Source organism: Bombina bombina, chromosome 3 (assembly GCF_027579735.1).
Source record: "Bombina bombina isolate aBomBom1 chromosome 3, aBomBom1.pri, whole genome shotgun sequence".
Classification (NCBI taxonomy): domain Eukaryota; kingdom Metazoa; phylum Chordata; class Amphibia; order Anura; family Bombinatoridae; genus Bombina; species Bombina bombina.
In genome coordinates this window covers 384,986,179-385,130,357 of record NC_069501.1, presented here as the reverse complement: position 1 = coordinate 385,130,357, position 144,179 = coordinate 384,986,179, and the positions used below count along the sequence as shown (strand labels likewise).

The 144,179-nt window shown below is 39.6% G+C and overlaps 1 protein-coding gene across 1 annotated transcript; it reads left to right on the top strand.

The window, feature by feature from the left end:
- The first annotated feature begins 47,885 nt into the window (after nt 1-47,885).
- LOC128651636 (maximins-S type A-like) lies at nt 47,886-139,970 on the top strand. Its single transcript, XM_053704641.1, has 9 exons — nt 47,886-47,916; nt 64,989-65,053; nt 87,225-87,307; nt 90,185-90,247; nt 90,495-90,599; nt 113,811-113,915; nt 119,902-120,006; nt 127,680-127,784; nt 139,862-139,970. Exons 2-9 carry the CDS (start codon nt 64,995-64,997, stop codon nt 139,903-139,905), a joined length of 669 nt encoding a protein of 222 aa, XP_053560616.1. The 5' UTR covers nt 47,886-47,916; nt 64,989-64,994; the 3' UTR covers nt 139,906-139,970.
- Nucleotides 139,971-144,179: the final 4,209 nt, after the last annotated feature.

The following is a 144,179-nucleotide window of genomic DNA, read 5'->3' as shown; positions in this document are numbered from 1 at the left end:
TCTTGGGTACAGCTCCCATTGTTGTTCCCTTGGGATCCTTTAGGATACTTCTAGGCATAGAGTTAAATTCAGTATTCTCTAATAATTCAGATATCTCTCCCTCTGAGCCTGAGCAGCCTTCCTCATCAAAACTTGAGGCACATTTGTCCTCATCTGTCTGCTCAGGCTCTGAGTCAGAGAAAACAACCTGTTTTGATCCAACCACTCTATTTGACTTATTCTTTTCCTTGCCAAGTTTACTTGATATTATGTCATGACCTGAGTGCTGGACCATAGGTCTATTATTATGTGTCTGCGACCAAACTCTACCCCTCTGTTTTTTTCGCCAGATATAAACTGTACCATTGCTATAGTCTTTTTGATCTCGTATATACTTAGAGTGCTTAATTTGAATGATTAATTTCTTAGACTCTTCTATAACATTCTTAAGTATAGCGTCATATTCTGGATAAACATTACACAATTTATACTTATTCATGTCACCCTGCAGGGTGATTATCTTATTCTTAACCTCTATCAGCAATGTATCTTTGTACTCAATCAAAAGAGCTATAAGCTTAAGTGAACAGTCCGTTAGAACCTGGTTCCATCTTTCAATGAACCCATCAGCCAGTCAGAATTTTCCTACCTTAATTCCGATTGGCTGATAGAATCCTATCAGCCAATCGGAATTCGACGGACGCCATCTTGGATGACGTCATTTAAAGGAACCGTCATTCGGCTAGTAGGCGTCGTTAGAAGAGGATGGATCCGCGTCGGCTGGGAAGAAGATGGCTCCGCTCCGCTCCGGAAGAAAGAAGATTGAAGATGCTGCTTGATAGAAGACTTCATCCCGATGATGGACTTCCGACTTCAGCCCGATGATGGATTTCTTCAGCCACCGCTTGGATCCAGACTTCAGCCCGAGGATGGACGTCACTCTTCAGCCCCCCGCTTGGGCTTGGATCAAGACATCGGAGGCTCTTCTGGACAGATCTGGACCCGGTGAGGTGAAGACAAGGTAGGGAGATCTTCAAGGGCTTAGTGTTAGGTTTATTTAAGGGGGGTTTGGGTTAGATTAGGGGTATGTGGGTGGTGGGTTGTAATGTTGGGGGGGGGTATTGTATGTGTTTTTTTTACAGGCAAAAGAGCTGAATTCTTTGGGGCATGCCCCGCAAAGGGCCCTGTTCAGGGCTGGTAAGGTAAAAGAGCTTTGAACTTTTTTAATTTAGAATAGGGTAGGGTATTTTTTTATTTTGGGGGGCTTTGTTATTTTATTAGGGGGCTTAGAGTAGGTGTAATTAGTTTAAAATTGTTGTAATATTTTTCTAATGTTTGTAAATATTTTTTTATTTTTTGTAACTTAGTTCTTTTTTATTTTTTGTACTTTAGTTAGTTTATTTCATTGTATTTATTTGTAGATATTGTATTTAATTAATTTATTGATAGTGTAGTGTTAGGTTTAATTGTAGGTAATTGTAGGTATTTTATTTAATTAATTTATTGATAGTGTAGTGTTAGGTTTAATTGTAACTTAGGTTAAGATTTATTTTACAGGTAATTTTGTAATTATTTTAACTAGGTAACTATTAAATAGTTCTTAACTATTTAATAGCTATTGTACCTGGTTAAAATAAATACAAAGTTGCCTGTAAAATAAATATTAATCCTAAAATAGCTACAATATAATTATAATTTATATTGTAGCTATATTAGGGTTTATTTTACAGGTAATATTTAGCTTTAAATAGGATTAATTTATTTAATAAGAGTTAATTTATTTCGTTAGATTTAAATTATATTTAATTTAGGGGGGTGTTAGTGTTAGGGTTAGACTTAGCTTTAGGGGTTAATCCATTTATTACAGTAGCGGCGAGATTTGGTCGGCAGATTAGGGGTTAATAATTGAAGTTAGGTGTCGGCGATGTTAGGGAGGGCAGATTAGGGGTTAATACTATTTATTATAGGGTTATTGAGGCGGGAGTGAGGCGGATTAGGGGTTAATAACTTTATTATAGTAGCGATGTGGTCCGCTCGGCAGATTAGGGGTTAATAAGTGTAGGCAGGTGGAGGCGACGTTGAGGGGGGCAGATTAGGGGTTAATAAATATAATATAGGGGTCGGCGGTGTTAGGGGCAGCAGATTAGGGGTACATAGCTATAATGTAGCTTGCGGTGGTGTTCGGAGCCGCAGATTAGGGGTTAATAATAATATGCAGGGGTCAGCGATAGCACGTTTTTGAAGCTGGCCGCGTCCGTAAGCAACGCTGGTATCTAGAGTTGCAGTGGCGGTAAATATGCTATACGCTCCTTTTTTGGAGCCTAACGCAGCCATTCTGTGAACTCTAAATACCAGCGGTATTTAAAAGGTGCGGGAGAAAAAAAGCACGCGTAGCTAACGCACCCCTTTGGCCGCAGAACTCTAAATCTAGCCGTGAGATAGATACAATGTAACTATTAGTTATATTGTAGCTATATTAGGGTTTATTTTACTGGTAAGTATTTAGTTTTAAATAGGATTCATTTATTTAATTAATTTAATGATAGTGTAGTGTTAGGTGTAATTGTAACTTAGGTTAGGATTTATTTTACAGGTAAATTTGTATTTATTTTAGCTAGGTAGTTATTAAATAGTTATTAACTATTTAATAACTATTGTACCTAGTTAAAATAAATACAAAGTTGCCTGTAAAATAAATTTCAATCCTAAAATAGCTACAATGTAACTATTAGTTATATTGTAGCTATATTAGGGTTTATTTTATAGGTATTTAGTTTTAAATAGGATTAATTTATTTAATTATAGTAAATTTATTTAGTTTTATTTAAATTATATTTAAGTTAGGGGGTGTTAGGGTTAGGGTTAGACTTAGGTTTAGGGGTTAATAACTTTATTATAATAGCGGCGACGTTGGGGGCGGGAGATTAGGGGTTAATAATTGTAGGTAGATGGCGGCGATGTTAGGGAGGGCAGATTAGGGGTTAATAAAATTTATTATAGTGTTTGCGATGCGGGAGTGCGGCGGTTTAGGGGTTAATACATTTATTATAGTGGCGGCGATGTCCGGTCTGCAGATTAGGGGTTAATACTTGTAGTTAGGTTGCGGCGACGTTGGGGGGGCAGATTAGGGGTTAATAACTATAATGTAGGGGTCGGCGATGTTAGGGACAGCAGATTAGGGGTTAATAGCTATAATGTAGGTGGCGGCGATGTCCGGTCGGCAGATTAGGGGTTAATACTTTTAGTTAGATTGCAGCGACGTTGGGGGGGGCAGATTAGGGGTTAATAACTATAATGTAGGGGTCGGCAATGTTAGGGACAGCAGATTAGGGGTTAATAGCTATAATGTAGGTGGCGGCGATGTCCGGTCGGCAGATTAGGGGTTAATACTTGTAGTTAGATTGCGGCGACATTGGGGGGGGGCAGATTAGGGGTTAATAACTATAATGCAGGGGTCGGCGATGTTAGGGACAGCAGATTAGGGGTTAATAGCTATAATGTAGGTGGCGGCGATGTCCGGTCGGCAGATTAAGGGTTAATACTTGTAGTTAGATTGCGGCGACATGGGGGGGCAGATTAGGGGTTAATAACTATAATGTAGGGGTCGGCAATGTTAGGGACAGCAGATTAGGGGTTAATAGCTATAATGTAGGTGGCGGCGATGTCCGGTCGGCAGATTAGGGGTTAATACTTGTAGTTAGGTTGCGGCGACGTTGGGGGGGCAGATTAGGGGTTAATAACTATAATATAGGGGCCGGCGATGTTAGGGACAGCAGATTAGGGGTTAATAGCTATAATGTAGGTGGCGGCGGTGTCCGGTCGGCAGATTAGGGGTTAAATAATTTTATGATAGGGTTTGCGATGTGGGGGGGCCTCGGTTTAGTGGTTCATAGGTAGTTTAGGCGTGTTAGTGTACTTTAGCACTGTAGTTAAGAGCTTTATGTTCCGGTGTTAGCCCATAAAGCTCTTAACTACTGACTTTATTCGGTAGATTCGGATGGCCGTTTATTACACTAGTATTTACACCTAATTTACAGTACATATAATACTAGTCTAATACACAGCATATCCCACCTAAAACATACCGAATTTCCAAATTTCGGAACCGAATCGAACCGAATTCAGCCAAATTTATTCGAATCCGAATAAATCCGAAACAAATTCATTCGAATCCGAATAAATCCGAAACTAATTCATTAAAATTTTGCCGAATTCTAATCGATCCGAACCGAAATTCGAAAAGTCCGAATCGATCCGAACCGAAAACAAACCGAATTTTTTAGCCATGCACATATCTAGTAAATATATATGTATATGCTTATATACTTATATATTTATATGTTAATTTGTGTATATACACATATTCATATACAAAAACAAAAGTCCAGACCGGCTCAATCTTAATGCAAACAACAATTTATTGCAATCGTTACAAACTCAATCGTGGGCAACAGCATACTAATAAAAGACAGAACGGCAGGGTCCCCAATCTGACACATTTCGGGATAGACCCGGGATAGTTGGGGATGCCAATATCTAATTATTTAAACACATTGCTGTCTGATGATTGGCCAAACATAAACAAATCACCACGAAGATTTAAAGTTGTATACATCAATCCAATATATTTTTTACATAGATATTTATTGCTACACATACTTTTAACATTATATATGTATTACCAAGTGACCTAAAGGTGGATAATTTAAAGATGTACTCACCAATTCAACACATAATCAAAATCTCACACGTATATTTATTACCAAGTAACCTCAAAGTGATCTAAAAATAATCACTAAGAGCACTAAATGTAAATCCTATATAATGACACTCATTCTAAGATTCTCTATTCTCTAAGAGTGTATATTAACCAAAAATATAGATGATTTAATAAATAATTCACAAGCTCAACCTATTTTACAATAGACCCATTGTACAATAAATGCGCCTTGCACTAAATCACAACTGGGCTGTAACAAATACTGAACCAGAGTTAAAGCTAATTCTGCAGTATATATAATTACAACAATAGCTTGATTAAATATATTACATTTTTTATTTTAAGTTTTTTATTATGATATTCAGGAAGACAACAGGTGTGTACAAATCAGATTGTAGTAAACAGAGAACAAAACATTAGAAATTATATTCAAGTCCTTTGAGCAAAGCTTTGTTCCGCTCTTAGCTATGCAAATGAAGTTGTCCGTTACAACAGAGATCTCAATTAATGAAGGAGGTATAGACCTGCCATCAGAATAAAAAGTTATATCGAAATCTCTCATATAGCTTAATATTTTCCAATAAAATTTAACATGCTTAAATACAAACCCTTAATACATTGGTTGAAACTGGAGGGAACATATCTCAACCAGATTTAGGAAAAGAAATTCAAGAAGAGAGAAGAAGGACAGAAGGAATTAGAGGGGGGAAAGTAAAAAAAAAAAAAAAAAAAAAAAAAAGTGGGGGGGTGGGAGGGGGACCACACCATCAGCATCTTGTGGATAGCACACTCTCCCAGAGCCCAGGTTAAATCTGTCTGCTCCACAGTGCCAGCATCATCTCATGAACCTCTAGGTTGTGTATTTTTAGATAATGGTATCTCTCCAGGGAGAGAAGATCAGCGACAGTCACTCTCCAATCGCCAGAGGTAGGAATAGTCTGGGTTTTCCAGAGCTCCGGGATGAGCTTCTTAGCCGCTGTTAGCATGATCAGTATCAGCGGAAGTTTGCCCACTCCAGGCAATTTGGGGAGTGATAGAAACAGTAAGATGTTAGGGTCATAGGGAACTTGTGTACCCAGTATCTCCGACATTTCTAACAGTATATCTCTCCAGAAGTCTCCAAGTCGGGGGCAAGCCCACCATATATGGAGGAGAGTGCCCTCTCCGCCGCAGCCCCTCCAGCAGGTGTTAGTAATCGAGGGGTACATTTTTTGCAGCCAAGACGGGGTCAGGTACCATCTGCACAAGAGCTTTATGTGAATTTCTTGGATCACTGCTGAGACCGATGATCTTTTGGTCATACGGAATGCTTGATGCCAGGATTCATCCTCAATAGTACAGTTTAGTTCTTTCCTCCACAAATACGTGAAGGAAGGGAGGGATTGAGAGTCAGGTTTATTAAGAATTTTGTAGAGTTTCGATATCAAGTGGGTCGGATTCGGCTGCGAAACGCAGAGATCCTCAAAAGGCGTTAATTTTCTACCAAAATCCCCTTTATGTTTGTGATGGGAGATAAAATACATCAATTGATGGTAGTGAAGCCATGAGGAGAAAATCCCCCCGTGGACTTCGGCCATGTCGGAGTGTGTTCGAAACCTCCCCTCCACCGTGGCGAAGGACATCGTCCCTGTGTGAAGGCTATATGGTTGTAGCCTGGAGAAGCCTAGTCGGCAAAAAGGGAGGTCAGCGTGCTCTATGATAGGGGTAAGTGGGGCGTGTAAAGAGGAGATGTGTGTAGTTGTGGCCATAATTTTGTCCCAGTCTGCTAGGATACCTGCCGTGACGTGATAATTATTAATTAGCTTGGGTCTTTTTTGATGGGCCATCCAACCCAGCGTGGCCATGTTATTTACCTTATATATTTGCCTGTCAATGTTAATCCATGCTTTATCATTGGAATTATGGGCCCATTCTACTACATGTTGGAGAGAGATAGCTAATTTATATCTTTCCAGGCAAGGCACCCCCAAGCCCCCCTCGTCCCTGGGGAGGTACATAGTTTTCTAACTCCATCCCAAATATACTGATCAAAGACTTTTTGTAGCTGCGGAATATAACCCTCGGGGAGCGAGACAGGGAGAGTCTGAAACAGATAGAGTAAGCGGAGCAGGATGTTCATTTTAAGCACCCCAATTCTTCCTAACCATGATAATTTCTTGCTTTTCCAAGAGGACAAGTCTCGGACAATATCGCTTTTTAAGGCATTATAGTTAAATTTAAATAGGTCTGACACATTTGGGGAGAGAAAAATTCCTAAGTATTTTAATTTGTTACATGCTATGGGGATGCTGTACTTATTACTCAACTGATTTATGCAACTCGGGTCAGTATTTATATTAAGAAATTCAGATTTGGAAAAGTTTAACTGGAAGTTAGAAATCTTACTATAATTGCTAATTTCCGCGAGTAAAGCGGGGATAGATGACTCGTCAGCGTGAACAACGCATCATCTGCATAAAGAGCCTGTTTATTTTCCGACTCTCCTATCACCACTCCCCTAATTTCTGCATTATTTCTGATCTTTTGAGCCAACACCTCCATAGATATAGCAAAAAGAAGGGGGGCAGGGGGCAGCCCTGCCTGGTGCCGTTTTTTATATCAAATGCGTCCGAGAGGACGCCGTTGACTCCAATTCTAGCGTTAGGGCATGAGTACAAAGCCATTGCCATATTGAGAAAGGGCTCAGGGATGCCCATCTCCGCCATAGACCTCTGCAGAAAATACCACCGAACACGGTCGAAGGCCTTCTCCGCATCGGTCGCCAGGAGGACCAGGGGGGGTATGTGTCACTTTTGCTTAATCTATTGGCCAGAACCTTAGCTAACAATTTCATATCCGAATTTATAAGGGAGATGGGTCTAAAATTTTCAGGGCGAGTTGGCAATTTGCCATCTTTTGGGATAACGGTTATGTGGGCCTTGAGGAGAGACCTAGAAAGGGTAGGGTTAGTTTGTAGGTTATTAAATAATTGTAGTAGATGGGGGGACAGGATTGGATTGAAGATTTTAAAGTATCTAGATGTGAATCCATCTGGCCCTGGGCATTTGCCCGCTGGGGAGTCTTTTATAGCCTGTTGAAGTTCTTCTAATGTGACATTGGATGCTAGATACAATCTCTCATTCTCAGTGAGAGTGGGGAGATTAAGGTTAGAGAAGAAACTGTCCATCTGCTCCCTGAGTGTGACCTCTGCTAGTTGAGACTGATGGGGAGGAATATTATTATTAATATTATACAGTGACTTGTAGTAGTCTCTAAAGGTGGAAGCTATTAACTTGCTACTGTGAACCATTTTACCCTCTGAAGTGTGCAAAAACTGAATATATGAGGCCAACTGTCGCCGCCGGAGAGTTCTCGCAAGGACTCTGCCCGGTTTATTGCCTCCCTCATAAAAGTATTGTCTAAGGCATAAGGCATTACGCTGGTGTTGTTTGCTAAGATATAATTTAAGCTCTGCTCTTTTGGACATCAACTCCTGAGTACAGGTGTCATTGGAGGGGTCTTGTTTATGTATTTCCTCTAAGATGCTAATTTTTTCTAGCAGGTTTGTGTGATATAGTTTGGCTTGTTTTGATAGTCTAATGCTATGTTTGATGAATAGACCGCGAATCACCGGCGTGTGCGCTTCCCATTCCAACGTATTGGAAGAGGTTGTGTTCGCATTAAGTGTAAAGTATTCAGCAAGGGCTTTCTCTACTTCCCCTAGGATAAGCGTCGTTTAAGAGAGAGTCGTCCAGTCTCCAGTTTTTAGCACAGACCGGGAGGTCAGGCCACAGAATGGAGCAAGAAACAGGGGCGTGGTCAGACCACGTAATGTTACCAATTTCGCAGTGCGAAATGAGAGAGAGACCATGGGAGTCGGTCATAATGTGGTCAATGCGTGTGTAGCAGTTGTGGGGTGCAGAAAAAAAGGTATAATCCCTATCGTTAGGGTGCAGGACTCTCCAGGTGTCGTGTAAGGCATGAGTGTTTAGTGCAGATCTGACTTTCTTGAGAACTGGGCTTGGTACACTAGTGGTTCCCTTTGAGGTGTCTATGAGTGTGGTTGAGGCCGAGGTTAAAATCACCAGCCAGGAAAACCACTCCCTTAGCATGGTCCAGTAAGATGTTTAAAACATTCTTTAGGAATTTGTCCTGGGCCGAGTTGGGAGCGTAGACATTTAAGATAGTGAGGGGTTGACCATGTAACATGCCCACCAGGAAGATGTAACGACCATGTGGGTCTTTGGAAAGGTGCGTAATTTGTATGGGCATAGTCTTGTGTATAAGGATTCCAACCCCCCTTTTTTTTATCAGGACCGGATGCAAAGAGGGCTATGGGAAAGTGCTTAGGGGCCCACTTTGGTTCCCTACCTTTCTGAAAGTGGGTCTCTTGCAAGAGGATGATGTGACTTTTCAGTTTGTGTAGCTCACGGAGTGCAACCGACCGTTTGCCTGGGCTATTAAGGCCCTTCACGTTGATTGATGTCAGCCTTAGAGTGTGTTCACGGAATCTGCTGGGAGGCATGGTGGGAAGAAGAGGGGGAGGAAAAAAAAAAAAAAGAAGGGAGAGAAAGAGAAAAAGGAAATAGAAGTAGATAAGTAATAAGAGAAAGATTAGGTAAGAACTCTGAATCAGTCACTAAGAGCAAGTGCTTTCAGTGTACCAGTTTCTAGGTTGAAGAGAAAGAAAAAGAAAAGACAGAAAGACAAAACTCCAAAAGAGGAGTATGCTACCTTTTCTTATTTAAAAGGTACCAAAACTGGGGTAGTGTTGCCACACACGACTATGTGAAGCGCTTAGGAACAAGGCTATTCTAATGATGGCAATACTAATGGGGAGGGGGAAGGCGATATGGGGAGAGGGGGGGAGGGATAAGGAAGGGGAAGGAGGGCATCAGGGAATACCTAGCATGCGCTTTGTGACTTCCCTCAATCTTAAAATTGTCTATGAGTCCTAATACATGGACCCTGATATAATCCAGGTTCAGACTAAGGGTACTCCAAAAAGGACTCCCCTTTCAGGGGACTCCTGAGACCGGTAGTCTGGGCACGGGAATGAGGTATTTATTGTAGAAATTTGAGGGGATTTACATGAGTGAGAGGGCTATGTTGCTAATCTTGGGCCAGAGCTGACTTAAAGAAATAGTAACGTTTACCGTATATCAGTTAACAGGTGGGCGTAAGTGCAGAGAAATGCATCAACATTTGCATGAACAATAAACATTTAAAACAATTCAAGTACTAAGCGCAAACATTAAAAGAAACAACATGTTACTTATTTAGCTGTTTAGAACCTTTTCTGGAAAAACGGTCTCCGCAACTCCCCGTATTCTAAGGTTATTGCGGCGGGTCCTATTCTCTAGATCTTCTAATTTTTCAGAGACCAGGTGAACCTTATTATCCAGCTCCTGGACCCCAGCAGTATTGGCCTGAACCTTTGTGGTTAGAGCATTATGATTTGTTTCAAGTGTCACAACTCTCTTTTCCATAGCCCCCAAATCCTTTCGTAAATCTCCAAATAAAGTCCTCATTTCATGTAGTACAACTTTAATGTAATCTTTGGAAGATAAATGTGTAATGTCTTTTTTTGTTATAAAAGAGCTTAGATCTGCTGCCTCCATGCTTCCTGATACTGTCTTAGAGGCCACTGAATCAGAAGGCTCCTCACTATTTAGAGAGATTGGTTCTCTGGGCACCAGATATTGGTTGAGGGTCTTAGAGGATAGTGTTTTGTCAGCTTTAGCTTGCCTCTTGCAAGGCATCCCCTGTACTCTTGTGGTTTAAACTTTATTTTAACTGCTGTGTATATATGTACTCAAAGGGGGAGACCAAGAAAAGATAAAGGCCCTCGGATTAGGTGAGTTAGTGAGGTCGGAGCAGGAGTCCACCTTTGCACACTGCAGATAGATGTAACTTTAAAAAGGAACTTGCCATGTGAGTGTGTTTAAACTTAGTCCTATGTCCTCAGCATAGTAGAGCTATGAGGTGAAAGGCTTCAATAGAAGGGTATAGCTAGAGGGTGAGGGAGACAAGCGAGGCAGATACAGGTTCAGTAATCACCCTTAGATCTTTTTATAAATCTGGTTGTGTCAGGTAAGGTGGAAAGGGGCCCTGTTCATTTCTAGGCCGTTATGTAGTAAAGACTTCCCTCCTTCTGAGAGCTGTGACGCAGTTAGTATTGCTAAATGTTCTCTGGGCCTATATGCTCTATGCTCGGTACAAAGATAGATAGTTTTCTGGGTCCCCAGGGGCAGCTTATGCTATATACCGCCAGTGGGAGTAAGTAGGGGATTACCCGCTAATCGTTAAGTCCCAAGCAGTAGGAAAGCCCCCTGGAAGCAGCTAGTCTCTATCTGGGTCTTACCCGTCTCAGCTTCAGCGCTCGCGGGAATCTCCGCTCACCTCCGCTCACCTCCGATCCACCCTCGATTGAAATCTGAGCAGTGCGGGCTGTTTCTTCAGCCCCTGCTGGGGTCGGTTGACTTCTTTACTTGCATCTTTCGCTGTTATTTCAGATCCCTCCGATGCGCCTCAGGCCCTCTGATTTTAGGCCGCATCTGCAGCGCAACTCATCCGGTCTGTGTAATCGGGCCAGAAACCGCCCGGACTTTGCTAGGTATAAAGGGAAGGTGTAGGGTGGCAAGGGAAGGAAATTCAGGTAGCTATGCCATCACTTTTAGAGTATTAGTCGGTGTGGCAGACAGGAGCCATTCTAGCAAGCTGCCATCTCCTAGCGTGGCTAGACTCCGCCCCCCTATATTAAATATTTTTTATTTTTTACTTAGTCAGTATGAGATGACTGATATTAAGTGTACCCTTATTACTATTTTGTACTGACTTTCCAAAAATATAAATGGTACATCTTAACATAAATTCGTATCCTTTATAATAAAAGGCCAAGTATGTTTGTCTGAAGCAGTCATGCGCAGTAGAGACTGCGCAAGAACAAACATACCTGGCCTTGAGAATCAGACAGCAAAGAGGAAGCGGCCGTGGTGGGGGGCATGGCCATGCAGGAGTGCCATGATGAGGGTGTGGCCGGGCGGGTGCAACCATTATGAGGGGGTCTGGCCGGATGGGAGTGTTGTGATGGGGGCGTGTCCGGGTGGGAGTGGGCATGGCCATGAGAGAGAGCGCAAAAGAGCTGTGAGAGAGACCAAAAAAGAGAGGGGAGAGAGATCAAAAGAGGGGGCAGAGAGCAAAAGAGGGGGGAGAGAGAGCAAAAGAGAGGGGAGACAGAGCAAAAGAGGGGGGAGAGAAAAAGAGAAGGGGGAGAGAAAGAAAAAGAGAGGTTGGGAGAGAGAGGAAAAGAGAGTGGGGGAGAGAGCACAAAAGAGAAGGGGAAAGAGAGAGAGAGAAAGCAAAAGAGAGGGAGGAGAGGGAGCAAAAGAGAGGGGGAGAGAGAGAAAGAGCAAAAGAGAGGGGGGAGAAGGAGAGCAAGGGGTGGGACCGCTGTACTGCAAAAAATGGCCCGTGTACATGGGCTTTAGGACTAGTCTTTATTTTACACCATTTAACATATCAATTTACATATTTATTCCCGATGGTTCATAATATCATAATCAGAGTTGAAACCTAAAGAGAATCTGGTACATAGTTTAAAAATCCAAAAAGTTTCCTTTCGATACAGTAATTTTGTTCAATCACCTCCTCTCAAAGGGCTAGTTAGATGTTCTATAGCCTGCAATCTAAATGTATCTATTGATGTATCATGTTCATGGATAAAATGTTTTGCAAGAGCTAAACTTTCTCTTTTACAATTAATGTTGTTTAGATGCTCGCAAATTCGTGATCTCACCACTCTAGTGGTGAGACCCACATATTGCAATTTTCATGAAGTTTAATAATAAATGAGAAACTGGTGGAAATTCAAATAAGTTACCCTAGTGGACAAAAGAGAAACTGCCACCAGGGCAGTGCTGGATGCAAGGAAATGTAATACAAGAAAATGAGAGACAGAAAAGAATCATCCCATAAATAAATTTACAGAACTGCGAAATCCCCAAAATATAACATATAATTATTCTCATAAAACATAAAAAGGAAAGAAAATAAACATTTTACATGTTTTTACCTATGTTTTTAACTTTTCACTCATAAAGGTTATGTTTTATGAGAATAATTATATGTTATATTTTGGGGACTTCGTAATTCTGTAAAAAAAAATTCTACCTCTGAGTGCTTAGGGGATGATTCTTTTCTGTCTCTCATTTTGAAAATTTACCCATGCTACAGTTGATATATTGGGAAGTCTCATAGCGTTCACCTGTAACATATTATTTAAAATTCCTAGTCATAAGAATAAAATCACATGCTTTGAATCTAGAGCTACCACATTTATACGTGCAATTTTGTGTTATTATTATTATTATTCTTTATTTATAAAGCGCCAACAGATTCCGCAGCGCTGTCCATGGGTTACAAAGATAAAAGGACAGTACAATATGAGACACCAGACAAAATTTAACAAACAAATACAGGGGGAAATGGGAGCCCTGTCCCTGTGGGAACTTACAATCTAAATGGGTAGGAGGGTGAGAAACAGGAGGTGGGGACTGTAAAGGTGGGAATGATGTTAGTGTGGAGCTAGATGAGGGCAACTATTAGGCAAGTGGAAATTTATTAGTTACTGATTTGGTGATAGGCTTCCCTGAACAAGAAGGTCTTTAGGGAGCGTTTAAAGGAGGAGAGGTTGGGGAAAGTCTGACAGCTCGAGGAAGTGCGTTCCAGAGGGTTCGTCCCGCATGAGAAAAGTCCTGTAGTCTAGCATGGGAGGAGGTGATGGTTGAAGAAGCAAGAATTAGATCGTTGTTGGATCTTAGGGGCCGGGCTGGTGTATATTTGTGAGGACAGGTAGGGGGGGCTGCATTGGTAAGGGCTTTGTAGGTCAGAGTGAGAATTTTTAATTTAATTCTGCTGTGAATGGGGAGCCAGTGAAGGGACTCACAGAGGGGTGCAGTGGATACAGAGCATTGGGAGAGGTGGATTAGCCTAGCAGAGGCATTTAGGATGGATTGAAGGGGGAGAGGGGTGGAGAGGAAGGCCAGTTAGTAGGTTATTACAGTGGTCAAGCCGGGAAATTACTAGAGAATGGATTAGCTGGAGATATTGCATAGATGGTTGTGACAGGATGATGAGAGTGATTGGATGTGGAGTATGAAGGATAGATTGGAGTCAAGTGTAACTCCTAGGTAGCGGACTTGGGGTGATGGGGAGATAGTGGTGTCACCAACAGTGATAGTAAAGTTAGAAACTGGAGTAGAATTAGATGGGGGGATTAGAAGAAGCTCAGTCTTGGACATGTTGATTTTTAGGTGGTGAGAGACCATCCAGGAAGAAATGCCAGATAAACAGTTGCTGATGTGGGAAAGGACAGAAGGAGAGAGTGCAGTGATGGATAGGTAGATCTGAGTATCATCAGCATAAAGGTGATAGTTGAAGCCATGGCTACTGATAAGTTTACCCAGGGAGGAAGTATAAAGAGAGAAGAGTAGAGGGCCTAGAACAGAGCCTTGAGGTACTCCAACAGACAGAGGCAATGAAGAGGAGTCGCCAGCAAATGAGACAGAAAAGGACCTATTAGAGAGATAAGAGTGGATCCAGGAGAGGGAAATGTCCTCAATCCCAAGGGAGCTGAGAGTCCGTAGGAGGAGGGGATGTTCAACAGTATCAAAGGAAGCAGACAGGTCAAGTAAGATAGTATAGAATAGTGGCCATTGTTTTTAGCAGAAAGAAGATCGTTAGTAACCTTGGTGAGGTCAGTCTCAGTTGAGTGTTGGGGATGGAAGCCAGATTGCAGGGGGTCAAGCAATGAGTTGGAGGATAGGAAGTGGGTTATGCAATCGAAAACTAGTTTTTCCAGGACTTTTGAAGCTAGTAGAAGCAGTTAAATGGGGCAGTAGTTTGCGGGAGAATTGGGGTCGAGGGAGTGTTTTTTGAGGATGGGGGTGACCTTTGCATGTTTGAAGGATGATGGAAATGAACCAGTAGTAAGGGATCGGTTGAATATGTGAGTAAGAACTGGGGTGAGGGTAGAAGACAGAGAAGGTATTAGATGTGAAGGGATAGGGTCAAGTGGGCAGGTAGTGAGTTGAGAGGAAGACATTAGGGAACTTACTTCATTCTCAGTGGTTGGGGGGAAGGTACTGAGAGTGGTGGAGGGGGTGACCGGAGGCAGAGATCGATGGTTGTAGTCTTGTGGTGGGATGTTACTTTGGATGGTAAGTGTTTTGTTGAAGAAGTAGTCTGCCAAGTCTTGAGCACTAAAGGCAGATGAAGGGGGTGGTGCAGGTGGATAGAGGAGAGTGTTGAAAATGGAGAAGAGACATTTAGGGTTTGAGGTGTGAGAAGATATGAGAGAAGAGAAGTAGTTTTGCTTGGCTAAGTGAAGGGCAGAGGAGTAAGAATAAAGACTGAACTTATAGTGTAGGAAATCGGGTTCAGAGCGGGATTTCCTCCAGGCACGGGATAATTTTTGTAGATAGCGTGTTTTTTGAGAGTGCCAGGGCTGGAGCTGACGATGTGGGCTTTTGCGTATTTGTGGAGGAGCAAGGGCGTCGAGTGCAGAGGAGAGAGTATTGTTATAGTGGTTTGTAGCAAGGTCAGGGGAGGATACTGTGGAAGTGTGGGGGAGGCATTTTTGAATAAGGTTAGAAAGTTGGAGAGGATCCACAGTGTGCAGATTTCTACAGGTACGGGGCGGGGGGGGAGAAATAGGTTTAGCATGTATATTGAGATTATAGGTGAGCAGATGGTGGTCTGAGATGGGAAATGGGTGACAGGTGACATCAGAAGGGGAGCAGAGGTAGGAGAATACCAGATTGAGTGTCCATCGCGGTGAGTAGGGAATAGGGTGGATTGTGAGAGACCAAAGGAGATTGTGAGTGAGAGAAGTTTAGAGGCAGCAGGGGCAGATGGGTTATCAATGGGGATGTTGAAGTCTCCTAGGATTAGAGCAGGTTTATTTGTAGTAGAGAGAAAGTGAGAAAGCCAGGCAGCAAAGTTGTCAAAGAATTGGGAGGTTGGTCCATGGGGCGATAGATAACTGCCACCTTGAGGGAGAGGGGGGAGAAAATGCAGATGCAGTGGACTTCAAAGGAGGAGAAGGAGAGAGATGGATGAGGATGCAGGTGCTGATAGGAGCAAGAGGGGGATAGTAAGATTCCAACACCACCACCATGTCTCTCACCTGGCCTAGGTGTGTGGCTAAAATGGAGACCGCCGTGCATGAGAGTAGCAATGGAAGCAGTGTCAGAGGAAGATAGCCAGGTTTCAGTAATTGCTAGAAGATTGAAAGTGTTAGAAACAAACAGGTTGTGAACAGTTGTAAGTTTGTTACAGACAGAGCGAGCATTCCAGAGAGCACAAGAAGAGAGAGGGGATAAGGGCCGTGGGTTAATAGAAATGACATTGTTAGGATTGCGTGACCTGGAGTAAGTATTGTGAGAGACTGAGCGAGAGTGTAAAAGTGTGGTGATTGCTGCAGGGCCCGGGTTAAGAGAGATGTCACCAGCAGCAAGCAGTAGTAGGAGTGTAAGTGACAGAAGGTGAGAGTGAGACTTGTAGGAGCGTGTTTGATTAGAGGAAGGAGAGTTAGAAGGGGGAAGTATTTCTAAGGAGGCAGAGTACTTCATGAGAGGACAGCATAGGGGATGAGACAAGGGAGGGAGAGATAAGGATAGTGTGGGGATTATTGATGTTATAAGGGCATGCAGTGAGTTTTAGGAGAATGGCAGACAGAAAGAGCAGAAAGGACATAGAGAGCATTGTGCAGGTGTATAGTTAGTAAGGAATACCTGTTAGTGGGGTCTGCAGTTTCCCCTCCAGTTTCTAAACTCCAGTTCTTAACTCGGCCACTTATAATCCAGAGCCACTTTGAAGCTCAGAGCCAATGCTTCACAGAGCAAGTGCTCAGCTGTATATAGTAGTGAAATTAGAGTTGGAATGATTTGATTCAAGGCAGCTGTGTTACAAGTAGACTAGTTAGGTAGACTGGAGTTACACACTTGTAAAATTAGCCAGGTACTCAAACTTGCTTCTTTGGGCAGGACAGTGGGAGACAGAATATTACCTAATTTGGTGCTGCATCTATATGAGAATCTACACCCTCGTCCACTATATGCTTCAATTTGTCACCTGCCAGTAAATTTGGTAGATGAATAGTTATTATCTTACATATCTGTGCATATTGGTCACTATAACTCGTAACAAAAGTTATAATTGGGTGGACTACTCCTGAATCCATCAGGAGTTGTTCTCTCGGAATAATATTAACTTGTCTAGCTTCTGTTATGATGCCCCTGGCATACCCTCTCTCCCGCAATTGAAAGTTCAATGTATTGCACTCTGTAACATAGTCTTCATCGGTCGAACAATTCCACTTCTATGTTAAAAACTTGCCTTTGGCAATAGCTGTAGGAACATGTCTGGCATGGTTACTAATAGAGTGCAATAGATTGTTTTTTGCTATAGGTTAATTGTATATTGTACTATCAACTTTCCCTTTAGACCCATCAGTTTTCAATGTTACATTTAAATAGTTAACAATGTTTTGTTAAATTCCATAGTGAAAGTTAGTCACACTTCATTAGAATTTAAATACAGTAGGAGCTTTTTAGCCTCTTCATGAATACCTGTCCAGACCATAATTAGGTTGTCTATAAATCTTCTATAGAAGGCCACAGAGGATCTAAAATGATTTTATCTCCAAAAATGTGGGACGCCTCCCACCAACCTAACAATAGGTTGGCATAGGAGGGAACAAACTTGGCCCCTATTGCTGTCCCACACTTCTGGAGACAGACCCTTCCCTCAAATTTAAAGAAATTATGCTCTAATAGATATTGAGTAGCAGACAGGAAAAATTTTGTTTGATCATCTGTAAAATTAGTTCCTGAGAGTAGGAAATACTCAATTGATTTTAACCCTCAATAGTGCAGGATTGAAGAGTAGAATGATGCAACGTCTATTGTCACCCAACTGTAATTATCCTTCCATTCAAAGTTATATAAAAGGTTCAAAATGTGCTTTGTGTCACGTAAGTAGCTCCACAGTTGGGACACCATAGGTTGTAGCACAGAGTCCACCAATTCCTTAAGAGGCTCTAAGACTGAATCAATACCTGATACTAGGCTTGTTTCCATTGAGCCGTAATTAGGTTTGCGTGCGCTAGTAAACCGATAAATATGCTGTCGGAAGCAATATCGTTCACCAACTGCTTCCAACGTCCTGTTATAACTCAATTTTGGCAACCGGGCTCCAGCTGCCGAAAACATTTTTGTATCCCATAGAAAGTATCAGAAGCCGCTAATCTTTAAATAATACCAGGTTTCCAAAGACCACGCAAACCGTTAATACACTGTCGGAGGCTGCCGATACATTAACAAAAATTACACCCAGCTGAAGTAGATGTAAAATAGGAAAAAGGAGCTTTTTCCCATAAAAATCTAACTCGCCTCCCAAAAATAAACCCGACACGTCAAAACCCCTCTATCTTCCATCCCCCACATCGCAACTTATAATAAATGTATTAATCACTAAACCGCCAACCACCACATCGCAAATAACAATAAAAGTTATTAACCTCTAAACCGCCATTCCCCCACATCCCAACTAACAATAAAATGTATAAACCTCTAAACCGCCATTCTCCCACATTGCAAAGTACCTATTTAAACTATTAACCCCTAATCCGCATTTCCCCCACAACGCAATCTACCTATTTAAACTATTAACCCCTAAACCACCATCCCCCCACATTGCAACTAACGATAAAATGTATTAACCTCTAAACTGCCATCCCCCACAAAGGCAAAGTACCTATTTAAACTATTAACCCCTAATCCACCATCCCCCCAAAACGCATTAAACCTAAACTATTAACCCCTAATCTGCGATCCCCCACAAAGCAAAGAACCTATTTAAACTATTAACCCCTAATCAGCCATCCCCCCCACAACACATTAAACCTTATTAAACTATTAACCCCTAATCCGCCATCCCCCCACAATGCAAATAACTAATCTAATCACTAAGCCCCCTAACCTAACACCCCCTAAATGAACCACAATTACATCAAATAAAAAAATACTAAGTTACAATTAAAATAAAAAATTATAACATTACTTAAAAAAACCTAAGATTAAATTAAAATAAATAAATCTAAAATTACAAAAAATAAAAAAGCCTAAAATTACAGAAAAAAATAAAACAAATTATCAAAAATAAAATTTTTAAAAATTAAACCTAATCTAATACTCCTATAAAAATAAAAAGCCTCCCCAAAATAAAAAACACCCCCTAATCTAAGACTAAACTACCAATAGCCCTTAAAAGGGCCTTTTGTAGGGCATTGCCCTAAAGCGATGATCTCTTTTACCTCAAAAATACAAATTAACCCCTAACAGTAAACCTCCCCCAGCCGGGCACAAGTGGACCTCCAGAGAGGCAGAAGTCTTCATCTGATCCGGCCAGAAGAGGACATCCAGACCGGCAGAAGTCTTCATCCAGGCGACATCTTCTATCTTCTTCCATCCGGAGCGGAGCGGGTTCATCTTGAAGACATCCGATGCAGAGCATCCTCTTCCATCCAACGGTGACTGAAGAATGAAGATTCCTTTAAGTGACGTGATCCAAGATGGCGTCCCTTCAATTCCGATTGACTGATAGAATCCTATCAGCCAATAGGAATTAAGGTAGAAAAATCCTATTAGCTGATGCAATCAGCCAATAGAAATGAAGTTCAATCCTATTGGCTGATCCAATCAGCCAATAGGATTGAGTTCGCATTCTATTGGCTGTTCCAATCAGCCAATAGAATGCAAGCTCAATTCTATTGGCTGATTGCATCAGCCAATAGGATTTTTTCTACCTTAATTCCGATTGGCTGATAGGATTCTTGAAGGGATGCCATCTTGGATGACGTCACTTAAAGGAACCTTCATTCTTCAGTCGCCGTCAGATGGAAGAGGATGCTCCGTGTCGGATGTCTTCAAGATGGACCCGCTCCGCTCCGGATGGAAGAAGATAGAAGACGCCACCTGGATGAAGACTTCTGCCGGTCTGGATGTCCTCTTCTGGCCGGATCGGATGAAGACTTCTGCCCCTCTGGAGGTCCACTTGTGCCCGGCTGGGTGAAGATGGCTCAAGGTAGGGTGATCTTCAAGGGGGTAGTGTTAGGTTTTATTAAGGGGGGATTGGGTGGGTTTTAATGTTGGGAGGGTATTGTCTTTTTTTTTACATGTAAAAGAGCTGATTACTTTGGGGCAATGCCCCGCAAAAGGCCGTTTTAAGGGCTATTTGTAATTTAGTATAGGGTAGGGAATTTTATTATTTTGGGGGGCTTTTTTATTTTATTAGGGGGATTAGAGTAGGTGTAATTAGCTTAAAAAAATTTGTAATTATTTTTTTATTTTCTTTAATTTAGTGGGGTTTTTTTTATACTTTAGTTTATTTAATTTAATTGTAGTTAATTGTATTTAGTTTAGGTAATTTATTTAATGATAGTGTAGTGTTAGGTGTAATTGTAATTTAGGTTAGGATTTATTTTACAGGTAAATTTGTACTTATTTTAACTAGGTAGCTATTAAATAGTTAATAACTATTTAATAACTATTGTACCTAGTTAAAATAAATACAAAGTTTCCTGTAAAATAAATATAATTCCTAAAATGGCTACAATGTAACTATTAGTTATATTGTAGCTATCTTATGGTTTATTTTATAGGTAAGTATTTAGTTTTAAATAGGATTAATGTATTTAATTATAGTAAATTTATTTAGATGTATTTAAATTATATTTAAGTTAGGGGGGTGTTAGGGTTAGGGTTAGACCTAGGCTTAGGGGTTAATAAATTTAATATAGTAGCGGCGACGTTGGGGGTGGCAGATTAGGGGTTAATAAATGTAGATAGGTGTCGGCGATGTTAGGGACGGCCGATTAGGGGTTAATAAAATTTAACTAATGTTTGCGAGGCGGGAGTGCGGCGGTTTAGGGGTTAATATATTTATTACAGTGGTGGCGATGTCCTGTCGGCAGATTAGGGGTTAAAATTTTTATTAAAGTGTTTCCGATGTGGGGGGGCCTCAGTTTAGGGGTTAATAGGAAGTTTATGGGTGTTAGTGTACTTTGTAGCACTTTAGTTAAGAGTTTTATGTTACAGCGTTAGCCCATAAAACTCTTAACTACTGACTTTTAAATGCGGTAGGAGTCTGGACAGGAGAGGGTTTACCGCTCACTTTTTCCAGCAATCGTAATACCAGCGTTAGGAAAATCCCATTAAAAAGATAGGATACGCAATTGACGTAAGGGGATTTGCGGTATGCGATAATCACGGAAAAAAAGTGAGCGGTACACCTGTACCTGCCAGACTCGTAATACCACCGGCCGTTAAAAAGCAGCATTGGGACCTCTCAACGCTGCTTTTTAAGGCTAGCGCAAGACTCGTAATCTAGGCGATTGCTTGTAAATGCACTGTTTCTAGTTTAGCGTGATGTTAAAATAAGATGGAGGCTACGAATTTCTATTAGTACTTATGATATCTCAAAAATAGGTACTGAACACACAAAAAGGCCTTTTCAGGATCTTTTCTGCTGAAAAGGTGTTTGTCGCTGTGGGTTTTTAGCGCACTCATTCAGTTTGTATTGTGATCACTCAAGAAACTCAACAACCAATTTGAGTGGAAAGTAAAAATTAATTTTGGGAGCAAATGAGCAAATGTAATCAACCCTTTTAGTTCCTATAAAGTACTTTAGTTTCTATAAAGCAATGAGTGCTCCCCATGTTGGAACTTTAAGTTTTCTATTTACCTCTCTCTTCTGTTTAGGACAATGAGGTACAGGCATAAATCATGAAATATACAAAAGATTGCAAACAAGCTTGTGTGCAAATAGTGATGTCGCGAATAGTTCGCCGGCGAATAGTTCCCGGCGAACATAGCTTGTTCGCATTCGCCGCGACGGGTGAACATATGCGATGTTCGATCCGCCCCCTATTCGTCATCATTGAGTAATACTTTGACCCTGTACCTCACAGTCAGCAGACACATTCCAGCCAATCAGCAGCAGACCCTCCCTCCCAGACCCTCCTACCTCCTGGACAGCATCCATTTTAGATTCATTTGGAAGCTGCATTCTTAGTGAGAGGAGGGACAGTGTAGCTGCTGCTGATTTAATAGGGAAATCGATAGCTAGGCTAGTGTATTCAGTGTCCACTACAGTCCTGAAGGACTCATCTGATCTCTGCTGTAAGGACAGCACCCCAAAAAACCCTTTTTAGGGCTAGAACATCAGTCTGCTTTTTTTTTTTTCCCGTGTAATCTAATTGCAGTTGCCTGCCTGCCAGAGTGTGTGTCAGGCTCACAGCATATACTGTGCCCACTTGCCCAGTGCCACCACTCATATATGGTGTAATAGTATTGTACATTTAAAAAAAAAAAAAAATTTTGACTGTGAAAAAATAGCAGTCAGTTTCCTTCACAAGTGTGCGTTTCAGTGCCTGCCTGCCTGGCAGGGCACAGTGTCACCCCAGTGCAACTCATATCTGGTGTAACAGTAGTGTACATTTAAAAAAAACAACACTTTTTTGACTGTGAAATAATAGCAGTCAGTTTCCTTAAAACGTGTGCGTTTCAGTGCCTGCCTGCAAGGGCACAGTGTCACCCCAGTGCAACTCATATCTGGTGTAACAGTAGTGTACATTTAAAAAAAACAACACTTTTTTTGACTGTGAAATAATAGCAGTCAGTTTCCTTCAGATGTGTGCGTTTCAGTGCCTGCCTGCCAGGGCACAGTGTCACCCCAGTGCAACTCATATCTGGTGTAACAGTAGTGTACATTTAAAAAAAAAAACACTTTTTTGACTGTGAAATAATAGCAGTCAGTTTCCTTAACACGTGTGCATTTCATTGCCTGCCTGCCAGGGCACAGTGTCACCCCAGTGCAACTCATATCTGGTGTAACAGTAGTGTACATTTAAAAAAAAAAACACTTTTTTGACTGTGAAATAATAGCAGTCAGTTTCCTTCACACGTGTGCGTTTCAGTGCCTGCCTGCCAGGGCACAGTGTCACCCCAGTGCAACTCATATCTGGTGTAACAGTAGTGTACATTTAAAAAAAACAACACTTTTTTGACTGTGAAATAATAGCAGTCAGTTTCCTTAACACGTGTGCATTTCATTGCTTGCTTGCCAGGGCACAGTGTCACCCCAGTGCAACTCATATCTGGTGTAACAGTAGTGTACATTTAAAAAAAAAAACCCACTTTTTTAACTGTGAAATAATAGCAGTCAGTTTCCTTCAGACGTGTGCGTTTCAGTGCCTGCCAGGGCACAGTGTCACCCCAGTGCAACACATATCTGGTGTAACAGTAGTGTACATTTAAAAAAAAAAAAACACTTTTTTGACTGTGAAATAATAGCAGTCAGTTTCCTTTACACGTGTGCGTTTCAGTGCCTGCCAGGGCACAGTGTCACCCCAGTGCAACTCATATCTGGTGTAACAGTAGTGTACATTTAAAAAAACAAAAACTTTTTTGACTGTGAAAAAATAGCAGTCAGTTTCCTTCACAAGTGTGCGTTTCAGTGCCTGCCTGCCTGCCTGCCTGCCAGGGCACAGTGTCACCCCAGTGCAACTCATATCTGGTGTAACAGTAGTGTACATTTAAAAAAAACAACACTTTTTTGACTGTGAAATAATAGCAGTCAGTTTCCTTCAGATGTGTGCGTTTCAGTGCCTGCCTGCCAGGGCACAGTGTCACCCCAGTGCAACTCATATCTGGTGTAACAGTAGTGTACATTTAAAAAAAACAACACTTTTTTGACTGTGAAATAATAGCAGTCAGTTTCCTTAACACGTGTGCATTTCATTGCCTGCCTGCCAGGGCACAGTGTCACCCCAGTGCAACTCATATCTGGTGTAACAGTAGTGTACATTTAAAAAAAAACAACACTTTTTTAACTGTGAAATAATAGCAGTCAGTTTCCTTCAGACGTGTGCGTTTCAGTGCCTGCCAGGGCACAGTGTCACCCCAGTGCAACTCATATCTGGTGTAACAGTAGTGTACATTTAAAAAAAACAACACTTTTTTGACTGTGAAATAATAGCAGTCAGTTTCCTTTACACGTGTCCGTTTCAGTGCCTGCCAGGGCACAGTGTCACCCCAGTGCAACTCATATCTGGTGTAACAGTAGTGTACATTTAAAAAAAAAAACACTTTTTTGACTGTGAAATAATAGCAGTCAGTTTCCTTCACACGTGTGCGTTTCAGTGCCTGCCTGCCAGGGCACAGTGTCACCCCAGTGCAACTCATATCTGGTGTAACAGTAGTGTACATTTAAAAAAAACAACACTTTTTTGACTGTGAAATAATAGCAGTCAGTTTCCTTAACACGTGTGCATTTCATTGCTTGCTTGCCAGGGCACAGTGTCACCCCAGTGCAACTCATATCTGGTGTAACAGTAGTGTACATTTAAAAAAAAACCCCACTTTTTTAACTGTGAAATAATAGCAGTCAGTTTCCTTCAGACGTGTGCGTTTCAGTGCCTGCCAGGGCACAGTGTCACCCCAGTGCAACACATATCTGGTGTAACAGTAGTGTACATTTAAAAAAAAAAAAACACTTTTTTGACTGTGAAATAATAGCAGTCAGTTTCCTTTACACGTGTGCGTTTCAGTGCCTGCCAGGGCACAGTGTCACCCCAGTGCAACTCATATCTGGTGTAACAGTAGTGTACATTTAAAAAAACAAAAACTTTTTTGACTGTGAAAAAATAGCAGTCAGTTTCCTTCACAAGTGTGCGTTTCAGTGCCTGCCTGCCTGCCAGGGCACAGTGTCACCCCAGTGCAACTCATATCTGGTGTAACAGTAGTGTACATTTAAAAAAAAAAACACTTTTTTGACTGTGAAATAATAGCAGTCAGTTTCCTTAAAACGTGTGCGTTTCAGTGCCTGCCTGCCAGGGCACAGTGTCACCCCAGTGCAACTCATATCTGGTGTAACAGTAGTGTACATTTAAAAAAAACAACACTTTTTTGACTGTGAAATAATAGCAGTCAGTTTCCTTCAGACGTGTGCGTTTCAGTGCCTGCCTGCCAGGGCACAGTGTCACCCCAGTGCAACTCATATCTGGTGTAACAGTAGTGTACATTTAAAAAAAAAACACTTTTTTGACTGTGAAATAATAGCAGTCAGTTTCCTTAACACGTGTGCATTTCATTGCCTGCCTGCCAGGGCACAGTGTCACCCCAGTGCAACTCATATCTGGTGTAACAGTAGTGTACATTTAAAAAAAAAAAACAACACTTTTTTAACTGTGAAATAATAGCAGTCAGTTTCCTTCAGACGTGTGCGTTTCAGTGCCTGCCAGGGCACAGTGTCACCCCAGTGCAACTCATATCTGGTGTAACAGTAGTGTACATTTAAAAAAAAAAAACACTTTTTTGACTGTGAAATAATAGCAGTCAGTTTCCTTCAAGCGTGTGCGTTTCAGTGCCTGCCAGGGCACAGTGTCACCCCAGTGCAACTCATATCTGGTGTAACAGTAGTGTACATTTAAAAAAAAAAAAAAACTTTTTTGACTGTGAAATAATAGCAGTCAGTTTCCTTAACACGTGTGATATGTGTGCCTGCCTGCCAGGGCACAGTGTCACCCCAGTGCAACTCATATCTGGTGTAACAGTAGTGTACATTTAAAAAAAACAACACTTTTTTGACTGTGAAATAATAGCAGTCAGTTTCCTTAACACGTGTGCATTTCATTGCTTGCTTGCCAGGGCACAGTGTCACCCCAGTGCAACTCATATCTGGTGTAACAGTAGTGTACATTTAAAAAAAAAAAAACACTTTTTTAACTGTGAAATAATAGCAGTCAGTTTCCTTCAGACGTGTGCGTTTCAGTGACTGCCAGGGCACAGTGTCACCCCAGTGCAACACATATCTGGTGTAACAGTAGTGTACATTTAAAAAAAACAAACACTTTTTTGACTGTGAAATAATAGCAGTCAGTTTCCTTTACACGTGTGCGTTTCAGTGCCTGCCAGGGCACAGTGTCACCCCAGTGCAACTCATATCTGGTGTAACAGTAGTGTACATTTAAAAAAACAAAAACTTTTTTGACTGTGAAAAAATAGCAGTCAGTTTCCTTCACAAGTGTGCGTTTCAGTGCCTGCCTGCCTGCCAGGGCACAGTGTCACCCCAGTGCAACTCATATCTGGTGTAACAGTAGTGTACATTTAAAAAAAACAACACTTTTTTGACTGTGAAATAATAGCAGTCAGTTTCCTTAAAACGTGTGCGTTTCAGTGCCTGCCTGCCAGGGCACAGTGTCACCCCAGTGCAACTCATATCTGGTGTAACAGTAGTGTACATTTAAAAAAAACAACACTTTTTTGACTGTGAAATAATAGCAGTCAGTTTCCTTAACACGTGTGCATTTCATTGCTTGCTTGCCAGGGCACAGTGTCACCCCAGTGCAACTCATATCTGGTGTAACAGTAGTGTACATTTAAAAAAAAAACCCACTTTTTTAACTGTGAAATAATAGCAGTCAGTTTCCTTCAGACGTGTGCGTTTCAGTGCCTGCCAGGGCACAGTGTCACCCCAGTGCAACACATATCTGGTGTAACAGTAGTGTACATTTAAAAAAAAAAAAAACACTTTTTTGACTGTGAAATAATAGCAGTCAATTTCCTTTACACGTGTGCGTTTCAGTGCCTGCCAGGGCACAGTGTCACCCCAGTGCAACTCATATCTGGTGTAACAGTAGTGTACATTTAAAAAAACAAAAACTTTTTTGACTGTGAAAAAATAGCAGTCAGTTTCCTTCACAAGTGTGCGTTTCAGTGCCTGCCTGCCTGCCTGCCAGGGCACAGTGTCACCCCAGTGCAACTCATATCTGGTGTAACAGTAGTGTACATTTAAAAAAAACAACACTTTTTTGACTGTGAAATAATAGCAGTCAGTTTCCTTAAAACGTGTGCGTTTCAGTGCCTGCCTGCCAGGGCACAGTGTCACCCCAGTGCAACTCATATCTGGTGTAACAGTAGTGTACATTTAAAAAAAACAACACTTTTTTGACTGTGAAATAATAGCAGTCAGTTTCCTTCAGACGTGTGCGTTTCAGTGCCTGCCTGCCAGGGCACAGTGTCACCCCAGTGCAACTCATATCTGGTGTAACAGTAGTGTACATTTAAAAAAAACAACACTTTTTTGACTGTGAAATAATAGCAGTCAGTTTCCTTAACACGTGTGCATTTCATTGCCTGCCTGCCAGGGCACAGTGTCACCCCAGTGCAACTCATATCTGGTGTAACAGTAGTGTACATTTAAAAAAAAAAAAACAACACTTTTTTAACTGTGAAATAATAGCAGTCAGTTTCCTTCAGACGTGTGCGTTTCAGTGCCTGCCAGGGCACAGTGTCACCCCAGTGCAACTCATATCTGGTGTAACAGTAGTGTACATTTAAAAAAAAAAAACACTTTTTTGACTGTGAAATAATAGCAGTCAGTTTCCTTCAAGCGTGTGCGTTTCAGTGCCTGCCAGGGCACAGTGTCACCCCAGTGCAACTCATATCTGGTGTAACAGTAGTGTACATTTAAAAAAAAAAAAACACTTTTTTGACTGTGAAATAATAGCAGTCAGTTTCCTTAACACGTGTGATATGTGTGCCTGCCTGCCAGGGCACAGTGTCACCCCAGTGCAACTCATATCTGGTGTAACAGTAGTGTACATTTAAAAAAAACAACACTTTTTTGACTGTGAAATAATAGCAGTCAGTTTCCTTAACACGTGTGCATTTCATTGCTTGCTTGCCAGGGCACAGTGTCACCCCAGTGCAACTCATATCTGGTGTAACAGTAGTGTACATTTAAAAAAAAAAAAACACTTTTTTAACTGTGAAATAATAGCAGTCAGTTTCCTTCAGACGTGTGCGTTTCAGTGACTGCCAGGGCACAGTGTCACCCCAGTGCAACACATATCTGGTGTAACAGTAGTGTACATTTAAAAAAAACAAACACTTTTTTGACTGTGAAATAATAGCAGTCAGTTTCCTTTACACGTGTGCGTTTCAGTGCCTGCCAGGGCACAGTGTCACCCCAGTGCAACTCATATCTGGTGTAACAGTAGTGTACATTTAAAAAAACAAAAACTTTTTTGACTGTGAAAAAATAGCAGTCAGTTTCCTTCACAAGTGTGCGTTTCAGTGCCTGCCTGCCTGCCAGGGCACAGTGTCACCCCAGTGCAACTCATATCTGGTGTAACAGTAGTGTACATTTAAAAAAAACAACACTTTTTTGACTGTGAAATAATAGCAGTCAGTTTCCTTAAAACGTGTGCGTTTCAGTGCCTGCCTGCCAGGGCACAGTGTCACCCCAGTGCAACTCATATCTGGTGTAACAGTAGTGTACATTTAAAAAAAAAAAACCACTTTTTTAACTGTGAAATAATAGCAGTCAGTTTCCTTCAGACGTGTGCGTTTCAGTGCCTGCCAGGGCACAGTGTCACCCCAGTGCAACTCATATCTGGTGTACCAGTAGTGTACATTTAAAAAAAAAACAACACTTTTTTAACTGTGAAATAATAGCAGTCAGTTTCCTTTACACTTGTGCGTTTCAGTGCCTGCCAGGGCACAGTGTCACCCCAGTGCAACTCATATCTGGTGTAACAGTAGTGTACATTTAAAAAAAAAAAACACTTTTTTGACTGTGAAATAATAGCAGTCAGTTTCCTTCAAGCGTGTGCGTTTCAGTGCCTGCCAGGGCACAGTGTCACCCCAGTGCAACTCATATCTGGTGTAACAGTAGTGTACATTTAAAAAAAAAAAACACTTTTTTGACTGTGAAATAATAGCAGTCAGTTTCCTTCACGCGTGTGCGTTTCAGGGCCTGCCAGGGCACAGTGTCACACCAGTGCAACTCATATCTGGTGTAACAGTAGTGAACATTTAAAAAAAAAATCCAATTTTGACTGTAATAGATTGAATAGCAGTTAGTTGTCTGCAAGCGTGTGTCAGGCCTACGGCGTCTACTCTGCCAACTTCTGCCAGTGCACAGTGCCACTCATATCTGTTGTCACAGTAGCTTGCATGCATAGTACCACTAATCGAAAAAAAAAATGACAGGCAGAGGCAGGCCACCCCGCAGGGGCCGTCGTGGTCATGGTGCTGTGATTCCCTTTGGCCCTAGAATAATGCCCAGTGTTCAGAGGCCACGTACCCTGAACTCGAACAGTTCTGAGGACATAGTTGACTGGCTAACACAGGACACCCAATCTTCTACAGCTTCCGCTCGGAACCTTGACACACCATCCTCGTCCAGCTTAGCTTCGGGCACCTCTCAAGTTACCACTCGCCCGCCTGCCGCCACCACCAACACTAGCACCACAGCCGCTTCACTTGATCTGTCAGAGGAGTTATTTACACATCAGTTGGAAGAAAAGAGTGATAGTGATGCGCAACCATTATTGACAGAGGATGTAGATAACAGGGATATGTCTCAGTCAGGCAGCATTACACACATGGACGTACGGTGTGATGATGATGATGATGTTGTACCCGCTGCTGCTTCCTTTGCTGAGTTGTCAGATACAAGTGAAGCGGTTGATGATGACGATGCGTCCGTGGATGTCACGTGGGTGCCCGCTAGAAGAGAAGAAAGTTCAGATGGGGAGACAGAGAGGAGGAGGAGACGAGTTGGAAGAAGGGGGAGGTTGTCGCAAGGAGCTAGTGGCACAGTCAGACAGCATGCATCGGCACCTGGGGTCAGCCAGACAGCACGCCAATCAACGCATGTTGTTGCCACCACCAGAATGCCGTCATTGCAGAGCTCAGCAGTGTGGCATTTTTTGTGTGTGTCAGCCTCTGACAACAGCAATGCCATTTGCAACCTGTGCCAAAAGAATCTGAGTCGTGGGAAGTCCAACACCCACCTAGGTACAACTGCTTTGCGAAGGCACATGATCGCACATCACAAACGCATATGGGATCAACACATAAGTACAAGCAGCACACAAACTCAAAGCCGCCATCCTCCTCCTGGTCCAGCATCTTCAGCCACGTCAACCACTGCTGTCCTCCTTGCCCCCTCTCAACCATCCGCCACTCCGTGTCTCCCCTTGAGCAGTTCCTGCTCATCTGCCCACAGTCAGGTGTCTGTCAAGGACATGTTTAAGCGTAAGAAGCCAATGTCACAAAGTCACCCCCTTGCCCGGCATCTGACAGCTGGCTTGTCTGAACTCTTAGCCCACCAGCTTTTGCCATACAAGCTGGTGGAGTCTGAGGCGTTCCAAAAATTTGTAGCTATTGGGACACCGCAGTGGAAGGTACCCAGCTGAAATTTCTTTGCACAAAAGCAATCCCCAACCTGTACTCGATTGTGCAAAAGGAAGTGATGGCATGTCTGGCACACAGTGTTGGGGCAAGGGTCCATCTGACCACTGATACCTGGTCTGCAAAGCATGGTCAGGGCAGGTATATCACCTACACTGCGCATTGGGTAAACCTGGTGACGGCTGCCAAGCATGGAATGCGTTGCTCTGCAGAGGAGTTGATGACACCGCCACGACTTGCAGGCAGGCCTGCTGCCTCCTCCTCTACTCCTCCTACTCCATCCTCTTCCATAACCTCCTTGGCTGAGTCCTCTTCTGCTGCTGCATCTTGCTCCACATCAACGGCACCCCCCCAGCTCCCCAGGTACTATTCCACATCCCGGATACTGCAGTGTCACACCGTCTTGGGGTTGACTTGCCTGAAAGCAGAGAGTCACACCGGACCAGCACTCCTGTCTGCCCTGAATGCACAGGTGGATCAGTGGCTGACTCCGCACCAACTGGAGATCGGCAAAGTGGTTTGTGACAACGGAAGAAATTTGGTGGCGGCATTGAATTTGGGCAAGTTGACACATGTGCCGTGCATGGCACATGTGTGTAATCTGATCGTACAACGCTTTGTGCATAAGTACCCAGGCTTACAGGACGTCCTGAAGCAGGCCAGGAAGGTGTGTGGCCATTTCAGGCGTTCCTACACGGCCATGGCGCACTTTTCAGATATCCAGCGGCGAAACAACATGCCAGTGAGGCGCTTGATTTGCGACAGCCCGACACATTGGAATTCAACACTCCTAATGTTCGACCGCCTGCTCCAACAAGAAAAAGCCGTTAACGACTATTTGTATGACCGGGGTGCTAGGACAGCCTCTGCGGAGCTGGGAATTTTTTTGCCATGTTACTGGATGCTCATGCGCAATGCCTGTAGGATCATGCGTTCTTTTGAGGAGGTGACAAACCTAGTCAGTCGCACCGAAGGCACCATCAGCGACATCATACCATTTGTTTTCTTCCTGGAGCGTGCCCTGCGAAGAGTGCTGGATCAGGCCGTAGATGAGCGTGAAGAGGAAGAGTTGTGGTCACCATCACCACCAGAAACAGCCTTATCAGCATCGCTTGCTGGACCTGCGGCAACGCTGGAAGAGGATTGTGAGGAAGAGGAGTCAGAGGAGGAATGTGGCTTTGAGGAGGAGGAGGAAGACCAACCACAACAGGCATCCCAGGGTGCTCGTTGTCACCTATTTGGTACCCGTGGTGTTGTACGTGGCTGGGGGGAAGAACATACCTTCAGTGAGATCACTGAGGACGAGGAACGGGACATGAGTAGCTCGGCATCCAACCTTGTGCAAATGGGGTCTTTCATGCTGTCGTGCCTGTTGAGGGACCCTCGTATAAAAAGGCTGTAGGAGAACGACTTGTACTGGGTGTCCATGCTACTAGACCCCCGGTATAAGCAGAAAGTGACTGAAATGTTACCGAATTACCGCAAGTTGGAAAGGATGCAGCAGTTCCAAAATAAATTAAAAAGTATGCTTTACACAGCGTATAAGGGTGATGTCACAGCACAACGGGAATCTAACAGGGGAAGAGGTGAAAGTAATCCTCCTCCTCCCACGACCACGCCGGCAAGGACAGGATGCTTTACAGACGTGTTGTTGATGGAGGACATGCAGAGCTTTTTAAGTCCTATGCATCGCCACAGCCATTCGGGGTCCACCCTCAGAGAACGACTCGACCGACAGGTAGCAGACTACCTCGCCTTAACTGCAGATATCGACACTCTGAGGAGCGATGAACCCCTTGACTACTGGATGTGCAGGCTTGACCTGTGGCCTGAGCTATCCCAATTTGCGATAGAACTTCTAGCCTGCCCCGCTTCAAGTGTCCTGTCAGAAAGGACCTTCAGTGCAGCAGGAGGTATTGTCACTGAGAAGAGAAGTCGCCTAGGTCAAAAAAGTCTAGATTACCTCACCTTTATTAAGATGAATGAGGGATGGATCCCGAAGGGACTGACAGTGGGCGATACATTCGACTAAAAAAGGCCTGATGAGATGAGCTGCCTTGGGCTAAAAATGGTCCACATGCTGCTGTATTTTATCTCTGAATGCCGGATGACTTGCGTGACTTATCCGCCACCAACTAGGGTTCAAGCCGCAATGTTTTAGGGCACTTTCTGCCTGGGAAACAAACATCAATTTTTCTGGCCGCTGCTACAGCAGCGGCTGCAACAATACCTAATTTTTCAGGCATGTGTACATGCCTAATTTTTCTGGCCTCTGGTGCTGCACTGTGGCTTCAAAAACCAAACCAAAAAAAGGCACATAACAGGGATTAAAATGATAAGAATAGAACTACTTAACACACCACTCCTATCTAGAGGCACATTAGATTGCACGCGCAGTGCCCCAAATTTGAAGTAGGAGGACCGACCAAGCATCTTTTTCCATCTCCCGGTTCCTAAAATCGATGTCATATACACGTCCCCTGATAGGGGACGTAACAGGGATTAAACTGATAGGAATAGTACTACTTAACACACCTTATAATAACGCAGAGAGAGGCAATGCAGAGAGAGGAGTCTGAAGAAGAGGAGTCAGAGGAGGAAGGTAGCTTTGAGGAGGTGGAAGACCAAACACAGCAGGCGTTCCAGGGGGCTTGTTGTCACCTTTCGGGGACCCTTGGTGTTGTACGTGGCTGGGTGGAGGAAGAAACCTTCAATGACATCAGTGAGGACAAGGAACGGGACATGGCTAGCTTGGTATCCAACCTTGTGCAAATGGGGAGTTTGCGGTTTTGCAAATGGACTGTTTGCGGTTGTTTGCGATGGGTTAAAGGGACAGTCTAGGCCAAAATAAACTTTCATGATTCAGATAGAGCGTGTAATTTTAAACAATTTTCCAATTTACTTTTATCACCAATTTTGCTTTGTTCTCTTGGTATTCTTAGTTGAAAGCTTAACCTAGGAGGTTCATATGCTAATTTCTTAGACCTTGAAGCCCACCTCTTTCAGATTGCATTTTAACAGTTTTTCACCACTAGAGGGTGTTAGTTCACGTATTTCATATAGATAACACTGTGCTCGTGCACGAGAAGTTATCTGGGAGCAGGCACTGATTGGCTAGACTGCAAGTCTGTCAAAAGAACTGAAAAAAGGGGCAGTTTGGAGAGGTTTAGATACAAGATAATCACAGAGGTTAAAAGTATATTATTATAAATGTGTTAGTTATGCAAAACTGAGAAATGGGTAATAAAGGGATTATCTATCTTTTAAAACAATAAAAATTCTGGTGTAGACTGTCCCTTTAAACGGGGAGTTTGGTCTGTCACTGTGAAGCGGGCATAACCCTTACACTACCTGATCGATACAACATCATACCTGATGTTTTAAAGCACTTTATTCCAAACAATTTAGGAATGTTAGGTGATTTATGCCCTTTATGGCTTAAAACCAGATTCTGCATCAACTATGTAATTTTCCATGGGAGTTTTGCCATGGATCCCCCTCCGGCATGCCACAGTCCAGGTGTTAGTCCCCTTGAAACAACTTTTCCATCACTATTGTGGCCAGAAAGAGTCCCTGTGGGTTTTAAAATTTGACGGCCTATTGAAGTCTATGGCGGTTTGCCCGGTTCGCCCGTACGCAAACAGTTGTGGAAGTTCGCGTTCGCTGTTCGCGAACCCAAATTTTTATGTTCGCGACATCACTATGTGTAAACCCTGTTAGATGATTATTTTAATAATCCTATGTTCCACATAGCCTTGTTTGCTCAATTTCTTTTATTACCTGCTGTAAGTCTGTCAATAAAATCTGTGCAATTTAGAAATACGGCAATTTAAAGTTTAAATTACAGGAAAATGGGACAAAATAAAAAAAATTAAAGTATATTGCATTTTTTTAACTACACATAATTAAACATTTATATTACAATCTCATATTATTTAATATTCCTTTAATGAATTCTTCAGATAAAAGCAGGGAGCCATCTAGATGTGGTTTCTTCTTTTTTTTTCTCCACTCATGGGAGTGAATTCATCTTTGAAAATAGCAGCTAATATTTTCCATAAATAGTCAGTGCTTGAGAACCAAGCACATATATATAATTATGTTTTATATATATATATATATATATATATATATATTTATTTATTTTTTCCAAGTGGATTAGGCACTCCAAATGAGTAAGTTGTACTAAGTCTTACTATGTATTCATATTTCAAGAAAGAAGACTCAGTGTTTCTTCAAATACACTTGTTACTTTATTTTGTGGTGGGTTACATTCAACGTTTCAGCCCACACTTGGGCCTTTCTCAAGGTGACTGACCCACTTCCAAACTCCCATTATATACACACCAATGATTAACTAATAATTGCCAGGTGATTTTCACCACACTTGTCTTCACACTTAACACCATATTCTCTGGAGTATATAGCCATCTACTTGACGGCTGAATATAAGCACACTTTGCCAACTCTAGTAGTTTAATTTTAAGGTTGCTCAGTTGAAGGCATCATATGGCTATAATCACCTCTGCAATTCACAATATCAAATTTACACTTATATACATGTATATCATATTAACCAGAAATAATACATTTGCTTACCTCACTTATAATTCTAGTTATAGTTATGTATATAATTATATTTTCAGCCAATGCTGGTCTGACTATAGGTGTGTCAGATATTTCTCCAGAAGTTCCTGGGTTTTAGCTACCCACTGTGGTTATTATCATAGCTGTTATGCTGTTATTACAGTTAAAGGGATACTAAACCCATTGTTTTGCTTAAGACAGCAAATACGCCTATAGAAAACAGGTCAAGGACAGATAGGTGTTTAGGCCCCTGGGGGCCACTGTGTCCAATTCCACTATCCATTGGGCCTCCCTCTGTAGCAACAATGTCTTCCTATTTCCTCCCCATTTCAATTTTGGTACCTGATCTATTGGGTAGCATCTCAGACTTGACACAGGATGTCTCTTTTCCAAAAAATGATTCACCACTGGTTGGTTAGTTTTGCCTGAGTCTATAGCCTAAACAAAAAGGTGGGTGTCCCTTAAGGTGTGTAGAGAGTTAATAGGAGCAAAGTCACTGTAGTACATGAAAACTTCACAGACCCAATAGGTTAAATAATACCAAACAGGCGTTAGAGGTATAAGTGTTCCCCCCTCCTCTCACCTCTGATGCATCCGGTCCTGGGGGCAGGATCAATGAAACCTTGAGAGCGGTATACGCAGCGTACCGGTGGCTCTGCTACTCCAGCCTGTCCGATATAACTCACAAACTGCGTCCGCTGTTGGTGCCTGTACTCCCTCGTCAGACGTTCCTGGAGGGAGGGGGGCGGGAACCTCCTAACACTCCCCTGTGTAGTTCCTTGCGGGATTGGTTGGAAGACGTCCTCTGCTCAAATGCTCACTCCTGATTGGAGGGAAATCGATCTCAGCCAATCCTCTTTGCGAGTAGGGGAAGCACAGCTGCAGGGTCTGTTCAGCAGTGTGGTAGTTAGGGATAGAACGAGGAGCAATCTCCTCTCTCAGTGCTCACGCTGGTAGGTCACAAAATCAGCACAAAAGAGGAAGCGGAGCACTGAGTTAAATAAAATTTCACTTTATTTCAACAATTAAAACAAAAAACTTCAAGGAGATAAAGGGTGCTATTCCTTGCAAGGGGTTCAGCTCAAACAGCTGCTGACATGTTTCGGCATTCCGCCGTTATCAAAGCTGCTGAACTGTGTGGGGAATAGCCCTCTTTTAAAACACAATAGCTGAACCCTATTGGGCAATAGTACAAAGGGGGAAGGATTTCTTATTAACCCCTTGATAACCTATACAGATGGGGTAAATACTATAACAGATTACCAAAAACAGGTTATGTTAAACCATGTACATGCTATTACACACCAAACTACTGAAATAACATTCTGAAACTCATAAAAAGTTCAAATTAAAATCATAAATCCTGCATATGTATATTGGAAAGAACAATAGAATTTATAATTACTAATGGGATTGCAGTAATATATATCGTATAAACAATCCAATGTGTAGAATGTTAAAGTTGTATGCCTGTATTCGTGTAAATAGCTAGCTTATATGAGAGGGTATCCAGACTAACTAGTCCTAAACCTGTTACATGTCCATTTATGTATGACAATCCTATCTTCCTGTGATTCAATCATTAATGAAGATATAATTATTATGTGACTGGAGTAAATCCAATGAAAAAGGAAATATAAATTTAATAGTGTCAAAGGGAATGGACAATGGACCTCATCCTATAATGGACAAGATATGAGGATATTAACACTAAGTTTATGTAAGGTCAGGAGACCACTGTGAAGTGTATTAAAAGAAAGTAGGTATCAGATGTACTTGTAATTATATATACTATACATACTTGATGTAAGCATGTTTGTTAAAACATGAATATAATATTAAAGGATACAAAACACAACACACAATCTCTCTGTTCAGGAGTTCAATGGAGTTAACTTAACATCTCAATCACTCCCAGTGATTGATCAGATCATACATTGAATTTAGCCCTGTTGGATATCTGGTCTTTAATGTAAAGATCCAAAAGATCTCTCGTTTGGATAATAGTTTATCCCTGTCGCCTCCTTTAGGAGGTTTGAGTACCTTCTCTATGCACGTCCAACGAAAAGTTTCAGAACTTTTATTATGTGCAGATGTAAAGTGTTGGACCAGGGGGGTGCTTGCTGTTCCCACCCTTATGCTCGAGAGGTGCTCCCTAATCCTTGATCTGACCTCCCTGGTTGTGAGGCCAACATATTGTTTGGCACACACTGTACATGATGCTAGGTAGATCGTATAGGTTGACCTACAGTTGAGACACATGTTAATAGGAAACGACTGACCAGTTGCTGATGATCTGAAATGATCACCCATTTCCACTTTTTCGCAGGCAACGCAATCCCTATTGTGGCATTTAAACATTCCCTTCTGGGTGAGCCAAGATGACTCATGTCTTATAGTTTCCTCACCAATTCTGGTTGGAGAAACCACATTACCTATTGTTTTACTTCTCCGATAGGTGAAATGGCAAGACTTATTGGTTAGATCTGCCAGTCCTTCATCCGCTCTGAGCATAACCAGATGTTTCTTGATTATCTCACAGATCTGTGGATACTGCTCTGAATGGTCAGTCACAAAATAGAGATCATTCTGCATGTTATGCCCTTTACTCTGCTTAAGTTTGGGATGTAGTAGATCCCTTCTATCAATCTTTCTGACCTCATCTAGGGTTGATGTTATACAACTGCTGGCATAACCCCTTGCTTTGAGCCTGTCTGATAGTTTCCTTGCTTCATCCTCAAAATTGTCCAATTCCGAGCAATTTCGTTTTAAACGGATGAACTGACCCTTGATGATACCTTTGAATACACTCTTGGGGTGACAGCTTGTTGCATGTAGCAATGTGTTGCCCGAGATTGGTTTTCTAAAAGCTGTACTGCGAATTTTTTTACCAATTACCCCCAAAAGTGTTACATCAAGGTAATTAATGCTCGTATTATTGGACTCAGAGGTGAAGCTCAATCCCAAGTCATTTTCATTGAGGAGATTTAGAAATATGGATAACTCATCTGAGCTCCCCTTCCAAATGAATAGGAGGTCATCAATGAACCTCCTATAAAAAACTACTTTTGAGCAGAGAGGGTTCCCACCTCCAAAGATGTGGTCCTGCTCCCACCAACCCATGTATAGGTTGGCATAGGATGGGGCAAACTTTGCCCCCATCGCAGTCCCACAAATCTGGAGGTAGAACACCCCCTCAAACTCAAAGTAGTTATGGGATAAGATTATATTCATGTTTTAACAAACATGCTTACATCAAGTATGTATAGTATATATAATTACAAGTACATCTGATACCTACTTTCTTTTAATACACTTCACAGTGGTCTCCTGACCTTACATAAACTTAGTGTTAATATCCTCATATCTTGTCCATTATAGGATGAGGTCCATTGCCCATTCCCTTTGACACTATTAAATTTATATTTCCTTTTTCATTGGATTTACTCCAGTCACATAATAATTATATCTTCATTAATGATTGAATCACAGGAAGATAGGATTGTCATACATAAATGGACATGTAACAGGTTTAGGACTAGTTAGTCTGGATACCCTCTCATATAAGCTAGCTATTTACACGAATACAGGCATACAACTTTAACATTCTACACATTGGATTGTTTATACGATATATATTACTGCAATCCCATTAGTAATTATAAATTCTATTGTTCTTTCCAATATACATATGCAGGATTTATGATTTTAGTTTGAACTTTTTATGAGTTTCAGAATGTTATTTCAGTAGTTTGGTGTGTAATAGCATGTACATGGTTTAACATAACCTGTTTTTGGTAATCTGTTATAGTATTTACCCCATCTGTATAGGTTATCAAGGGGTTAATAAGAAATCCTTCCCCCTTTGTACTATTGCCCAATAGGGTTCAGCTATTGTGTTTTAAAAGAGGGCTATTCCCCACACAGTTCAGCAGCTTTGATAACGGCGGAATGCCGAAACATGTCAGCAGCTGTTTGAGCTGAACCCCTTGCAAGGAATAGCACCCTTTATCTCCTTGAAGTTTTTGTTTTAATTGTTGAAATAAAGTGAACTTTTATTTAACTCAGTTTTTATTTAACTCAGTGCTCCGCTTCCTCTTTTGTGCTGAGTCTATAGCCTGCCTTATGCTGGATCTATGTACAGCCATACGTTCTTTTAATGCACATTACGTTTTTCCAACATGCATTTCCCCACATCGACATTTGATAATGTATACTATGTACTTAGACTCAAAATTTAGTGCCCGTTTTTTTTTCTTCTCTCTTGCCTGTATGGCTATGGGTGAAGGTGTCTCCTAATATAAGGTTGTCACAGGTAACACACCCATGGCAACAATATACCCCTCCTTTCCTAGTAAAGAAATGTGCCTTCTGTGTCTCATATTTCTCACTTGGATCTGCTTTTACTAGCATATTTCTAAGACTCCTCCCTTTTCTGTATTAAATGATAGGGATATCCTTTGTAAAGGGCCCTTATTTCTCATCCACCTCCAATATCTTCCAATTATCCAATACAGCTTGATGTAGCTTCCATGTGTCTGTGGTGAAGTCAGTTACAAAGTATAACCTTTCTCCCTGATCCTTGTTTTTAACCTGATCACTTCCTTTCATGTCCAGCACTTGTTTTTTTACTCTCATCTATTACCCTTTCAGGGTAACCTCATTGCAGAAACCTCTGACCCTTTTCCTTCACTGCCACCTCCCAGGCATTCGTGTCTGATGTCAGTCTGACTGCCCTTACCATCTGTGCGTTAGGCATGGATCTCAATAGATATTTCGGGTGGAAACTTTCAAATCTAACCAAGGTGTTTCAGTTAACTTCCTAAATATCCTTGTCTCAAACCTGTTACTCTCCTTCAAAATTTCAATATCAAGAAATTCCATTTTTTGTACATGCCATTTAGCCACAAAATCTAATTGGGCTTTCCAAGTTGTTTAATTTCTTCACAAATCTTTTCAGCCTATCCTCGTCGCCCCCCCAAACAACAAACACATCATCTATGAAGCGTTTGTAGCCTTTTCCATACAATTTAAACTCGGAGTCAGAGAGGATGTGTTTCTGTTCGTAGTAGTCCATGTAAATATTGACATAGCTATGTGCCACATGAGACCCCATAGCTGTGCCAATACGTTGCAGGTATATATCCCTTTCAAATTTAAAGAAGTTCTTGTGTAGTACAAAATGTAACAATGCCATAAATTCTATGGGGGTCCTTTATATTCCTTATCCTCTAAGAGGATATATTTTACCGCCTGTATCCCCCCTCATAGGGGATGCAAGTATATAAATTAGATACATCCATTGTGACTAACCAATTATCATTACATTGTTCCAAATCCGCTAGGCTCAATATAAAGTCTGCAGAATCTTTAATGAATGTTAGAATTCCCTGCAAAATAAAGTAACAGTGTATTTGAAGAAACTATAGCCCAGATTACGAGTTTTGCGTTAGAGGCTATGCGGTGCTAACGAGCAGTTTTCCCTCACCGCTCACTTACATGCAGCGATGGTATTACGCGTTTTCAGAAACCCGTCGTTAAAAGGCAAAAAGTGAGCGCACTCCAATACCAGCGCTGCTTAAGTCAGCAGTGAGCTGGTCTTACGTGCTTGTGCACGATTTCCCCATAGGAATCAATGGGGAGAGCCGGCTGAGAAAAAGTCTAACACCTGCAAAAAAGCAGCGTAAAACTCCTTAACGCAGCCCCATTGATTCCTATGGGGAAATAAAATTTATGTTTACACCTAACACCCTAACATGAACCCCGAGTCTAAACACCCCTAATCTTACACTTATTAACCCTAATCTGCCACCCCCGACATCGCCGACACCTGTATTATAATTATTAACCCCTAATCTGCCACTCCGGACACCGCCGCCACCTACATTATATGTATTAACCCCTAATCTGCTGCCCCCAACATCGCCAACACCTACATACTGTTTATTAACCCCCAATCTGCCACCCAAATGTTGCCACAACCTACCTACTTTTATTAACCCCTAATCTGCTGCCCCCAACATCGCCGCCACTATATTAAAGTTATTTACCCCTAAACCTAAGTCTAACCCTAACCCTAACACCCCCTAACTTAAATATAATTAAAATAAATCTAAATAAATATTCCTATCATTAACTAAATTATTCCTATTTAAAACTAAATAATTACCTGTAAAATAAACCCTACGCTAGCTACAATATAACTAATAGTTACATTGTAGCTAGCTTAGGGTTTATTTTTATTTTACAGGCAAGTTTGTATTTATTTTAACTAGGTAGAATACTTATTAAATAGTTATTAACTATTTAATAACTACCTAGCTAAAATAAATACAAAAGTACCTGTAAAATAAAACCTAATCTAAGTTACACTAACACCTAACACTACACTATAATTAAATAAATTAATTAATTAAATACAATTACCTAAATTAAATTAGCTAAAGTACAAAAAACCCCACTAAATTACAGAAAATAATAAACAAATTACAGATATTTAAACTAATTACACCAAGGGTCCATCTTCAAGTCATCCGACGCGGAGCATCCTCTTCATCCGGAGTCTTCTTACTGAATGAAGGTTCCTTTAAGTGACGTCATCCAAGATGGCGTCACTTAGATTGCGATTGGCTAATAGAATTCTATCAGCCAATCAGAATTAAGGTAGAAAAAATCCTATTGGCTGATCCAATCAGCCAATAGGATTGAGCCTTGCATTCTATTGGCTGTTCCAATCAGCCAGTAGAATGCAAGCTCAATCCTATTGGCTGATTGCATCAGCCAATAGGAATTTTTTTCTACCTTAATTCCGATTGGCTGATAGAATTCTATCAGCCAATCAGAATCTAAGGGATGACGTCACTTAAAGGAACCTTTATTCAGTAAGAAGACTCCGGATGAAGAGGATGCTTCGCGTCGGATGTCTTGAAGATGGACCCGCTCCACGCCGGATGGATGAAGATACAAGATGCCGTCTGGATGAAGACTTCTGCCGTCTGGAGGACCACTTCGCCCAGCTTGGATGAAGACTTCTCCTGGCTTCGTTGAGGACTTTGGCCCGGCTTGGATGAAGATGTCTCCCAGACCCGGTAAGTCGATCTTCACGGGGTTAGTGTTAGGTTTTTTAAGGGTGTATTGGGTGGGTTTTATTTTTAAGTTAGGGACTTTGGGCTGCAATAGAGCTAACTGCCTAGCTTAGGGTTTATTTTTATTTTACAGGCAAGTTTGTATTTATTTTAACTAGGTAGAATACTTATTAAATAGTTATTAACTATTTAATAACTACCTAGCTAAAATAAATACAAAAGTACCTGTAAAATAAAACCTAATCTAAGTTACACTAACACCTAACACTACACTATAATTAAATAAATTAACTAAATTAAATACAATTACCTAAATTAAATTAGCTAAAGTACAAAAACCCCCACTAAATTACAGAAAATAATAAACAAATTACAGATATTTAAACTAATTACACCAAGGGTCCATCTTCAAGTCATCCGACGCGGAGCATCCTCTTCATCCGGAGTCTTCTTACTGAATGAAGGTTCCTTTAAGTGACGTCATCCAAGATGGCGTCACTTAGATTCCGATTGGCTAATAGAATTCTATCAGCCAATCAGAATTAAGGTAGGATTGAGCCTTGCATTCTATTGGCTGTTCCAATCAGCCAGTAGAATGCAAGCTCAATCCTATTGGCTGATTGCATCAGCCAATAGGATTTTTTTTCTACCTTAATTCCGATTGGCTGATAGAATTCTATCAGCCAATCAGAATCTAAGGGATGACGTCACTTAAAGGAACCTTCATTCAGTAAGAAGACTCCGGATGAAGAGGATGCTCCGCGTCGGATGTCTTGAAGATGGACCCGCTCCACGCCGGATGGATGAAGATACAAGATGCCGTCTGGATGAATAGAGGATGAAATGAGGGTGTAATACACATCAATGTGTATTACTGCCCTTAGGGGGCGCCTCCTATAGCCTAACAACTAAACATATGTTCAAACAATATCAGTTAACTAAATTAATACTTGTAAGAGATATATATATACAGAAACATACATATATATAAAAGTGTACCAACATAAAGTCCAGTAAGTGATATAGATATAGTCCCAATCAGTGGTAAGTCCAAAAAAACAGTAGTAGGCAGCTCTCGGTCTTAGGATGGTCTTCCTGAAAGATGGGTAACTAGAAAAAAAGAGAAAACACAGAGGCGCCAAACATGGCCTAGTATAGCCAGATACCAAATATAACAATTCACAGGGTAGCAATTGGATACTCACAAAGGAGACGCACCCAATGGTGCTATTGAAGCAGACTGGAGCCTCTCAGTGGTCCAGCTCACTGATGTATCTCACGTATCAGTTGTGGTCCTTGGTGATGGTGATTTAACAGGTTCCCATATGATGCATGGACAGTAATGGCTTCAGCAATCACAATCCTTCTGACCACAAGTTGGCGATCACATATCGACAATAAAATGGACACATCAATTTCAACACACAAAGGCACTTGAACAATACTTGATGCCTTTATGGAGAAATAATGCGAATAAAGAAAATTAAGCCTTGAAAGCTATTGGCGGGACACCTGTACAACCTGTCGTATTCCGTATTGTTATTAAACAGCATTAAAGTTTTGTTTAAAAAAAAAAAAAAAAAAAAAAAACAGCCGACGGTCAGCAAGTTTTCTCTGAGAAAACTTGCTGACCGTCGGCTGTTTTTTTTTTTTTTTTTTTTTTTTTTTAAACAAAACTTTAATGCTGTTTAATAACAATACGGAATACGACAGGTTGTACAGGTGTCCCGCCAATAGCTTTCAAGGCTTAATTTTCTTTATTCGCATTATTTCTCCATAAAGGCATCAAGTATTGTTCAAGTGCCTTTGTGTGTTGAAATTGATGTGTCCATTTTATTGTCGATATGTGATCGCCAACTTGTGGTCAGAAGGATTGTGATTGCTGAAGCCATTACTGTCCATGCATCATATGGGAACCTGTTAAATCACCATCACCAAGGACCACAACTGATACGTGAGATACATCAGTGAGCTGGACCACTGAGAGGCTCAAGTCTGCTTCAATAGCACCATTGGGTGCGTCTCCTTTGTGAGTATCCAATTGCTACCCTGTGAATTGTTATATTTGGTATCTGGCTATACTAGGCCATGTTTGGCGCCTCTGTGTTTTCTTTTTTTCTAGTTAGCCGTCTGGATGAAGACTTCTGCCGTCTGGAGGACCACTTCGCCCAGCTTGGATGAAGACTTCTCCTGGCTTCGTTGAGGACTTCGGCCCGGCTTGGATGAAGATGTCTCCCGGACCCGGTAAGTCGATCTTCACGGGGTTAGTGTTAGGTTTTTTTAAGGGTGTATTGGGTGGGTTTTATTTTTAAGTTAGGGACTTTGGGCTGCAATAGAGCTAACTGCCCTTTTAAGGGCAATGCCCATCCAAATGCCCTTTTCAGGGCAATGGGGAGCTTAGTTTTTTTTAGATAGTATTTTATTTGGGGGGTTGGTTGTGTGGGTGGTGGGTTTTACTGTTGTGGGGGTTGTTTGTATTTTTTTTTACAGGTAAAAGAGCTGATTACTTTTGGGCAATGCCCCGCAAAAGGCCCTTCTAAGGGCTATTGGTAGTTTAGTTTAGGCTAGGGTTTTTTTTATTTTGGAGGGGCTTTTTTTTATTTTAATAGGGTTATTAGATTAGGTGTAATTAGTTTAAATATCTGTAATTTGTTTATTATTTTCTGTAATTTAGTGTTTTTTTTGTACTTTAGCTAATTTAATTTAATTTAGGTAATTGTATTTAATTTAGTTAATTTATTTAATTATAGTGTAGTGTTAGTGTAACTGAGGTTAGGTTTTATTTTACAGGTACTTTTGTATTTATTTTAGCTAGGTATTTATTAAATAGTTAATAACTATTTAATAACTATCCTACCTAGTTAAAATAAATACAAACTTGCCTGTAAAATAAAAATAAACCCTAAGCTAGCTACAATGTAACTATTAGTTATATTGTAGCTAGTTTAGGGTTTATTTTATAGGTAAGTATTTAGTTTTAAATAGGAATAATTTAGTTAATGATAGGAATTTTATTTAGATTTATTGTAATTATATTTAAGTTAAGGGGTGTTAGGGTTAGAGTTAGACTTAGGTTTAGGGGTTAATAACTTTAATATAGTTGCGGTGACGTTGGGGGCGGCAGATTAGGGGTTAATAAATAGTATGTAGGTGTTGGCGATGTTGGGGACAGCAGATTAGGGGTTAATACATATAATGTAGGTGGCGGCGGTGTCCAAAGCGGCAGATTAGGAGTTAATAATTATAATGTAGGTGTCGGCGATGTCGGGGGTGGCAGATTAGGGGTTGAAAAATATAATGTAGGTGGCGGCGATGTTGGGGGCAGCAGATTAGGGGTTCATAAATATAATGTAGGTGGCGGCGGTGTCCGGAGCGGCAGATTAGGGGTTAAAATTTGTATTATAGTGTTTGCGATGCGGGAGGGCCTCGGTTTAGGGGGTAATAGGTAGTTTATGGATGTTAGTGTACTTTTTAGCACTTTAGTTATGAGTTTTATGTTACGATGTTGTACCATCAAACTCATAACTGTTGACTTTTAAATGCGTTAGGACTCTTGACGGGGTAGGGTGTACCGCTCACTTTTTGGCCTCCCAGGACAGACTCGTAATACCGGCACTATGGAAGTCCCATAGAAAAAAGACTTTACAAAGTTTACGTAAGTCGTTTTGCAGTAAGGCCAAAGAAGTGTGCGGTGCCCCTAAACCTTCAAGACTCGTAATACCAGCGGGCATAAAAAAGCAGCGTTAAGACCTCTTAACGCTGCTTTTTTACCCTAACGCACAACTCGTAATCTTCCTTCTTGAAATATATATATGTATGTGTGAACAATGAACATACATATGTACACCTATAAACACATAGATACATGTGTACACACATATATACATTTACGCATACAAATTTATATAGACCTTCTTAGTCAAACACCTTGCATATACCATATCCCTTTTTAACCCTTTGTATACATTTATTTAAATTTTAAACTTATATTTTCTATGTATTATGTGTGTATATGAGCGTAATACTTAATTTTAATATGTTTTACATGTGTTTTGTGACATTTTTATTCTAGTCCTAACACTTTAGGGCATGCTAAAGGGGTGTTGGCCATGCTAAATCTTCTCTGGATATTCAATTTACCCATGGACTTGTAATTTCAATTTGCATTCTCATTTTAGCACAGTCAATCAATATTGATGGATAAAGCCTGCGCTATCAAACGTTCTCCACTTGTAATCTGACACAGTATGTTTCCAATAGCTTTCCAATGGTTATTTCAGTTGCAGTAGTATAAAATATATATCAAATTGTTCATTCATGTTTATTTTTGTTTATTAAATAGTCATTTTTGCTCCTTGAAATCACAACCCATTCAAATAGGCTGCACTTGTAGGGAACTCATAGCTCATTATCTTATCATGTTTTACACACAGAAATGCTTCCTTATCTTATCTCTGTCTATTAAATTAAAGTTAAAAGGAGTGTTTTTTTTAAATAATTTTATTTTCTCACGCTTGTGAAATAGATCACTGTGAACACATTAAAAGAGAGGAGAATAATGTAAATGTACACTGGTCCTTTAATAGAAAGTCATACATTATTCCAGCAGTCATAGTAAAATATTGTTTTAAATGTATAAACTTACTTATGAAAAGCATTTCTTGTTTCTATGACTTTAAAGCTGTTGTTAAGCAGCTGCCATCAAACTATTGACAGGAATATGGCCGCATTCAAGTCGCTATTGATAACAACAAAGTTGTGGCTGCTAGGATCTTGGCCTGGGTCTCTATTTGTCTTTATTTCTTGGTATTCTTTGTAACAGATAAACATTTATTAAAAACAATAATTGCTGTTTCATTTTAAATTCCTCACCAGAAAGTAACACTTTACTATATCAGTTCAGAGTAACCTGTGTTTCCATCCACTAATTCCCCAATCTGTAGAAAAAAAAAAACAGAAATAGTCTCCCTATACACTAATTATAAAGTTAGTCATACATTTTTTCCTTGTTTCTGTATTATGACCCAGGTAAAAATGCACCTATTTGTGATAATTAACATGGCAATATATGATAGTCATAACTTCATTCTCTACTGACCCAGTGATCGATTATATCATATACAAAGGCAAGCACAGCTAGCTCCTAAATATATTCATTTAAACATGTATCACCTTTATGGAATCACAGGGATATTTCCTGTAGTAAAAAATAAATTGAAAATTGCAAATAAATACATTAAAAAAAATTAAACCCCATATATTACTACAAATCTTTAACACTAAAAGGTTATAATCCAGCAAAAAAAAAAATAAAAAAAAAAAATAAGGATATTTACCATCAGTTACCTTAGGGAATAGATAACCTGAGCTTCTCATTTAAACATTATAAGATGATATTATTATTATTATTATTATTATTATTATTATTATTATTATAATTATTAAGTGTTCATTCAATTATCAAACCTGATACTGTACTACAAAAAAAATAAAGGGACTACTTGTCCCCACCAGACATTCTCTACCTCATAATGATGAGGTATACCCAGGTGAGCAGTTACCAATAAGATTTCCTGTTGATAGAATGAAAAGAAGTATTATACTATGCGGCATATTACAAGTAGAGCGCTAAATATCGTTTGCGAGAGCGCGCTTCCATAGGCTCCTATGGGACACATCAGGTAAGTCAACAACAAGAGGCATATATGCGTAGTCCAGTAGTTCACTGTTGCTCCTTAGCCTGCCTAGGTATGCTTTTCAATAAAGGATAACAAAAGAATCAAATCAATCTCATAATACAACTTAACTGAAAATTGTCTTTAAAAAGTCTATCTAAACCATAAAAGTTTAAGTTTGGCTTTCATGTTCTTTTAAATTAGTACAGAAATCATGTAATGAGCCAAGAATCATGTGTTTATAATTAACCTTAAACTATACAAATTTACTTTACTAAATATGACTTTATTATTTACTTTTAAAAGATCATTTATCATGTGTAAGTCATTCAAATATTTACTTTGCAAAATGCCATATTAATTAGTTGTTGATGATCATTTATTAAAGTCAGTAAAACAAATATTAATAAACACATTAATTAGAAAATGATTCCTAATTAGAAAATATTCCTAATTTGTAAATGTATGATATAGTGAGCGTAGCTATATAAAACGTACAGCTCACACACTAAAATGACTATTACACCAAAAAATCTGAAAGCTTATCACAATATCCCAAGCTTCTGGTAAGTCATTTATATTGTTTGCTTAATAGATCACTCATATTGTATCTAGTATAATATATGACAGTAGATATCAAATTAAGGGCTAGATTAGGAGTGGCACGCTAACTTCTGTGTGCAAGCGATATCAGGTTTTAGCAGCGTGTATTACAAGTTGAAATTAAAAGCCTTCGCTCAAGCACAATCGGGATTTATGCTTGTCGGGTTAACGTGAGTTGAGAGCTTGTGTAAAAGGGTGGGGGGAAGAAAAAAGTTGCATTAAACACACAATAAATACACTTAAAAGCACAGTTACGCTCATATAAACGCTGTCTGATAAAACATATTTTCTTAAAAATATCATCTAAAAAGTTACAATGGCTAAAAGCTATATGGTATAAGGTGATTGAAAAAAAAGGGGCTGCAAAGGTCTTTAACATACATATACATAGACATGTCTAAATATGTGTATGTATGTATGTATGTATATATATATATATATATATATATATATATATATATATATATATATATAGAGAGAGAGAGAGAGAGAGAGAGAGAGAGAGAGAGAGAGAGAGAGCATGCAAGGAGAATGTAACAGGTCAGAAACACTGATCTGTAAACAAGCGGTACTCAAATTTGCGCTAGTCAGAAGGAAGGAAATAAATGGCAGCTGTTACAAAACAAATGCATCAAAGGGTTGCTTATAGCTCCCCAGTGATGTAAGAGTTAAAACAAATGTACAAGGGGATAACAGCACTAACTTAGATATAAGGATTTGTTAGTGCTGTTATCCCCTTGTACATTTATATATATATATATATATATATATATATATATATATATATATATATATATATATATATATGTGTGTGTGTGTGTGTGTAAATATATATGTATTTATGTATTTAAGTGTATTTACTGTACATGTACTGTACATATATCACATTCCAATCTTTTTCACTTACAGGATAATGTACTTTTTATTGTAAATACATATTTCTATATATATCTATAACTGTATATCTATTTCTATAGATATATGGGTATAGATATGTATTTTTACATTAACAATATCAGATATACAGTATATAAATAAATAATTAATACAAAAATACATTATTTTCTATTTGTGCAACACAGGAATGTAAAATATGCATAACACACATCGGGGTTCATGGTTTAGGACTAAAGCCGTCGGGTTAGCGCACATGAAGAATGGCTAACTTCAATGAGAGTTCTTAAAATATTAAACATAAAATATTAAACATTATTAAAAATGTATATACATACTGTAAAAAATAGAGATATATTCTATGGATTAGATATGCTGGTATAGATATATGTATTTACAATAAAATTACATTGCTCTTTATGTTAAAAACATTACAATGTGACATTTTCATAACTGTTGTCGGGTTAGCACACAAGCGATAGGTTTTAGGTTTTTTTCTTCTGCGCTCTTCATTGACTTCTATGGGTAGAAGAAGTTAATGTAGTCGCGATATTTGATTAGCGCACTTCAGAATTCACTCGCATGGGAACTTTATACTTTCAACTTGTAATGCATGTGCTACCCGGCACATGCAAAGTCTTCATCTAGCAAACTTTACGCTCAAGCGGGAGTACTAAATAGTGCTCCACACGTAATCTAGTCCTTTGTGTACATTATTAAGATTGGTAGGTCAAATATGAATGAAATAGACAAAACAACTTGTAAAAATCAGTAACATGTTTGTAGATAGAATAGCAGTTTAATTGTAAACATTATGGGCCAGATTACAAGTGGAGTGCTAAATATCACTTTTGTGAAAGTGATATTTGCGCTCCACTGAATAATACTAACGCACGCTAATGTGCACTGGTATTACAAGTTGACAGCAGTTCGCATTGCATGGAAGCTTTGCACTCACAAGAGTGCGCTTCCATAGGCTACAATTGGAGCCTCTTTCTTTTAGCCCATTAATGCTTTTCACAGAGTAGAACTTTCCTGTAGTATATCAGTCTGATCCCGCCTATTACGGTTAGTCCAGCGCTGAAATACCAGGCAATTCCTCTCTGAACAAGGAACTGAGCAACCCCAGATAATTGTTTTGGCCTTCATTATTCTTCTAAGCACACTGAGCAAGGTTATCATGTTGGAGAACTGACCTGCGGCCCTGTCTATGAAGGGAGGGGATCATGCTCTGCTTCAGTATGTCACAGTACATGTTGGCATTCATGGTTCCCTCAATGAACTGTAGCTCCCCAGTACCGGCAGCACTCATGCAGGCCCAGACCATGACACTCCCACCACCATGCTTGACTGTAGGCAAGATACACTTGCCTTTGTACTCTTCACCTGGTTGCCGTCACACACGCTTGACACCATCTGAACCAAATAAGTTTATCTTGGTCTCATCGAACTACAGGACATGGTTCCAGTAATCCATGTCCTTAGTCTGCTTGTCTGTTTGCGAGCTTTCTTTTGCATTATCTTTAGAAGAGACTTCCTTCTGGGATGACAGCCATGCAGACCAATTTGATGCAGTGTGGGGCATATGGTCTGAGCACTGACAGGCTGTCCCCCCACCCCTTCAACCTCTGCAGCAATGCTGGCAGCACTCATACGTCTATTTCACAAAGATAACCTCTGGATATGACGCTGAGCATGTGCACTCAACTTCTTTGGTCGACCATGGCGAGGCCTGTTCTGAGTGGAACCTCTCCTGCGAAACCGCTAAATGGTCTTGCCCACCGTACTGCAGCTCCGTTTCAGGGTCTTGAGAATCTTCTTATAGCCTAGGCCATCTTTATGTAGAGCAACAATTCTTTTTTTTTCAGATCCTCAGAGAGTTCTTTGCCATGAGGTGCCATGTTGAACTTCCAGTGACCAGTATGAGAGAGTGTGAGAGTGATAACACCAAATTTAACACACCTGCTCCCCATTCACACCTAAGACCTTGTAACAATAACGAGACATATGACACCGGAGAGGGAAAATGGCTAATTAAGCCAATTTGGAAATTTCCACTTAAGGGTGTACTCATTTTTGTTGCCAACGGTTTGCACATTAATGGCTGTGTGTTGAGTTATTTTGAGGGGACAGCAAATTTACACTGTTATACAGGCTGTACACTTACTACTTTACATTGTAGCAAAGTGTAATTTCTTCAGTGTTGTCACATGAAATGATATAATAAAATATTTACAAAAATGTGAGGGGTGTACTCACTTTTGTGGGATACTGTATATATATATATATATATATATATATATATACACTGCTCCAAAAAATAAAGGGAACACTTAAACAACACAATGTAACTCCAAGTCAATTACACTTCTGTGAAATCAAACTGTCCACTTAGGAAGCAACACTGAGTGACAATCAATTTCACATGCTGTTGTGTAAATGGGATAGACAACAGGTGGAAATTATAGGCAATTAGCAAGACACCCCCAAAAAAGGAGTGGTTCTGCAGGTGGTGACCACAGACCACTTCTCAGTTCCTATGCTTTCTGGCTGATGTTTTGGTCACTTTTGAATGCTGGCAGTGCTTTCACTCTAGTGGTAGCATGAGACGGAGTCTACAACCCACACAAGTGGCTCAGGTAGTGCAGCTCATCCGGGATGGCACATCAATGCGAGCTGTGGCAAGAATGATTGCTGTGTCTGTCAGCATAGTGTCTGGAGCATGGAGGCACTACCAGGAGACAGGCCAGTACATCAGGAGATGTGGAGGAGGCCGTAGGAGGGCAACAATCCAGCAGCAGTACCGCTACCTCCGCCTTTGTGCAAGGAGGAACAGGAGGAGCACTGCCAGAGCCCTGCAAAATGACCTCCAGCAGGCCACAAATGTGCATGTGTCTGCTCAAACAGTCAGAAACAGACTCCATGAGGGTGGTATGAGAACCCGACGCCCACAGGTGGGGGTTGTGCTTACAGCCCAGCACTGTGCAGGACGTTTGGCCTTTGCCAGAGAACACCAAGATTGGCAAATTCGCCACTGGCGCCCTGTGCTCTTCACAGATGAAAGCAGGTTCACACTGAGCACATGTGACAGACGTGACAGAGTCTGGAGATGCCATGGAGAACTTTCTGCTGCCTGCAACATCCTCCAGCATGACCGGTTTGGCAGTGGGTCAGTAATGGTTGGGGGTGGCATTTCTTTGGGGGGCCGCACAGCCCTCCATGTGCTCGCCAGAGGTAGCCTGACTGCCATTAGGTACCGAGATGAGATCCTCAGACCCCTTGTGAGATCATATGCTGGTGCGGTTGGCCCTGGGTTCCTCCTAATGCAAGACAATGCTAGACTTCATGTGGCTGAAGTGTGTCAGCAGTTCCTGCAAGACAAAGGCATTGATGATGTGGTCTGGCCCGCCCATTCCCCAGACCTGAATCCAATTGAGCACATCTGGGACATCATGTCTCGCTCCATCCACCAACTTCACGTTGCACCACAGACTGTCCAGGAGTTGGCAGATGCTTTAGTCCAGGTCTGGGAGGAGATCCCTCAGGAGACCATCTGCCACCTCATCAGGAGCATGCACAGGCGTTGTAGGGAGGTCATACAGGCACGTGGAGGCCACACACACTACTGAGCCTCATTTTGACTTGTTTTAAGGACATTATATCAAAGTTGGTACGCCTGTAGTGTGTTTTTCCACTTTAATTTTGAGTGTGACTCCAAATCCAGACCTCCATGGGTTGAAAATTTTGATTTACATTTTTTAATTTTTGTGTGATTTTGTTGTCAGCACATTCAACTATATAAAGAATAAAGTATTTCATTAGAATATTTAATTCATTCAGATCTAGGATGTGTTATTTTAGTGTTCCCTTTATTTTTTTGAGCAGTGTATATACATATATATATACATAAAAAGGAGAAATTAGTGCAGAACTATTCCACACTACACAGTTCCCTTTATCCGGCACCAGAGTATAGTGGTAGTATCCAAATACTAGTAGTATATATAGGAGCTTGATTCCTTAGTTACTATGCAAACAATTAATACAATAAATTCATTTGTCTTGCATCATTCACCATATAAAATTAAAGGGTAACATACAAGAGATAATATAGTTTATGCTCATATGATTTATTTGCTGGCTATTCACAATTTAACCCTTTAAGGACACAGCTTTCAGTTTGCTCAATTGTTTTATGACGGAAATATTCCGTCATATGTCCTTAAGAGGTTAAATATATACAAATTAATGAACGTGGGCCCACTTAGTGTGCACAAACCGCTATTTCCTTATAGCAAAAAAAGTTAAGCTGTTAATAACCATGGTTGTGTCCACAAAATTGTAATCTCCAATAAGTGTATTTCACCAATCTTCCATCATACTGTTAATCTTGGGTTAGTGAGGGCTTTAAAATGTTCGTTATAATAATAGTGCCAATAGTAAGACTTAACACTCTAGGGGTTGGTATATAGTACTCGTTAATATTGTTAGTGCATTTAGTTTTTTTGAGGAGAGTGTCTCTGTTGAATAGCTGTTTGTTTCTGTGTGTTCTGCCTCAAGGAATTAGGGCTTTGGATTATCGAACTTCCGCACACCTTGCTAGGCATATGTTTGCAACATTTGTAACAATCAACAGAACAATTTTACCTTGATTGTAGATTCCACTGTATCTTGCTCAATAGATACTCACATGCACTGTCCTCATCGTATTGTATTACAAACCCACAGTGAGTGTGTCAAACTATGCTCTTTTTTTCCCCTGCTTTCGAATAGCCGGCGTGGTTCAAGAGGGCTCAGCTGTAGCCCTCAGTTTGAATTAGTGTTCAGCGTTCAGCTACGCGCGTTTCACCCTGACTGGTTGCTTGTTTAGGGCTTCATCCGGCTGCTTTGTCATTGGTCTAAAGTCGGACCTTTTGTACTTTAGAATCGTGCCGCCCATGGGTGAAATGGGGAATTAATCATATGGCTTTATTTGATATTATTTACTTAGATTGCTACATAGTGTTTAGGAATACATACATTTGCACTACAATTTCAATTCTTTCACAATATCAGTTCAAGTTATTATTTATTGTCCACTTTTATATATATTATTAATGTGGAGTTAACAACCTTAGATAATTTTGGCAATACTTCTTATTGATTTAATATGGCATAATTTACTTTTTTCACTATAGATAGTAATTAAATATTTTCACTCTCTTTACTTTATTAGGTATAGTCATGAGATATTGAAATCTTATTTCAAACTGACTTTAAATTGTTACTGGGATTGATTTATCTTTTTTATCATTACCATGCTATATTTATAACTATTTCCTTTATTGAAGAAAAGGGGCATAATTTATTTCTTCATTAAGACCATGTGGTTTCAATGCTTTCAAATCATAAATCCATCTACATTCTTTTTGTAACAATATGTTATCTAGGTTACCCCCTCTCATAGATATATCCACCTTTTCTAATCCCAAAAATCTTAGGGTTTCTTCATTGCTGTCATGAAATAGTTTAAAATGTCTTGCTAAGCTGCTTGTTTTTACCTCATTTGAGATGTCCCTTTTATGTTCTTTAATTCTCTCTTTCGGTTCACAATAAGTTTTGCCCACATAGTACATGGTGGGGCAAAAACAGAATGCCAAATATACAATTCCCTCACTTTTACAGTTAATTTTTCCTTTTATTTTATGACAGATACCATATTTGTCAGTAAAGTATGTGCCTTGTTGCATGTTCTTACATACCGAACATTTTTTACAACTAAAGTTACCATCTTTCTCTTGATATGTTTGTAGCCAATTAGTTCTTGGCTTATCTGTAAAGTGACTCTGGACTAGTCTGTCTTTCAAATTTGGGGCTTTGCGAGCTGACATTAATTGTCTATCACCAACAAAATTTACTATTTCTCTATCTAGGGTAAGAATATGCCAATGTTTTTTAGTATGGCTCTTATATCTTGCCATTTGTTATTGAAGATGGAGATAAATCTAACTTTATTTTGCTGTTCTATTTCTTTTCCTTTTTAGAGCAATTCATTCCTGTTGCTTTTAACAGCTGTGCTGTATGCCTTTTTTAATGTATTTTTGGAATATCCTCTGTCTACAAATCTTTTTCTTAAGGAGTCTGCCTCATTTTTAAAAGTTGTTAGTTCTGTACAGTTTCTTCGGCTCGCAAAGCCCCAAATTTGAAAGACAGACTAGTCCAGAGTCACTTTACAGATAAGCCAAGAACTAATTGGCTACAAACATATCAAGAGAAAGATGGTAACTTTAGATGTAAAAAATGTTCGGTATGTAAGAACATGCAACAAGGCACATACTTTACTGACAAATATGGTATCTGTCATAAAATAAAAGGAAAAATTAACTGTAAAAGTGAGGGAATTGTATATTTGGCATTCTGTTTTTGCCCCATGTACTATGTGGGCAAAACTTATCGTGAACTGAAAGAGAGAATTAAAGAACATAAAAGGGACATCTCAAATGAGGTAAAAACAAGCAGCTTAGCAAGACATTTTAAACTATTTCATGACAGCAATGAAGAAACCCTAAGATTTTTGGGATTAGAAAAGGTGGATATATCTATGAGAGGGGGTCAGTGACGTGCGGTGAGGTCTGAGGCTGGTGAGGCACTAGATATTTTACGCGGAAGAAAGACATATACCGCGGGCCGCAAGTACCCCCCAACAGGCCAGGTTTTTTTTTTTTTTGCTGAACCAGTGCATAGATTAAATAATAAGATGATAGGTGAGAGCATGTTATTAACCATGGTGTTACTGATCAGATTATTATTTTACTTTTGCACTGGTTCAGCTATAATGAAAACCTTACCTGTTAGGGGTACTTGAGGACCACAGTTAAGGTACATTTCACTAAAGCACCAGCTCATCTGCAATATGTTGATTACCTGACAAATAAAGCAGGTTGTAATAGTGTGATCGTATATTACAGCAGTGGAAAATTGTATTGCAAATTAACTTCAGAGAAAAACAAAACAAAACCTTTTGTTCTTTTTAAAATCTTTCTTTAATAAATAAATTCCAAAGTGAGAGGAGAGAGAAGAGAGAGAGGAGAGAGAGAAGAGAGAGAGGAGAGAGAGGAGAGAGAGGAGAGAGAGGAGAGAGAGAAGTGAGGGAAGAGAGAGAGAGAAGTGAGAGGAGAGAGAGGAGAGAGAGAGGAGAGAGAAAAGAGAGAGAGAGAGAGAGAGAGAGAGAAGAGAGAGAGAGAAGAGAGAGGAAACAGAGAAAGAGAGGGGAGAGGGGAGAGGAGAGAGGGATAGAGAGCGGAGAGAGAAGAGAAGAGAGAGAGAGAGAGAGAGAGAGAGAGAGAGAGAGAGAGAGAGAGAGAGAAGAGAGAGAAGATAGAGAGGGATAGAGAGAGAAGATAGAGAGGGATAGAGAGAGAAGAGAGAGGAGAGAGAGAGAGAGGGAGAGAGAAACAGAGAGAGAGAGAGCAGAGAGAGGAGACAGAGAAAGAGAGGGGAGAGGAGAGAAAGAGAGAGGAGACAGAGAAAGAGAGGGGAGAGGAGAGAAAGAGAGAGAGCAGAGAAGAGAGAGAGACAGAGAGGGATAGAGAGACAGAGAGGGATAGAGAGACAGAGAGGGATAGAGAGAGGAGAGAGAGAGGATTAGAGAGACAGAGAGAGAGGGGAGAGAGAAGAGAGGGGAGAGAGAGAAGAGAGAGGAGAGAGAAGAGAGAGGAGAGAGAAGAGAGAGGAGAGAAGAGAAGAGGAGAGAAGAGAGGAGAGAGAGGAGAGAAGAGAGAGGATAGAGAAGAAGAGAGAGAGAGAGAGAGAGAGAGAGAGAGAGAGAGAAGAGAGAGAGAGAGAGGAGACAGAGAAAGAGAGGGGAGAGAAGAGAGAGAGAGAGGAGAGAGGGATAGAGAGGAGAGAGAGAGAGAACATATTTTACCATTCAGTTTGCACTTAAAGTGAATGTAAATGATGATAAAGTGCCCCTGCTTTTAATCAAAATGTTAAAAAACTTGCACTTTATCATCAAGTTTTACAGTCACTTTAGTAACAGTTGGAAGGCTGGAAGCAAAAATAAATAAATAATTACTTACAGTTACCGTAATTCTAACCGCGTCCTCCAGAGCAGTCAGTGGCACTAGGCACTGGGGCAGGTTGGCAGCTCCTCTTCCTCCTCTTCCTAGGCAGCTCAGTGGCAACGCAACTGGCACACACTTTGCCTCCTGCAACAATTTAATGTAAATTATGAAATTAGATTAGTTATGTATAGTATTAAAAACAGTTTTTTGAGATACTATCTATAATGCCACTTGCTAGAAATAAAAGCTTACCTTACTTTGCTTTTTATTAAAACCTGAGATTTATTTGTTGCACAAGGAGATTAAGTGATACTTATTTTTTATTTTGGTGTTCAAGCACAGGAGATGGATGGCAGATTGGCAGGATGCATAACACTTTTAAAAACATTATCATAAAGCAGCTTTATCATTATAATTTATGTGAAATTTATGTGAAACAATCTCAAGTTACTTGAGGTTGTTTCACATATAAATTATAATGTTAAAAAAAAAAGTAAGGTCCTTTTAAGTCATAGTCTCAAAGGAACACTGTTCCTGCTACAACTACCAATTTTTTCGGAAAAAAAATCCTTTAACCTTAATTTATAATTATGATAAAATGAGAATATATAATAAATGATTCTATCTTCAATTACAATTACTAGTGACTTTGACCTAAGTTTCTTCTGCAAAAGTGCAAATTCAGGGCTGCTGGGCTGCACACACTCTGAGGCCTAAGAAGGGCTCCAATAATAGCTAATATGTCAGCATCTGAATGGATAGTATCATGAACAATAATTATACACATAACTGTCTGCGTTCTTAAATATTATTGCACAATATTGCATTTTTTTATTTAATAAAAATCTGTTATTTACACAATTCTATGTGATTCACTGCTTGTTAATATTTCCTATTACTTAACACTTAAAGTTTTCAAAAAGAAAAATAAATAATCTAAGAGATTAGATTACTTTAATCAAATATAATTTATATTTAGTAATTTTTTAAAAAATATTTATTTCATGTCTTGAATCTATATTATGTAAATAAAATTATGTATATGTAATATTTTTTTATATTAAAATTGTCTACCAGTAATACCTACCCAGTACCCACTACCCAGTCCCACTGTAAAATATGTTTGTATTTGCTTATTTAAAATAAAAAAATGGGGTTAAAAGTCAAATGCGGTAAGCATCCAACAATCCTACTAGTTATTAGACAGTCATCTGTTCTCTAAAGATAAAGTAAAAGTATTGTCAGTGAAGTAAGGTAGTGCAGAAAAAATATAGGTGCTGCAGTTTAGTAACATCTTGACTGCCTCTCTAGCAACCAAAGGGTTAAACTTTTTTTTTTTACCCTGGGAATAATAGAATGCATTGTTTAGCTGCCATTTTATGCTTGAATTAGTTGCTTAATTTTTATGAAAGCTGCATTAAAAAAAATAAAAACTTATATCCCTTTCCTTGCCCTCTAATGTGTTTTCGCACCTGCTTCTAGTTTGCACAGTGTCAGACACAACACAAGTCAAGAGAAAAGAGTCGACTGTCACTCCTCAGAAGAAGCTCATGTATATCTGTCACTGATTGGTTTTCATCACATGAGTAGATAATTATAAGCAAGAAGTTTTTCAAGGGGTATGTCCCTTGATTGCATAACTTTGCATATTTTACTAAGTATATTCTCTATCTCTAGGCAGATATTTAGATATGCAGAGCCTAACTGCTGATGCATAAATAATACATTACTTTAGTATACTATCTGCTGTATATTTTGTGTAACATTAGAAGTTGTTTGCATATATATTTTGTAATGCTGTGCTTTTATTTATTCTCCTAATTTTTTTTTACTGTATTTGTGTCCCATTGACAGCATGCATATCCCTCCTTCAGTTCTTAAACAGCATTGAGGGGCAGCCAGCCATTATGCTGGGGGGGCTAATCAATAAATTGAGAAAAACTGTTGTTTATGAAAAATATGCTGTTCCTACACCAGTGAGGTAATCTTGAGGGAGATGGGCAATGTCATCTGTTCCTTTTTTTTATATTCATTTTGTATGCAGCAGTATGCCCCATTGCCCCCTTGGGAAGCCACCCTGCCTAGAATTGCTTTGCTGAGGTAAAGTTAGAACTCAAACTGTTAGATGCCATGCCTCTTTGAGTGTGTGCTCTTGTAATTTTATTAATAAGTACCATAACCATTACTCTCTAGTCTAGTAGCGGGAAGTATCGGCCCTGTGACTGTGTGTTCCTTACCTTAGCACCGGCTCCCGCTCCTCCGTCGTCCTCCGCTCCTAGTCCTGAGTCCGGTCGGACTCCTCAATCTCCTCCAGGCAGTGGGCAGGCACTAGCAGCACCTCCTCCGGCGTCCACACAGTCCAGCTAGAGCTAGCTAGGGCAGCAGCACGGTCCGGTCGGGCACACAGTAGCACACAGAGACTCTTTCAGCAGCTCCGCTCCCTCCACTACTGAGTCTACTCTTCCCGCCAGTGACAGCGCGCGCAACGTCAAAATGTCACATGGCCCACACCTGTCAATCAGCAGCCCAGCAGGCACGCCTCCCTGCAGTGCTGCTGAAGCTGTGATTGGCTGAGGTGACCTAGCTCATCATGGAGGCGGTTTTGAGAACCGCCTCCATTGGAGCTTGTATCAGGCCCAGGCAAGTCACCAGTGGGTGGCGCAACTCCAGATCCATGTTGCGCAATTAATGGAGGGCAGCGGACCGGCTCACTGCCTCCTAATTGCGCAACAATGGAATATGGATGCTGAATATTTGCACAGCGCATGCGCAAAGCGCTGTAACATAATGAGTAATCCCATGGGGGTGGGGGGGTACCCTTGGGGCGAGGGTGGGCGTGGCCAACAAAAGAATGAAGTAACAAACACTCTTTTTTTTTTTTTAATAAATAAGAATAAAAATATTTTTCCCTCATTGGACAGGGTAGGCACTGCCTCCCCTGCCTCCTATTACTGCACGTCACTGGAGGGGGTAACCTAGATAACATATTGTTACAAAAAGAATGTAGATGGATTTATGATTTGAAAGCATTGAAACCACATGGTCTTAATGAAGAAATAAATTATGCCCCTTTTCTTCAATAATGAAATAGTTATAAATATAGCATAGATAAAAAAGATAAATCAATCCCAGTAACAATTTAAAGTCAGTTTGAAATAAGATTTCAATATCTCATGACTATAACTAATAAAGTAAAGAGAGTGAAAATATTTAATTACTATCTATAGTGAAAAAAGTAAATTATGCCATATTAAATCAATAAGAAGTATTGCCAAAATGATCTAAGGTTGTTAACTCCACATTAATAATATATATAAAAGTGGACAATAAATAATAACTTGAACTGATATTGTGAAAGAATTGAAATTGTAGTGCAAATGTATGTATTCCTAAACACTATGTAGCAATCTAAGTAAATAATATCAAATAAAGCCATATGATTAATTCACCATTTCACCCATGGGCGGCACGATTCTAAAGTACAAAAGGTCCGACTTTAGACCAATGACAAAGCAGCCGGATGAAGCCCTAAACAAGCAACCAGTCAGGGTGAAATGCGCGTAGCTGAACGCTGAACACTAATTCAAACTGAGGGCTACAGCTGAGCCCTCTTGAACCACGCCGGCTATTCGAAAGCAGGGGAAAAAAAGAGCATAGTTTGACACACTCGCTGTGGGTTTGTAATACAATATGATGAGGACAGTGCATGTGAGTATCTATTGAGCAAGATACAGTGGAATCTACAATCAAGGTAAAATTGTTCTGTTGATTGTTACAAATGTTGCAAACATATGCCTAGCAAGGTGTGCGGAAGTTCGATAATCCAAAGCCCTAATTCCTTGAGGCAGAACACACAGAAACAAACAGCTATTCAACAGAGACACTCTGCTCAAAAAACCTAAATGCACTAACAATATTAACGAGTACTATATACCAACCCCTAGAGTGTTAAGTCTTACTATTGGCACTATTATTATAACGAACATTTTAAAGCCCTCACTAACCCAAGATTAACAGTATGATGGAAGATTGGTGAAATACAATTATTGGAGATTACAATTTTGTGGACACAACCATGGTTATTAACAGCTTAACTTTTTTTGCTATAAGGAAATGGCGGTTTGTGCACACTAAGTGGGCCCACGTTCGTTAATTTGTATATATTTAAATTGTGAATAGCCAGCAAATAAATTATATGAGCATAAACTATATTATCTCTTGTATGTTACCCTTTAATTTTATATGGTGAATGATGCAAGACAAATTAATTTATTGTATTAATTGTTTGCATAGTAACTAAGGAATCAAGCTCCTATATATACTACTAGTATTTGGATACTACCACTATACTCTGGTGCCGGATAAAGGGAACTGTGTAGTGTGGACTAGTTCCGCACTAATTTCTCCTTTTTACTTTTATATCTATCCTGTATCCCCCCGAGCACATTTTGATCTGACACTAACTTAAAAATCAGATCAATTTAATGAGTCAGTGATAATAAATTGAAGAAGTGCAAACCATAACTATTAGATATACATATATATATATATATTCCTGAAAAAATGGTCGCACTCTCAGGTCTTTTGGTGAAGCAAGTAAATACTTTTTTAATGAAACGTTTTCGGGGAATTTCTCCCCATCATCAGCATAAACATAAACTGCATCAAACAAACTTATATAGAAACTGCAAATAATCAAAAAAAATTCAAAAACCTGTGTAAAGTGTCCTCTCAGTGTGGTGGCGCCAAACATTGTGTGAGTGGAACGCAAGCTGCGTTCCACTGTATAGACCGGAAGTGCTAAATGTGATCTGACCCCAAACTGACCTTTACGCACAACCTGACACCAATGATAGCATACCGGAGGGGTACCAATCTGAAGGACAGCTTGGTACGTACAGACCCCAAATAAAGCTACATGGATACATCTCACATAAACATCAAAGGCTCATATCGATGCCTAGGGTGCACAACATGTAATGGCCTAATGGCAACTAAGAACTTTCACCATCCGCATACAAATAAAATATTCAAGATCAAACACTCAATATCCTGTAACACTACATTTGTAGTATATTTGCTATTTTGCCCATGTGCCCGGTTCTATGTGGGCAAAACGAGCGGAACACTCCGCGAAAGGATGGCCAACCATAGACGGGCCATACGGCTGGCGTTGGACCAAGGAGATTCAGACCAACCAGTGGCCAGACACTGCGCAAGAATGGGACACCAGGTGTCCACCATCAGGTACATCCTGATAGACCACATCCCCCCCTGGATAGGGGAGGTGATAGGAATAAGGCCTTGTTAAGAAGAGAGGCGGAGTGGATGTATAGATTGGGCACTATAGCCCCAGGAGGACTAAACTCCCCTCCAGATTTTAAGGCGCTCATTTAAGTAGAGATACACACTGGGGTATGGCATATAGACCTTGAGTAATATGTAGCGATGCACTGGAAGTCAGGCCCCTTGAGGGGTAGACTATTGAGTGCGGGGCGCACCATCTGTTTTTTGGGGGGGGACATGGAGATGATCCCCTCCAAATTAACAGTACTCGGTCTCTCTTTTCCAATTACCCACAAGAACTCAAGCAGACTTAAAATATTGAGCAGCCTTAAATCATGTGACAATTCCAAGGACACGATCCACCTATAACAAGTCAAGGTGATGATTCCTAGATACAGGATACAAGAAATTGACCAATAGGAACACTACAGAGCTACAGGATAATGAACTATGGACAGACAGCAATTAGGGGATGGAAGTAACCCCCGAGTTGAGGAAAATCTACCCCAAGTCAGGTTGTGCAAATACATCATATAAGGTCACAGAATTGGGACTATTATAGAACATTAATTAAAAACAGAAATCTGGAAGGAAGTCATTACATAATAATGTGCCATAAAGTAACCATATGAAATAATATGGAAACAACAGTTTGCTTAAATATATACAAAGAATATTAGATCTATATAGTGTGATCAAGGGGCATGGAGACAAACAAGTGGGATAGATACAACCTACAAACAACATCAAAACCAACCACATATAACTAACACTAAGTGTACATTGTAGCAACAATACTAGAGTTGCTTTCATGTATTTAGGTCATATATTTTATTTTTTAGTTTTCAACCTTTGAGTTTTATACTTGTGTATTCAGCACATAGCCCATATGGATATCTTAGAAGAGTCCTTATTAGAATAGGGATAATATAGAGATGGTTTATATAACCTCTGCTAGTGAATATCCCTGTATATATCCCTAACAAATATGTAGGTGATACATGCAGAGGACCACTTAAATCTAAAATCTAGCAATTAGTTCAAAAATTGCATGGCACTGAGTTAACGAATGTTATCAACATGACACAGTAAGGATACATAAAACTAAGGGGCAATCAATAGATCCATACGCCTAACTAGATCCGGCACAACAAACGGTTCCTATGCCAACCAGGCTATGACAGCGGGGTCACATATGGGGCTCACACAGCTGATCGAGAGACACACATAGAAAAATAAGTATGGGGAAGCCGGAAAGATTATAGCGGGTAACAATAATATGATATCACATATGAGCATACATAAGATTGTTTGAATGGGGAAGACCCCACATGCTAGATTGATTCATGCAAAGCGTGTAACTCACATAGAGTGCGATACACAGACAACACGGGTTATATATAATAAATAAGTTTGTACACTTTGTTATGTTGACATCTTTAGTTAATAAGATATAATCATTGCAAGGTTATTTGCTAAAAAATGTATTTGTTTGAATAATGTTAGTACCGGAAAGAGTATCACATTTAGCACTTCCGGTCTATACAGTGGAACGCAGCATGCGTTCCACACACACAATGTTTGGCGCCACCACACTGAGAGGACACTTTACACAGGTTTTTGAAATTTTTTTGATTATTTGCAGTTTCTATATAAGTTTGTTTGATGCAGTTTATGTTTATGCTGATGATGGGGAGAAATTCCCCGAAAACGTTTCATTAAAAAAGTATTTACTTGCTTCACCAAAAGACCTGAGAGTGCGACCATTTTTTCAGGAATATTTATTACATGTTTGCACCCAGGCAGATGACCACTGGAGGGTAACACTGTACACCGGATGGGATTATATATATATATATATATATATATATATATATACACATACTGGGAACACACAGTCCCCATAGACAGCAATGTAAAGGCACTTTTTAGTGCCGTTTTTTTTCTAACACCCCACTCCCACCAACTTTACCCCAAAAATACTGCCTAGTCTAGCTATTTTATTAAAAAGTAAAAATGCTTAAATTTTTTTTTTTTTTTTTAATAAAATATACTACACTGTATTTTGGGGGCATTTGGGCACACTTATAAAATTAACCAGAGATCTGGTCTCTGGTTAATTTTATAAGCGCTAACTGCTACCACGAGCTCGCTGTAGCAATAACCAGCCACTTGTAATGGCTGGCTATTTATCAAACGCTCGCAAGCGGGCAAATTTGCCTGTTTGCGGGCACACAATAAATTAGTGCTCCACTTGTAATCTAGCCCTATGACACATATGCATGAACAAAAAAAAAATTCTCGTGAGCTATGTTAGCAATGTTATAGAGCCCAGAAAAAATACATTCAATAATAAAATTTGAAAAGAATACATATTTATACATTTTCTGTGCCAATTTAGATAAGAGCCTTATACGTTTTGCATAATGTAACTGTCATTGACTATTTTATCTGGTTATATGTAAAGTAAACAAGAAACCATAAGCACAATATTATTCTTATAATAATATTTAAAATTCACTGTATGGGATAATTCTTTTTGTAGATAAAGTAACAAAGTAAAGCTAACAACTTCTGTTTTTTTAATGAAAATGTAGTATATTAGTTGAGTGATTAAATTATTTATTAATTGGTTAAATAGGTTATGTAGGTTTTAGAAAAAAAATTTGCATTTACAAAAATTACATTACTTTAATGAGATAAAACAAATATCTTTTATCATTACTTTAATAACGTTCCAACCAATGCATTTGACTAAAATATGCTATTAAACATCATCATATTCTAATTTTTTTTTCTCTTTAAAACAGGTCAAGATGAATTTCAATTATTTTATTTTAGTGGTCTTTTTCATAACATCTGGACATGCCAAAAGGTAAAAAAAACAACAACCCCCCCTCCCACATACAATTTATAAGAGTTTATGTAATTGTTTAAAAATACCAAGATCCTTTGCTACTCACTACAATCAAGCTTTAACAACACCACTTTTCTGTAGCTGGCATTAATAATTGCTCATAATTATGAAAAAAAATCAGAGCGTTTTCCATAATCTATAAAACATATTTGTGGTCCTCTAAATAAACCTAACCCAACCCTCAAGAGTAATATCATACTAACTGTGAGCAATCACCACATATAACCCAAACTGTGATCACAAAGAAACCACCTCCATAAGTTAAATATAACCATAATAACCCAGAATGAGGTTTATTTTTAAGTAAACCTTTTTATATTTAACTTATTTTTATTTTAATGTTTAATTTGGGGCCATATGACTTGGGGTGTTAAATGAAAAGTAAAGTTGCCAGCACCTCTATGCTGCAAAGCAAAATATAGCGCAAAATAACGAGTTTAATTCATGATATTTATAAATATGATATATTTATCAGTAAAATGTACCTTTTATTTTGCCTCACTATATCGCCGTTATTTTGCCTCGCTAATCTTTATTTTGCGATGACGAATATCGTTATCGATATTTCTATTGGTCCCCCAGTGGAGTCTGGAAAATACATTAAACACCCCCACCTTAATATGCACATGCGTGTCTGATTGAATGTACTCCGTGTCTAGAAGCGCGTCCATGAGACATGCATGCGCATTGAGCTATATAGGGAAACACCCAATGACTTAGATGCATCTGCACTAAGCACGCATGTGCAATAAATTTAAGTTCTCAAGAATGCGCACGGATTAACAAGTAAGAGCGGGTGGGACCGCTCTTACATGTAAAATAGGAAAAGCAGGAAATTAAGGGGGGCGGAGGAAGATACGAGACAGCAATAAGGGATGTAAGTATGAAATATTACAAATAAGAAGAAAAACTAAAAAAAAAACTTAGCGACTAGATATAATAGGATAATTGTAAACCATGGCATTAATATTGATTGTCTAAATTTACTTTCACTTTAAGAGCAATGAAGTAGGGATTAATTAATTTAGGGCTAGAACATGAGTGGAGCCCAAACATTTGCGTATTAGCAATAAAAGTTTTATTGTGAGGGTTTGCGCTCGTCGGGCTTACCGCTCACATTACGAGCTGGAAGTAAATGCGATCTCTTGAGTGCAATTGCGATTTACACTAGAATGATTACTAGAATGATTAGAGCTCTGGTTAACTGTTTCGCGAAACATAAAAGCTTCACAAAACACATTACAAAGTACAGTTACACTCATAATAACACCATCTAATAAAATTATTTAAAAAAAATAATTGCACACAAAAGTTATAAAGCCTCAAAGATATGAGATCTCAGGTGCTAGGGGAAAAAAGGACCACAAAGGGCTTTAACAGATACATACATATACATCTCTAAATATGTATGTATTTAAATAAATGTCTATATATGTGTACATATGTATTTATGTATTTATATGTGTGTGTGTATATATATATATATATACAGACATATATACTTATATAAACACATACATACATATATACACATATAAACACATAAATACATATGTACACATATCTAGACATATATAGAAGTGCATTGGAGCACTTTGCCGTTAAGTAGATGAAAACATGTAAAAGCAAATTTATGCAATATTTATATTTAATAAAGGTTTTAACTATGTATTTACTGCACATATTTCACATCTCAATGTTCTGCACATAGTAGAATATATTTTTTGTATTTATTTATATATATATATATATATATACATATATATATATATATATATATATATATATATATATATATATATATATATATATATATACAGTGACATATTTAGATTTTGTGCAGCCCTTGGCCCTCAAAATTATGCTGCAAACCCCCCCCCCCCCTTTTTAGGCCTATTTTAACTTTCTTTTTTTCCCCATTGCATTTCCAAGGGCTTTACCTTGCTACCAGTACATGATTTCACTACAAATGTGCTCCAACAACAGGCTGACAGTTAAACAATCCACATAGTGCAATATATATATATATAATCCTTATAGGATGCAGTTTTATTTCTATCATTTTATTGTGCAAAACACCTCCTAGTTTGCCTTAAAGGGACATGAAATCCCAAATTTTTCTTTCATGATTTTCAGATAGAGAATGCAATTTTTAACAACATTCCAATTTACTTCTATTACTCAATTTGCTCCATTCTTATATCCTTTGTTGAAGAAAAAGTGCTGCACATGGGTGAGCCAATCACACGAGGCATACATGTGCAGCTACCAATCAGCAGCTTTTGAGCCTATTTAGATATGTTTTTCAACAAAGGATATCAAGAGCATGAAGCAAATTAGATATTAGAAGTAAACTGGAAAGTTGTTCAAAATTGCATGATCTTTCTAAATCATGAAAGAAAAAAGTTGGGTTTATGTCCCTTTAACTAAAGAACATTCTAAACCAAAAATAAAGTGCTTTAATAGGTTAAGTGAGTTATTTTTTCATTAGTGTCCCTTGCAAAAGGCTTAAACTCATAAATAAAGTTCCACTTGGGAACCACAACACATTGGAATTTGTAAGCTGGATTGGTGAGCCAATTAGGTGCAGCTATATACATGTTGTTGACAGTCACCAACTGTGTCCTGCTTAGGAGTTCCAATGTGTAGTGAGCTAAACACACATTTAGGCAAGAGACACTGATAGAAAAATAACATGCTCTGACACTTTAGAATATTTTATTTTTTCATTAGGATGTCCTTAAATCTATAAAATAGTTTATGAATATAACTTCCATACCGTGAGACTCGTGAGCTAAGATTTTCTCATGATTTATTAATATTATTTTCTGAACAGCAAAAATGTTTTTTTTTAAATTCTATATTCTATGTTATTTTTTTCATAATTTGATTAACTGAAGATGGTTTTGCTCTATTGATCCAAGATTCAAACTGTTCTGTTATGCAGTGAATTTGGTGCACAAGGCTTATCCAAAACTAGAAGAAATGTGAACTGTTAATTTTCCATATCTTCACACACAAAATGTCATATAATCTTAAAAGCTATTTGACTTCTAGGTAAGAAGGAAGTAGACCACAGTTATGATAACTTCAGGGTGCTTTAGACAACAACTAGTGCTAGAAGCTTGGTTGAACTTGAAGAATATTGTATGTCTGCCAAGCTTGATTACCTTTGGAATCTATGTGTAAGAGGAAAGTGGCTGCCACTGGCCTCTTAAGTGCCCCAGCTGCCCCTGCCAAATCCGATTGCCGCCTGGCCTGCCTGGGGGATCCCGTGCGGTGCACACGTGCATGACTCTGTGCAGACTGCAGGAAGGTGGGCTGCGGCTAGTCATGTGACGTCGGTGACAAGCCGGACCGAGTCAAAGTTTTTTTTAAGTACAGTACACACTAGTGCAGCGGCCGGGGGCAATGGAAAAAAGTGGTGCCACCCCAAATTTGCCGCCCTAGGCATGGGCCTTGTTGGCCTAGGCCTTAATATGCCCCTGATCTATACGTATATATAATTATGTATATATACACTCACCAGCCACTTTATTAGGTACACCTGTTCAATTGCTTGGTAACACAAATTGCTAATCAGCTACTCAATGCATTTAGGCATCTAGATGTGGTGAAGATGATTTGCTGAAGTTCAAACCAAGCATCAGAATGGGGAAGAAAGAGGATTTAAGTGTCTTTGAATGTGGCATGGTTGTTGGTGCCAGACAGGCCAGTCTGAGTATTTCACAAAATGCTGATCTACTGGGATTTTTATGCACAACCATCTCTAGGGTTTACAAAGAATTGTCTGAAAAAGTGAAAATATCCTGTGAATGGCAGTTGTGTGGATGACAATGCATTGTTGATGTCAGAGGTCAGAGGAGAATGGGCAGATTGATTCAAGATGATAGAAAGGCAACAGTAACTCAAATAACTACTTGTTACAACCAATGTACGCAGAATACCATCTCTGAATGCACTACATGTTTAACCTTGAAGCAGATGGGCTACAGCAGCAGAAAACCACAACGGGTGCCATTCATGTCAGCTAAGAACAGGAAACTGAGGTTACAATTTTCACAGGCTCACCAAAATTGGACAATAGAAGATTGGAAAAGCGTACCCTGGTCTGATGAGTCTCGATTTCAGCTGTGACATTCAGATGGTAGGGTCAGAATTTGGCATAAACAACATGAAAGCATGGATCCATCTTGCCTTGTATCAACGGTTCAGGCTGCAGGTTGTGGTGTAATGGTGTGGGGGATATTTTCTTGGCACACTTTGGGCCCCTTAGTACCAATTTAGTATCATTTAAATGCTACGGCCTATCACTGAATATTGTTGATGACCATGTCCATCCCTTTATGAAAACAGTGTACCCATTTTCTGATGCCTACTTCAATCAGAAAAATGCACCATGTCACAAAGCTCAAATCATCTCAAACTGGTTTCTTGAACATAACAATGAGTTCACTGTACTCCAACGGCCTCCACAGTCACCAGATATTAATCAAATAGAGCACCTTTGGGATGTGGTGGAAAGGGGGATTCACACAATAGATCTGCAGCCGACAAATCTGCAGCAACTGCGTGGTATTATCATGTCAATATGGGCCAAAATATCTGAGGAATGTTTCCAACACCTTGTTGAATCTATGCAAAAAAGAATTAAGGCAATTTTGAAGGCAAATGGGGGTCTAACCCGGTACTAGCAAGGTGTATAGATATATATTGTACCAAAGTACTATCAGATATATATATATAGAAATCTGCATTTATGAATAAATAGAAAAACAAAATTTATGCTTACCTGATAAATTTATTTCTCTTGTGGTGTATCCAGTCCACTGGTTCATCCATTACTTGTGGGAAATTCTCCTTCCCAACAGGAACCTGCAAGAGGACACCCACAGCAGAGCTGTCTATATAGCTCCTCCCCTAACTGCCACCCCCAGTCATTCGACCGAAGACAAGCAAGAAAAAAAGGAGAAACTATATGGTGCAGTGGTGACTGTAGTTTAAAAATAAAAAACACCTGCCTTAAAATGACAGGGCGGGCCGTGGACTGGATACACCACAAGAGAGATACATTTATCAGGTAAGTATAAATTTTGTTTTCTCTTGTAAAGGTGTATCCAGTCCACGGGTTAGGACACGGATGAAGGGAGGGACAAGGCAGGAACTTAAACGGAAGGCACCACTGCCTGTAAGACCTTTCTCCCAAAAATAGCCTCCGAAGAAGCAAAGGTATCAAATTTATAGAATTTAGAAAAGGTATGAAGCGAAGACCAAGTCCCCGCCTTACAAATCTGTTCAACAGAGGCCTCATGTTTAAAAGCCCTTGTGGAAGCTACTGCTCTAGTAGAATGAGCTGTAATTCTTTCAGGAGGCTGCTGGCCAGCAGTCTCATAAGCTAAGCGTATTATACTTCTTAGCCAAAAAGAAAGAGAAGTTGCCGAAGCCTTTTGGCCTCTCCTCTGTCCAGAGTAGACAACAAACAAAGCAGATGTTTGACGAAAATCCTTCGTAGCTTGTAAATAAAACTTTAAAGCACGAACCGCATCAAGATTGTATAATAGACGCTCCTTCTTTGAAGAAGGATTAGGACATAGTGAAGGAACAACAATCTCTTGATTGATATTCTTATTAGATACCACCTTAGGAAGAAACCCAGGTTTGGTACGTAACACTACCTTATCTGCATGGAAAATCAGATAAGGGGAATCACATTGTAAAAGCAGATAACTCCGAAACTCTTCGAGCCGAGGAGATAGCTACTAAAAACAGAACTTTCCAAGATAAAAGCTAATATCTATGGAATGCAAAGGTTCAAACGGAACCCCTTGAAGAACTTTAAGAACTAAATTTAAACTCCATGGCGGAGCAACAGGTTTAAACACAGGCTTGATCCTAACTAAAGCCTGACAAAACGCCTGAACGTCTGGAACCTCAGCCAGACGTTTGTGCAAAAGAATAGACAGAGCAGCAATCTGTCCCTTTAAGGAACTAGCTGACAAACCCTTACCAATCCTTCTTGGAGAAAAGATAATATCCTAGGAATCCTGAACTTACTCCATAAGTAACCCTTGGATTCACACCAATGAGGATATTTACACCATATCTTATGATAGATTTTCCTGGTGACAGGCTTTTGAGCCTGAATTAAGGTATCAATGACCGATTCGGAAAAAACACGCTTTGATAGAATCAAGCGTTCAATCTCCAAGCAGTCAGACGTAGAGAAATTAGATTTGGATGTTTGAAGGGACCTTGAAGTAGAAGGTCCTGCCTTAGCGGCAGAGTACATGGTGGAAAGGATGACATGTCCACCAGATCTGCATACCAAGTCCTGCGTGGCCACGCAGGGGCTATCAAGATCACCGAAGCTCTCTCCTGCTTGATCTTGGCAATCAGACGAGGGAGCAGAGGAAATGGTGGAAACACATAAGCCAGGCTGAAGGACCAGGGCGCTGCTAGACCATCTATCAGCGCTGCCTTGGGATCCCTGGACCTGTAACAAGGAAGCTTGGTGTTCTGACGAGACGCCATGAGATCCAGTTCTGGTTTGCCCCAAAGTTGGATCAACTGGGCAAATACCTCCGGATGGAGCTCCCACTCCACCCGGATGAAAAGTCTGCCGACTTAGAAAATCCACCTCCCAGTTCTCTACTCCTGGGATATGGATAGCTGAGAGATGGCAAGAGTGAACCTCTGCCCATAGAATTATCTTTGAAACCTCCAACATTGCCAGGGGGCTCCTTGTTCCCCCCTGATGTTTGATATAGGCTACATGTTGTCCGACTGAAATCTGATGAACCTGACCGCAGCTAGTTGAGGCCAAGCCTGAAGAGCATTGAATATCACTCTTAGTTCCAGAATGTTTATCGGAAAGAGGGCCTCCTCCTGAGTCCACGAACCCTGAGCCTTCAGGGAGTTCCAGACTGCACCCCAGCCCAGAAGGCTGGCATCTGTCGTTACTATAGTCCATTCTGGCCTGCGGAAACTCATTCCCTTGGACAGATGGACCCGAGATAGCCACCAGAGAGGGGAGAATCCCTGGTCTCTTGATCCAGATTTAGTAGAGGGGACAAATCTGTGTAATCCCCATTCCACTGATTGAGCATGCAAAGTTGCAGTGGTCTGAGATGTAAGCGGGCAAACGGAACTATGTCCATTGCCGCTACCATTAATCCGATTACCTCCATACACTAAGCCACTGACAGACGAGAAATGGAATAAAGAACACGGCAGGGAGTTAGAAGTTTTGACAACCTGACCTCTGTCAGATAAATCTTCATTTCTACTGAATCTATCAGAGTTCCTAGGAAGGAAACTCTTGTGAGAGGTGAGAGAGAACTCTTTCCTTCGTTCACCTTCCACCCGTGAGACCTTAGGAATGCCAGAACAATGTCCGTATGGGACTTTGCGATTTGAAAAGTTGACGCCTGTATCAGGATGTTGTCTAGGTAAGGGGCTACTGCTATACCCCGCGGTCTTAGAACCGCCAGAAGGGACCCTAGAACCTTTGTAAAGATTCTTGGTGCCGTGGCCAACCCGAAGGGAAGAGCCACAAACTGGTAATGCCTGTCTAGGAAGGCGAACCTGAGAAACTGATGAAGATCCCTGTGTATCGGAATATGTAGATAAGCATCCTTTAAATCCACAGTAGTCATATATTGACCCTCCTGGATCATAGATAGGATGGTTCGAATAGTCTCCATCTTGAAGGATGGGACCCTGAGAAATTTGTTTAGGATCTTGAGATTCAAGATTGGTCTGAAAGTTCCCTCTTTCTTGAGAACTATAAAAAGATTTGAATAGAAGCCCTGCCCCTGTTCCTCCTTTGGAACTGGGTGGATCACTCCCATAACTAGTAGGTCTTGAACGCAATGTAAGAATGATTCTCTCTTTATCTGGTTTGCAGATAATTGTGAGAGATAAAATCTCCCCTTTGGAGATGAAGCTTTGAAATCCAGAATATATCCCTGGGAAACAATCTCCAGAGCCCAGGGATCCTGGACATTTCTTGCCCAAGCCTGGGCGAAGAGAGAAAGTCTGCCCCCCACTAGATCCGGTCCTGGATCGGGGGCTATTCCTTCATGCTGTCTTAGAGGCAGCAGCAGGCTTTTTGGCCTGTTTCCCCTTGTTCCAAACCTGGTTAGGTCTCCAGACTGGCTTGGACTGGGCAAAATTTCCCTCTTGTTTTGTAGAAGAAGAAGATGAAGCTGCGCCACTTTTGAAGTTTTGAAAGGAACGAAAATTAGTCTGTTTGGTCCTTAACTTGTTGGACCTATCCTGGGGAAGGGCGTGGCCTTTTCCTCCAGTAATATCAGAAATGATCTCCTTCAGTCCAGGCCCAAATAGGGTCTGCCCTTTGAAGGGGATCTTGAGAAGTTTAGACTTTGAAGTGACATCAGCTGACCAGGATTTAAGCCATAGCACCCTACGTGCCTGAATGGCAAAACCTGAATTTTTAGCCGTTAACTTGGTTAAATAAAAAACGGCGTCAGAAATAAATGAATTGGCTAACTTAAGAGCTTTAAGCCTTTCAAGGATATCATCCAACGGGGTCTCTACCTGTAAACCCTCCTCTAAAGACTCGAACCAGAAAGCCGCTGCAGCAGTGACTGGGGCAATGCATGCAAGAGGCTGGAGAATAAAACCTTGTTGTATAAAGATTTTCTCTAATTTCTTATCCATGGGATCTAGGAAAGCACAACTGTCCTCGACAGGAATAGTTGTACGCTTAGCTAGGGTAGAGAGTGCTCCCTCCACCTTAGGGACCGTCTGCCACAAGTCCCGTGTAGCGGCATCTATAGAAAACATTTTCTTAAAAGCAGGAGGGGGAGAGAACGGCACACCTGGTCTATCCCATTCCTTAGTAATAATTTCTGAAAACCTCTTAGGGATTGGAAAAACATCAGTGTAAACAGGCACTGCAAAGTATTTGTCCATTTTACACAATTTCTCTGGGACTACAATGGCGTCACAGTCATCCAGAGTCGCTAAAACCTCCCTGAGCAACACGCGGTGTTCAAGCTTAAATTTAAATGCTGTCATTTCAGAGTCAGACTGAAGTAACGCCTTCCCTGAATCTGAGAAGTCACCCACAGATAGAAGCTCTCCTGCTTCAACTTCTGCACATTGTGAGGGTATATCAGACATAGCTACTAAAGCATCAGAGAGCTCTGTATTAGTTCTAGCCCCAGAGCTGTCTCGCTTTCCTTGTAACCCTGGCAGTTTGGACAATACCTCTGTGAGGGTATGATTCATAACTGCCCCCATGTCTTGTAAAGTAAACGCATTGGACGTGCTAGATGTACTTGGCTTCCCTTGAGCGGGAGTTATAGGTTCTGGCACGTGGGGAGAGCTAGATGGCATAACCTCCCTTTTGTCAGTCTCAGAATCCTCAGGTGATAAATCTTTAAAAGCCATAATATGGTCTTTATAACTTATAGAAAGGTCAGTGCATTTGGTACACATTCTAAGAGGGGGTTACACAATGGCTTCTAAACATAATGAACAAGGAGTTTCCTCTATGTCAGACATGTTTAACAGACTAGTAATGAGACCAGCAAGCTTGGAAAACACTTTAATAAATGTGAAAAAAGCAATAATAAAAAACGGTACTGTGCTTTTAAGAGAAAAAAAACTACCACATAAACTGCAAAACAGTGAAAAAAATTAGTAAACTCTACGAAATTTTTACAGTGTGTATAAGGGACTAAAGCAGCATTGCACCCACTTGCAAATGGATGATTAACCCCTCAGGCCCAAAAACAAATTAGAAAAACATTAAACCTGTTAACAAACAGTCAAACACACTGCCACAGCTCTGCTGTGGCTCCTACCTGCCCTTAAAAACGATTTTTGCAGGAACAAAACCCTCTATAGAGGTCCTATAAGCCAGAGGACTCCTTCAGGGAAGCTGGATGTCTCAGACTGAAAACGAAAATAGGACCCTCCCACCATGCACTCAAAGTCAGAGGGCCTCCTAGGAGTAATCTAACAAGCCATGTGGAAACTAGGCCCCAAATAAAGATTTATCACCCTCAGAGAAAAAACGTTTTTATTTATAAATCATGCAAACGTTTTTACACTAAGTAATATAGGTATTAACATGAATATTATCCCTTTTTGCAAGTATGATCCCAGTTGTTGTTAAATCACTGTATCAGGCTTACCTTAAATATACCAGGCACTGTCAGCATTTTCTAGACCTTATCATCTCTCTAGAAAAAAATATACTAAACATACCTCAAAGCAGGCAATCTGCAGACCGTCCCCCCAACTGAAGTTTTCTTTCCATACTCTTCAGTTATGTGTGAGAACAGCAATGGACCTTAGTTACAAACCACTAAGATCATCAGACCTCCAAGCAGAAGTCTTCTTCCAATTTCTGCCTGAGAGTAAAAACAGTACAACGCCGGTACCATTTAAAAATAACAAACTTTTGATTGAAGGTAAAAACTACACTAAGTCACCACATCTCTCTTGATACTTCCTTTCTTGTCGAGAGCTGCAAGAGAATGACTGGGGGTGGCAGTTAGGGGAGGAGTTATATAGACAGCTCTGCTGTGGGTGTCCTCTTGCAGCTTCCTGTTGGGAAGGAGAATATCCCACAAGTAATGGATGAACCCGTGGACTGGATACACCTTTACAAGAGAAATATTCTGTTATTTGAAGAACATTGAAATGTGAAATATTCATATTTTCATGTTGAGTTAGTGCAAATGAGAATATGCGATAGTGTTTGTGCGACAGTGGGGTTTTTTTTCCACTTTTTTTTCTTAATTGACTTCTATGGGGTATACATGAACGAGCATGTGATATTCTAACTGGATTTTTGTGCTAGTTGGTTTACTGTGAGAGCTAAACAGTTTATTTTCAACTCATAATACGAGCACAACCCAACAAGCAAAGAAAACTTACTTCTAGCGCAATTAATGCTCAAGCGGGAGCTCCACTCGTAAACTGGCTCTTAGTGTTTGGGAATCTTTGTGATGGGGAGGATTTTACATAAGTGGTTTAATTTTACTGGGAAACAATTATGGGGGAGTGTTTGTGTGGGGGGAGGTTGTAGAATTTTTTTTCACATAGGGGTGTTAAAGTTAAGGGGAATTTCAGTATTTCTGATACAATTAGGGTTAACATATGGTGAAAAGATTTCTGGTAGTAATGGTTAGGCTTGCAATGAGGGTTTTCTGAGTGAAAACGGTTACGGTATGGGGGCTCCAGTTAAGGCTAATTTACACTGTGGGTAACTGTTAAGGTTAAACTTGCTGAATGGGTTGCAGTTAGATTGAGAACGCCATTTTAAACAACTTTCCAAAGTTATTCTACTATTAATTTTTTTAGTATCCTTTGTTAAACCCTTAACCCATAATGAAGTATATATACGTTGTGCAGTACTTTTCTTATTGTATCGCACAATGTATATATACATCTGAGCTGCAGGAAGCTCCAGCAGCCTTGGCTGTTAAGTTACAGCCGAGAGCTGGAGTTCCTGAGCTCATGGTTTCTGCCTGCATATGGAACCGGAGCACAATCGGTACTCCGGTTACATATGAAGGCAGATGCCAGATCGTTACAGACGGTGACAATCATCTGCTGGTGCTGGCGGGAGGTGTGGGAGGGAAAAAATTAAAACAAAGGGAGAGGGAGGGATTGGGAGCTACGCAACCAAAAAAAGGGTGGGGGATCCCTAATTACTGATTACGGGGGGGGGGAGGTAGGGGACCACTACACTACAGAAAGTATTAAAAAAAAACTTATAAAAAAAGCATTTAATAGGTACTGGCCGACAGCAGCCAGTACCTAAGATGGCAGACACAAGTTAGAGGGGAGAGGGTTAGAGAGCTCTTTGGGAGGGATCAGGGAGGTTAGAGGGTAAAGGGGGATTCCACACTGTAGCAAATAAGAAAAAATAATAATAAAAAAAAATCACTTTAAATCTTTATATTGGCAGACTGTCTGCCAGTACCTAAGTTGGTGGTGACCAATGGGGGGGGGGGTGAGGGAGGTACAAAGATAACTGATTAACCCCTTCACTGCAAAGAATAATACAAGTGTGATGCGCAGCTACAATTAGTGGCCTTCTAATTTTCGGAGTGCTAATTGCTACTGCAAGCTTACGGTAGCAATAACCAGCCACTTGTAATGACTGGTTATTTATTGCGCACCTGCAAATGGGCAAATTTGCCAGTTTACAGGCGCCTAATAAATTAGTGCTCCACTTGTAATCTAGCACTAAATTTGAAAGTTAAAATTGTATGCTTTATCTAAACTGTGAAAAAAAATAATTGGGTTTTATGTCCCTTTAATTGCTCCTCAAAGAGAAATGTCAACAATTTGCATCTATATATAGTTGTTTATATTATAAAATGGCGATTAATGTACATTACATGTAGCAAAAAATATCTAAAGAACAAAATATCACAATTTTGCAACTTAAAGTATGTGAAGTATATTGCATTTATATAGAGGTATATTAGTATTAAAACGTTTTATAGCACAAAGTTTGGTTACAAAAATCAGATTGCTTCAAAAATATAAATTCTATCACCAATATTACAAGTTTTGCGGTATACCCAGTGCGTAAATTTCGCAAAACAATGAGCGGTATCGCACTCCCCATAGCGCTGCCATTACAAGTTACTGAAAAACGTACTTGTGCACGTTTTCCCCCATAGACATCAATGGGGAGAAAAAAGAGAAAAACTAAAACAATCCCCAACGATGTCTATGGGAACCATAAAGTTATGTAAAAACCTAACACCCTAACATAAACCCCTAGTCTAAACACCACTAATCCACCGCCCCCGACATCGCTGACACTAAATGAACCTATGAACCCCTAAACCGCTGTCCCTGCATAGCTAACACCTAAATAAAGTTATTAACCCCTAAACTGCCGGCCCCCCACATTGCTACTAATAAAATAAAGTTATTAACCCCTAAATCACTGGCCCCCCCACATTGCAAAACACTAAATTAAACTATTAACTCCCTAAACCTAACAACCCCCCTAACTTTAAATTAAACTTACAATATAACTATCTTAAAATAAATAAAAACTTACCTGTGAAATAAAAAAAAACTAAGATTAAGCTATAAATTAAGCTAACATTACTATTATAAAAAATAAAAAATAAAAATAAATAAATTACAATATTAAAAAATCCTAACACTACGAAAAAAATTCAAAAACCTAACATTACAAAAAAAACACCTAAATTGCGAAAATTAAAAATAATCTAACATTACAGAAAAAAACACTAACAATACGAAAAATAAAAAAATCGAAGATTACAAAAAATAAACGAAATTATCCAAAATAATAAAAATTAAACCTAATCTAATACCCCTATAAAAATAACCCTTAAAAGGGCCTTTAGTGTTTGTTTGTTTTTTGTTTGTTTTTTATTTATAAACTTTTTATTTAGAATAAGCAAACAATAAATAGGAAGAAAAAAAAAGAGAAAAAAGTTACATGAAATTCACGGTCCAAAAATGGACATCAAAGAACAATTTCAATATTGGTACACAAAGGGTATATAATATCATAGTAATTTAACTTCTCCAGATATGTTGCTCGAGTAGAGCTATATAACCTTTACAAAAAGTGTTATCAGGTTTGAAGAAGAAAGATTACCTCCAAAAGGAAGTCTACAGCATGGGTCAGACAAGAGTAGTTTTTTTAGGTTGAGAGCCGTTAGGGAAAGCTAGATTGGAATAATTGTCTGTGTCCAGTCTTGCGGTATCTGTGGTTTTGTATCCCATAAGAAGTTAATGTTATGAAAGACTTCTAATTTATTTGTAGACATATAAAAAATTAAAAATATCTTTCAAGAGAAATATTTTTAGATACTTGTTGCAGCCAATTTTGTGCAAGAGGTACTTTCTCTTTTTTCCATAGTCTTGGGACTATCTGTTTTGCGCTGTTTAAAATAATGTGAAATAATTTACCATGCAATTTCGAGGGAGGTTTCGGAAATATATTGAAAAGGAAAATTAGTGGATCAAGAGGCCAGGTACAACCAAATAGGAAATTAATATGTCTTCTGACTGCTTCCCAATATTCTGTGATACCCGGGCATTCCCACCATATATGGTATAGTGATCCTACCTGTCCACAGTTCCTCCAACACCTATCTGAGGCCTGAGGGAAAATGTGTTTTAACCTTGCTGGAGTTAGGTACCATTGCATGAGAAGCTTGTAATTCATTTCTAGTAATGCTGATGAATGTGATGATAGTGAAATAGACATGAAAATGGAATTCCAGTCGGAGTGTTGGAGCTGGTAAGGTAAGCAGTCTTGACATATTTTTGTATATGAGGGTTGTTTCTGATGAAGTGGTGATAATATAATTTTATAAATCAGGGAAATTGAATGTTGAGGTGGGGTAGAGGAAGTGCAGAGAAGTTCAAATGGGGTTCGGGAGCGAAGCAGTGAGGGCTTTGATGTATGGTGTTGCAAGAAATGTGTTATTTGGTGGTAATGATACCAAGTCAAAGGGATATCAGTCTCCAGGGTTTGAATATGATTAAAAGGGAGGGGTTTGGAGCCGTCCAAAATTAGGTATAAAGGTAAACGTTTGCAGATATCAGTGCTATTTTTTGTTATATATTTTTTCCCTATTAGTAAGTCTGGGTTATCTAAAAGTGGTGTCAAGGGTGAGGGGATAGTTGAGTGGTTATTATATTGTCATAGTGTCCTGTCCCAGGTATTAAATGTTTCTTTAAGGATGGGGGATTGGTCTTAAATGCGGCAACAGCCAACAGAGGCTACCCAGTTGAGGGACTCTAGTTAGATCATGTTCTATCGAGATCCATGTTTTAGCTGTGGGGTTAACAAAGTGGCACCAATCCAAGATTCTGGTTAGGATGGATGAAGTTCTATAGGCTTGGAGATCCGGAACCCCCAAGCCCCCTTATAGTTTAGGCAAGTATAAAGTGGTTTTAGCAACTCTCAGCAGTTTACGTTTCCAGGTATAGGAGTTAAGTATAGCTTGGAGCTGGGGGAGGAATGTTTTGGTTAGTGGTATTGGAACCATTTGAAATACATATAACATTTTTGGTAAAAGGGTCATTTTGAGAGCCCTGATTCTACCCAACCAGGATATTGGCTTGAGGAGCCAGTCCTCGGTCAAAGTATGAAATTCCTGGATAAACCTTTCTTAGTTAAGCTTGAAGAGTTGGGACGGGTCTGGTGAGAGAAAGATGCCCAAGTATTTCAGTGATTGGTTAGCTATTATAAAGGGAGTGTTATGAGAAAGGTGTGTAATATCCTGTTTGGGCATTTGCATGGGAAGTAGTTCCGACTTACTAAAGTTAATAGAATAATTTGAAAATTTTCCATATGTATTCAGATTATGTATAATGAGGGGTAGGGAGGATAATGGGTTTGATAGAAATAGAAGGAGGTCATCAGCAAATAGAGCTAATTTATTTATTTGAGATTCTAGGCAGATCCCTGTTATTAGAGGATGCTGTCTAAGGTGTAAGGCCAGAATTTCTATTAATATGACAAAGAGCAAGGGAGAGAGAGGACATCCCTCCCGTGTTCCATTCAGGATAGGGAAGGGGTCTGAAAGGATTCCATTAACCCTAACCTTAGCCGAGGGTCTAGTATACAGGGCAGAGATTTTAGTCAAAAATTCCCTCTGAAATCCGAATTTTTGTAGAGCAAGGAATAGAAAGGACCAGTCCAACCTGTCAAAGGCCTTTTCGGCATCTGTCGACAGGAGGACTGAGGGGATATGGTTTTTAGTAATGTGGTGTAAGAGGTGTAGGCTTTTAACTGTGTTGTCTTTCGCTTCTCTACCCAGGACAAAGCCTGATTGGTCCTGATGAATAATATAGGGTAGTATAGGATTGAGTCTATTGGCGAGTATTTTAGAGTATAATTTTAAATCAACATTAAGCAATGATATGGGTCTGAAGTGTGCTGGTTGGTCTGGGGATTTCCCTGGATTTGGGATGACACTTATGTGTGCTTCTAACATTTTGGGGGAGAAAGGGTTATTTTTATCAATCACCTGGAAGAGTGTTAGGAGATATGGAGCCAAAAGGTCTTCAAAAGTTTTATAGTAAGCTCCAGAGAAGCCATCAGGGCCTGGGCTTTTACCGGGAGAAAGTGATTTGATTGCATCTTTAAGTTCTTCAGGCTCTATGGGTTTAATGAGATTTTCTGTCATTTCTGGAGTGATATGGGGTATTTGTATTGTGGAAAGATATGACTTACAGTTAGTTTCATGAACCTTTTGGTCTCTGTGGGGGAACAGGTTGTATAAGGAAGCATAATATTTTCTAAAAGCATACCCAATTGATATAGAGTCTTCTATACATGTGCCATCATGTTGAATTAAGTGTTGTATATAGTTAGCATTCTGTTTTTTTAAAGGGCTCTGGCAAGGAGTCTACCTGGCTTGTTGCTTTCTGCATGAAATTTTTGTTTTATAAAGAAAGAAGCTTTTTGAGCTTTAATGTCTAGCATTGAGTTCAGCTGATGTCTACATTGGGTTAAATTTTGCAGTAAAGCATCGTCTGACGGTGTTAATTTATGTAAATGGTCAAGGTGAGAAATTTGCTTTACTAAGTCTTGATGTTGTTGTCTAAATAATTTAGTTTTGTGAGCTTTAATTTTGATAAGTTCTCCCCTGATCACACATTTGTGTGCCTCCCATTTCATGTGAATGGATACATCAGGTGTGTTATTCTCTGAAAAATAGTTCTGTATGCACTTGGTGATTTGTTGTTTAGTTATGGGGTCTAATATTAATGTGTCATCAAGTTTCCATTGGAATGGCTTGAGGGGTTTAGAGGGCCATTTGAATATGCTGTGTACTGCTGAATGGTCGGACCATGTAGTGGGAATTAAGCGTGAAGAGTGTAAATATGATAACAGTAGATGATCCACAAAGATATAGTCTAATCGTGAGTAAGATTTGTTAGGATCGGAGAAAAAGGTATAATCTCTTTTTGACGGGTTAAGCTGACGCCATGTGTCGTGTAGGGTTAGTAAGTGGAGGTCTTTCCAAATTTGCTTATGAAATTTACGTCTCAATTTGATGGTTTGGTTAGAACTATCCATGAATGGATCTATTGGGATATTAAGATCTCCAGCAAGAATCAGGGCACCCCTCCTGAATAGGAAGGTTGAATCAGTGATGGAACGAAAGAATTTGTTTTGGGATGAATTGGGGGCGTATATGTTTATAATGGTGATAGGTTTACCGTGGAGTGTGCCCATCAGGCCTAAGTAACGTCCCTCTTTATCAGTATCTATTTGCGATAATTGAAAGGGGAGGGATTTGTGTATTAAGACTCCATTTATCTTTTTTGTGGAGTGACAGCTGTGGTAATGTGTTGGGTATTGGGGGGAAAAGTATTTAGGTATAGAGGATTTTTTAAAATGGGTTTCTTGTAGTAACAGGATGTCATATCTGTTATGTTTGTAGTCTTGCATAGCTCGAGATCGTTTCATTGGAGAATTGAAACCCTTAACATTCTGTGTTAGGAAGGATATTAATTGAGCGGTATTGTCAGTCATTTTATGTCTGGAAAAGGAGGTAGTATTGATTGGGCCGGATAGGTCCTAAAGGTGTGCGTGAGAGAGGTGGCTTGTGTACCAATTCATGTGAACAAAGAATAACAAACAAAAAAATAGAACAACATTAAAAACATTTGAATAAGATATATCTCATTAAGAAACATAATAATATTAATATAAACTGTGTGAATCAATTGATTCAGATAACTCATAAACAACAAGAAATAGCCTAACTGAGGGAGAGAACCTGATCCCTTGGGATCTAGTATAATAAGGTAGTTAAGTTCCAATTAAGGGAAATAAACAGGTTAACAACAATTCAACAAATAATTGAATTAACAATTGAGTTTTATATAGAACCTGAGTCCGAAGTGGGTCCTTTAAGGCAAGTCCAATTTAAGTCTGTGAGTTTATCAAGAGTTTATCAAGCCGCTATATGTTGTTTTAAATTGTTGTTTTAAACAGATGTTATATGCATTTTTAGATGCTATATGTATTTTAAGCATGAACTCTAACTAATTCATGAGAGAATTTAGAAATTGTTTAGTCACATACAAACAGACCTTTCTCTTGTGGCTAACTAATATTTCTCAATTTCTATTCCCTATGAAATACTAATGAGGATTATTTTTGTGTTCAACTATTTGTACTAGAGACGTCTCTAATTTTTAAATATCATATGTGTTCCATAAATTTTACTGTTATTAATTAAACCACCCTATTTTTGATAGAAGCTTTTTTTGATTTATTACACACCAATAATCACCTGATATTTACGGATGTTTTAATATTAATTACTTCACAATTAGTATCTTCAGCTATTAGCGCCCTTACAAAATCTATCTTTTGCATACCAGTATTTAGATTGAAGGATCTAACTAACTGTAAGGAGTTTGATACCTTATTTTAAACCAGCACACTATTTTTCACACACTTTTCACATTTATTATAGTGGCGGCCAGGTCCAATCTGCAGATTAGGGGTTAATAAGTGTAGGTAGGTAGTGGCGACGTTGCTGGGGCAGATTAGGGGGTAATAAATATAATATAGGGGTCGGCGGGGGTTAGGGGCAGCAGATTAGGGGTACATAGGTATAATGTAGGTTGCAGTGGTGTACGGAGCGGAAGATTAGGGGTTAATAATAATATGCAGGTGTCAGCGATAGCGGGGGCGGCAGATTAGGGGTTAATAAGTGTAAGGCTAGGGGTGTTTAGACTCGGGGTACATGTTAGGGTGTTAGGTGCAGACTTAGGAAGTGTTTCCCCATAGGAAACAATGGGGCTGCGTTAGGAGCTGAACGCTGCTTTTTTGCAGGTGTTTTTTTTTTCTGCTCAAACAGCCCCATTGTTTCCTATGGGGGAATCGTGCACGCGCACGTTTTTTAAGCTGGCCGCGTCCGTAAGCACCACTGGTATTTAGAGTTGCAGTGGTGGTAAATATGCCTCTACGCTCCCTTTTTGGAGCCTAACGCAGCCCTTCTGTGAACTCTAAATACCAGCGGTATTTAAAAGGTGCGGGGGAAAAAATACACGTGTAGCTAACGCACCCCTTTGGCTGCAGAACTCTAAATCTAGCCATATGATGGAACACGGGAAACCCCATCTGTAGGATATGGAAGCCTTTCTGAGATGCGAGGTCAGGAATTGAAACTTTTTTCTCCGCATTAGGGTACGCTGTGCCAAATCCGGGAAGATCTGAATCGACTTCTCTTGGAATTTGATAGCTTTATGCTGCCGTGAAAATTGAAGTATTTCTTCTTTTTGTTAATAATCTTTAAAACGCATGATCATGTCTCTTGGGTTTTCATTGTCAGAAGGTTTGGGCCTTTCGGCTCTGTGAGCCCTGTCCATGGCCACCGGGTGGTCAAATTCAGATCCTCTAAGAAATGTAAATAGTTCTGTGAGATAGATGGAAAGAGATGCTGGTATGACGGCCTTTGGGATTCCCCGTATTCTGAGATTGCATCTACGTTCTCTATTTTTAAAGTCTTCCAATTTATCATGTAGCTGTATGATTGCAGTTTCTTGTCCCTTGATCATTTGTTGCGTAGTAGACATCTCATTTTGGGTAGATTCCTTTTCCTCTTCAATAAAGGTTATTTTATTGCCCAGTTCAGTGAGCTCCTTTCTCAAGCCCGCAATCTCCTCCTTTATACATTGACTGACTTGAAGTATCAGTGAAGAGAAGTTATTTTTTGATGGTATAGACTCAAGTAGTGTCTTAGTGATCTGTATAGTTTCATCTGTGCTTCCATCTTCACGGTCTGAGGCCGGAGATGCAGATCTGGATATTGCTGGTGCTTTACTAGTGTCCCTGGATCTAGAATCTATGACCTTAAAAAAGGATTCCCGTATGGGAGTAGAGCTAGGCAGGGGTTTCACCATTTTATCTGTTTAAGAAAGTCATTTCGGAGACATAATTAGGGAGTAGATATGTGGCTGTATGCTTGATGGTAATTGCTGAGCCGATTACCCAAGTCTGACTCAGATGACTGCTGCTACTGTCTATGATGAGGAAATAAGATAGTTCCCTGGGGAGAACTCAGACCTAGGGTTTCCTGTATGTATAAGTAGATTTTCTCTAAGGAGATAGAGGAAACACCTTTTTATTTCAATCGTTGCCTAATAAGGTTAATTTAATATAGAGGGACATGTGATATGTGGGGCTCTGAGAGACGCAGTTAACCTCTACAAAAAGTTGTTGCACATTAAAAATGGCGTCCACTCCTTATAAAGAATTGTCCCGCCTAATGCTATAAGGCTCATTGAGAACGATGAGTATGTTAAGAAGCATTGAGGAGGTCCGGTCCTGTGCTTTATATTAGCCCCCTAGAGTGTCTAAGCTGTCTGTTATGCCCCCTCTGTCATGTTAGTTGAACATGCTGTCAGTGGTATTATTGAGGTATCCTTCACATGTTATTACCTTCTGAGGTTGTGGTTGTTGTTCCCTCTAGCTGGTATGTAGAGCGTCATAAGTTGTGATGCTTGAGGGCTTCAGGAGCGCAATAAAAATTTAGACCGGGGTGTAGGCCTTTATGCAACCTCCGGCTGTAGCGGACCACAAAAAGGAGCGAGTCTCTCTCCAACGTTCCAGTCAGATAGTCACATGTTTCTTACATGCAATGCCGCAAACTGGTGTGTGAAGGAGTTAGAAAAACCTCCGTTTGGCTGTTTAAATGGGATCAGGTCCACAGAGCTCACTTAGTGTGTGGCCATATCTGATGCAGGCCGGCTGCGCCCTTTCTAGTGTTTGTTTTTTTGTTAGGTTTTTGAAATTTTTTCATAGTGTTAGGATCTTTTAATATTGTAATTTTTTTTTTTTTTTTTTTTAGTTTATTTTATTTTTTTAAAATAGTAATGTAAGGTCATTTATAGTTTAATCCTAGGTTTTTTCATTTCACAGGTAAGTTTTTATTTATTTTGAGAAAGTTAGGGGGGTGTTAGGTTTAGGAATTAATAGCTTAATTTAGTGTTTTGCAATGTGGGGGACCGGAAGTTTAAGGGTTAATAACTTTATTTTATTAGTAGTGATGTGGGGGGCCAGAGGTTAAGGGGTTAATAGTTTTAGTTTAGTATTAGCGATGTGGGGGCTTAGGGGTTAATAGGTTTATTTAGCATTAGCGAAGTGGGTGGGCAGCGGATTAGGGGTTAATATATTTAATATAGTATTTGCGAAATGGAGTAATGGCGGTTTAGGGGTTTATAGTGTAATTTATGGGTGTTAGTGTACTATAACATTTTTGTTATGAGTTTTGTGAAACAGTTTTGTTTTTCGCAAAATCCATAACTACTGGTCTCATATCGCGGAATGGATCGTGGTGGTATAGACTATAACGCTAGCATTTTAGCCAGACCGCACAACCTGTAATAAGGCGCAATGAAAATTCCAAACTCAAAAGTAATTTTTTGAGTGCTGAATAGAGAGTTGCATAAAGGCTAAAATGCTAGCGGTATAGCCGTATCGCCGAGACTTGTAATACGGGAGACCTGCCCATTCAGCGCGCAATGACCAATTTTTCAGCGGTATAGCCGTACTGCAACATTTGTAATCTCGCTATATGTTTTTAATGTATTTGTCTTATTGTTGAATATACATTTTTGTCTAAATTAATACTTGTTTCTAAAGCATCATATACTATTAAAAGAAATTCATACATATATTTGCTTTGGAGAATATCATTTAAGTCTTACGGTGTTTATTTTTTTCATTTATTAAGGAATTAGGCTTATATTTGTATTTTCACAACTAATGTTGATACTTGCTGAAAATTTTATAAACTTTTTGTTGAGTTCTGAAGATAAATAATATCTAACACAAACATTCAATATATTTTTGTGTCTATGATATTGTAAAAAAGATGACAGCATCTACTTTTGTTTTTTTGGTAAAGCAAATTTACTTGCTATATCATTTTTTAAACAAAAGAAACGGTTAATATTTCTTGCAATTATTTTTTAGCAAATCAAGAAAGATAGAAATAATATAGGTAAATTAATTGTAATTGTATTTTACTTGCTTAGTTATGAATGTATTAATATTAATTAGTTTAAAGAATTAAAATGTGTTAATTGTTCATCTCATTTTATCTGAAAGTGAAACTAGAGACGTTCAGCAAGATGAAGCAGAAAACCATATTAAAAGAGGATCAAACACAGGATTCAATTTTAAGACTTTGGGTAAATATATATCAATTTCAAAGTTTTTCATATAAAAATGTTAAATTGTGCTAAGCAGATCAAATTTGTAAAGCATGAAAACTTTTCTAATTTGAATTAATTACAGTCATCCCACTCAATGAGTAATTGGCCAAATATATAACTCCTTTATCATGAAGACTAAGATAATAATTTTAAGCCAAAATTCTTTCACCTAGATTTAGAGTTTTGCGTTAGAAGGGGTGCGTTAGCTACGCATGGTTTTTTTCCCCGGCACCTTTTAAATAACGCTGGTATTGAGAGTTCTCTGAAGGGCTGCGTTAGGCTCCAAAAAGGGAGCGTAGAGCATAATTTACCGCACCCTTCAACTCTCAATACCAGCGTTGCTTACGGATGCAGCCAGCTTCAAAAACGTGCTCGTGCACGATTCCCCCATAGGAAACAATGGGGCAGTTTGAGCTGAAAAAAACCTAACACTACACCTGCAAAAAAGCAGTGTTCAGCTCCTAACGCAGCCCCATTGTTTCCTATGGCGAAACACTTCCTAAGTCTGCACCTAACACCCTAACATGAACCCAGAGTCTAAACACCCCTAGCCTTACACTTATTAACCCCTAATCTGCCACCCCCGCTATCGCTGACACCTGCATTACACTTTTAACCCCTATTCTGCCGCTCCGGACACCGCCGCAACCTACATTATCCCCATGTACCCCTAATCTGCTGCCCCTAACATCGCTGACACCTATATTATATTTATTAACCCCTAATCTGCCCCCCCCAACGTCGCCGCTACCTACCTACACTTATTAACCCCTAATCTGCTGACCGGACCTCGCCGCCACTATAATAAATGTATTAACCCCTAAACCACCTCACCCCCGCCTCAAAAACCCTATAATAAATAGTATTAACCCCTAATCTGCCCTCCCTAACATCGCTGACACCTAACTTCAAGTATTAACCCCTAATCTGCCGACCGGACCTCACCGCTACTATAATAAATGTATTAACCCCTAAAGCTAAGTCTAACCCTAACCCTAACACCCCCCTAAGTTAATTATAATTTAAATCTAACTAAATAAAATAAATCTTATTAAATAAATTATTCCTATTTAAAGCTAAATACTTACCTGTAAAATAAACCCTAATATAGCTACAATATAAATAATAATTACATTGTAGCTATTTTAGGATTTATATTTATTTTACAGGCAACTTTGTATTTATTTTAACCAGGTACAATAGCTATTAAATAGTTACTAACTATTTAATAGCTACCAAGTTAAAATAATTACAAAATTACTTGTAAAATAAATCCTAACCTAAGTTACAATTAAACCTAACACTACACTATCAATAAATTAATTACATAAACTACCTACAATTACCTACAATTAAATCAACTAAACTAAATTACAAAAATAAACAAACACTAAATTACAAAAAATAACAAACACTAAATTACAAAAATAAAAAAAGATTACAAGAATTTTAAACTAATTGCACCTACTCTAAGCCCCCTAAAAAAATAACAAAGTCCCCCAAAAATTAAAAAAATGCCCTACCCTATTCTAAAATAAAAAGTTTACAGCTTACCTTACCAGCCCTTAAAAGGGCCTTTTGCGGGGCATGCCCCAAAGAATTCAGCTCTTTTGCCTGTAAAAAAAACATACAATACCCCCCCAACATTACAACCCACCACCCACATACCCGTAATCTAACCCAAACCCCCCTTAAAAAACCTAACACTAAGCCCCTGAAGATCTCCCTACCTTATCTTCACCACGCCGGGTATCACCGATCCGTCCAGAAGAGGCTCCGAAGTCTTCATCCTATCCGGCAAGAAGAGGTCCAGAAGAGGCTCCGAAGTCTTCATCCTATCCGGCAAGAAGAGGACATCCGGACCGGCAAACATCTTCATCCAAGCGGCATCTTCTATCTTCATCCATCCGACGAGGAGCGGCTCCATCTTCAAGACCTCCAGCGCAGAACATCCTCTTCTCCCGACGACTAGACGACAAATGAAGGTTCCTTTAAGGGACGTCATCCAAGATGGCGTGCCTCGAATTAAGGTAGGAAAAATCTGATTGGCTGATTGAATCAGCCAATCAGAATCAAGTTCAATCGGATTGGCTGATCCAATCAGCCAATCAGATTGAGCTCGCATTCTATTGGCTGTGATTAGAAAGTGCATAACGATAGGATCCACATAGAAATGTTATGCCACTAAGCTGCTCCGTCTTTAAACCATTATTAAGATGCTAATTCATTTTATTTGAGATCAATGTCAACATAGTGTCTTTTTTCTGTATTTTAGTTTTTATATACGTTTAATTATTTCTTTTATACTGTTCTGTTGTTATCATATTTGACCCGGTCTGAGTATGTTAATCATTTTTTTAAAGCTTATGACGCTTTAAAATTGACCACTATGAATGGCCAAATCAAATGAACATTTCTGATTGGACCAAAAGAGTTTTTAACACCTGAACAGTTAACCCATTACTATCCCTGACAAAGTGCTGTAATGTCACAAAACATGTTGGATTTATAGCCACTACGTTTGTAGGCTGACTCAAATCTGGCTGTGATATTGTTACTCTCTGTGATTTAGTCACAGCAAACTTTTGTTACAATAAAGATACATTTTTAACCTCATCATCTCGGTCCATTTACTGCTGGACTCTTTCCCCTCGGGTGGAATTGTTTGTATATATGGTTATCAGTATCTCATTAAGTAGAATGAGGTGTGCCTAGGTTGGAATTCAACAGATACAGACAGTGGATACATGTAGATATGCTGATTTAATAAAATATTAGAGGGGGTCTCTTCATTTTTTCCAGAGCTGAAATTAACAACATTAATTCTATATTCTCTTTGTTTAATTCATATAGCCAATGGGAAGAGATCAGCTGAAGACAAAGACTTGAGTTTGTTTGGTATAATCCAGGATATAAGTAAGTAATGAATTCCAGTGTAATGTATCTTTCATGGCAATTTTAAAAATTGTGCTTAACAGATAACAGTTATGTGAAACAGCCAAAATGTTGTAATTTGCACAATCATAGCAATCCACAATAAGCAAAATATCAAATTACTTTATCTAGAATTATTGTGTTGCCTAGAAAATAGCAAATCAGTTGTTTCATTTTGAAATCCAATTAACAACATTATATCTGTAATCTTTGTGTTTACTTCATATAGATAATGGGAAGAGATCAGCTGAAGAACAAGATTTGGCAGAAGACCTTGTTACAAGAGGTTCAAACAAAGGCTTCAATTTTATGGTTGATATGATCCAGGCATTACGTAAGTAATGAACTCCAGTATAATGTTTATTTCATGGCAATTTTAAAAATTGTGCTTAACAGATAACAGTTATGTGAAACAGCCAAAATGTTGTAATTTGCACAGTCATAGCAGTCCACAATAAGCAAAATATCAAATTACTTTTTGCTAGATTACGGGTTTTGCGTTATGAGTGAAAAAGCTTCATAACGATGCTTTTTCACTACCGCTGGTATTACGAGTCTTGTAGGTACAGCTGTACCGCACACTTTTTTGGCCATCATGCAACGTAACTACCACACCTTTCAAAAGGTCCTTTTTCAATGGGACTCCCATAGCGCCGGTATTACAAGTTTTTCCTGTCCGGCCAAAAAGTGAGCGGTACAGCCCATAACTACAAGATTTGTACCGCCACCTGAAAGTCAGTAGTTATGGCTTTTATGTTACAAAGCCGTAACATAAAACTCATAACTAAAGTGCTAAAAAGTACACTAACACCCATAAACTACATATTAACCCCTAAAACGAGTCCCTTTCACATCACAAACACTAAAATAAAATGATTAACCCCTAATCTGCCACTCCGGACATTGCTGCCACTTTAATAAACATATTAACCCCTAAACCGTCGCACTCCCGCATCGTAAACACTAGTTAAATATTATTAACCCCTAATCTGCTGCCCCAATGTCGTCGCCACCTACATACACTTATTAACCCCTAATCTGCTGTCCCTAACATCGCCGCAACCTACATTACTGTTATTAACCCCTAATCTGCTGCCCCCAAAATTGCCGCCACTATATTAAAGTTATTAACCCCTAAACCTAACCCTAAGTCTAACCCTAACCCTAACACCCACTAACTTTAACATCATTTAAATGATTCCAAAAAAAATTACAATTAATACCTAAATTATTCCTATTTAAAACTAAATAAATACTTACCTGTAAAATAAAACCAAAGCTAGCTACAATATAACTAATAGTTATATTGTATCTAGCTAGTGTTTTATTTTTATTTCACAGGTAAGTTTGTTTTATTTTAACTAGGTAGATTAGTTATTAAATAGTTATCAACTATTTACTAACTACCTATTTAAAATAAATACAAATTTACCTGTAAAATAAAATGTACCATTACACTAAAATTAACACTAAAATTAAATAAACTAAATTACAAAAAAAACATTTATCTAAATTACAAAAAAACATTTATCTAAATTACAAAAAACAATAAACACTAAATTACACAAAATAAAAAATAAATTATCAAATATTTAAACTAATTACACCTATCTAATAGTCCTATCAAAATAAAAAAGCCCCCCAAAATAAAAATACCCTAGCCTACACTAAACTGACAATGTCCCTTAAAAGGGCCATTTGCGGGGCATTGCCCCAAAGAAATCAGCTTTTTTACCTGAAATAAAAAAATACAAACAACCCCCCAACAGTAAAACCCACCACCCACACAACCAATCCCCCCAAATAAAAACCTACCTAAAAAACCTAAGCTCCCCATTGCCCTGAAAAGGGCATTTGGATGGGCATTGCCTATAAAAGGGCATTTAGCTCTTTCACGTTGCCCAATCCCTAATCTAAAAATAAAACCCACCCAATAAACCATTAAAATCCTAACACTAACCCCCGAAGATACACTTACAGTTTTTGAAGACCGGACATCCATCCTCATCCATCCGGGAGAAGTCTTCATTCAAGTGGCAAGAAGTCCTCAACAAAGCCAGGAGAAGTCTTTATCCAAGCGGCAAGAAGTCGTCCTCCAGGCGGGCAGAAGTCTTCATCCAGACGGCATCTTCTATCTTCATCCTTCTGATGCGGAGCGGCTCCATCTTCAAGACATCCGGCGCGGAGCATCCTCTTCTTTCGATGGTTCTTGAAGAATGAAGATTCCTTTAAATTACGTCATCCAAGATGGCGTCCCTTGAATTCCGATTGGCTGATAGAATTTTATCAGCCAATCGGAATTAAAGGTGAAAAACATAATTTATGTAAGAACTTACCTGATAAATTAATTTCTTTCATATTAGCAAGAGTCCATGAGCTAGTGACGTATGGGATATACATTCCTACCAGGAGGGGCAAAGTTTCCCAAACCTCAAAATGCCTATAAATACACCCCTCACCACACCCACAAATCAGTTTAACAAATAGCCAAGAAGTGGGGTGATAAGAAAAAAGTGCGAAAGCATAAAAAAATGAGGAATTGGAATAATTGTGCTTTATACAAAAAAAAATCATAACCACCACAAAAAAGGGTGGGCCTCATGGACTCTTGCTAATATGAAAGAAATTAATTTATCAGGTAAGTTCTTACATAAATTATGTTTTCTTTCATGTAATTAGCAAGAGTCCATGAGCTAGTGACGTATGGGATAATAAATACCCAAGATGTGGAACTTCCACGCAAGAGTCACTAGAGAGGGAGGGATAAAATAAAAATAGCCAATTCCGCTGAAAAATAATCCACACTCCAAAATAAAGTTTTAATCTTATAATGAAAAAAAATGAAATTATAAGTAGAAGAATCAAACTGAAACAGCTGCCTGAAGTACTTTTCTACCAAAAACTGCTTCAGAAGAAGAAAACACATCAAAATGGTAGAATTTAGTAAAAGTATGCAAAGAAGACCAAGTTGCTGCTTTGCAAATCTGATCAACCGAAGCTTCATTCCTAAATGCCCAGGAAGTAGAAACTGACCTAGTAGAATGAGCTGTAATCCTTTGAGGCGGAATTTTACCCGACTCGACATAAGCATGATGAATCAAAGACTTTAACCAAGACGCCAAAGAAATGGCAGAGGCCTTCTGACCTTTCCTGGAACCGGAAAAGATAACAAATAGACTAGAAGTCTTTCAGAAATCTTTAGTAGCTTCAACATAATATTTAAAAGCTCTAACTACATCCAAAGAATGTAACGATCTTTCCTTAGAATTCTTAGGATTAGGACACAATGAAGGAACCACAATTTCTCTACTAATGTTGTTAGAATTCACAACCTTAGGTAAAAATTTAAATGAAGTTCGCAACACTGCCTTATCCTGATGAAAAATCAGAAAAGGAGATTCACAAGAAAGAGCAGATAACTCAGAAACTCTTTTGTAGCAGAAGAGATGGCCAAAAGGAACAACACTTTCCAAGAAAGTAATTTAATATCCAGAGAATGCATAGGTTCAAACGGAGGAGCTTGTAAAGCCCCCAGAACCAAATTCAAACTCCAAGGAGGAGAGATTGACTTAACGACAGGTTTTATATGAACCAAAGCCTGTACAAAACAATGAATATCAGGAAGATTAGCAATCTTTCTGTGAAACAGCACAGAAAGAGCAGAAATTTGTCCTTTCAAGGAACTTGCAGACAAACCTTTATCCAGACCATCCTGAAGAAACTGTAAAATTCTAGGAATTCTAAAAGAAGGCCAGGAAAATTGATGAGAAGAACACCAAGAAATGTAAGTCTTCCAGACTCGATAATATATCTTCCTAGACACAGATTTACGAGCCTGTAACATAGTATTAATTACGGAGTCAGAGAAACCTCTATGACTGAGAATCAAGCGACAATCTCCATACCTTCAAATTTAATGATTTGAGATCCTGATGGAAAAAAGGACCTTGAGATAGAAGGTCTGGTCTTAATGGAAGAGTCCAAGGTTGGCAAGTAGCCATCCGAACAAGATCCGCATACCAAAACCTGTGAGGCCATGCTGGAGCCACCAGCAGAACAAACGAACGCTCCTTTAGAATCTTGGAGATCACTCTTGGAAGAAGAACTAGAGGCGGAAAGATATAGGCAGGATGATACTTCCAAGGAAGTGACAATGCATCCACTGGCTCCACCTGAGGATCCCTGGATCTGGACAGATACCTGGGAAGTTTCTTGTTTAGATGAGAGGCCATCAGATCTATTTCTGGAAGTCCTCAGATTTGAACAATCTGAAGAAATACCTCTGGGTGAAGAGACCATTCGCCCGGATGTAACGTCTGGCGACTGAGATAATCCGCTTCCCAATTGTCTATACCTGGGATGTGAACCGCAGAAATTAGACAGGAGCTGGATTCCGCCCATACAAGTATTCGAGATACTTCTTTCATAGCCAGAGGACTGTGAGTCCCCCCTTGATGATTGACATATGCCACGGTTGTGACATTGTCCGTCTGAAAACAAATGAACGATTCTCTCTTCAGAAGAGGCCACGACTGAAGAGCTCTGAAAATCGCACGGAGTTCCAAAATGTTGATTGGTAATCTCGCCTCCTGAGATTCCCAAACCCCCTGTGCTGTCAGAGACCCCCATACAGCTCCCCAACCTGTCAGACTCGCATCTGTTGAGATCACAGTCCAGGTTGGAAGAAAAAAAGAAGCCCCTTGAACTAAACGATGGTGATCTGTCCACCACGTCAGAGAGTATCGTACAATCGGATTTAAAGATATTAACTGTGATATCTTTGTATAATCCCTGCACCACTGGTTCAGCATACAAAGCTGAAGAGGTCGCATGTGAAAACGAGCAAAGGGGATCGCATCCGATGCAGCAGTCATAAGACCTAGAATTTCCATGCATAAGGCTACCGAAGGGAATGATTGAGACTGAAGGTTTCGACAAGCTGAAACCAATTTCAGACGTCTCTTGTCCGTCAGAGACAAAGTCATGGACACTGAATCTATTTGGAAACCTAAAAAGGTTACCCTTGTCTGAGGAATCAATGAACTCTTTGGTAAATTGATCCTCCAACCATGTTCTTGAAGAAACGACACAAGTCGATTCGTATGAAATTCTGCTAAATGTGAAGACTGAGCAAGTACCAAGATATCGTCCAAATAAGGAAATACCACAATACCCTGTTCTCTGATTACAGATAGAAGGGCACCGAGAACCTTTGAAAAAATCCTTGGAGCTGTTGCTAGGCCGAACGGCAGAGCCACAAACTGGTAATGCTTGTCTAGAAAAGAGAATCTCAGAAACTGAAAGTGATCTGGATGAATCGGAATATGCAGATATGCATCTTGTAAATCTATTGTGGACATATAATGCCCTTGCTGAACAAAAGGCAGAATAGTCCTTATAGTTACCAATTTGAATGTTGGTATCCTTACATAACAATTCAATATTTTTAAATCCAGAACTGGTCTGAAGGAATTCTCCTTCTTTGGTACAATGAATAGATTTGAGTAAAACCCCAGACCCTGTTCCAGAACTGGAACTGGCACAATTACTCCAGCCAACTCTAGATCTGAAACACATTTCAGAAATGCTTGAGCCTTCACTGGGTTTATTGGAATGCGAGAAAGAAAAAATCTTCTTGCAGGAGGCCTTACCTTGAAACCTATTCTGTACCCTTGTGAAACAATGTTCTGAATCCAAAGACTGTGAATCGAATTGATCCAAATTTCTTTGAAAAATCATAATCTGCCCCCTACCAGCTGTGCTGGAATGAGGGCCGCACCTTCATGTGGACTTGGGAGCTGGCTTTGGCTTTCTGAAAGGCTTGGATTTATTCCAGACTGGAGATGGTTTCCAAACAGAAACCGTTCCTTTAGGGGAAGGATCAGGCTTCTGTTCCTTATTCTGACGAAAGGAACGAAAACGATTAGCAGCCCTATATTTACCTTTAGATTTTTTATCCTGAGGTAAAAAAGTTCCTTTCCCCCCAGTAACAGTTGAAATAATAGAATCCAACTGGGAACCAAACAATTTATTACCTTGGAAAGAAAGGGAAAGCAAAGTTGACTTAGAAGACATATCTGCATTCCAAGTTTTAAGCCATAAAGCTCTTCTAGCTAAAATAGCTAAAGACATATACCTGACATAAACTCTAATGATATCAAAGATGGCATCACAAATAAAGTTATTAGCATGTTGAAGAAGTTTAACAATGCTATGAGTTTTATGATCTGACACTTGTGCCAAAGCCTCCAACCAAAAAGTGGAAGCTGCCGCAACATCAGCCAAAGAAATAGCAGGCCTAAGAAGATTACCTGAACATAAATAAGCTTTCCTTAGAAAGGATTCAATTTTCTTATCTAAAGGATCCTTAAAGGAAGTACTATCTGCCGTAGGAAAAGTAGTACGTTTAGCGAGAGTAGAGATAGCCCCATCAATTTAAGGGATTTTGTCCCAAAACTCTAATCTGTCAGATGGCACAGGATACAATTTCTTAAACCTTTTAGAAGGAGTAAATGAATTACCCAGATTATTCCATTCCCTAGAAATTACTTCAGAAATAGCATCAGGGACAGGAAAAACTTCCGGAATAACTAAAGGAGGTTTAAAAAACGAATTTAAACGCTTAGTAGATTTAGTATCAAGAGGACTAGATTTCTCCATCTCTAATGCGATTAAAACTTCTTAAGTAAAGAACAAATAAATTCCATTTTAAATAAATATGAAGATTTATCAGTGTCAATATCTGAGACAGAATCCTCTGAACCAGAAAAAACATCATCAGAAACAGACAAATCAGAATGATGATGTTCATTTAAAAATTCATCTGAAATTCATCATGCCTTCCTAATAGATTTAGAAACAAAATCTCTTATATTAACAGGAACATCCTGAGTATTAGATGTTGATGGAACAGCAACAGGTAATGGAATATTACAAATGGAAATACTATCTGCATTAGCAAGCTTATCATGACATTCATCACAAACTACAGCTGGAGGAACAGTTACCACAAGTTTACAGCAAATACACTTAACTTTGGTAGAACCAGCATCAGGCAGCGTTTTTCCAGAAGTAGCTTCTGATCCAGGGTCAATCTGAGACATCTTGCAATATGTAAGAGAAAAAACAACATATAAAGCAAAATCTATCAAATTCCTTAAAAGACAGTTTCAGGAATGGGAAAAAAAGCCAATGAACAAGCCTCTAGCAACCAGAAGCAAATGAAAAATGAGACTTAAATAATGTGAAAAAAAGGTGGAGACAATAATGACGCCCACATTTTTAAGCACCAAAAAAGACTCCCACATTATTGGCGCCTAAATGCTTTTGGCGCCAAGAATGACGCCACATCCGGTGACACCGACATTTTTGGCGCAAAACGTCAAAAAAATTACGCAAACATGAACAACTTCCGGTGACAAGTATGACGCCGGAAATGACAAAGAATTTTTTTGCGCCAAAAAAGTCCGCGCCAAGAATGACGCAATAAAATGAAGCATTTTCAGCCCCCGCGAGCCTAACAGCCCACAGGGAAAAAAGTCAATTTTTAAGGTAAGAAAAAATGATTTATTCATATGCATTATCCCAAATAATGAAACTGACTGTCTGAAATAAGGAATATTGATCATCCTGAATCAAGGCAAATAAATGTTTAAACACATATATTTAGAACTTTATATAAAAGTGCCCAACCATAGCTTAGAGTGTCACAAAAAATAAGACTTACTTACCCCAGGACACTCATCTACATGTAGTAGAAAGCCAAACCAGTACTGAAACGAGAATCAGTAGAGGTAATGGTATATTAGAGTATATCGTCGATCTGAAAAGGGAGGTAAGAGATGAATCTCTACGACCGATAACAGAGAACCTATGAAATAGATCCCATAGAAGGAGACCATTGAATTCAAATAGGCAATACTCTCTTCACATCCCTCTGACATTCACTGCACACTGAGAGGAAAACCGGGCTCCAGCCTGCTGCGAAGTGCATATCAACGTAGAATCTAGCACAAACTTACTTCACCAAAAACTGATTTGTGGGTGTGGTGAGGGGTGTATTTATAGGCATTTTGAGGTTTGGGAAACTTTGCCCCTCCTGGTAGGAATGTATATCCCATACGTCACTAGCTCATGGACTCTTGCTAATTACATGAAAGAAAAATCCTATTTGCTGATGCAATCAGTCAACGCTGGATGTCTTGAAGATGGAGCCTCTCCGTGTCAGAAGGATGAAGATAGAAGATGCTGTCTGGATGAAGACTTCTGTTCGCCTGGAGGACGACTTCTTGCCGCTTGGATGAAGACTTCTCCCGGCTTCATTGAGGACTTCTTGCCGCTTGGATGAAGACTTCTCCCGGCTGGATGAGGATGGATGTCCGGTCTTCAAAAACGGTAAGTGGATCTTCGGGGGTTGGTGTTAGGTTTTATTAATGGTTTATTGGTTGGATTTTATTTAAAAATTAGGGTTTGGGCAATGTAAAAGAGCTTAAGGGCAATGCCCATCCAAATGCCCTTTTCAGGGCAATAGGGAGCTTAGGTTTTTTAGGTAGGTTTTTTAGGTAGTTTTTTTTTTGTTGTTTTTTTTAAGTTTCAAAAACTTTTATTGAGTCAAAAGTAACATTCCGATAGAAAATCAATATAAACAAAGGTAAGTGGGGCACGCAGGCCCCTAACGGTCAAGTATATGATCAATATCACAAATAGACAAATATTGTATATATATTATACATAGTGATAAGCTCTTATGATAATTTAAAAAAGAGAGTAAGGAAGAGTGGGAGAGGTAAAGGGAAGGAAGCAGGAAGGGAGGAGAGAAGGGAAGGAAAGATAAGTTAATGTAGGGAAGGTAAGGCCCGATCTTGAAATGAACATCATGGGCTAGTCATGACATTGGGTTCCCAGGAAATATCATATCATGATCCCCAGTCTTCCCAGGTGAGTTCAAATAAGTCTGATTTGTTTAGGGTATAGAATATACTTTTTTCCATCTTATATATGTACGCCATTGAATTCATGGGCCAGCTTGGAGGGGTCATACTTTTCCATGATTTGGCTATTGCCGCTTTGGTTGCCATTAAAAGGTATATACAAAGATATGCCTGATGTTTAGGTAAGGTGTGAATGCCAATGTGGAGGAGAGCATTAGAAGGGGATTTAGGGAGTGTTATGCCGAGACTAGATAGCACCCGAAAGCAGGTATTACATAAGGGAGTGAGTTTGGGGCAGCTCCACCATATGTGTAAGGTGTCTCCTGTGTAAGGTGTCTCCTATCTGCCCACAATTTCGCCAACACAGTGGTGAGGTAGATCCATACATTTTATTAAATCTAGTGGGGATGTAATACCAATGTGTTAACAATTTATAATACGTTTCAAATAGCGTGATACAGTGTAGGGCCTTCTTAGTAAGGGTAACAACAGTTTGCCATATTTGTGGGGAATCGGTGGATTCTAAGTATAGTTCCCATTTAAGTAAATGGGATAGTTTATTTTCGCTGTCTGTGTTATCTATAAGGGAGTAGTGCAGAGATAGGGGTTTACTTAATCTCTTAGCTTGTTGCTAAATAGTTTCTCAAATTGTACAGGGATGAGATAGTTCAGGTTTAAATCCCCAACTGATCAGAAAGCTCCTCAGTCTAATGTACTCAAATGTCATGTACAGTGGGGCAAAAAAGTATTTAGTCAGCCACCAATTGTGCAAGTTCTCCCACTTAAGAAAATGAGAGAGGCCTGTAATTTTCATCATAGGTATACCTCAACTATGAGAGACAAAATGTGGAAACAAATCCAGACAATCACATTGTCTGATTTGGAAAGAATTTATTTGCATATTATGGTGGAAAATAAGTATTTGGTCACCTACAAACAAGCAGGATTTCTGGCTCTCACAGACCTGTATCTTCTTCTTTAAGAGGCTCATCTGTCCTCCACTCATTACCTGTATTAATGGCAGCTGTTTGAACTTGTTATCAGTATAAAAGGCACCTGTCAACAACCTCAAACAGTCCACTATGGTGAAGACCAAATAGCTGTCGAAGGACACCAGAAACAAAATTGTAGACCTGCACCAGGCTGGGAAGACTGAATCTGCAATAGGCAAGCAGCTTGGTGTGAGAAATCAACTGTGGGAGCAATAATTAGAAAATGGAAGACATACAATACCACTGATAATCTCCCTCAATCTGGGGCTCCACGCAAGATCTCACCCCGTGGGGTCAAAATGATCACAAGAACGGTGAGCAAACATCCCAGAACCACACGGGGGGACCTAGTGAATGACCTGCAGAGAACTGGTACCAACGTAACAAAGGCTACCATCAGTAACACACTACGCCGCCAGGGACTCAGATCCTGCAGTGCCAGACGTGTCCCCCTGCTTAAGCCAGTACATGTCCGGGCCCGTCTGAAGTATGAAAGAGAGCATTTGGATGATCCAGAAGCAGATTGGGAGAATGTCATATGGTCAGATGAAACCAAAGTAGAACTGTTTGGTAGAAACACAACTTGTCGTGTTTGGAGGAGAGAGAATGCTGAGTTGCAACCAAAGAACACCATACCTACTGTGAAGCATGGGGGTGGCAACATCATGCTTTGGGGCTGTTTCTCTGCAAAGGGAACAGGACGACTGATCCGTGTACATGAAAGAATGAATGGGGCCATGTATCGTGAGATTTTGAGTGCAAACCTCCTTCCATAAGCAAGGGCATTGAAGATGAAACATGGCTGGGTCTTTCAGCATGACAATGAGCACAAACACACTGCCTGGGCAATGAAGAATTGGCTTCGTAAGAAGCATTTCAAGGTCCTGGAGTTGCCTAGCCAGTCTCCAGATCTCAACCCCATAGAAAACCTTATGAGGGAGTTGAAAGTCCGTGTTGCCCAGCGACAGCCCCAAAATATCACTGCTCTAGAGGAGATCTGCATGCAGGAATGGGCCAACATACCAGCAACAGTGTGTGACAACCTTGTAATGACTTACAGAAAACGTTTGACCTCTGTCATTGCCAACAAAGGATATATAACAAAGTATTGTGATAAACTTTTGATATTGACCAAATACTTATTTTCCACCATAATTTGCAAATAAATTCTTTCCAAATCAGACAATGTGATTGTCTGGATTTGTTTCCACATTTTGTCTCTCATAGTTGAGGTATACCTATGATGAAAATTACAGGCCTCTCTCATCTTCTTAAGTGGGAGAACTTGTACAATCGGTGGCTGACTAAATACTTTTTTGCCCCACTGTATTTGGGTAAAAGAGAGTTGATTTTTAGTTCTTCTAAAGTGTAAAAGCGCGGGTTCGAGGAGGAGGACCAGAGATCCGAAACTACTTGTATGCCTATTTGAGCCCACTTCTGAGGGTGGGAGTCAGGCAGTCCTAGAAGGAGGCCCGTCAGGGAAGTGACCAGTGAGGGATGTGGGGCTATGTGGGGGTAATGTCTAATTTTGTCCCACATCGTGAGACATTCACATATTATGGGTTTAGTATTGGTCAGGGTTCTACGTGAGTGGGGGGGGGAATCCAGATTAGGTCCGATAGGTATGTGTGGTGTGGCAGCGAAGCTTGCTCTATCGCTTTCCATTTGCTTAAAGATTGTATTGCCCCCCATTGTGAAATATGTGTTAGCATTGCCCCTTAATAGTAGCAAAAGATAGAGGGGGGCTATCCCTCCCCAGTGTAGAGGGCTCTGTAAAGTTTTATGGGCTACTCTAGGAGATTTGTGTTGCCAAATATATTTTGTGAACTCACTTTGAAATTGGTGTAACAAGCATCTTAGTACTCTAATAGGGAGACACCTAAAGAGGTATGTCATTTTAGGCAAAAATTACATTTTGAGAGCTGTAAGTCTGCCTATCCATGATATGTAAGTGTAATCCCATCTGTCTTTCAGTGTGCACAGTTCAGATAGTAGAGGTAAGTAGTTATCTTTTATTATCTGTGGAATATTATTTGATATCTTAACCCCAAGGTGTGAGACATAATGATCAACGCAGTTGACTTTATACTGGGCTTTCAAGTGTTCAGCTACTTCTTGGGGAAAGCCCCATGTAAAGATTTCAGTTTTATCTAAGTTTAGTTTATATAAAGACATATGGCCAAAGGATTCGAGAATGTCTTTTAGCTTTAGGAATGAGGATAGTGGGTTTCGAAGAAAACATTGTGATATCGTCAGCGAATAATGCTATTTTGTGATTTGTGCCATGTAGGGTGACCCCGTCCATCTTTCTATCTGATCTAATTTGTTCTGCGAGGGGTTAAATTGCTAGGGCGAATAGCAAAGGCGAGAGGGGGCATCCCTGCTTGGTACCATTAGTAATTGGGAAGGGGAGCGAGTGAAATCCTAGACCTTTAACCGTCACTGTAGGGGTGGAGTATAGCGTTTTAATAGCCATCAGGGTTTGTTCTGGGAAACCAAAGGCCTTGAGGACCTCCCATAGGTAACTCCATCGTATGCGATCAAAGGCCTTCTCTGCATCAAGTGAGATGACAGAGAATGGTTTATTTAATCTGGTAGATTCAGTAAAGATATTAAGTAGGCGCCTGATGTTATCAGGACCATCTCTATTAGGTATAAACCCTACCTGATCTAAATCGATAAGGTGGGGGAGTAACATGGATATAGGATTGGCTAACAATTTGGCATATATTTTGACATCTAAGTTTATCAAAGAAATTGGCCTATAGCTAGAGCAGAGGGATGGGTCTTTTTGAGCTTTTGGAATGGTTATTATTGTGGCTTCTAAAAATACCTTATCAAATTTTCCTTCCTCCTTGGCCTGGTTAAAAAACCTCAGGAGCAAGGGTGCTAACTCATTGGCATAGGTCTTATAGAAAGACGCGGAATATCCATCCGGGCCCGGTGCCTTAAAAGTCTTTAAGTTCTTGATTACATTCTTTATATCTTTAATTGTAAAGGGGGCTTTAAGGGACTCTCAGTGTTCATCCGAGAGACAGGGGAGCTTCAGACGTTTCAAGAACAAGCAAATGTCTGGAGTGGTGGCTAGTGAGTTACCTGCCTCCTTTTCTAGGTTATATAGGTTGGAATAAAATTTCTCAAAGCACCTACCTATCTGTGAGGGTAATTGATAGGTCTGATCCCCAGACTGGAAATGGTGGATTCTGGATATGCTTGTCCTTTGTTTAAGTTTATTAGCTAAGAGGGTATCTGCTTTATTGCTCTTATAATAAAAAAGTTGTTTCATCTTAAGAAGGTTAGCTTGAGTATGTTTTAGTTCTATTTGGCTGAAATGGTTTCTAAGTGTCTTGATTTGTTCGGTGATAGTGTTTGAAGGTGTCGACCGGTTAGAGGTCTCTAAGCGCCGTAGTTCTATGTGGGAGCGAGTTAGGGGTAGGCCCAACAGTTTCTTTAAGTATGCTTGTCTCCTTATAATGAGACCTCTAAAGGTGGCCTTAGCAGCACCCCAGAGAATATCATCTCTGACCTGATTATTTTCATTTATTTGAAAATAGGAAATTATATCTTTTCTAAGTTCTTCTTTAAGGGAGATGTCCAGAAGGACCTGATGGGGAAAGCGCCATGAGTACTTTGTGTTGTTATTCTCCATCAAGCGGAGGTCTACCATGACAAAGTCATGATCTGACCATGGACAGAGAGATATATTGGAGCTCTTAACCAGGTCCAGAGTTTCCGCTGAGCAGAATATATGGTCCAGTCTAGTATACGTCTTATGTGGGTGAGAAAAGTGAGTGTAATCCCTGTCCCTGGGATTGAGTGATCTCCAGATATCATAATAGTTAAATTGGGTAATAATTTGACGGAATTTGGTCGAGAGTTGGGTGGTGTGGGAAGTCTGTTTTATATGCCCTGTGGATTTTCTGTCAAAAGTTGGGTCCCAGATCATATTGAAATCTCCCACCACTATAACTCTACCTACTTTAACCCGGTCAACTGTAATGAGGATTCGTTTGAGATACTTAGGTTGGTGGAAATTGGGGAGATAGACGGACACTAAAGTGTAACTGACATGGTCTAATTTACACACTAAGATGAGAAACCTAGCTTGAGGGTCTTTTATGACCTGAATTTGTTCGTAAGCTGTTCTTTTATGGATCAGGATTGCGGCACCTCTGGCTTTCTGTGGAAATGGGGCATATTCTAGTGTATTATACTCCTTTGATATTATGTGATGGGGTTTATCAGGTGTCCAATGTGTCTCCTGAAGAAAGACCACATCAGGATCTTGTCAGAAGGCTACGCTTATGTGGTGAATTTAAGACCCTGACATTGTGTGTTAGAATCTTGAGAGTGGACATAGGAATCAATAACAAATTGTATGAGTAGTTAGGGGTGGATTAAATGAGTGGGAGTGGAGAGGAGGGGGGGAAGGATTGGAGATAAGAGGGGGTGGGATTTGGCGGAAATAGTCCGCCTCAGTGGGACCACCTTAGATCTATTTGCTCTCTGCTCCTTAATAGACCATTCAGGAGCAGAAGCTCTTATTTTCAGATTGACAGCCTGTGGTGGAGGAGAAAGTCCTGAGTGAAGACCCCAAGAAGCGAGGAGAGCCAGACCCTGAGGAAGAGTAGAGATTACATGAGATTGGTTATCTTTCATAACCACTAGATTCGTGGGGTGTCCCCATCGGTATTTGATGTCAGCTTTCCTAAGGGCTAAAGTGACAGGTTGGTAAGTCTTGCGGTATTGCAAAGTGTACGCAGATAAGTTAGGTAAAAGCAGGATGTCGCCAAACTTCTCTGAAAGGGGTGGTTTCTTAAAGGTAGCCTGCATCAACCTATCTTTATAGACATAACTATGGAAGCAGACTATTACATCTCTTGGTTTTTCCGCGGGAACGGTTCTAGATCTCAAGGCCTTATGGGCCCTTTCCATAGTATCCACCATTCCTTCGGGGGAGCCCACCAATTCCAAGTAGAGTTCTCTTAGGAAAGCTTGTAAGTCAGGAGTCCCGACACTCTCCCTCTGAACCGTATGTTGTTTCTACGGGATCTATCCTCAATATCAGCCATTTTAAACTCCAGATGGGTTAGCTGTTCCGCCAGATTTTAAGTATAAGACAGCATACTGGTCTGATCAACTGCCAAATCATTGTTTACGCTCGAGTGTATCCACTCCCTATTTCAGAAATATCTTTTTTCAATTCTGCAGAGGAACGCTGAATCTCTTGCGTGATAGAGCATGTCTGGTTGGTGAGCATCTTCTGTAAAGTAGACTTTTTTTGATGTAATGATGTGACGGTGTCACCGAGCGTATGCTCGAATGAGATTCTGCATCTAATGATTCAGGGTCACTTAGCTCTGTGTTTTGATCAGCAATGGGTGCTTTTCCAGATTGAGTAAAGTGATCATATACTGTCTTTTTATTAACAGTAGGGGGTCTTCACTTGTCTTCTAGACGTATGAAGCATGTCTCCAATATTTTAGGGTCTATTTTCTGAAAAGAAATGTGGTTATGCAAAGGCACTGCTAGTTTGTCTTATAATTAGGAAGCACTCCTAGCCATAAAAGGTTATTCCAACTTACATATATTTACTGTGGAGCAGGGATAGTTGACATCCCCTCGTGCCCTAGGACATCTTGATTTTATCAGGAGTTGAGTGATAGACCCCTCAGCCCCAAGCAGAGGGGGCGACTACCTGTAAGTCTCCTTAGGCCAAAGTGGCCTTTTAGGTATAATCCAGGACTCGAGGGAATGTCACCCAAACCTAAGTAAGGCTGATGTGAGAGGGTTACTATAGGATAATAATGGACCCCCTCTCAACTCAGGGAGTAGGGGATATGACCCAAAGGAAGGGGAAAAGGGAAATGGAAGTGAACAGCTCAGACAAGCCGGAAAGGGAGAGTTTTAAGGGGCCCCCACAATTTCCAATATACACAGGAAAAGAGTAGTTTAATGGGACAGTGAACCCAACATTTTTCTTTTGTGATTCAGATAGAGCATGCAATTTTAAGCAACTTTCTAATTTACTCTCTTGGTATGTTTATTTGAAAGCAAGAATGTAAGTTTAGATGCCGGCCCATTTTTGGTGAGCACCAATAAACAAGTGCTGTCCATGGTCTGAACCAAATTTTTGCTGGCTTCTTCGCTTAGATGCCTTCTTTTTCAAATAAACGCCTAGATTTAGAGTTCTGCGGCCAAAGGGGTGCGTTAGCTACGCGTGCTTTTTTTCCCACGCACCTTTTAAATACCGCTGGTATTTAGAGTTCACAGAATGGCTGGGTTTTCAGTACGTTAGGCTCCAAAAAGGGAGCGTAGAGCATAATTTAACGCCACTGCAACTCTCGATACCAGCGGTGCTTACGGAAGCGGCCAGCTTCAAAAACGTGCTCGTGCACAATATCCCCATAGAAAACAATGGGGCTGTTTGAGCTGAAAAAAAACCTAACACCTGCAAAAAAGCCGCGTTCAGCTCCTAACGCAGCCCCATTGTTTTCTATGGGGAAACACTTCCTACGTCTGCACCTAACACCCTAACATGTACCCCAAGTCTAAACACCCCTAACCTTACACTTATTAACCCCTATTCTGCCGCCCCCGCTATCGCTGACACCTGCATATTTTTTTTAACCCCTAATCTGCCGCTCCGTAAACCGCCGCTACTTACATTATCCCTATGTACCCCTAATCTGCTGCCCCTAACACCGCCGACCCCTATATTATATTTATTAACCCCTAACCTGCCCCCCACAACGTCGCTGCCAGCTACCTACAATAATTAACCCCTAATCTGCCGACCGCAAAGCGCCGCCACCTACATTACAGCTATGTACCCCTAATCTGCTGCCCCTAACACTGCTGACCCCTATATTATATTTATTAACCCCTAATCTGCCCCCCTCAATGTCGCCTCCACCTGCCTACACTTATTAACCCCTAATCTGCTGAGCGGATCTCACCGCTACTATAATAAACTTATTAACACCTAATCCGCCTCACTCCCGCCTCAATAACCCTATAATAAATAGTTTTAACCTCTAATCTGCCCTCCCTAACATCGCCGACACCTAACTTCAATTATTAACCCCTAATCTGCCGACCGAATCTCGCCGCTATTCTAATAAATGGATTAACCCCTAAAGCTAAGTCTAACCCTAACACTAACACCCCCCTAAGTTAAATATAATTTAAATCTAACGAAATAAATTAACTCTTATTAAATAAATTATTCCTATTTAAAGCTAAATACTTACCTGTAAAATAAACCCTAATATAGCTACAATATAAATTATAATTATATTATAGCTATTTTAGGATTAATATTTATTTTACAGGTAACTTTGTATTTATTTTAACCAGGTACAATAGCTATTAAATAGTTAAGAACTATTTAATAGCTAAAATATTTAAAATAATTACAAAATTACCTGTAAAATAAATCCTAACCTAAGTTACAATTAAACACTACACTATCAATAAATAAATTAAATAAACTACCTACAATTATCTACAATTAAACCTAACACTACACTATCAATAAATAAATTAAATACAATTCCTACAAAATTAAAGTACAAAAAATAAAAAAGAACTAAGTTACAAAAAATAAAAAAATATTTACAAACATTAGAACAAAATTACAACAATGTTAAACTAATTACACCTACTCTAAGCCCCCTAATAAAATAACAAAGACCCCCAAAATAAAAAAATGCCCTACCCTATTCTAAATTACAAAAGTTCAAAGCTCTTTTACCTTACCAGCCCTGAACAGGGCCCTTTGCGGGGCATGCCCCAAAGAATTCAGCTCTTTTGCCTGGAAAAAAAACACATACAATACCCCCCCCCCCCAACATTACAACCCACCACCCACATACCCCTAATCTAACCCAAACCCCCCTTAAATAAACCTAACACTAAGCCCCTGAAGATCTTCCTACCTTATCTTCACCATACCAGGTTCACCGATCGATCCAGAAGAGCTCCTCCGATGTCTTGATCCAAGCCCAAGCGGGGGGCTGAAGATGTCCATGATCCCGCTGAAGTCTTCATCCAAGCGGGAGCTGAAGAGGTCCATGATCCGGCTGAAGTCTTCTATCAACGGCATCTTCAATCTTCTTTCTTCCGGATCCATGTTCATCCCGCCGACGCGGAACATCCATCTTCACCGACGACTTCCCGACGAATGACGGTTCCTTTAAGGGACGTCATCCAAGATGGCGTCCCTCGAATTCCGATTGGCTGATAGGATTCTATCAGCCAATCGGAATTAAGGTAGGAAAATTCTGATTGGCTGATGGAATCAGCCAATCAGAATCAAGTTCAATCCGATTGGCTGATTCGATCAGCCAATCAGATTGAGCTCGCATTCTATTGGCTGTTCCGATCAGCCAATAGAATGCGAGCTCAATCTGATTGGCTGATCGGAATCCTATCAGCCAATCGGAATTCGAGGGACGCCATCTTGGATGACGTCCCTTAAAGGAACCGTCATTCGTCGGGAAGTCGTCGGTGAAGATGGATGTTCCGCGTCGGCGGGATGAACATGGATCCGGAAGTTAGAAGATTGAAGAGCTCTTCTGGATCGATCGGTGAACCTGGTATGGTGAAGATAAGGTAGGAAGATCTTCAGGGGCTTAGTGTTAGGTTTATTTAAGGGGGGTTTGGGTTAGATTAGGGGTATGTGGGTGGTGGGTTGTAATGTTGGGGGGGGGTATTGTATGTGTTTTTTTTCCAGGCAAAAGAGCTGAATTTTTTGGGGCATGCCCCGCAAAGGGCCCTGTTCAGGGCTGGTAAGGTAAAAGAGCTTTGAACTTTTGTAATTTAGAATAGGGTAGGGCATTTTTTTATTTTGGGGGTCTTTGTTATTTTATTAGGGGGCTTAGAGTAGGTGTAATTAGTTTAAAATTGTTGTAATTTTGTTCTAATGTTTGTAAATATTTTTTGTAACTTAGTTCTTTTTTATTTTTTGTACTTTAGTTAGTTTATTTAATTGTATTTATTTGTAGGAATTGTATTTAATTTATTTATTGATAGTGTAGTGTTAGGTTTAATTGTAGATAATAGTAGGTAGTTTATTTAATTTATTTATTGATAGTGTAGTGTTAGGTTTAATTGTAACTTAGGTTAGGATTTATTTTACAGGTAATTTTGTAATTATTTTAACTATTTTAGCTATTAAATAGTTCTTAACTATGTAATAGCTATTGTACCTGGTTAAAATAAATACAAAGTTACCTGTAAAATAAATATTAATCCTAAAATAGCTATAATATAATTATAATTTATATTGTAGCTATATTAGGGTTTATTTTACAGGTAAGTATTTAGCTTTAAATAGGAATAATTTATTTAATAAGAGTTAATTTATTTCGTTAGATTTAAATTATATTTAACTTAGCTTTAGGGGTTAATCCATTTATTAGAATAGCGGCGAGATTCGGTCGGCAGATTAGGGGTTAATAATTGAAGTTAGGTGTCGGCGATGTTAGGGAGGGCAGATTAGGGGTTAATACTATTTATTATAGGGTTATTGAGGCGGGAGTGAGGCGGATTAGGGGTTAATAACTTTATTATAGTAGCGGTGAGATCCGCTCGGCATATTAGGGGTTAATAAGTGTAGGCAGGTGGAGGCGACGTTGAGGGGGGCAGATTAGGGGTTAATAAATATAATATAGGGGTCGGCGGTGTTAGGGGCAGCAGATTAGGGGTACATAGCTATAATGTAGGTGGCGGCGCTTTGCGGTTGGCAGATTAGGGGTTAATTATTGTAGGTAGCTGGCAGCGACGTTGTGGGGGGCAGGTTAGGGGTTAATAAATATAATATAGGGGTCGGCGGTGTTAGGGGCAGCAGATTAGGGGTACATAAGTATAACGTAGGTGGCGGTCGGCAGATTAGGGGTTAAAAAAATTTAATCGAGTGGCGGCGATGTGGGGGGACCTCGGTTTAGGGGTACATAGGTAGTTTATGGGTGTTAGTGTACTTTAGAGCAGAGTAGTTAAGAGCTTTATAAACCGGCGTTAGCCCAGAAAGCTCTTAACTACTGACTTTTTTCTGCGGCTGGAGTTTTGTCGTTAGATTTCTAACGCTCACTTCAGCCACGACTCTAAATACCGGAGTTAGAAAGATCCCATTGAAAAGATAGGATACGCAATTGACGTAAGGGGATCTGCGGTATGGAAAAGTCGCGGCTGCAAAGTGAGCGTTAGACCCTTTCCTGACTGACTCCAAATACCGGCGGTAGCCCAAAACCAGCGTTAGGAGCCTCTAACGCTGGTTTTCACGGCTACCGCCCAACTCTAAATCTAGGCCAAAGATAGCAAGAGAATGATGAAAAATTGATAATAGGAGTAAAATATAAAGTTGCTTAAAATTGCATGCTCTATCTGTATCACGAAAGAAAAAAATTGGGTTCAGTATCCCTTTAAGTATGACCCTCGGTGCAGTTAGACCTTATGACATAAAATGTAGCGGTAAGTAGTACAAGATTAAAGCCCTGTGGAAGCAAGGTCAGAGATTAAACAGTAAAATGACACTACAGTTTGGGGTATTACCCCAAATACAATCAGGCTGATGCAGCAGCTGTTGGATTATAAAAATAACTCAGAAGAGTGAAGCTGAGTCCAGGGTGACTAGCCTTAAACCAATTAGGAAAAGTTCCTTGGTGGTATCTTCTCCAATAACCCCTTCTATGGTCTCCAAGGAAAGGGGGATCAAACTTTTGAGAGCAGTATGTTAACCACAATAAGATAAGGGTAAGTCCAGGTTAGGGATGGGCCTAAATTTGCGGGTCTTCTCACTATGAGGTATAGGTACTTAGTTCCTTCCTGTAGGTGGTAGTTAAATAAAGGTGAAGAGCAATGTTCCCAATGAAGTCAATGAAATTTAGGCCAAAGGGCAGTAAAGCTCTCCAGTAGGTGTCTTAGGGTGCACCAGTGAGGGTCTAGTAAAGCTGTGGGATAAGCTAGGTCAGGTGTGTCACCCAGTGAACCTCTCTGTGGTGCTGTTTAGCAGTGAATGTATAGAGTATTTTTAATGCCCCAGTTCAAGGGTGAATAAAGAGCCTTGGTGGAAGTCTGTGTAAAGTAGTCTAGAGAGGTGTAGCATAAATGACAAGACACAGTTCTCACCTACTTCTGAGTGTTTTTGGGGTCTGCTGTATTTACGGTGGTTGTAGGACTAGGGGGTCTCACCGGGCCTTCCCAGCTACGTCATGGGCTACTGTTGCTCCGTTTCCAGAGGTACTGTTGTAACAGCTAGGATAGGGGAGCCAAGGAAGAACAGGAGGGCTGCTATTCTTAGGTGTAAGCAGGGCCAATTGGTCTCTAAAAGAGATCCCAGTATGCAGCTATATTTCAAGGTCTTGGTTAAACTAATGGTGATTGTGATCTGGCCCCTAATGGCTCCCTGAGCAATTTAAGTGTGCACGGGTCAGTTGCAGCTGAAGTCCTGCTATCTCACAGGCTCACTGAAGGTAAGTACTGTAAGGAGGTCTGTATGGGGTCTGGTCTCTACAATTTGTGTCTCAGCACAACAGGGGGCTCACCAGTAGGCAGTGCGCACTGTGTGGTATCCGCAGGTGTTTAGAGCTGATGATCGGCTAATCCTAACAGGGCTCGGTTTGTTAGGCCCTAGATCCAAGATGGTGGCTACACGTGTTCAGTGGCAAGTAAGAGGTTCATGGGGCACTTTCTCACCCGATCTTCTAGAGTGCCGAGTCCAAACTCCGATGATCTGGTGCTCCTTTGTGGTCTTAGGCAGATTTTCCTTTCAAGATGTTACAGCGTCTCTCATTGCTGGAGTCAGCCGCCCCCGCAGTCGCTTGCCACGTGGGTCTAGCAGTGCCGATTTAGAAGCAATGCCGGGGTCTCCTTCTCTTGTACCGATAAGGTCCTCTGTGTGAGCTATAGCTCCGTAGCAGATCCCCAACCCTCCGGAGCTCAAAGGGATAAGAAGGAGTCCGGGTGAGGTGGTGGTTTTAGGTAGGTAAGTACTGGCCGCAACTGTTGTAGTTCTCCCACAGTCTACCTTCCTAATCCGGCCGGATTAAGTAAGGTCTTATCTAGCAATGTTACCTGCAACCCTAGTAAGTCTTCCTGGCACTTTTAGGACATGATTATAGCCTCAAAATTGGTGAAATTGCTGAAAAATATACGGAGCTCATAGCTAGTGCGACTTTCCTGCTCAACAGTTGGCTCCGCCCCCCCTTTTAGGTAGGTTTTTATTTGGGGAGGGTTGGTTGTGTGGGTGGGGGGTTTTACTGTTGGGGGGGTGTTTGTATTTTTTTTTTACAGGTAAAAGAGCTGATTTCTTTGGGGCAATGCCCTGCAAAGGCCCTTTTAAGGGCCATTGGCAGTTTAGTGTAGGCTAGGGTTTTTTTTTATTTTGATAGGGCTATTAGATTTGGTGTAATTAGTTTAAATATTTAATAATTTCTTTTTTATTTTGTGTAATTTAGTGTTTATTATTTTTTGTAATTTAGTGTTTATTATTTTTTGCAATTTAGAGTTTATTATTTTTTGTAATTTAGATAAATGTATTTTTTTCATTTAATTTATTTAATTTTAGTGTAATGTTAGGTGTTAGTGTAACTCAGGTTAGGTTTTATTTTACAGGTAAATTTGTATTTATTTTAACTAGGTAGTTATTAAATAGTTAATAACTATTTACTAACTAGTCTACCTAGTTAAAATAAATTCAAATTTACCTGTAAAATAAAAATAAAACCTAAGCTAGCTACAATGTAACTATTAGTTATATTGTAGCTAGCTTAGGGTTTATTTTACAGGTAAGTATTTAGTGTTAAATAGGAATTATTTAGGTAATAATAGTAATTTTTATTTAGATTTATTTTAATTATATTAAAGTTAGGGGTGTTAGAGTTAAGGTTAGAATTAGGTGTAGGGGTTAATATATTTATTTAGTGTTAGTGATGTGGGAGGCCAGATGTTTAGGGGTTAATAACTTTAGTATAGTGGCGGCGGCGGCGACGTTGGGGGCGGAAGATTAGGGGTTAATAAGTGTAGGTAGATGGCAGCGACATTGGGGGTGGCAGATTAGGGGTTAATAAGTGTCGGTAGGTGGTGCAACATTGGGGGCGGCAGATTAGGGGTTAATAAGTGTAATATAGGTGTCGGCGATGTCAGGGGCAGCAGATTAGGGGTGTTTAGACTCGGGGTTTATGTTAGGGTGTTAGGTTTAAACATAAATTTTCTTTCCCCATAGGAATCAATGGGGCTGCGTTACAGAGCTTTACGCTCCATTATTGCAGGTGTTAGGCTTTTTTTTAGCCTATTGATGTCTATGGGGAAATCGTGCATGACCACGTAAAAGCAGCTCACAGCAGCACTGGTATTTGGGTGCGGTATGGAGCTCATTGGAGCTCAACGCTGCCATATCGCCCGCAAATGCTGGGTTTTTGAAAACCTGTAATACCAGCGCTATTAAAGGTGAGCAGTGGAAATAACTTGCAAGTTAGCAGCGAGCCTGCCATAACGCAAAACTCGTAATCTGGCCATATATCTAGAATTATTGTGTTGCCTAGAAAATAGCAAATCAGTTGCTTCATTTTGAAATCCAATTAACAACATTATATCTGTAATCTTTGTGTTTACTTCATATAGATAATGGGAAGAGGTCAGCTGAAGAACAAGATTTGGCAAAAGACCTTGTTACAAGAGGTTCAAACAAAGGCTTCAATTTTATGGTTGATATGATCCAGGCATTACGTAAGTAATTAATTCCAGTATAATGTATATTTCATGACAATTTAAAAAATTGCACTTAATAACTAACATTAATCTAAACAATCAAAATGTTTTACTTATATTGCTCCCAGTCGTTGTAAACCACGATTAGCCAAATACTGAATTGCATTATTATGAAAACTAAGGGGCCGAAATATCTAGGGCCGAACGGCCCCTGATGCCCCTGTTTCCGCGTGAGCCTTCAGGCTCGCCAGAAACAGCAGTTATTAAGTAGCGGTCTTAAGACAGCTGCTCCTTAACTGGTCTGCCTGCTCTGAGACTGCAGACATCAATCCGCCCGATCCTATACAATCGGGCTGATTGGCACCCCCTGCTAGCGGCTGATTGGTGGCGAATCTGCAGGGGGCGGCATTGCACAAGCAGTTCACAAGAGCGGATTATGTCGGGCAGACCAGTTATAAATTGGCCCCTAAGTCATAGTTTTAAGACAAGACAACACTCTCTTTTAACATATAAATGATTTAGTGTCCTATAACATATGAAACTCACATTTTTTATTTGTGATTCAGAAAGAGCATATTATTAAAAAAATAAAAAAAAATTCCAATATACTATTATCAAATTAGCTTTGTTCCCATAGAATTCTTTGTTGAAGAGATACCTAGGTAGGTGTCTAAAGCACTAAATGGCAGGAAATAGCGCTGACATCTAGGGCCCAATCCGATATAAATCGTCGCCCGCAAAAGCCGGCGACACCAAAATTTGCGCTGGTTTGGTATCACATATACGGCGTAACATAGATGTTACGCTCGTATATTTCTGCCTTCGGCCGTAGTTTTTTGGCCCATAGACAGGTATACCAAACCAGCGCAGTTTGGTATCCAATATACAGCGTAAGGACTTACGTGGCGAAAATGGAGAAATCTTACTCCATTTTCACCTCGCCACAAATTGCAGGCGTAGTAAGCCTTACGTTGTCTTTTGGAGCCCCGTAACTCCCTAAACTACCTGCAAAATAAAACCTAACACCTAACGCATGCGCAATGTCTATCTAACTGTCAACTGCGAACTGCTAAATAAAACCTAACACCTAACGCATGCGCAATGTCAACCGCGATCCCCCGCCGCAATCACTAATAAAGTATTTAACCCTTAAACCGCCGCTCCCGGACCCCGCCGCCACCTACAATAAATGTATAACCCCCTAATGCGAGCCCCTACACCGCCGCCATCTACATTACTTACCCCCTAATGTGAGCCCCTACCCCGCCGCCATCTACATTACCTACCCCCTAATGTGAGCTCCTACCCCGCCGCCAGCTATATTAAAATTATTAACCCCTAATCTAATCCCACTATACCGCCACCACCTATATTAAATTATTAACCCCTAATCTAATCCCCCTACACCGCCACCAGCTATATTAAATTATTAACCCCTAATTAAATCCCCCTACCCCGCCGCCACCTATATTAAATTATTAACCCCTAATTTAATCCCCCTACACCGCCGCCAGCTATATTAAATTATTAACCCCTAATTAAATCCCCCTACACCGCAACCACATATATTAAATTATTAAACCCTAATTAAATCCCCCTACACCGCCACCACCTATATTAAATTATTAACCCCTAATTTAATCCCCCTACACCGCCGCCAGCTATATTAAATGAATTAACCCCTAAAATACTAAACTATCCCTACCACTAAACCTAAGTCTAACCCTACAAATAGCCCTGAAAAGGGCTTTTTGCGTGGCATTACCCCAAAGTAAACAGCTCTATTGCCAGCCCTTTAAAGGGCTTTTTGCGGGCCATTGCCCTAAAGTAACCAGCTCTTTTACCAGCCCTTAAAAGGGCTTTTTTTGCGGGGCATTGTCACAAAGTAAACAGCTCTTTTGCCTCTAATCTAAATCCCCCTACACCGCCGCCACCTATAATAAATGTATTAACCCCTAATCTAAATCCCCCTACACCGCCGCCACCTATAATAAATGTATTAACCCCTAATCTAATCCCCCTATACCACCGCCACCTATATTAAATATATTAACCCCTAATTTAACCCCCCTACACCGCCGCCACCTATATAAACTATATTAACCCTAATTATATTAGGGTTAATATAGTTAATATAGTTATTATATTATATATATTAACAATATTAACCCTAATTATATTAGGGTTAATATAGTTATTATATTATATTATATATATATATATATATATATATATATATATATATATATACATATATTAACTATATTAACCCTATCTAACTCTAACACCCCTAACTAAATTCTTATTAAAATAAATCTAATTAATATTAATATTATTAATTAAAATATTCCTATTTAAATCTAAATACTTACCTATAAAATAAACCCTAAGCTACAATATAATTAATAATTACATTATTTTAGGGTTTATATTTATTTTACAGGTAACTTGGTATTTATTTTAACTAGGTACAATAGCTATTAAATAGTTGGTAATTATTTTAACTAGGTAGCTATTAAATAGTTATTAACTATTTAATAGCTATTGTACCTAGTTAAAATAATTACCAATTTACCTGTAAAATAAATCCTAACCTAAGTTACAAATACACCTACACTATCAATAAATTAAATAAACTACAAATATCTAAACTAAAATACAATTAAATACACTAAACTAAATTACAAAAAACAAACAAACACTAAATTACAAAAAATAAAAAAATTACAAGAATTTTAAGCTAATTACACCTATTCTAAGTTCCCTAATAAAATAATAAAGCCCCCCAAAATAAAAAAATGCCCTACCCTATTCTAAATTAAAAATTAAACAGCTCTTTTACCAGCCCTTAAAAGGGCTTTTTGCGGGGCATGCCCCAAAGTAAACAGCTCTTTTGCCTGTAAAAAAACCACAATACCACCCCCCAACATTAAAACCCACCACCCACATACCCCTACTCTAAACCCACCCAAACCCCCCCTTAATAAAACCTAACACTAAGCCCCAGAAGATCTCCCTACCTTGAGTCGTCTTCACCCAGCCGGGCCAAACACTTCATGCAATCCGGGCGATGTCTTCATCCAAGCGGCAAAGAAGAAGTATTCCATCCGGCGATGTCTTCATCCAAGCGGCAAAGAAGAAGTCTTCCATCCGGCGATGTCTTCATCCAAGCGGCAAAGAAGAAGTCTTCCATCCGGCGATGTCTTCATCCAAGCGGCAAAGAAGAGGTCCTCCATCGGGGCGAAGTCTTCCTCCAAGCGGCATCTTCAATCTTCTTTCTTCCGACCTCCTACGCGGAACATCCAGCTGGCCCGACGACTGAACGACGAATGAAGTATCCTTTAAATGACGTCATCCAAGATGGCATCCCTCGAATTCCGATTGGCTGATAGGATTCTAACAGCCAATCGGAATTAAGGTAAGCCAATCAGATTGAGCTCGCATTCTATTGGCTGATCGGAACAGCCAATAGAATGTGAGCTCAATCTGATTGGCTGATTGTGATAGCTATATGTGATAGCTCGAGTTGCGAGCTGAAACTACGGGCGGCCGGGGTTCCCTCGCTTGCGCCGCAAACTACGATCTATATCGGATCGCGCCCCTAGTGCTCTTGCAAATGGATAACATTTTGCAAAACTGCAGCGATATAGTGCTTCAGACGCAAGCAGGCTCTGGAACTTATGTATATAGGATAGGGGAGCCAAGGAAGAACAGGAGGGCTGCTATTCTTAGGTGTAAGCAGGGCCAATTGGTCTCTAAAAGAGATCCCAGTATGCAGCTATATTTCAAGGTCTTGGTTAAACTAATGGTGATTTTGATCTGGCCCCTAATGGCTCCCTGAGCAATTTAAGTGTGCACGGGTCAGTTGCAGCTGAAGTCCTGCTATCTCACAGGCTCACTGAAGGTAAGTACTGTAAGGAGGTCTGTATGGGGTCTGGTCTCTACAATTTGTGTCTCAGCACAACAGGGGACTCACCAGTAGGCAGTGCGCACTGTGTGGTATCCGCAGGTCTTTAGAGCTGATGATCGGCTAATCCTAACAGGGCTTGGTTTGTTAGGCCCTAGATCCAAGATGGTGGCTACACGTGTTCAGTGGCAAGTAAGAGGTTCATGGGGCGCTTTCTCACCCAATCTTCTAGAGCGCCGAGTCCGAACTCCGATGATCTGGTGCTCCTTTGTGGTCTTAGGCAGATTTTCCTTTCAAGATGTTACAGCGTCTCTCATTGCCGGAGTCAGCCGCCCCCGCAGTCGCTTGCCACGTGGGTCTAGCAGTGCCGATTTAGAAGCAATGCCGGGGTCTCCTTCTCTTGTACCGATAAGGTCCTCTGTGTGAGCTATAGCTCCATAGCAGATCCCCGACCCTCCGGAGCTCAAAGGGATAAGAAGGAGTCCGGGTGAGGTGGTGGTTTTAGGTAGGTAAGTCCTGGCCGCAGCTGTTGTAGTTCTCCCACAGTCTACCTTCCTAATCCGGCCGGATTAAGTAAGGTCTTATCTAGCAATGTTACCTGCAACCCTAGTAAGTCTTCCTGGCACTTTTAGGACATGATTATAGCCTCAAAATTGGTGAAAATGCTGAAAAATATACGGAGCTCACAGCTAGTGCGACTTTCCTGCTCAACAGTTGGCTCCGCCCCCCCTTTTAGGTAGGTTTTTATTTGGGGAGGGTTGGTTGTGTGGGTGGGGGGTTTTACTGTTGGGGGGGTGTTTGTATTTTTTTTTTTACAGGTAAAAGAGCTGATTTCTTTGGGGCAATGCCCCGCAAAGGCCCTTTTAAGGGCCATTGGCAGTTTAGTGTAGGCTAGGTTTTTTTTTTATTTTGATAGGGCTATTAGATTAGGTGTAATTAGTTTAAATATTTGATAATTTCTTTTTTATTTTGTGTAATTTAGTGTTTATTATTTTTTGTAATTTACTGTTTATTATTTTTTGCAATTTAGAGTTTATTATTTTTTGTAATTTAGATAAATGTATTTTTTTCATTTAATTTATTTAATTTTAGTGTAATGTTAGGTGTTAGTGTAACTCAGGTTAGGTTTTATTTTACAGGTAAATTTGTATTTATTTTAACTAGGTAGTTATTAAATAGTTAATAACTATTTACTAACTAGTCTACCTAGTTAAAATAAATTCAAACTTACCTGTAAAATAAAAATAAAACCTAAGCTAGCTACAATGTAACTATTAGTTATATTGTAGCTAGCTTAGGGTTTATTTTACAGGTAAGTATTTAGTGTTAAATAGGAATTATTTAGGTAATAATAGTAATTTTTATTTAGATTTATTTTAATTATATTAAAGTTAGGGGTGTTAGAGTTAAGGTTAGAATTAGGTGTAAGGGTTAATATATTTATTTAGTGTTAGTGATGTGGGAGGTCAGCGGTTTAGGGGTTAATAACTTTAGTATAGTGGCGGCGGCGACGACGTTGGGGGCGGAAGATTAGGGGTTAATAAGTGTAGGTAGATGGCAGCGACATTGGGGGTGGCAGATTAGGGGTTAATAAGTGTAATATAGGTGTCGGCGATGTCAGGGGCAGCAGATTAGGGGTGTTTAGACTCGGGGTTTATGTTAGGGTGTTAGGTTTAAACATAAATTTTCTTTCCCCATAGGAATCAATGGGGCTGCGTTACAGAGCTTTACGCTCCATTATTGCAGGTGTTAGGCTTTTTTTTAGCCTATTGATGTCTATGGGGAAATCGTGCATGACCACGTAAAAGCAGCTCACAGCAGCACTGGTATTTGGGTGCGGTATGGAGCTCAATGGAGCTCAACGCTGCCATATCGCCTGCAAATGCTGGGTTTTTGAAAACCTGTAATACCAGCGCTATTAAAGGTGAGCAGTGGAATAACTTGCAAGTTAGCAGCGAGCCTGCCATAACGCAAAACTCGTAATCTGGCCGTATATCTAGAATTATTGTGTTGCCTAGAAAATAGCAAATCAGTTGCTTCATTTTGAAATCCAATTAACAACATTATATCTGTAATCTTTGTGTTTACTTCATATAGATAATGGGAAGAGATCAGCTGAAGAACAAGATTTGGCAAAAGACCTTGTTACAAGAGGTTCAAACAAAGGCTTCAATTTTATGGTTGATATGATCCAGGCTTTACGTAAGTAATGAATTCCAGTATAATGTATATTTCATGGCAATTTAAAAAATTGCACTTAATAACTAACATTAATCTAAACAATCAAAATGTTTTACTTATATTGCTCCCAGTCGTTGTAAACCACAATTAGCCAAATACTGAATTGCATTATTATGAAAACTAAGGGGCCGAAATATCTAGGGCCGAACGGCCCCTGATGCCCCTGTTTCCGCGTGAGCCTTCAGGCTCGCCAGAAACAGCAGTTATGAAGCAGCGGTCTTAAGACAGCTGCTCCTTAACTGGTCTGCCTGCTCTGAGACTGCAGACATCAATCCGCCCGATCCTATACAATCGGGCTGATTGGCACCCCCTGCTAGCGGCTGATTGGTGGCGAATCTGCAGGGGGCGGCATTGCACAAGCAGTTCACAAGAGCGGATTATGTCGGGCAGACCAGTTATAAATTGGCCCCTAAGTCATAGTTTTAAGACAAGACAACACTCTCTTTTAACATATAAATGATTTAGTGTCCTATAACATATGAAACTCACATTTTTTATTTGTGATTCAGAAAGAGCATATTATTAAAAAAATAAAAAAAAATTCCAATATACTATTATCAAATTAGCTTTGTTCCCATAGTATTCTTTGTTGAAGAGATACCTAGGTAGGTGTCTAAAGCACTAAATGGCAGGAAATAGCGCTGACATCTAGGGCCCAATCCGATATAAATCGTCGCCCGCAAAAGCCGGCGACACCAAAATTTGCGCTGGTTTGGTATCACATATACGGCGTAACATAGATGTTACGCTCGTATATTTCTGCCTTCGGCCGTAGTTTTTTGGCCATAGACAGTTATACCAAACCAGCGCAGTTTGGTATCCAATATACAGCGTAAGGACTTACGTGGCAAAAATGGAGAAATCTTACTCCATTTTCACCTCACCACAAATTGCAGGCGTAGTAAGCCTTACGCTGTCTTTTGGAGCCCCGTAACTCCCTAAACTACCTGCAAAATAAAACCTAACACCTAACGCATGCGCAATGTCTATCTAACTGTCAACCGCGAACTGCTAAATAAAACCTAACACCTAACGCATGCGCAATGTCAACCGCGATCCCCCGCTGCAATCCCTAATAAAGTATTTAACCCCTAAACCGCCGCTCCCGGACCCCGCCACCACCTACTATAAATGTATAACCCCCTAATGTGAGCCCCTACACCGCCGCCATCTACATTACTTACCCCCTAATGTGAGCCCCTACCCCGCCGCCATCTACATTACCTACCCCCTAATGTGAGCTCCTACCCCGCCGCCAGCTATATTAAAATTATTAACCCCTAATCTAATCCCACTATACCGCCGCCACCTATATTAAATTATTAACCCCTAATCTAATCCCCCTACACCGCCACCAGCTATATTAAATTATTAACCCCTAATTAAATCCCCCTACCCCGCCGCCACCTATATTAAATTATTAACCCCTAATTTAATCCCCCTACACCGCCGCCAGCTATATTAAATTATTAACCCCTAATTAAATCCCCCTACACCGCCACCACCTATATTAAATTATTAACCCCTAATTAAATCCCCCTACACCGCCACCACCTATATTAAATTATTAACCCCTAATTTAATCCCCCTATACCGCCGCCAGCTATATTAAATGAATTAACCCCTAAAATACTAAACTATCCCTACCACTAAACCTAAGTCTAACCCTACAAATAGCCCTGAAAAGGGCTTTTTGCGTGGCATTACCCCAAAGTAAACAGCTTTATTGCCAGCCCTTAAAAGGGCTTTTGCGGGCCATTGCCCTAAAGTAACCAGCTCTTTTACCAGCCCTTAAAAGGGCTTTTTTTGCGGGGCATTGTCACAAAGTAAACAGCTCTTTCGCCTCTAATCTAAATCCCCCTACACCGCCGCCACCTATAATAAATGTATTAACCCCTAATCTAATCCCCCTACACCACCGCCACCTATATTAAATACATTAACAAATTAGCACAGGAAATTCAGCGCTAAAATCTAAAAAGAATACCTAAGCCACTCTCCACTATCTCCCCAAGATAGAAATGGAACAAACAATATGGTGAAATGAGAGGGCGCTAAAAGCTGGTATACTTAACACACCTAATTGGTTAAGATTTATATCAAAAGTAAGAATTCATCAAAGACGGTAAATTTTATCAATCATTTACTAGTGGGAATATTCCCTATTTTGTGCAATACATAAATTCATCAAAACAATATATGAAAACAATTTCAGACACATAAAATATTTGACACGATATCTTTAACTTATACTTTAGGAATACCACCCTGATAAAAAATATAATATATATAATACGCGCTTAAAAATGGAATTGATTAAATGCTTAAAACCTTAAAATAAATTTCAGAATATAATGGACAGTCTCTGTAGTCCTTAATAAATCTTCAACAGATGAAATCCCTTTTGGTTGTATGGTATATTACATACGAGACTTGTCTCCGTGATTATACTCAATATACTGGGTAAAACCGACAAATTGTTTCTTATTTTGGATACTTTGTATCTTTGCTTTGTTATGATGTATCTTTAACTCACAGATAGTTGCAGCGGCTGTAACCAAATGCCGCTGTAATACGTCCAGGATACTGTGGTCCTTTATCACAACACGCTCCTTGCGTGTGGGCCGCTCTGTATGCTGCAGCTCCTAATCTCTGGCACAGGATTCACCACTCCCTCCGTGGGGAGGTGACCGGCTAAGGTACGCCGCTCCCTGCGTGTAAGTACCTGACGGTACGCGTAGAAGTAAGAAGTTGCCTGTTTACCAGAACCAAACCACTAGGTACCTAGTATTTGCCCGCGCGTATTAACGCTAAGAGCGGGTGCTCATTCCACCTCCAGGATTGCACTTACGAAGATCCAGATTATCTTTCACAAGCAGGGAGCTGTGAGCATTGGAAGCCAAAGACAACAGTCCGTCAGGTACTTACACGCAGGGAGCGGCGTACCTTAGCCGGTCACCTCCCCACGGAGGGAGTGGTGAATCCTGTGCCAGAGATTAGGAGCTGCAGCATACAGAGCGGCCCACACGCAAGGAGCGTGTTGTGATAAAGGACCACAGTATCCTGGACGTATTACAGCGGCATTTGGTTACAGCGGCTGCAACTATCTGTGAGTTAAAGATACATCATAACAAAGCAAAGATACAAAGTATCCAAAATAAGAAACAATTTGTCGGTTTTACCCAGTATATTGAGTATAATCACGGAGACAAGTCTCGTATGTAATATACCATACAACCAAAAGGGATTTCATCTGTTGAAGATTTATTAAGGACTACAGAGACTGTCCATTATATTCTGAAATTTATTTTAAGGTTTTAAGCATTTAATCAATTCCATTTTTAAGCGCGTATTATATATATTATATTTTTTATCAGGGTGGTATTCCTAAAGTATAAGTTAAAGATATCGTGTCAAATATTTTATGTGTCTGAAATTGTTTTCATATATTGTTTTGATGAATTTATGTATTGCACAAAATAGGGAATATTCCCACTAGTAAATGATTGATAAAATTTACCGTCTTTGATGAATTCTTACTTTTGATATAAATCTTAACCAATTAGGTGTGTTAAGTATACCAGCTTTTAGCGCCCTCTCATTTCACCATATTGTTAAATACATTAACCCCTAATTTTATCCCCCTACACCGCCGCCACCTATATAAACTATATTAACCCTAATTATATTAGGGTTAATATAGTTAATATAGTTATTATATTATATATATTAACAATATTAACCCTAATTATATTAGGGTTAATATAGTTATTATATTATATATATATATATATATATATATATATATATATATATATATATTAACTATATTAACCCTATCTAACTCTAACACCCCTAACTAAATTATTATTAAAATAAATCTAATTAATATTATTAATTAAAATATTCCTATTTAAATCTAAATACTTACCTATAAAATAAACCCTAAGCTACAATATAATAATAATTACATTATTTTAGGGTTTATATTTATTTTACAGGTAACTTGGTATTTATTTTAACTAGGTACAATAGCTATTAAATAGTTGGTAATTATTTTAACTAGGTAGCTATTAAATAGTTATTAACTATTTAATAGCTATTGTACCTAGTTAAAATAATTACCAATTTACCTGTAAAATAAATCCTAACCTAAGTTACAAATACACCTACACTATCAATAAATTAAATAAACTACAAATATCTAAACTAAAATACAATTAAATACACTAAACTAAATTACAAAAAAAACCAAACACTAAATTACAAAAAATAAAAAAAATTACAAGAATTTTAAGCTAATTACACCTATTCTAAGTTCCCTAATAAAATAATAAAGCCCCCCAAAATAAAAAAATGCCCTACCCTATTCTAAATTAAAAATTAAACAGCTCTTTTTCCAGCCCTTAAAAGGGCTTTTTGCGGGGCATGCCCCAAAGTAAACAGCTCTTTTGCCTGTAAAAAAACCACAATACCACCCCCCAACATTAAAACCCACCACCCACATACCCCCTACTCTAAACCCACCCAATTCCCCCTTAATAAAACCTAACACTAAGCCCCAGAAGATCTCCCTACCTTGAGTCATCTTCACCCAGCCGGGCCGAACACTTCATGCAATCCGGGCGATGTCTTCATCCAAGCGGCAAAGAAGAAGTCTTCCATCCGGCGATGTCTTCATCCAAGCGGCAAAGAAGAAGTCTTCCATCCGGCGATGTCTTCATCCAAGCGGCAAAGAAGAAGTCTTCCATCCGACAATGTCTTCATCCAAGCGGCAAAGAAGAGGTCCTCCATCGGGGCGAAGTCTTCCTCCAAGCGGCATCTTCAATCTTCTTTCTTCCAACCTCCTACGCGGAACATCCAGCTAACCCGACGACTGAACGACGAATGAAGTATCCTTTAAATGACGTCATCCAAGATGGCATCCCTCGAATTCCGATTGGCTGATAGGATTCTATCAGCCAATCGGAATTAAGGTAAGAAAATCTGATTGGCTGATTCAATCAGCCAATCAGATTGAGCTCGCATTCTATTGGCTGATCGGAACAGCCAATAGAATGCGAGCTCAATCTGATTGGCTGATTGTGATAGCTATATGTTATAGCTCGAGTTGCGAGCTGAAACTACGGGTGGCGGGGGTTTCCTCGCTTGCGCCGCAAACTACGATCTATATCGGATCGCGCCCCTAGTTCTCTTGCAAATGGTTAACATTCTTGCAAAACTGCAGCCATATAGTGCTTCAGACGCAAGCAGGCTCTGGAACTTATGTATATAGGATAGGGGAGCCAAGGAAGAACAGGAGGGCTGCTATTCTTAGGTGTAAGCAGGGCCAATTGGTCTCTAAAAGAGATCCCAGTATGCAGCTATATTTCAAGGTCTTGGTTAAACTAATGGTGATTTTGATCTGGCCCCTAATGGCTCCCTGAGCAATTTAAGTGTGCACGGGTCAGTTGCAGCTGAAGTCCTGCTATCTCACAGGCTCACTGAAGGTAAGTACTGTAAGGAGGTCTGTATGGGGTCTGGTCTCTACAATTTGTGTCTCAGCACAACAGGGGACTCACCAGTAGGCAGTGCGCACTGTGTGGTATCCGCAGGTCTTTAGAGCTGATGATCGGCTAATCCTAACAGGGCTCGGTTTGTTAGGCCCTAGATCCAAGATGGTGGCTACACGTGTTCAGTGGCAAGTAAGAGGTTCATGGGGCGCTTTCTCACCCGATCTTCTAGAGCGCCGAGTCCGAACTCCGATGATCTGGTGCTCCTTTGTGGTCTTAGGCAGATTTTCCTTTCAAGATGTTACAGCGTCTCTCATTGCTGGAGTCAGCCGCCCCCGCAGTCGCTTGCCACGTGGGTCTAGCAGTGCCGATTTAGAAGCAATGCCGGGGTCTCCTTCTCTTGTACCGATAAGGTCCTCTGTGTGAGCTATAGCTCCGTAGCAGATCCCCGACCCTCCGGAGCTCAAAGGGATAAGGAGTCCGGGTGAGGTGGTGGTTTTAGGTAGGTAAGTCCTGGCCGCAGCTGTTGTAGTTCTCCCGCAGTCTACCTTCCTAATCCGGCCAGATTAAGTAAGGTCTTATCTAGCAATGTTACCTGCAACCCTAGTAAGTCTTCCTGGCACTTTTAGGACATGATTATAGCCTCAAAATTGGTGAAATTGCTGAAAAATATACGGAGCTCACAGCTAGTGCGACTTTCCTGCTCAACAGTTGGCTCCGCCCCCCTTTTAGGTAGGTTTTTATTTGGGGAGGGTTGGTTGTGTGGGTGGGGGGTTTTACTGTTGGGGGGGTGTTTGTATTTTTTTTTACAGGTAAAAGAACTGATTTCTTTGGGGCAATGCCCCGCAAAGGCCCTTTTAAGGGCCATTGGCAGTTTAGTGTAGGCTAGGGTTTTTTTTTTATTTTGATAGGGCTATTAGATTAGGTGTAATTAGTTTAAATATTTGATAATTTCTTTTTTATTTTGTGTAATTTAGTGTTTATTATTTTTTGTAATTTACTGTTTATTATTTTTTGCAATTTAGAGTTTATTATTTTTTGTAATTTAGATAAATGTATTTTTTTCATTTAATTTATTTAATTTTAGTGTAATGTTAGGTGATAGTGTAACTCAGGTTAGGTTTTATTTTACAGGTAAATTTGTATTTATTTTAACTAGGTAGTTATTAAATAGTTAATAACTATTTACTAACTAGTCTACCTAGTTAAAATAAATTCAAACTTACCTGTAAAATAAAAATAAAACCTAAGCTAGCTACAATGTAACTATTAGTTATATTGTAGCTAGCTTAGGGTTTATTTTACAGGTAAGTATTTAGTGTTAAATAGGAATTATTTAGGTAATAATAGTAATTTTTATTTAGATTTATTTTAATTATATTAAAGTTAGGGGTGTTAGAGTTAAGGTTAGAATTAGGTGTAGGGGTTAATATATTTATTTAGTGTTAGTGATGTGGGAGGCCAGAGGTTTAGGGGTTAATAACTTTAGTATAGTGGCGGCGGCGGCGACGTTGGGGGCGGAAGATTAGGGGTTAATAAGTGTAGGTAGATGGCAGCGACATTGGGGGTGGCAGATTAGGGGTTAATAAGTGTCGGTAGGTGGTGCAACATTGGGGGCGGCAGATTAGGGGTTAATAAGTGTAATATAGGTGTCGGCGATGTCAGGGGCAGCAGATTAGGGGTGTTTAGACTCGGGGTTTATGTTAGGGTGTTAGGTTTAAACATAAATTTTCTTTCCCCATAGGAATCAATGGGGCTGCGTTACAGAGCTTTATGCTCCATTATTGCAGGTGTTAGGCTTTTTTTTAGCCTATTGATGTCTATGGGGAAATCGTGCATGACCACGTAAAAGCAGCTCACAGCAGCACTGGTATTTGGGTGCGGTATGGAGCTCATTGGAGCTCAACGCTGCCATATCGCCCGCAAATGCTGGGTTTTTGAAAACCTGTAATACCAGCGCTATTAAAGGTGAGCAGTGGAAATAACTTGCAAGTTAGCAGCGAGCCTGCCATAACGCAAAACTCGTAATCTGGCCATATATCTAGAATTATTGTGTTGCCTAGAAAATAGCAAATCAGTTGCTTCATTTTGAAATCCAATTAACAACATTATATCTGTAATCTTTGTGTTTACTTCATATAGATAATGGGAAGAGATCAGCTGAAGAACAAGATTTGGCAGAAGACCTTGTTACAAGAGGTTCAAACAAAGGCTTCAATTTTATGGTTGATATGATCCAGGCTTTACGTAAGTAATGAATTCCAGTATAATGTATATTTCATGACAATTTAAAAAATTGCACTTAATAACTAACATTATTCTAAACAATCAAAATGTTTTACTTACATTGCTCCCAGTCGTTGTAAACCACGATTAGCCAAATACTGAATTGCATTATTATGAAAACTAAGGGGCCGAAATATCTAGGGCCGAACGGCCCCTGATGCCCCTGTTTCCGCATGAGCCTTCAGACTCGCCAGAAACAGCAGTTATGAAGCAGCGGTCTTAAGACAGCTGCTCCTTAACTGGTCTGTCTGCTCTGAGACTGCAGACATCAATCCGCCCGATCCTATACAATCGGGCTGATTGGCACCCCCTGCTAGCGGCTGATTGGTGGCGAATCTGCAGGGGGCGGCATTGCACAAGCAGTTCACAAGAGCGGATCATGTCGGGCAGACCAGTTATAAATTGGCCCCTAAGTCATAGTTTTAAGACAAGACAACACTCTCTTTTAACATATAAATGATTTAGTGTCCTATACCATATGAAACTCACATTTTTTATTTGTGATTCAGAAAGAGCATATTATTAAAAAAATAAAAAAAAATTCCAATATACTATTATCAAATCAGCTTTGTTCCCATAGTATTCTTTGTTGAAGAGATACCTAGGTAGGTGTCTAAAGCACTAAATGGCAGGAAATAGCGCTGACATCTAGGGCCCAATCCGATATAAATCGTCGCCCGCAAAAGCTGGCGACACCACACATATGCGGCGTAACATAGATGTTACGCTCGTATATTTCTGCCTTCGGCCGTAGTTTTTTGGCCCATAGACAGGTATACCAAACCAGCGCAGTTTGGTATCCAATATACAGCGTAAGGACTTACGTGGCGAAAATGGAGAAATCTTACTCCATTTTCACCTTGCCACAAATTGCAGGCGTAGTAAGCCTTACGCTGTCTTTTGGAGCCCTGTAACTCCCTAAACTACCTGCAAAATAAAACCTAACACCTAACGCATGCGCAATGTCAACCGCGATCCCCCGCCGCAATCCTTAATAAAGTATTTAACCCCTAAACCGCCACTCCCGGACCCCGCCGCCACCTACAATAAATGTATAACCACCTAATGTGAGCCCCTACACCGCCGCCATCTACATTACTTACCCCCTAATGTGAGCCCCTACCCCGCCGCCATCTACATTACCTACCCCCTAATGTGAGCTCCTACCCCGCCGCCAGCTATATTAAAATTATTAACCCCTAATCTAATCCCACTATACCGCCGCCACCTATATTAAATTATTAACCCCTAATCTAATCCCCCTACACCGCCACCAGCTATATTAAATTATTAACCCCTAATTAAATCCCCCTACCCCGCCGCCACCTATATTAAATTATTAACCCCTAATTTAATCCCCCTACACCGCCGCCAGCTATATTAAATTATTAACCCCTAATTAAATCCCCCTACACCGCCACCACCTATATTAAATTATTAACCCCTAATTAAATCCCCCTACACCGCCACCACCTATATTAAATTATTAACCCCTAATTTAATCCCCCTATACCGCCGCAAGCAATATTAAATGAATTAACCCCTAAAATACTAAACTATCCCTACCACTAAACCGAAGTCTAACCCTACAAATAGCCCTGAAAAGGGCTTTTTGCGTGGCATTACCCCAAAGTAAACAGCTCTATTGCCAACCCTTAAAAGGGCTTTTTGCGGGCCATTGCCCTAAAGTAACCAGCTCTTTTACCAGCCCTTAAAAGGGCTTTTTTGCGGGGCATTGTCACAAAGTAAACAGCTCTTTTGCCTCTAATCTAAATCCCCCTACACTGCCGCCACCTATAATAAATGTTTTAACCCCTAATCTAATCCCCCTACACCACCGCCACCTATATTAAATACATTAACCCCTAATTTAATCCCCCTACACCGCCGCCACCTATATAAACTATATTAACCCTAATTATATTAGGGTTAATATAGTTAATATAGTTATTATATTATATATATTAACAATATTAACCCTAATTATATTATATTAACTATATTAACCCTATCTAACTCTAACACCCCTAACTAAATTCTTATTAAAATAAATCTAATTAATATTAATATTATTAATTAAAATATTCCTGTTTAAATCTAAATACTTACCTATAAAATAAACCCTAAGCTACAATATAATTAATAATTACATTATTTTAGGGTTTATATTTATTTTACAGGTAACTTGGTATTTATTTTAACTAGGTACAATAGCTATTAAATAGTTGGTAATTATTTTAACTAGGTAGCTATTAAATAGTTATTAACTATTTAATAGCTATTGTACCTAGTTAAAATAATTACCAATTTACCTGTAAAATAAATCCTAACCTAAGTTACAAATACACCTACACTATCAATAAATTACATAAACTACAAATATCTAAACTAAAATACAATTAAATACACTAAACTAAATTACAAAAAAAGCAAACACTAAATTACAAAAAATAAAAAAAATTACAAGAATTTTAAGCTAATTACACCTATTCTAAGTTCCCTAATAAAATAATAAAGCCCCCCAAAATAAAAAAATGCCCTACCCTATTCTAAATTAAAAATTAAACAGCTCTTTTACCAGCCCTTAAAAGGGCTTTTTGCGGGGCATGCCCCAAAGTAAACAGCTATTTTGCCTGTAAACAAACCACAATACCACCCCCCAACATTAAAACCCACCACCCATATACCCCTACTCTAAACCCACCCAAACCCCCCCTTAATAAAACCTAACACTAAGCCCCAGAAGATCTCCCTACCTTGAGTCGTCTTCACCCAGCCGGGCTGAACACTTCATGCAATCTGGGCGATGTCTTCATCCAAGCGGCAAAGAAGAAGTCTTCCATCCGGCGATGTCTTCATCCAAGCGGCAAAGAAGAAGTCTTCCATCCGGCGATGTCTTCATCCAAGCGGCAAAGAAGAAGTCTTCCATCCGGCGATGTCTTCATCCAAGCGGCAAAGAAGAGGTCCTCCATCGGGGCGAAGTCTTCCTCCAAGCGGCATCTTCAATCTTCTTTCTTCCGACCTCCTACGCGGAACATCCAGCTGGCCCGACGACTGAACGACGAATGAAGTATCCTTTAAATGACGTCATCCAAGATGGCATCCCTCGAATTCCGATTGGCTGATAGGATTCTATCAGCCAATCGGAATTAAGGTAAGAAAATCTGATTGGCTGATTCAATCAGCCAATCAGATTGAGCTCACATTCTATTGCCTGATCGGAACAGCCAATAGAATGCGAGCTCAATCTGATTGGCTGATTGTGATAGCTATATGTGATAGCTCGAGTTGCGAGCTGAAACTATGGGCGGCGGGGGTTCCCTCGCTTGCGCCGTAAACTACGATCTATATCGGATCGCGCCCCTAGTGCTCTTGCAAATGGATAACATTCTTGCAAAACTGCAGCCATATAGTGCTTCAGACGCAAGCAGGCTCTGGAACTTATGTCCCTGCTTTTCAGCAAAAGATACCAAGAAAACAAAAAAATTTTGATTATAGAAGTAATTCAGAAAAATGTTAAGAAAAAGTTTCAGGGGTTTCCGGTCCCTTTAAAGGCAAACAAATTAACAGACAACACACCTGTTTACCTAAAATAACTGCCAGTGATGCAACATCAGCTGACAAGATTTAAGATTGCACAAGAGATCTCCTGTGCAATTCTCCCTTTTAACTCATGCAAAGAATTGAGCAAAAGCAGGGGTTGTGTCAATCACCTGGTCTGATCAGTCGGAGATGATCTTAATCTGCCACCTATTTGTTTGCAGATTAAGGCTATAAATTGTAAGATTGAAACTTAAAGGGACAGTATACTGTAAAATTGTTTTTCCATTAATGTATTTTCAATGACTTGTTATACCAGCTGCAGAGTATAAAATATTTGAGAAATCGCAAGTTTCAAGTTTATTTGTGTATATGAAGTAGCTGGTTTTGTGCTTTTAAACCACAGCTTATTACAGTGGGTTGAACTTAAAGGTAATATCAGATCTCATTATATTAACCCTTTGTGTACATAGACTTCCTTATCTTATATTTGTCTTGAAAACCTAAGTACAATACTTAGAGAGAACAATGGAAAAACATAATTCTATTACTTAACTATCCTGCACCCCACTGGGAGTGTAATTTATTTTGCTGGCAGTGTTTACATAGGCTTATCAATAGCTTAGACTCAAGTATAGAAACTTTTAATATAGGTGGGGATACCACAGGCTAAATCCGCTATTTCAAATGCTGAAATTGGATAAATGAGCTACTTGTAAACAATTGAATACATTCCAGCAGGTAAAATGGATCTTTGGGAATAATTTAAAGGGGAGACATTTTTTGGGTGAACTGTCCCTTTATTAAGCCTTCCAAATCTGTGATAGAAGCTTAAAGGGACATGAAACCCACTTTCTTATATATAGGTGGCGAGAGTCCACGATCTGTTACATATGGGATATACATTTCTACCAGGAGGAGGCAAAGCTTTCCAAACCCCAAAAGCATATAAATACCCCACTGTAACGGTGAGGGGAGGTCTGTGGAACTCAGTATGCAGGAATGGAAAACCAAAACAAAGAAAGTATTTTCTTGAACAAACTTTACTGAAGAAATAAACACAGCAACAGATAAATCAATTTGAGGTTAGAATCAAACCTGCTAAAAATAAAATAAAGTCTTTTACAATGAGTACTTTAAGCACAAGTCTCTCAGCAAGCACAGACTACCCAGCGGGTACTGTTGGTGAGGACTCTTGTAAATGTTCAGAAACAAGATAAGCATACACAGGTATCACAACAGAGATGCTTGGTCACAGCGGCAAGGTAGGTATACACAGGTATCACAGCAGAGATCTTTGGTCTTAGCAGCAAGGTAAGCATACACAGGTATCACAGCAGAAGTCTTTGGTCTCTGCAGTAAGGTAAGCATACACAGGTATCACAGCAGAGGTCTTTGGTCTCAGCAGTAAGGTAAGCATACACAGGTATCACAGCAGAGGTCTTTGGTCTCAGCAGTAAGGTAGGCATACACAGGTATCACAGCAGAGGTATTTGGTCTCAGCAGTAAGGTAAGCATACACAGGTATCACAGCAGAGGTCTTGGTCTCAGCAGTAAGGTAAGCATACACAGGTATCACAGCAGAGGATACTTAGCTTCAGAAGCAGGTACATTCAGGTATGCCAGAAGTCAGGAGCAGTTACCAGCAAACAAGGACCTTCTAAAGCAATAACTCAGTACAGAGTGATGCACTGAGCAGCCTTATATATGGACTCCCACACCTGGTGTGCTAGCAATCAGGGGCTGGCCGTTTAAATCTAGACAGCGTGCATCCGTGCTCGCCTAGAGAGTCGCAGCCATAGCTGCTAGTCAGACTGGTCTCGGCATCTCTGCACGTGGGATTCCGAGACAGACCGCTGAGGGCCCTGCATTCACCGCGGCAAGCGGCTAGGACCAAGGTAAGGACCCTGGCACCCTCCCACCTCACACATACCCCAGTTTTTACTTTGCCTCCTTGGAGGTGGTTGAAGCATGATAATGTGCTTGATTTTTTCAGTGAAAGGCACTTCAGGGCATATTGAAGCCCCGTTCCCCTCAGAGTACAGTGCTTGTCAGAGGGATGTATTTAAAGAATTGGCTTATGATACAATGGGAAATCCTTCATGGCTCTCTGTAAATTTGGTTGCAGGGACTTGTCTTCTGCCTCCCTTTACAGATCAACGTTATACTCCTATTCCATTACCTCTGCTGATATGTTTCAGTACTGGTTTGGCTGTCTACTACTTCATGATAGTGGACGAGTGTCTATAGGTAAGTATGTTTTATATATTTTTAAATATAGACACTCACAGATATGTTTATAAGCCCTTTTAAATTTTTCAAACTTTATCTATATATGTATGTGTATATATATATGGCCCTGGGACAGATACTCACTATTCCCCTTGCTCTTTTGCTCACAGTATGACGCACGTCGGGTTAGCGCACGTCTAATCATAGTCTCATAGATACAGGTTAGTTGATCAGTCAGAATAGTGCACGCTGGTGCGTTCGTTTACGCTCACCAGGTTAGCGCATGTCCGCGCATTATCGTACACATGTTGGATTAGCTCACATCTCTCGGATGTGCGCATGTAGGATAATGGTGCATTGTCTCTCATTATTAAATGGTAACTATAGTTTGCGTGCACTGACAGTTATTGCTTACCAAGGCTGTATATACTTAGCTCTTTAATGTCCATGCAACACTATATAAAGGGGGCATAGTTTTTGCTTTCCTCAAAGAGCTTGCCAAAAAGGGTTATAATATCATGTTTATTGCATCACTTTTGTTTTTGCTATAATGGAGCAGAACCAATATGTCCCCAAATTTACTATAGAAACTGAGTCTCCTGAACAACTTTCTACCAATATTAAGCATGCTTATTGTAAAACAACTGAAGTACCTTCTTCAGCTCATTTATGTGGCTCTTGTTTAGATCTGTTATTGCATATTGATCAATCTAATGATGTTTCTATGTATACTAACACACCTACAGTCTGTTCTTTACAGGTAGATGCAGATGGAGTACCTCCAGCAATGAAAAATGTCATCACTATCACAAAGGCATTGGCTGTCATAGTGCCTTCAAATAAGCAAAAAATATCACTTCAAAGTTTCACCTTCTACGTGTATCATATGTCCTGATCCAAACAATACTGAAGTATTTTCGAACGATGAACGATGAGGCTTCCACTAAGAGTGAGGCTCCCTCATCTGACGTAGAACCTAATAACTCCTCCTTTTTATTTAAAATTGAACACATTCATTCTCTTTTAAAGGGTTGACAATTCTAAACCTTCTGATAATAGCCCTTGTAATCATTTAAATTCAGTATATACAACTGTTGTTCCCTATACCTGATGCTGTCTCTGATATGATTGCTTAGGAATGGTCTAAACTAGGGGTGTCCTTTAGTCCTTCTACAAGGTTTAAAAAATTGTATCCTTTACCTGCTGCTAATTTATAGTTATGGGAAACAGTTCCCAAAGTGGATGGGACCATTTCCACTCTAGCTAAACATACCACTATTCCTTTAGAAGACAGTACTTCTTTTAAAGACCCTTTAGACAGGAAACTGGAATCGTTCCTAAAAAGGGCATTTCTACATACTGGTTACGTACTCAGGCCAGCTATATTTATTGCTGACGTGGCTGCTGCTTCTATTTACTGGTTAGCAAGTCTTGCACAGCAGTTTTCCAATGACCCTTAAAGTTCTAATCTATTGAATTTGCTACAGAGCGCAAATAATTTTATTTGTGATGTAATATTTGATGTTAGGAAAATTAATATCCAAATCATGTCTATGGTTAGCTATTCTTACCAAGAGGGCCCTGTGGCTTAAATCCTTGAATGCTGATATTGTGTCTAAATATAGATTACTTTCTCTTTCCTTCCAAGGAAATAAATTATTAGGATCTCAGTTGGATTCTATTATTTCAACTATTATTGGAGGTAAAGGTGCTTTTCTTCCTAAAGACAAGAAGTCAAAATGAAAATTTAAAGCTCCTAATTGTTTTCATTCCTCTCATCATATTAGAGAACAGAAAACTGACTCCTCAGCTAAAAACAGCCCCTCTGGCTCGATCTGGAGACCCAATTCAAATTGGAACAAATCCAAACAGAATAGAAGATCTGCCTCCAAGACCACATGAAGGTATGACCCCCAATCTAGTACTTCTGGTAGGGGGCAGATAATACCTCTTTCAGGAGGCTTGTTTTCAATCTGTTCCAGATCCGTGTGTTCAGAACATTATTTCTCCAGGATATTGAATTGGATTCCGAACAAGGTCTCCCACAGGAAGGTTTTTTCTGACCCATATGCCAAAACATCCAATAAAAGCTCAAGCTTTTCTTCAATCTGTCTTAGATCTGGAAAATATGGGAGTAATTATTCCAGTTCCTTTGCAGAAACAGGGGATGGGATTTTATTCAAATCTCTTCATTGTACCAAAGAAGGAATGCACTTTCAGACCAATCTTGGATCTGAAAACTCTAAACAAATTTGTAAGAATACCATCTTTCAAAATGGAAACTATCAGGACTATTCTGCCTTTTATTCAACAAGGTTACTTTATGTCCACAATAGATTTAACCCCTTAATGACCGGACCATTTTTCAATTTTCTTACCCTTAATGACAATGGCTATTTTTACATTTCTGCTGTGTTTGTGTTTCGCTGTAATTTTCCTCTTACTCATTTACTGTACCCACACATATTATATACCGTTTTTCTCGCCATTAAATGGACTTTCTAAAGATACCATTATTTTCATCATATCTTATAATTTACTATAAAAATAAATATAAAATATGAGGAAAAAATGGAAAAAAACACACTTTTTCTAACTTTGACCCCCAAAATCTGTTACACATCTACAACCACCAAAAAACATCCATTCTAAAAAGTTTCTAAATTTTGTCCCGAGTTTAGAAATACCCAATGTCTGCATGTTCTTTGCTTTTTTTTGCAAGTTATAGGGCAAAAAATACAAGTAGCACTTTGCTATTTCCAAACCACTTTTTTTCAAAATTAGCGCTAGTTACATTGGAACACTGATATCTTTCAGGAATCCCTGAATATCCCTTGACATGTATATATTTTTTTTTAGAAGACATCCCAAAGTATTGATCTAGGCCAATTTTGGTATATTTCATGCCACCATTTCACCACCAAATGCGATCAAATAAAAGAAATTGTTGATTTTTTCACAATTTTTTTCACAAACTTTAGGTTTCTCGCTGAATTTATTTACAAACAACTTATGCAATTATGGCATAAATGGTTGTAAATACTTCTCTGGGATCCCCTTTGTTCAGAAATAGCAGACATATATGGCTTTGGCGTTGCTTTTTGGTAATTAGAAGGCCGCTAAATGCCGCTGCACACCACACGTGTTTTATGCCCAGCAGTGAAGGGGTTAATTAGGGAGCTTGTAGGGAGCTTTTAGGTTTAATTTTAGCTTTAGTTTAGTGTAGTAGACAACCCCAAGTATTGATCTAGGCCCATTTTGGTATATTTCATGCCACCATTTCACCGCCAAATACGATCAAATAAAAAAAACTGTTAAATTTTTCACAATTTTAGGTTTCTCACTGAAATTATTTACAAACAGCTTGTGCAATTATGGCACAAATGGTTGTAAATGCTTCTCTAGGATCCCCTTTCTTCAGAAATAGCAGACATGTATAGCTTTGGCTTTGCTTTTTGGTAATAATAAGGCCGTTAAATGCTGCTGCGCACCACACTTGTAATATGCCCAGCAGTTAAGGGGTTAATTAGGTAGCTTGCAGGGTTAATTTTTAGCTTTAGTGTAGAGATCAGCCTCCCACCTGACACATCCCACCCCCTGATCCCCCCATGACCCCCCTCAAACAGCTCTCTTCCCTCCCCCACCTCACAATTGCCATCGCCATCTTAAGTACTGGCAGAAAGTCTGCCAGTACTGAAATAAAAAGCATTTATAATTTTTTTTTATTTTTTTTCATACAGTGTGCAGTGATGGATCCCCCTTACCCCACAACCTCCCTGATCCCCACCATACATTTCCCTAACCATCCCCATCTACCTATTTGCCGCCATCTTGGGTACTGGCAGCTGTCTGCCAGTACCCAATTTGCCCCCAAAAATTGTTTTATTTTACTTTTTTATAATAAAAATGTGTTTTCTGTAGTGTAGCAGGCCCCCCCTGAACAATCTACATACCTCCCCCTCCCAGATCCCTTACTAAACAACTGAGACACCACTCGCCATCAGTTTTTTTTGTACATGAATCCATGTTTTGTCACATGAAACAACTATTGTTGTCTCTTCAAAGATATGGATGGAGGATTAATTTACTAAAAAGTCTCTTGATTCGTCAGACAAAGGTCACCTTTTTAGGTTTCCAAATGGATTCAGTGTCCATGACTCTTTCCCTCACAGAACAGAGAAGAATAAAATTGATATCAGCTTGTCTGAACCTTCAGTCTCTCTCATTTCCTTCAGTGGCTCTGTGTATGGAAGTATGAGGCCTCATGATTGCAGCCTTGGATGCAATTCCATTTGCTCAATTTTATATGAGACCTCTTCTGCTTTGTATGCTGCGTCAATGGTGCAAGGATTATACTTAGCTATCCCAAGTGATAATATTAGATCCCAGCATGCAGTTATCCCTGACTTGGTGGCTGAATCATCAGTTTACTATTCAGGGGGCTTCTTCTGCTCATCCTACCTGGTCTGTGATCACTACAAGTCTTTCACATTGGGGAGCTGTTTGGGGGTCTCTGACAGCACAGGGGGTTTGGAATCCTTCGGACGCGAGGTTACCAATCAATATTTTGGAACTCTGTACACTTTTCAGGGCCCTTCAGGCTTTGCCTCTATTGAAAAGGGAGCCTTATTTCCATTTTCAGACAGACAATGTTACAGCAGTAGTTTATGTCAATCATCAAGGGGGAACTCACAGTTCCCTGGCTATGATAGAAGTGTCCTGTATCCTCTCTTGGGCAGAAGCAAATTCTCAAGTGATTACTGTGATTCACATCCTAGGAGTGGACAACTGGAAGGAAGACTTTCTCAGTCGTCAGTCTCTATAACCAGGAGAGTGGTCTCTTCATCAGGCTGTGTTCTATCTGATTGTGAACCTATGTGGCCTACCAGAAATAGATCTGATGGCCTCTTGTTTGAACAACAAACTTCCCAGGTACCTTTCGAGATCCAGGGATCCTCAGGTAGAGGTAATAGGTGTTATAGAAGTTCATTGGTCCTTCCAGCCTGCTTACCTATTTCCTCCTCTTAACATATTTTCCAGAGTGGTTGTCCAAGATAAAATTGGAACAGTCATTTGTAATCCTGATTGCCCCAGTGTGGCCTATTCCTCTAAGGCCAGACCTTTAGCCTCTTGGTTAAAACTTTTGATTCATAAAGCTTATTTGGAAGAGGGTTATTCTCCACCACAGATAATTACAGCTCATTCTACTAGATCAGTTGCCACATCTTGGGCTTTCAAGAATGAATCTTTAGGCGATCAAATTTGCAAAGCGGCCACTTGGTCTTCTTTTCATACCTTTACTAAATTGTACCATTTTGATGTTTTTGCTTCATGAGAAACAACCTTTGGTAGAAAGGTCCTTCAGGCAGTTGTCTCAGTTTGATCATTGTGTCTATATTTTGAGTTTTTGTTGCAAGAGACATATTTTCTTTAGGGTTGTGGATTTCATTTCTCAGTGAAAAAAGCTGTTTTTTTTCTATCCCTCCCTTTATTGTTATTTGTGGACTTCCACAACTAGAGTATTAGATCCCATATGTAACAGATCGTGGACTCTCCCCACCTATATGAGAGAAAACATAAAAGTCCATAAGTCCCCAACAATTTGGAGTTGTTTAGTTTTAAGCACATCTTTTTTTCCCTGCTCCAAATGTTTTGCTTCTACTCCTTCTTACACCTCACTGATTGGCTATATGTTAAACTGGGGTATGTGTGAGGTGGGAGGGGTTTTATAGGCTTTAGGGTTTGGGAAGCTCTGCCTCCTCCTGGTAGGAATATCTATCCCATATGTAACACATTATGGACTCTCGCCACCATGAAATAAATTAATTTACCAGGTAAGATATTAACTATGTTTTTTTTCTCTCATGATTCAGATAGATCATGCAATCTTAAACAACTTTCCAATTTACTTATGTTTTCAAATTAGCTTTATTCTCTTTGTTACCTTGTTAAAGGAGTAGTAATGCACTTGGTAGCTAGCTGAAAGCAAAAGGCAAAATGCATATATGTGCAGCAATCAATCAGAAGCTTCTAAGACTACCTATGTATACTTTTCAACAAAATATACAAAGAGAACAAAATAAATTAGACAAAAAAAGTAAATTGGAAAGTTGTTTAAAATTGCATGCTCTATCTGAATCACAAAAGGAAAAAAATATGTTTCATGTTCCTTTAATAAATCCTCCTCTTTGTCACATTTATAATTCCAATTAACAAAATTATTTCTGTATTGTCTTTTTTTATTTTTTTTTATTTTATTCATGTAGATAAAGGGAAGAGGTCAGCTGAACAAGAGAAAGACATGAATTGAAAATAAACCAGACTGCCTCCATAATCTCCCAGAGGAACTATCTAAAAATGAAATCAGAAGCTTCAAGCAAAAGGAGGCAGCAAACCTTGTTAAATTAAAACCAAATCATGTACTTAGTTTTTTTTAGGTAGCAAGCAGATAACATTTGTATAAAGGATGTGAAATAGTCTCATTTGCATAAGTCTGCAATTAATTAGCCAACTATTTAATTACTATATCACAGTCTATTATTGTAGTTGTAAGACAAATCTCCTTTCAACCATGCAAATAACTTGTCTAGAAATAAATAAATCATTTGCTTTAGTTTAAAAACTGAGAAGTCGATCACAATACTTTAGAAAAACGTTTCTCTACAGAAAACCACCATTAAAGGGACAATCTACACCAGAATGTTTATTGTTTAAAAAGATAGACAATCCCTTTATTAACCATTCCCCAGTTTTGCATACCAAACACACTTAATTTAATATATTTTTTACCTCTGTGATTAACTTTTATATAAGCATCTTCTGACAGCCCCCTTATTTCAGTTCTGACAGACTTGCATTTTAGCTAATCAGTGCTGACTCTTAGGTAACTCCACGGGTGTGAACACAATGTTATCTATATCACACATGAACAAACATCCTCTAGTTGTTAAAAAAAAAATGACAAAATGCATTCAGATAAGAGGCGGCCTTCAAGGGCTTGGAAATTAGCATATGTGCCTAACTAGATTAACCCCTTAATGACAACTGACGTACCAGGTACGTCCTGCAAAAACTAGCAGTTAGTGACAATGGACGTACCTGGTACGTCAGTTGTTTAAGAGAGTGCTGGAAGCGATCGCAATCGCTTCCAGCAGCTCTCAGGGTATTGCAGTGATGCCTCGATATGGAGGCATCCTGCAATACCTTTTAACAAGCCTCCGATGCAGAGAGAGCCACTCTGTGGCCCTCTCTGCACCGGTAACAATGGTGCTGTGTTCTGGGGGGAGTGTAGCAAGCAGGCGGCAGCGTGCGGGCGCGCGCGCGTGCACGTGTGGGCGCGCGCGTGCACGTGGGGGCGCGCGCGCATATTAGCCACTGACACCAATGGAAAAAAAAAAAAGTTATAAATTTTTTTTTAAAAACATTAAAAAATATATATATATATATAAAAGGATCTGGGGGGGGTTTGGGGGTATTGAGGGGGGGCTGCTACACTACAGAAAAGTTTATAAATACTGTTTTTGGGGGCAAATTGGGTACTGGCAGACAGCTGCCAGTACCCAAGATGGCGGCAATTAAGTAGCAGGGAGGGTTATAGAGCTGTTTGGTGGGGGATCAGGGAGGTTGGGGGCTAAGGCAGGGCTCCATTACAGCTGAATACATTTTTTTAAAAAATAAAATAAAAAAAACTCCTTTTATTTAGTACTGGCAGACTTTCTGCCAGTACTTAAGATGGCGGGGACAATTGTGGGGTGGGGGAGGGAAGAGAGCTGTTTGGGAGGGATCAGGGGGTGGGATGTGTCAGGTGGGAGGCTGATCTCTACACTAAAGCTAAAATTAACCCTGCCAGCGCCCTACAAGCTACCTAATTAACTCCTTCACTGCTGGGCATAATTCACGTGTTGTGTGCAGCAGCATTTAGCGGCCTTCTAATTAACAAAAAGCAACGCCAAAGCCATATATGTCTGCTATTTCTGAACAAAGGGGATCCCAGAGAAGCTTTTACAACCATTTGTGCCATAATTGCACAAACTGTTTGTAAATAATTTCAGTGAGAAACCTAAAATTGTGAAAAATTTAAAGGTTTTTTTTATTTGCTCGCATTTGGCGGTGAAATGGTGGCATGAAATATACCAAAATTGGCCTAGATCAATACTTGGAGTTGTCTACTACACTAAACTAAAGCTAAAATTAACCCTACAAGCTCCCTACATGCTCCCTAATTAACCCCTTCACTGCTGGGCATAAAACACGTGTGGTGCGCAGCGGCATTTAGCGGCCTTCTAATTACCAAAAAGCAACCCCAAAGCCATATAAGTCTGCTATTTCTGAACAAAGGCGATCCCAGAGAAGCATTTAAAACCATTTGTGCCATAATTGCAGAAGCTGTTTGTAAATAATTTCAGTGGGAACCTAAAGTTTGTGACAAAATGTGTGAAAAAGTGAACATTTTTTTAATTTGATCGAATTTGGCGGTGAAACGGTGGCATGAAATATACCAAAATGGGCCTAGATCAATACTTTGGGATGTCTTCTAAAAAAAAATATATACATGTCAATGGATATTCAGGTATTCCTGACAGATATCAGTGTTCCAATGTAACTAGCGCTAATTTTGAAAAAAAAGTGGTTTAGAAATAGCAAAGTGCTACTTGTATTTATTGCCCTATAACTTGCAAAAAAAGCAAAGATCATGTAAACATTGGGTATTTCTAAACTCAGGACAAAATTTAGAAACTATTTAGCATGGGTGTTTTTTAGTGGTTGTAGATGTGTAACAGATTTTGGGGGTCAAAGTTAGAAAAAGTGTGTTTTTTCCATTTTTTCCTCATATTTTATAAAAAAAATTATAGTAAATTATAAGATATAATGAAAATAATGGTATATTTAGAAAGTCCATTTAATGGCGAGAAAAACGGTATATAATATGTGTGGGTACAGTAAATGAGTAAGAGGAAAATTACAGCTGAACACAAACACCACAGAAATGTAAAAATAGCCATTGTCATTAAGGGTAAGAAAATTGAAAAATGTTCCGGTCATTAAGGGGTTAAAGAGACACTAAACCCAATTTTTTTCCTTTAATTAATCAGATAGAGCATGCAATTTTAAGCAACTTTCTAATTTACTCCTATTATCAATGTTTCTTCATTCTCTTGCTATCTTTATTTAAAAAGCAGGAATGTAACGCTTAAGAGCTGGCCCATTTTTGGTTGAGAACCTGGGTTATGCTTGCTTATTGGTTTACTAAATCTAGCCACCAATAAGCAAGCACTATTCAGGGTGCTGAACCTAAAGTGGGCTGGCTACTAAGTTTTAAATTCCTGCTTTCTAAATAAGGATAGCAAGGAAATGAAGAAAATTTGATAGTTAGAGAAAATTAGAAAGTTGCTTAAAATTGCATGCTCTATCTGAATCATTAAAGAAAAAATACGGGTTTAGTGTCCCTTTAAGCTTTCAACTAAGAATACCAAGATAACAAAGCAAAATTGATGATAAAAGTAAATTGTAAAGTTGTTAAAATTACATGCCATATCTGAATCATGAAAGTTTATTTTTGACTAGACTGTCCCTTTAATGTCAATGGGGATTTTTGTAGATAAATTATTTGATCAGTTTTGTGATCGACCCCAGAATTACCAAAATGTTTTTCATGCTCTTTACACTTTGTATAAAACTAGAAATAAAAAAAAAACATTTTGGCGCTAACTTTTATTTGAATTTACTATTGACATTAAATTGTAGAGGTTACAAATTTGTAAAAAAAACAAACAAACAAAAAAAAAAGATTGTTTAAAAAGATAATCCCTTTATTACCCATTCCCCAGTTTTGCATAACCAACACTGTTACATCAATATACTTTTTCCTTTGTAATTACCTAGTTTCTAATTCTTTGCAGACTGCCCCATTATCTCAGTTATATATACGAGAGTGAGTACAATGCTATCTATATGGCACACATGAACTAGCACTGTCCATCAAAGCTGACTCCAATCAAATGTTCAAATTTGCAAAAACAATAAAAAGATATAATCCCTTTCAATGCTGGACCATGTTTAATTCCTAGGTTAAACCAGTTTTTAACCTTATACAATTTGCTTTCAGTGCATTTTTTTGGTCATTCACCAAAATGAATAAATAAATCCATAGATCAAGACCTTTCTGAAAAAAACATAATTTATGTAAGAACTTACCTGATAAATTCATTTCTTTCATATTAGCAAGAGTCCATGAGCTAGTGACGTATGGGATATACATTCCTACCAGGAGGGGCAAAGTTTCCCAAACCTTAAAATGCCTATAAATACACCCCTCACCACACCCACAATTCAGTTTAACGAACAGCCAAGAAGTGGGGTGATAAGAAAGGAGCGAAAGCATCAAAAAAATAAGGAATTGGAATAATTGTGCTTTATACAAAAAAAATCATAACCACCACAAAAAAGGGTGGGCCTCATGGACTCTTGCTAATATGAAAGAAATTAATTTATCTGGTAAGTTCTTATATAAATTATGTTTTCTTTCATGTAATTGGCAAGAGTCCATGAGCTAGTGACGTATGGGATAGCAGATACCCAAGATGT

Coding starts and splice junctions, on each gene's coding strand:
- LOC128651636 (XM_053704641.1), top strand. CDS start 64,995: ATGAATTTCAATTATTTTATTTTAGTGGTCTTTTTCATAACATCTGGA. Junction 87,308..90,184: donor ATTCAATTTTAAGACTTTGG/GTAAATATATAT, acceptor TAATTCATATAG/CCAATGGGAAGAGATCAGCT. Junction 127,785..139,861: donor TGATATGATCCAGGCTTTAC/GTAAGTAATGAA, acceptor TTATTCATGTAG/ATAAAGGGAAGAGGTCAGCT.